The sequence below is a fragment of the Vulpes vulpes genome, chromosome X (assembly GCF_048418805.1).
Source record: "Vulpes vulpes isolate BD-2025 chromosome X, VulVul3, whole genome shotgun sequence".
Classification (NCBI taxonomy): Eukaryota; Metazoa; Chordata; class Mammalia; order Carnivora; family Canidae; genus Vulpes; species Vulpes vulpes.
In genome coordinates this window covers 106,718,795-106,841,093 of record NC_132796.1, presented here as the reverse complement: position 1 = coordinate 106,841,093, position 122,299 = coordinate 106,718,795, and the positions used below count along the sequence as shown (strand labels likewise).

General features: G+C 41.1%; 1 protein-coding gene across 19 annotated transcripts; it reads left to right on the top strand.

Annotated features, from left to right (window-relative positions):
• The first annotated feature begins 2,092 nt into the window (after positions 1-2,092).
• On the top strand, positions 2,093-120,763 carry MCF2 (MCF.2 cell line derived transforming sequence). 19 transcript variants are annotated; one of them, XM_072744626.1, is made up of 34 exons: positions 2,093-2,263; positions 19,179-19,350; positions 19,515-19,690; positions 37,003-37,071; positions 44,690-44,804; positions 45,945-46,035; positions 63,896-64,015; positions 64,803-64,919; positions 66,458-66,607; positions 68,791-68,924; positions 69,261-69,375; positions 70,580-70,699; positions 73,377-73,568; positions 74,549-74,740; positions 76,063-76,234; positions 77,656-77,703; positions 81,587-81,624; positions 84,435-84,523; positions 86,357-86,423; positions 87,143-87,258; positions 87,368-87,437; positions 89,261-89,353; positions 94,232-94,324; positions 95,060-95,185; positions 95,846-96,067; positions 101,850-101,942; positions 103,274-103,352; positions 103,914-103,980; positions 106,619-106,728; positions 109,469-109,581; positions 112,805-112,917; positions 113,822-113,922; positions 117,826-117,894; positions 119,024-120,763. In XM_072744626.1, the coding sequence occupies exons 3-33, from the start codon at positions 19,684-19,686 to the stop codon at positions 117,867-117,869; spliced, it is 3,276 nt and encodes a 1,091-aa protein (XP_072600727.1). In that variant the 5' UTR covers positions 2,093-2,263; positions 19,179-19,350; positions 19,515-19,683; the 3' UTR covers positions 117,870-117,894; positions 119,024-120,763. The 19 variants fall into 19 exon arrangements, 18 of the variants coding, with proteins under 18 accessions (XP_072600727.1, XP_072600733.1, XP_072600728.1 ...); XM_072744625.1 differs by having other exon boundaries at positions 2,198-2,344; XM_072744628.1 differs by lacking the exons at positions 2,093-2,263; positions 77,656-77,703 and adding exons at positions 2,266-2,344; positions 9,680-9,766.
• Positions 120,764-122,299: the final 1,536 nt, after the last annotated feature.

The following is a 122,299-nucleotide window of genomic DNA, read 5'->3' as shown; positions in this document are numbered from 1 at the left end:
ATTGCAACTTTGTAGCAAGTTTTGAAATCAGAAAGTGTGAGTCCTCCAACTTTGTTTTTTTTCAAGATTGCTTTGGCTATTCTGGATCCCTTGGAGGATAGTCTTCTTTCTTTCTAAGATATTATTTTATGTTTCATGACAGACACACAGAGAGAGGCAGACATAGGCAGGGGGACAAGCAGGTTGTGGGACTCGATTCTAGGACCCTGGGATCACGGCCTGAGCTGAAGGCAGGTGCTCAACCACTGAGCCACCCAGGGGCCCCTCTTCTTTATTTTTTAAAACTAATCTCTATCCCCAGTGTGGGGCTGGAACTCACCACCCCCAGATCAAGAGTTGCATGTTCTACTGACTAAGCCAGCCAGGCACCCCAAGGATATTATTCTTTTGATTGCTATATTTCTTTGCAAATAACTTTCCATTTGTGGTTTGACTTTATGAGCTTTATTATAGAAGTTAGAAATTTTTGTCAATTCATTGACTTTTTCCTTTATTGATTTTTTCTATCGCTTTTATATTTAGAAGATTCACTTTCATTATTATATTTAGAAGATTCACTTTCATTATTAATTTTAATAGATTTCTGAACCTAAACTTAGTTTTTCTATTTATTTCCTTCTTTATTTAAAAATGAATTTCAGGGACATCTGGGTGGCTCAGCAGTTGAGTGTCTGCCTTCAGCTCAGGGTATGATCCCGCGGTCTGGAAATGAGTCCCGCATCCGGCTCCTTGTGAGGAGCCTGCTTCTCCCTCTGCCTATGTCTCTGCCTCTCTCTGTGTCTCTCTTGAATAAATAAAATCTTTAAAAAAATAAAATCTTTTAAAATGAGTCACAAAAATAAAAATAAAAAACAATTGGCCCTTGTAAAAAATTTAACATACTTGCTTATAAAGCAAAAAGCAAGAGCTCCCCTGCAACCAAGTGATTCCCAATTTCATCCTCCAGAGCTCACCACTGTTAGCTGTTTATATCCTTCCTAACCATCTTCTATGCTTATACAGTGTAGTCTTTATTTTATTATTTTTAAAGATTTTATCTATTTATTAATGAGAGACACACGGTGGGGGGGCAGAGACACAGACAGAGGGAGAAGCAGGCTCCATGCGGGGAGCCCAATGCGGGACTCGATCCCGGGACCCAGGGATGACGCCCTGAGCCAAAGGCAGATGCTCAACTGCTGAGCCGCCCAGGTGTCACATGTGTCACATGTGTAGTGTTTAAAAACGTGAGATCACACTATAAATATTGTTTTGCATCTTTTTTCACTTGACAATATAGCAGGCATCTTTCCATATGTGGCTTACATGCTTTTTTTTTTTTTTTTTTTTTTTTGCTATGCTAAGTAAAGCATTCTCCACCCCATGGTTCTAAAAATATCCTCCTTTATAGTCAGGCAGTACTTTTATAGACTGCTGTTATTTCTTTTTAACTTAAAATAAAGTTGTAAAAGATCAACAAGTGTAGCACGGGTGGAATTTTTTAAATTTTATTTATTTATTCATGAGAGACACCATAGAGAGAGAGAGGCAGAGACACAGGCAGAGGGAGAAGCAGGCTCCATGCAGGGAGCCTGATGCAGGACTCGTTCCCGGACCCCGGTGTCACGACCTGACCCGAAGGCGGACGGACGCTCAGCCCCTGAGCCCCCCAGGGGCTCCCCCGACAGAAAATTTTGAAGGGGATCAGGATTAAAGAAAGAAGTGGGGCTCGGAATTCCCAGGAAGACTTCTGGCACTGAGGCAAAGGGGGGGCGAATCCCCGTGGCAGTGACTGGGTGTCAGCCTGGGACAGTGTTTGTGCCCCCCTGTGCCCCCCCTCCCTGGCCCCTCCTCGGCCGCTGCAGTCTCCTGGGGAGGGCGCCCGAGGCTCTGCTCCCTGTGGAACCCCATCTCTCATCTGCCCCCCATTTTGGGGGCGCTTTGGGGAAACGCAAGAGCTCTGGCTTCTGCAGATTTCCCACCTGGCTTCTTTAAGGAGCCGCCTCCTGTAGCCTGTTTTCTTGTGCTCTTCCTTTTTTTTTTTTTTTTTTTTTTAATATTTTATGTATTTATTCATGAGAGACACAGAGAGAAGCAGAGACACACACAGAGAGAGAGGCAGAGACACAGGCAGAGGGAGAAGCAGGCTCCATGCAGGGAGCCCGATGCGGGACTCGATCCCCGGACCCCAGGATCACGCCCTGGGCCTGCGGCAGGCGCGCAAGCGCTGAGCCACCCGGGGGCCCGGTCTTGTGCTCTCGCTAAGGCGCGTCAGGATTCCCAGGTGCCCGAGGGGTGGAGGGCCTGGTGTCTACACCGGGTGCTTCCTAGGAGCCCAGCGTTTTGAGAATCCGGGATCCGGAAGGCAAGGGACTCAGCCTCCCCGAGACATCGGGGTGTGCGTGTGTGTGTGCGCGCGCGTTGGGGGTGCGGGGCGCGTTCCAGCCGCAGCACGGGCCCCCTCGGACCCCCGGGCGCCCCGGCGCCGCCCCCGCGGCCAACCCCGGGGGGGGGAGTACCCTGGGAGTGCAGGCCGCCCCCCGCCCGCCACGTGGCCCCCGCCCGGCCTCGGCTCGACTGACGATGGGCGTCGCTGCGGGGCTTCTCCCTTAGGGCCACCGCGTCCCTGCTCCGCCACCCCCGTGTCCCCTGCGCGCGGCCGAGCCGAGGCGGGGGCGTGCGCGCACCCCGAGGGGCTGCCCCGGCGGCGCCCCAAACTCCGAGCACGTTCCCGGCCTCCGGCGCCGGGGGCTCCGCGAGCGGGCTGGGGCGGAGCAAGCGCGGCTGGCGGCAGGCTCCGCCCCCCGGGGGCCGCGGGGATGCGGCGGGGCGGGCGCGGGCCGGGGTCCGGGGGTCCCGTCCGGGACGGCTGCGGGGGTGCTCAGGCCGCCAGCTCCCCGCCGGTGGCCGTGCGGCGCGGGAGGCGCCCCGAGGAGGACGGCGAGGGCCGCCCGGGCCGGCGGCAAGCGGGATCCGTCGCAGGTGAGCCCCCGCCCCGGGGTTCGCACCCGCCCCCCACACCCTTCCCCAGCGCGGGGGCGCCCCCGGCCGGCGGCGGCGCTGAGGGGGCCTGCGCGGAGGTCTCCGCCGCTGCCCGGCCGGGGTCCCCCCCCCCAGCTGCCGTGCGGCACCTGCCAGGTGGGGCCGGCGGCTGCTTCCCGGGGCGCCTCCGGGGCCCAGAGCCAGCCTGTCCCGGCTGCGCTCCCTCCTAGGCGTCCCTGCGGGCCGGGAAAGCGGGGCGGCGGTGAGTCACGCGGGGGGACCGAGCCCAAGGACGCGCCGGGGCCCAGACCCCGCGTTGCGGGGAGGGGGGACACAACGGCGCGGCCGCCGGGCCCCGAGCCGCGTCCTCGCAGCTGCGTCCGCGAGCTTCCTGCCGCCCGGTCCTCGCTACGGAGGCAGAAGTTTTTAGTTGGTCTCACGGGACGGACGAAAAGAGGCAACGGACTCCCCCAAACTTCCAGTGCCGCCGCGGCGGTTGGGGAAAGGGGGGCGCGCGGCCGGACGTGGACGTGGCCGTTCGCCTGGTCCGAGGGGCCGCGCTCCCGGGAGATTCGTGGCCGTGGGACCGTGCGGGCGCGGGCGCGGGATGCCCCGGGACAGGGCGCAGCTCCAGGGCCCGAGGCTCGGCCGGACCGCGGGTGCTCCACGGCCCTGCCTCCGCTCCCGTCCGTCCCGGTTTTGGTTGAGCAGGTGCTAAGCCTTGCAGCGGGACTTGCGCACCCAAACCACAGACTTGGCAATTTTCTGCAAATCGGGGAGCCACAGCGCACGTTCCAAATATTCCTCCTTATTCGGAATCATCCACGAATCCAAGGAGGCCACGCACACCTTTTTTTTTTTTTTTTTAATTATTTATTCATGAGAGACACAGAGAGAGGCAGAGACACAGGCAGAGGGAGAAGCAGGCTCCATGCAGGGAGCCTGACGTGGGACTCGATCCTGGGACTCCGGGATCACGCCCTGGGCCAAAGGCAGGCACCAAACCACTGAGCCACCCAGGCTGTCCCACGCACACCCTTTTAACTTGACCAGACTACGCCGGTCAAGGCTGCCATCTGTGCATCTTCATCCTCACCTTGGTAACACAGAACTTGGAGGCCTGGCCTGTTTGCCCTGTGAGGTGGTCAGTAGTCTTTTCTACACGTGATAAATCATTACGGGGCAGTGTGGTGATGGGACCCTAACTCTTTCAGGTCTGAAGCAACTGAAATGGGTTTTGGATGCCACAAAAAGATCTCACCCGAACCCTGTGCAGCTCGGTGAAAGTGGAACGTACCTTGTGTCTTGTTCCCATTTACCCTCTGCACCTTCCTGAGGGTTCAGAAAAGAAATCTCCATAGGAGAAATGTATGTTGTATCACAGACATTAAGTTAGCTGCGCTCTGAAATACAAGCTGTCATTTTGTTAAAAAATTATATTTATTCATGAGAGACACACAGAGAGAGGCAGAGACACAGGCAGAGGGAGAAGCCGGATCCCCTTGAGGAGCCTGGTGTGGGACTGGATACCAGGACCAGGCCCTGAGCCGAAGGCAGATGCTCAACCACTGAGCCACCCAGGCATCCCTCAAGTTGACACTTCTACAGCCAGTGATTTCTCTTTTTTTCTGTAGTTGTGTGGAGTTTCATCTTTCTGTATTTTTGAAGGCTCTTGCGTGTTGGCAGGTGCCTGTGGCCTGGCCGTCGTGAGGAATCCAAGGCACCTAAATACTACCGGTTGCTGTGCTGTTTTTACACGGGCTTGCAGTAGTTTTCTGCCATTCAGCATTTTTATTTTTTTTCAAAGATTTTATTCATTTATTCATGAGAGGCAGAGAGAGAGACAGAGAGACAGAGAGAGAGAGAGAGAGAGACAGGCAGAGGGAGAAGCAGGCTCCACACAGGGAGCCTGACGTGGGACTCGATCCTGGGTGTCCAGGATCACACCCAGGGCTGAAGGCGGCGCCAAACCACTGAGCCATCCGGGCTGCCCACAATAATGATCATTTATAAATTGCTCACTGCTGGGAACATGGTACCATGTAATAAGCCGAATTACACGTGCTTGTGCAGTATCTGCTGGGGGGCAGCCAGAGAGGGAATGGTTGCCTCTGTTTGAGTCTTCAGGGTGGACACATTTCCAGGTGGATTGGGGGTAGGGGATGGAGTGTGGTGGGAATAGGTGAGGGGAGGGGTATTCTAGGACAAAGGAACAAATATTTGCAAAAATAAGCAGAGAGGGGGCAGCATAGGGAGTTTGGGGGGAATTGTTTTGTTTTTTAATAATTGGAGTGTAAGGTGTAGAAAGTAGAGAAAAGAGAAATTTTCAGAGGTAAGCAGGGGCTGGATCAGGCAGTCTTGTAATGTGTACTAAAGGGCTTTATTTTTAAGTAGGGAGCCAAGTGGAAGGTTGTAAGCAGAGCAATACAGCAGTTCCTGCGTATGGTTGTACAGGTTGTACACTGCACAACCATTAGGGGCTCCACTCACAGTCCGCACCATGAACAATGCCCTTGCTAGGGTTGTGCCATGCACAGTGGTCTGCAGCGGCAGCGCCTGGTGAGGCTTCCTGATTTTTACGCATCCCACTCTGGCGTGTGTGTGTGTGTGTAGGATGCGGTGTGTGGATACGCAGGAGACAGGAAGCAGGGGAGTAGGGCGGCCAGGTGGAAGGCGTTTGCAGAAAGCGGAGTTAAGTCTGCAGGAAGTCATGGACCGAGTCAGTTCTGGGACCTGGGAGAAGAGGAAAGCTTGAGGAATTGGGAGGGTAGAAGTGATTTGACTTGGTGACTGGTCCTGAGGTTTGAGGGACAGGGAAGGAGACTGGGTTAATTCTGAATTTCTGATTAGGGTGACTGGGTGGAGGGGGACAAGCACGTTTTGGGTTCAATTTTGGGTATGCGTTTCTGCGGAACATTCAGAGAGAGAGCTGCCCAGTAGGTCTGGAGCTGGGAACAAGCGAGTCTTCTTTCTTTTTTCCTTAAAATATTTCATTTGTTTATTCATGAGAGACACACATAGAGAGAGAGAGGGGCAGAGACACAGGCAGAGGGAGAAGCGGGCCCCATGCAGGAGCCTGATATGGGACTTGATCCCATGTCTCCAGGATCACGCCCTGGGCGGAAGGCAGATGCTCAACCACTGAGCCACCCGGGCGTCCCTTCTTTCTTGCTCTCATCTGTGGCATCCACCCTGGCACCGAAGCTCGTCGAAGTTCTTTCCTTGGAGGCACCTATCATATGGGTCATCTTGATAACTGAGAAAGTCTAGCGTAGCAGTAGCCCTCATTTATTATAAAATTACCTTTTTGAACTTGCCTTTAAATAAAGGTCCCCCCTACACACACACACACACACACACACACACACACGCACACTTTCCTTACCTGATGATGGAAAACAAAAAAAAAGAGGAAAAAAAATGTTTTACATTCCGGATGGGACAAAAGAATGCAAGCTCTGCTGATCTAAGGTAACCTCAGATAACGCAGATAAGTAGTTATGAAAACGTGTTTGCTGCAAGGTTTATCTTGTAAGAGTTTAGCTCTAGAAGCTGTGTAAAGCACGACATGGGGACCCCTGGGTGGCTCAGCAGTTTGGCACCTGCCTTTGGCCCAGGGCATGATCCTGGGGTCCCGGGATCGAGTCCCGCATCGGACTCCCTGCATGGAGCCTGCTGCTCCCTCTGCCTGTGTCTCTGCCTCTCTCTCTGTGTGTGTCTCTGCTTCTCTCTGTGTCTCTCATGAATAAATGAATAAAATCTTAAAAAAAAAAAAAAGCACGACACGAGTTCCTCGGTGGACATTGCAGTGTGGTGTACACATGTATGCCACCGACAGCGCGTCCTTTACCAAGCAGGCAACCAGGTGCTCTGAGTCGGTGGGCTTATCTGGTTTTTCAGGGCAACTGAGGTTTAACACTTCTGGAGCTTGATAACCGTTCCCCCCCCCCGCCCAGTCCCCAAACCTGTAACCATTCTGGGTGGAAAGCTTTTCAGAGAGATTATTTACTCTCCTGACTCCCAAACCTGGTAATAATTGCATCTTTGCTTGATGACTCAAGATTGTGCCCGCAACAGCATCAGTTATTTCAGGGTGCTGTCTATAGTGCTGCCTCCAGGGCTCCTAAAGTCCGGAGGGCCGTTTGTCCCTACCGTAAGCTGGGCACAGACTGTCCTGCCTCTTAATTTGTGATGCCTGTTTTCCTAATCTTTTCATGTATCCCCTCTCTGTGAGCTGTCATTTCTTTTTTTTTTAAATTTTTTTTATTGGAGTTCAATTTGCCAACATATAGCATAACACCCAGTTGAGCTCTCATTTCTTGCTGCTGCTGCTGTTTTAACCTGTTTCTGCCCACCAGCGGTTGGTGCCTCAGCCTCTGGGCCCTCCGCCCTTGCCCTGTCCAAGGTGTTGCTCTGAGCGAGGCATCGAGATATTGAGGTAACCCGGCCTGTTAGAACTGTCTGCAAAATGTGAGTAAGTAGAGCCTGAGCAGGGCCGTGAGGGGTCTACGCCTACTAATGTATGTGAGCTTTGGTACATGGACTCTGTGCCATCTATTCTGATGGCATGACAACCTTTTAATTTGTCTTTCTAGTTTTTCATTTTGTTTTGGACAGTTGAGGACGTTGAAGAAGTTATCAGTAAAACCTATGTTCTCCTGTAAATCGAGATATTTACAGTATGTGAAGTTGTAATACTTTAGTTTCTTGTAAAATAAACGCAGAAGTTTGTTCAATATCTTATCAGCAGGGGCACCTGGGGGGCTCAGTCGGTTAAGGGACCGACTGTTGGTTTCTACTCAGGTCATGAGCTCATGGGGCGTGAGATCGAGCCCCCCAGTCTGGCTCTGTGCTCAGTGGGGAGTCTGATGCGATTCTCTTCCTTTCCCACTGCTCCTCCCTTGCGCTCTCTCTCTTTCTCTCTCAAATAAACCTTTTAACAAAAATCTATCAGGAAACCAAGATGCATCTTATCCATTGCATTTCTTGGGTGTACCTGCAAGTGCTTGGCATGAGGAGGCATTTCAGTCTTAGAGGTTGCCCCCAAGGAGAGCAAATGTCCCTATTTTTTAAAAACATTTTATTTATTTATTCATGAGAGACACACAGAGAGAGGCAGACACAGGCAGAGAGAGAAGCAGGCTCCATGCAAGGAAGCCTGATGTGGGACTCGATCCTGGGACCCCAGGATCATGCCCTGGGCCAAAGGGAGGCACTCAACCGCTGAGCCACCCAGGTGTCCCAAATGTCCCTATTATAGCAAAGACTGCGCCTCACCTGCCTCACCTGCCTCACCTACCCTGGGGCAGAAGCACAGGTCAGCCCCTGAAGGGGAGATGCTTCCTGTCTGATGGTTGCCATGGTGAGTTTCTCCTCTCTATTGCCACGGAGGGGAGGAGGCCAGCGTCCCAGCACTTCCTCCTATTTGTTTTTCACCCAAATCATCCCCTCATTGTATGTATATGACAAATTTAAGGATCTGACCGGCTGACTACTTCGAGCACTAGGAAGGTGACCTAACAGAGGTGAGCAAGTGAGACATCAGAGGTGTTCCGGGCAGAGGGGACTTTGGGTGTGAGGACCCCAAGATGAGAGAATACTGACAAGGCCAAGTGACAGGAGAGGTACCAGCGAGGCTGAAGCAGTGGGTTTGTATTCCTGTGTGTGTGGGTGTGTGTGTGTGGTGTGAGAGAGACAGACAGAGATGAATCTAGAAAGGTAACAAGTCTGGATCATATAGGACTTGACAAGGACTTTGCCTTTGACCCTGAGTCCGATGAGAAGCTAAAGGAAGGTTCAGAGCAAAGGAGTGACTCCCATCCCTCTGGATGCCTTGTGGGGAATAGGCCAAAAGTCAGATGAAGGCCGAAGGAGGGAGGCCAGTTAGGACTGATGATGTAGGCCTGAGCCAGGGAGGTAGTACTGGAGGTGGTGAGCTCAGATTCTGGATGTATTTTGAAGGTAGAGCCAAAAGGATTGGCTCATGGTTTGGTTATAAGGTATGAGAGAAAGCTGAACAGTCAGGGATGGCTCTAAGCATTTTGGCTTGAGCAACAGGATGGCAGGAATTGTCACCAATGGAGACAGAGACGTGGCAGGAGGAGCAGGTTTGTGGGAAAAATCACGAGGAGCAGGAGTTGGGTTTGGGACCTGGTAACTTTGAGGTGCCCATCAGATCAAGTAGGCAATTGGCTACAGGAATCTGGCGTTTAAGGAAGGGATCTGGGATGCAGACAGATTTGGGAGCCATCAGGCTTCTAGGTGGTATTTGAACCCTGGATGAGTGAATACAGGCAGAGGAAAGATCAGTCAAAAGAGACAGTTGGGGATCCCTGGGTGGCTCAGCGGTTTAGCGCCTGCCTTTGGCCCAGGGTGCAATCCTGGAGTCCCAGGATCGAGTCCCACATCGGGCTCCTGGCATGGAGCCTGCTTCTCCCTCCTCCTGTTTCTCTGCCTCTCTCTCTCTCTCTCTGTGTCTATCATAAATAAATAAATAAATCTTTAAAAAAAAAAAAAAAAGAGACGGTTGTTTGTGTCCCACCGTGAAGGCTTATGGGTGACCTCTCTCCAAAGCAACATCTGTGTGGGGAGGAGGAAAAGCACAGAGTAGAAGCAGTGCTTCAACACACAAAACCGTCCTGTGGTTTGTTGGTCAAATGTTTGTGCTGTCGGATTGGCTCACAGGTCACTTTGACTCATCATGTTCCTTTGCTCACAGCCTGGAAGCAGTGAGCCCCCCATGCCTGGGGGTGAAGACGAGATCTGTGTTCAAAGCCCTCCAATGAGAGAAACCACAGCTTCAGTGGTAACTGATCCTTCTTTCTGGGTTCACGAAATCCGGAGTTTAGGGTTTTGCAGTTTACATTTGTGCTGTAGATGAATCCCTTCCCATCTTATTCGTCCTTCAATGGAAATATGAAGTGGCCACTGTTGCTTTCCAGTTGAGAAGACCTTTATTCATTTATCTCCTGTCATTTCCAATATATGGTATAATTTTCCTTAGAAAGTTATAATTAATGGAAAAGACCAAGGGCGGCTGGCATATTGGAAGGAAGGACGATTTTACACTTACAGTGAAGTTTGGGGCTTATCTAATAGTTGAGTCATGGTTTTTCCAAGATACCCCAGATAGCAAGCATAGTGACCTTTTAATATACTGAAATTTGTTTTTTTTTTAAGATTTTTATTTTATTTATTCACGAGAGACCCAGAGAGAGAGAGAGAGAGAGAGAGAGAGAGAGGCAGAGACACAGGCAGAGGGAGAAGCAGGCTCCATGCAGGGAGCCCAAAGCGGGACTCGATCCTGGGTCTCCAGGATCAGGCCCTGAGCTGAAGGCGGCCCCAAACCGCTGAGCCACCCGGGCTGCCCCTGAAATTTATTCTTAAAGATCGAGTATCTTCTCTCTGACTTTCCTTCAAATATTTAGTAATGATATTATCATCTCGGCCGTGAAGAAAGAAGTTGGCTTGGTTGTTAACATTGCCGGTGCTGGGAAAGCAGACTTTTTAGCAGCACTTACAGTTTACGTATGTGTGTTCTGTCTCTGGAAAATTATGTGCCAGAAACTTTATGGAGGTGTGTCTACTCTGTTTTCAGATAAATTTTTGCATGATTTTGGTTTTTTGGGCATTATTTTGCAAAGGGAACAAGGTCGATTCCTAGCAAGGAAGAGCAGGAAAGAGTTTTGTTAACGAGAGAACCAGTGAGAGAACCAGGATCCTATTCAAGTTTTTTGTTTTGTTTTGTTTATTTAAGGAATCTCTATACCCGACATGGGGCTGGAACTCATGACCCTGACATCAAGAGTCTGTGTGCTCTTCCAACTGAGCCAGCCAGATGCTCCCAGTTCAAGTATTTTTTTTTAAGATTTTATTTATTTATTCATATATATATATATCTAGAGAGAGAGAGAGGGAGGGAGAGAGAGAGAGAGAGAGGCAGAGACATAGGTAGAGGGAGAAGCAGGCTCCATGTAGGGAGCCCAAAGCGGGACTCGATCCCAGGACTCCAGGATCAGGCCCTGGGCCAAAGGCAGGCACCAAACCGCTGAGCCACCCAGGGATCCCCCAATTCAAGTATTTTTTCAATTCAAGTATTTTTTCAATTCAAGTATTATTTCAAGTATTTTTTTTTTAAAAAAACAGCTTTATTCAGATGTGATTCACATACCATGCAATTAACCCATTTGATGTATACATTTCAGTGGTTTTTTAGTGTAACTGAGGAGTTGTGCAATCCTTGCCAGAAGTTTAGAACATTCCTAGCACCCTGAGAAGAAACCTGGCGCTCCCCATTTCCGCCCCACAGCTCACACCACTAGCCCCTGGCAGCCAATATCATACAGCACTTCCTACCTCTCCAGATGTGTCCATCCTGGATGTTTCAGAGAACTAAAAACGTGTAACAGGTGGTCTCTTGTTGCTGGCTTTTTTCTCTCTCAGCATAACCTTTAAAGGGTCATCCGTGACGGAGCATGGATGACATGTGGCATTTCACTCTTTTATGTGGCTGAATATTCCTGCGTTGTATGGACATGTACCATAGTCTAAGGATCTATTCTTCTACTGATGGACATTTGAGTTCCCATCTTTTTGGCTGTCGTGAATAATATTGCTGTGAACATTCTTTTTTTTTTTTTTTTTTAAGATTTCACTTATTTATTCATGAGAGACACACAGAGAGAGGCAGAGACGCAGGCAGAGGGAGAAGCAGGCTCCCCACTGAGCAGGGAGCCCGAAGCGGGACTCGATCCCAGGACCCCGGGATCACAACCTGAGCCAAAGGCAGCCGCTCAACCAGCGAGCCCCAGGCGCCCCTGCTGTGAACCTTCTCATACGAGTGTCTGTGTGGACATCTGTTCTCATTTCTCTACAGCATACATCTAGGAGTGGAGTTGCTAGGTCGTACGGTGGGTGTGTTTGATCTCTGGAGGAGTTCTTAGACTTTTCCGAAGCGGCTGTAACATTTGACATTCCCGCCTTCACTGTGCGGCCTCCAGTTTCTTCTTCCCAGGGCTTGTGAATCTTTCTGATTCTAGCCATCCCTGTGGGTGTGAAGTGGTTTCTCATTGTGGTTTTGATTTGCATTTCCCTGATGACTAGTGATGTTGAGCACCTTTTCATGTGCTTATTAGCCATTTGTATATCTTCTTTGGAGAAATATCTATGCAGATTCTTTGCCCATTTTCAAATTGGGCTGTTCCTTTTTTTCTTTTTTTTTTTTTTTTTACTGTTTAGTTGTAAGAGTTCTTTATATAGTCCTTATTCACAATCCTTACCAAATATTTGACTTGTAAATATTTTCTCCTATTTTGTGGGCTATCTTCGTTTTCTTGATGGTTTCCTTTGAGGCACAAAACATTTTTAACTTTGAGGTCAACTTTACCTGGTTTTTCCCTCTTTTTCTTTGTTTGGTCTCTGTTTTCAGTTCTTCTTTAACTGAGGTATAAATGACATATGACATTACTCGTTTCAGGTCTGTGGCATTCGATGTTTGTATATATTGCACAGTGATCACGGTCACTCTTGCCAACATCAGTCACCACACATAGTTCACAAAATCTTATTCTAATGACGACATCTTTTGAAATCTACTCTCTTAGCAATTTTCAAATATGTAATACAGTATTATTAATTATAGTCACCGTGGCGTACATTAGATCTCCAGGACTTATTTATTTTGTAATCGGAAGCCGCTTTGACCCCTGTTACACTGTACCCACACCCTCTGGCAACCATCAATTGTTCTTTTTATCTATGAGCTGGCTTTTTTTTTTTTTTAAGATGCTGCATATAAGTGAGATCATCCATAATGCCCTCAGGTCCATCCATGTTGTTACAAATGGCAATATTTCCTTTTTATGGCTGAATTTATTCCATTGTGTGGGTGTATCTGTATCTATATCTGTATCTGTATCTGTATCTATATCATTATCCATTCATTTGTGGATGGACACTCCAGTTGCTTCCATATCTTGGCTATTGTAATCAACACGGGGGTGCCAGATAGCTTTTTGAGTTAGTATTTTGTTTTCTTCGGATCGATACCCAGAAGTGGAATTGCTGCATCTTATGGTAGTTCTATTTTTAGTTTGTTGATGAATCTCCATTCTGTTTTCCACAGGGGCCTCAGCAATTTCCATTCCCGCCAAGCAGCGCACAAGGGCTCCCCTTTCTCTGCATCTTCCCCAACACTTGTTATTTCTTGGTAATAGCCATCCTGCCTGGTATAGGTGATAGAGAGCTCGCTGTGGTTTTGGTTTGCAATTTCCAGATGATTAGTTACTGTTGAGCACTTCTTAATGTACTTGTTGGCTTATTTTTTAATCTTGTCTCCTGAGCTATTGGTGTCCTATATAAGAAAAACTGGCCTAATCCAAGGTCACAAAATCACACCTATGTTTTCATTGGAGTTTTATAGTTTTAGTTCTTACATTTAGGTCTGACCCATTTTGAGTTGACTGTTGTGTGTTATGTGAGTTAGGGGTTTATTCTTTTGCATGTGCATATATCCAGGTGTTCCCGGCACTGTTTGTTGAAAGAATATTCTTTCCCACCGAAATGTCGTAGTACCCTGGCTTTTAAAATCAGTTGACCACCATGTAAGGGTATATTCTGGATTCTCAATATATTTTTTTAAAAGAGTCTATCCGTTTATTTGACAGAGAGAGAGAGAAGGGGAGAGAGAAGGAGTGAGAGGGTGCAAGTAGGGGGAGCAGGAGAGGGAGAAGCAGATTCCTCGCTGAGCAGGACCCTGGGATCCAGGACCCTGGGATCCCGAGCTGAGCTGATGGCAGATGCTAAACCAACTGAGCCGCCCAGATGTCCCTGGACTCTCAATTTAATTGCACTGATTTGTCCCTAAGTCTATCATTATACTTGTATCACTGTCTTGGTTACTGTAGCTGTGTACTAAAATTTGAAATCAGAAAGTGTGAATTTTTCAACTTCGTTTGTCTTTTTCAAGATTGTTTTCGCTCTTCTGGACCCCTTGCATTTCCATATTAATTTTAGGATTAGCTTGTCCTTTTCTGCATGAAAAAGTAGCTGGGATTTTGCCAGGAATGACATTGAATTTGTAGATCAATTAAGGGACTGTCTGAACTTCACTTTTATAGTTGTACAAATTGAGGTTTCCCTAAATATGGGGTATTCACATTTAAGGTATTCGGGAATTATTTACTATGATGCATTCTGGCCTCTCAACGTTCCTTTTGGATGGTTACTCATCTGTAGTTTTTCATGCATTTAGAAAGATTACAATATATTAACTCCTTCCTATTAGGACCCTTATTCTGGAGACCCTGCTAAAAGCTTAAGAGGCACAAATGTAAATATGCACAAGAGTTTTTCCAAGGAAAAACAAAAGCACAGGTGAAGACAAAAATGGGGAAATAGAATCACTAACTCAATTGCCTTAGTGTTTGTGAATCAGCACTGGGTATGCAGATCTGTGGGACCGGGATGGGGCAGCATTGGGAAGTGAGTTGCTCCCTTTTGGGTACCACATTGACTAGGAATCTACAAAGACCTTTCCAGGCTGAACGAGATCTTGTGTCAGTCCAGCATGTGATCCACGTCCCTGTAGCAGGAGATGCCTTTTAGGAAATAGACCCTTAGGGCCTGGACAGGTAAGCTTAGGCCAGCTGTGCTGTTGCTTGAAGATGGGGAAAAAAACATTGATTTATCCCTATTTTTACTTCTAGCAAATCACCACCTATGTGTAGTTCTCTTTCTGGAATGATTCAGTGCCTCTCAAAATTTCCCACCTTGTGGGACGCCTGGGTGGCTTGGTGGTTGAGCATCTGCCTTTGGCTCGGGTCTCCCTGGTCTCCAGTAGGTGTTCAATGCAGAGCAAGGCCATGGAAAGCTTTTCCATCCTCCCCACATCCCCTTCCGATTAAAAACCACCCAATGGAGATGGCGAGTTTTCCTAATACAGCAGCAGGAGCTGCCACTGGCTGGGCAGCCTGCCTGACAATCACAGTCTCAGGAATTCATTACTCAGAAACCCAATACATGGAGGGAAATTTTTTTTAAAGATTTTGGGGGCAGCCCGGGTGGCTCAGCGGTTTAGTGCAGCCTTCAGCCCAGGGCCTGATCCTGGGGTCTTGGGATCGAGTCCCACATCTGGCTTCTGCATGGAGCGTGCTTCTTCCTCTGCCTGGGTCTCTGCCTCTCTCTCTCTCTTTCTCTCTCTCATGAATAAATAAGTTAAAAAAATTAAAAAAAGATTTTATTTACTTATTTATGAGAGACACAGAGAGGCAGAGACTAGGCAGAGTGAGAAGCAGGCTCCCTGCAGGGACCCTGATGCCGGACTCGATCCTGGGACTCAGGGGTTACAACCTGAGCCAAAGGCAAATAGCTGAACCACTGAGTCACCCAGACGTCCCAAGCTTTTCCTTTTTTAAGTAATTTCTACACCCAGTGTGGGGTTTGAGCTCAGAACCCTGAGATCAAGAGTCGCGTGTTCCACTGACTGAGCCCACCAGGCGCCCGGGTTTAAATTAAATTATTTATACACGATCTTTGTAAAACGTCTAAACAACATATGCCCATAAACTAATAAATGAAAGTCACCCTCGTGCCTAGCCCAGTCCTACTCTGGAGGAAAGCACTACTAACAGTTCTGGGTTGTAGCCATAGGAAAATTTTTATGGACATAGATATATCTATTCAATTCAATAAACATTTATTTATCACCTTCTATGGGCTAGACACTGTTCGGACATTTCAGTAAACAAAACAGACAAAAATCCCTGCCTTCAGGGAGCTTACTTCTAACTGGTGAGAACAATTAAAGAATCCCCGTATATCTACATATATTACCAAACCAGGATTATACCCTGTATGTTGATCGGTGGCTTACATGTGAATGTGTTTATTTTTAAATGATTTCATTATGAAAAATTTTTTTTAAAGATTTTATTTATTTATTCATGAGAGATACAGAGAGAGGCAGAGAGAGAGGCAGAGACACTCAACCACTGAGCCACCCAGGTGGCCCTCATGAAATTTTTGATGCAAAGAGTAGAGGCAGCAGAATACATGAAACCATTCTGTTGTGTTATTTAAACCTTTTCCTTTCATAGAGCACAAAGAGGCTGCTGCATCTTTTCGGCACAAAGAAAGCATTTGTCCAGTTTTGTCTCAGTGGGCTCATAGTTTAAGTAAACCCATGGAGAAGCTGTTGTTTTTGAGAATGATGTGCTTTTTTTTTTAATAAAGATTTTATTTATTCATGAGAGACACACACACAGAGACAGAGACACAGACAGAGGGATGAACCAGGCTCCCTGCAGGGACCCCAATGTCAGACTCGATTCCAGGACCCTGGGATCATGTCCTGAGCCAAAGGCAGACGCTCAACCACTGAGCCACCCAGGTGCCTGAGAATGATACATTCTTTCTTTTGTTTTTTTTTTTTTTAACACAACATTTTACTTATTTATTCATGAGAGACAGACAGAGAGAGAGAGAGAGGCAGAGACACAGGCAGAGGGAGAAGCAGGCTCCATGCAGGGAGCCCGACTTAGGACTCGATCCTGGGTCCCCAGGATCACGCCCTGGGCCCAAGGCAGGTGCAAAACCTCTGAGCCACCCAGGGATCCCCAATGTGACATTTTCTTCACTGGAAATCAAGTTTTATTTTATTTTATTTTATTTATTTTTAAATATTTTATTTCAGAGAGGGAGAGAGAGAGAGAACGAGAGAACGAGCAAGGGGAGAGGCAGAGGGACAGGGAGAAGCAGATCCCCCACAGAGCAGGGAACTCAACGGGGTCTCTATCCCAGGCCCCAGGCATCATGACCTGAGCCCAAAGCAGACACTTAACCGACTGAGCCACCCAGGTGCCACAGAAATCAAGTTTTAAAATTAAGTTACATATATATTTTTTGGATATGTATATGTGTATATATGTTATATAAGTATTTCATATGCATTATAATATAATATACTGACTTCATTTTTAGTAAGTTGCTAATGACTCTCTTTGTAAAGCGTCTAGGCAAAATAGAATGCTTGTAGATGCTACTGGAATATTAATTTTAAATAACTTTGTGGTCAGAAAGTATGGTCTGGTAGTGGTTAGTTGCCTTTTCTTTCTTTCTTTCTTTCTTTCTTTCTTTCTTTCTTTCTTTCTTTCTTTCTTTCTTCTTTCTTTTTGCCTTTTCAAATATACTTTGGCTAGGTCAGCATCTGCTGCTGCTGTCAGCTGGACAGTTCGCTGCACAATCGGGGACACTGGGTCTTCTCTTCCTCAAGCCTTCATTTGCACCATTGTGCCACTGTTGAGTTGAAGCATTAGCTGTTCAGCTGTTCAATATACAGTCTGATAAGAAAAACCATAGGGAATGATTTTAAATAATAATTCCTCTATTTAAAATGAAATGGTATGATTAGATATTCTTTGGCTCTTTGATGACACTTAAAAGTAATATGTGCATTTGAGTGACATCTTTGAGTTCACATTTGCAAGCTGAATCATGTGATTAATCACAGCAAAAAGCAGCAGCCAGCCCAGTTTTATTTGCCATTTTGCACTTGACAGTTTACAAAAGAGGGTCAGGTTTGCTTCCTTAGTTAACATAGTCCAAGGACCATTAACAGATGTTGTGTGTTCTTCTGTGTGCCTTATAAGCTAAAGTAAGTAATTTTAATTGGGTTTACCATTGCGGATGCTGTGTGTTTGAAAATTAGATTTTCTGAACCCAAGAAGAGATGAATAGCCATGGAATAGGAGATCTGGCATTCAGTTGTATGTTTACATGGATATTGTGAGTTCTGACATTAGTGGGTCATCTTGTCTACTTTTATAGTTTGTGCTTTAAATAGCTGCTTTCGAAAGGCCTGAAGTTAAAAGAAAAATTTTAAAGGAGTCTAGTGCTAACATTTACCTATCGCTAAGCTAGCATATTCAGAATTATCTAGTGGTGGCAGTGGCTGTAGTGGTTGGGTCGTCAAATTTTGTCTTTCAGCTCACGTCCAAACATCTCCTTGATCACTTGCACTGTGGGTACTGAATCGAATTTGGATGAACAGAGTGATGATGCTCCTTTGATTTACATGCCTTTTCCCCAAATTTCTTTTGTTAAGGAATACATTGGAACATTTACAGTTGTATAATGAGGTTTTGTGTAACTGTGCTTTCAGAAGTATCCAAGGAAACTAATTCTCAAAGACATTTATTTTCAAAGATTTTATTTGTAAGTAATCTCTACACCCAACGTGGGGCTCAAACTCACAACCCCGAGGTCCAGAGCCGCATGCTCTGCTGATGGAGCCAGCCAGGTGTCCCTCAAAGACATTTATTTTTTATAACAATTGTATAGTTTTGATGATGCCAATACATTTTTAAAAGCACTTTCAAAAAAAAAAAAAAAAGCACTTTTACCGTAGTCCTGGCATCAGCAAAGATTGATGTCAATTTCTGGGGACTGTAAATTTGTTCTCTTTCATTACTTTTTTGAGTGCAGTTGACTAAGGAAGGGGCTGCAAATGTTAGGATACATGATCAAATTTTAGGATACACCAAAGAGCTTTAGTGCTCGAAGAGTAAGAAGAGGCTCCATACTGCAGTTTTTACCTTTTTCCTGTCACTGTGGGCTTCTTTTTACTGCATGTTGACTTTATAAGTGATCTTAGAAATGGAAGAGGAAGCTTTCAAAACGAGCCAATTTAACTGCAATACTTAAAAATTTCACATTTGTGTACTATATGTGGGCACATAATAAACACATGAACATCGGTGTTTGCAAAAATCACAGAAATGAAGTTTCCTTTCATTTGCAGCACCCACAGGTCTGTCTGACCCGTGACAAGGTGAGGCAGCCTGCTGCCGGGTGGTTCTCGGAAGCAGGTCAGAGGCCATAGATCTTAGATAACATAGAGTCATAACCTGAAACTCATATGCTGATATTGAGTCCCAAGAGATATTTTCTTTTAAAGATTTTATGTATTTATTCATAAGAGACACACACACACAGAGGCACAGACACAGGCAGAGGGAGAAGCAGGCTCCATGCAGGGAGCCCAATGCAGGACTTGATCCTGGATCTCCAGGATCAGGCCCTGGGCTGGAGGCAGCACTAAACCGCTGAGCCACCCGGGCTGCCCAAGTCCCAAGAGATACCATTCAGCATAGGTTAGGGCATCAAACCAATTGTTTGTGGTTTTATTTTCTTATCTTCTTACATGTGATCTGTTTTATCAGTCTAGTGCTGGATGTCCTTTCTCAGTGTGCTCCCAGCACCCTGGGCTCAATTCTGTTTAACTCCCCACTCTGGGCTCTAACTGCTTCCTGCTCCGAGAAGAGCCCTGTGGGATCCAGGCCAGTGTCCTAACTGATTTCTGCGTCCCCAGCACTGCGTGGAGCCTGGCACAAGGTAGGAATCTAACAAAGGTTTGTTGAAAGAAGAAATAGAGTGATGAGAGTGGCTGATAGATACACGAACGAGGCCTAACGTGTTGAAATGTGGATTCCTGTTTTGTATTCCTCTTCTTTCCTTCCTCCTCTCATTCCTTCTTTCCATTTCCCATCTTCCCCTAGAGTTCCACTTCGTGCTACTGGGGGTAAAATCGTCCCACGCTTCCTTCCTTCCAAGCACGATTAAAAGGTTGAGTATCTGAGGACAAGCGAGATCTGTGGACGGTCTTCCCCGAATTGGAACCTACTGATTATTATGTGCTGTGTAAATCCAGTGGTCAGACGACGTTGAATGCATAGTAGGTACTCAGGTCACGCTTCCAAATGTTTGATATGACATTATACGTGTCTTTATTTTTTAAAAAGATTTTATTTATTTACTCATGAGAGACACAGACCCAGGCAGAGGGAGAAGCAGGCTCCATGCAGGGAGCCCGATGTGGGACTTGATCCCGGGACCCCAGGATCAGGCCCTGGGCTGAAGGCAGGCGCTCAACCGCTGAGCCACCCAGGCGACCCTATACATGTCTTTAAAGCAACCTCAGAGTTCCTTTGGTCTCTGTTGCCCCGTCTCACTGATTTTTTTTGTCTTCCATTTTAGACTGTATCAAGTCATTGTAATTACCCTCCAGCTCTATCAGGGTAAAAACTCCGCCTGATTTGTTCTCTTACCATTAAGCACTAAAACAATTGTTAAGGTGGTCTTTCAAAAATGCATGCTTCATGAGAAAAATCTGAGTGAGGCCAGGCCAAAGCCCAAACCTATCTGTGCTCCTATTGTCGCACAATTTAGGTGCTTGCCAATGCTGATTTTTAAAAATTGTTACTTAAGTGGTTGGGATAAAAGATTATCTTATTGTCCTTGAGATTTCCATTTCACACATTACAAATGCAATCAAGGATCTTTTTAAATGTTTCTTCTTTGTGAAATGCCTGTTTGTGTTAATTCTTTTCACTTTTCTATGGAGTGATTTGTCTTTTTTTTTTTTTTTTTTACTGACTTCTAATCTTTCACATATCCTTGATGCCATTTGCTTTTCACTGTATGCTTTGCAAATATCTGCACATGATTTATGGCTTAGCTCATCATTTTCTTTACGATGCCTTTTGTTTTTTTTTTTTGTTTTTTTTTTTTTAAATTTTTATTTATTTATGATAGTCACAGAGAGAGAGAGAGAGAGAGAGAGAGAGAGAGAGAAGGGCAGAGACACAGGCAGAGGGAGAAGGCAGGCTCCATGCACCGGGAGCCTGATGTGGGATTCGATCCGGGGTCTCCAGGATCGCGCCCTGGGCCAAAGGCTGGCGCCAAACCGCTGCGCCACCCAGGGATCCCTACGATGCCTTTTGATGAAAGAAAATTTTGATTTTTGTTTGTTTTTTTTTTTAATTTTGATTTTAATGTAGCCTAAATTATTGGTCTTTTAGGCTTTGTACCACTTGTATTCTGTTTATATAAGAAGTTCTATGCTATCCACAGGTGGTACAGAAATTCTGTGTTTTCTCTGATCTGATTCCCAATGCTGTAGGCTTTGAATCTTCACTAGCGCATGACCATTCAAACCAAGTTCTAAGTCACCCGGGAACTGCCAGATGCCAGATGCCAGTTGGCTCCTCTCTCGGGATATGCACCCTTGCAATGGTTTTAGCCTCTGAGGATTTCCTTGTCTTCCTGCCAGTTTATCCATACATTTGAAACAAAATTTAATTTCATTTTTCCCACCATGCTTTTGTGTTTTGCAGCAGGAAGGTTTTTCAGGATTTTTAGTTCCCTATGTTATCAATAAGGGAAGATCCTCTGTGTGTGTGTGTGTGTGTGTGTGTGTTTAAGATTTTCTTTATTTATTCACGAGACACAAACACAGAGAGAGAGAGATAGGCAGAGATGCAGGCAGAGGGTGAAGCAGGCTTCATCCAGGGAGCCCGATGCGAGACTCGATCCCGGGTCTCCAGGATCATGCCCTGGGCTGAAGGTGGCCCTAAACCGCTGAGCCACCAGGGCTGCCCTCCTCTGTGTTTTTTAAACTTGAAAGTTCAAGTTTTATTTTTTATAAGATTTTGTTTATTTGTGAGAGGAGAGAGAGGGAGAGGGTGAGGACGAGAGCATGAGTGGGGGGAGGGGCAGAGGGAGAGGGAGAAAGGGTCCTAAGCAGACTCCACGCTGAGCGTGGAACCCAACACGGGGCTTGACTCCACGGCTCAGGGTGCTTGACTCAGGGCTCAATCCTATGACCCTGGGATCATGACCTGAGCCCCGGGCAGATGCTTAACTGACTTAGCCACCCAGGTGTCCTGAAAGAAGTTTTTATGTTCAAAGATGAGATTTTAGGGATTTCCTTGTATCAAGACCTGAGATGAAGACAGGGAACCATGACCTATTATTCCCCTATCTGCAGATTGTCTAAAAGATAGAGGTGGTAGGGCCCCAGTCATTGAGCATCTACCTTCAGCTCAGGTCATGATCCCAGGGTCCTGGGATTGAATCCCACATTGGGTTCCCTGCAGGGAGCCTGCTTCTTCCTCTGCCTGGGTCTCTGCCTCTCTCTCTGTGTCTCTCATGAATAAATAAAATCTTAAAAAAAATGGAAGTGGTATTCTGGCTCTAGTGCCCTTGTGACTGGGGAAGGTGAGAATTTAAGTCTTTGCAGAACCATACTGCTAATTCTCATCATTGTCTGCCGCTTCCTAAATGCTCACTTGTGCACTAAATCTTTAACATTACAATGTTCTTTTTTCTTAATTCTTTAACAATTTAACATTTATTGAGCACTTACCATATCCTAGGCCCTGTTCCAAGTCTTTGTATTGAGAAATTTACTCATTACAATAACCCTGTGAAACAGGTACTATCATTTTCCCCCTTTTACCAATAAAGGAAACTGAGGCACCTGTTGAAGCAGATTGTCTAAGGTCATACAACTTGCAAGTGCTAGAGCTGAAATTGGAATCCAGGCACTTTGTCCCTGGAGCATATACTCAGAAATAATGTACTATATTACCTCTATAAGAAATATTTTTGTGAAAAAAATCAGAATTTTATATGGATACATCACCCAAGATAAAACCCAAGTATAGCCACCGTGTCATTATGGTTTATCTTTATGCATAACCTTCATCTTTTTTTTCCCTAACATGTATTTCCATTTTTTAAAAGATTTATTTATTATTCATGAGAGACACAGAGAGAGAGAGAGAGAGGCAGAGACACAGGCAGAGGGAGAAGCAGGCTCCATGCAGGGAGCCTGATGTGGGACTCGATCCTGGGACTCCAGGACCATGCCCTGGGCCAAAGGCAGGCCCCAAACCGCTGAGCCACCAAGGGATCCCCTAACATGTATTTCCAAAAGATGAGTTTTATTATATTTGTTTTTCATGGTTAAATAGTCCTTAGGAAGGAGAAGGAGCAAAGGTGCATCCTTTATTCCAATGAACATTTTCTTACAAATACTAATTATTCCGTTCGTTTCTTTTTTGTAGGTTTTATTGAGATACAATTCACTTGCCCCACAATTTTCCCATTTGAAGTGTAAAATTCAGTGTTTTTAGCACATTCACAGACTTGTGTAGCCATCACTGCAATCAGTTTTAGGACATTTCATCATTCCTAAAAGAAGCTCTGTACCCTTCTGCCATCATGCCTCCAAATGCCCCATTTCCCCAGCCATAAGCTATCGTGAATCTATTTTCTCTTTCTCTCTCTCTCTGCCTATTCTGAATATTTCATATAGATGAAATAATAAAATTTGTGACTTCTTTCATTTAGTAAAATATTTTGAAGATCTATCCATACTGTAGCAGGTGTCAGCCCTTCATTACGTTATTGCCAAATAATCTTCCATTGTATGGATATACCGCATTTTGTTTATCCATTCTTCAGTTGATGGATATTTGTGTTCTTTCATGTTTTAAAAGATTTTATTTTTACATAATCTTTACACCTAACTTGGGGTTTGAACACACACCCCAAGATCAAGAGTTGCACATGCCATCGACTGAGCCAGGCAGGCACCCCTGTTTTCATGTGGTGGGGTATACACCTAGAAGTAAAAGTGCAAGGTCATATGCTAACTCTCCATTTAGCTTTTTGAGGAATTGCACAACTGTTTTTCACAGGGGCTAAACCATTATATATTCCCATGAACAGTGTATGAGGCATCTAATTTGTCCACATACTTGCTAACACTTGTAATTGTCCGTTTTTTTTTTTATGAGTGTAAAGTGGTATTTCATTGTGGTCTTGATAGGCATGTCCATAATGACTAAATGATGTCAAGCATCTTTGCATGATCTTATTGGCCATTTTTTAAATTTATGATAGTCACACACACAGAGAGAGAGAGAGAGAGAGAGGCAGAGACACAGGCAGAGGGAGAAGCAGGCTCCATGCACCAGGAGCCCGACGTGGGACTCGATCCCGGGTCTCCAGGATCACGCCCTGGGCCAAAGGCAGGCGCCAAACCGCTGCGCCACCCAGGGATCCCTTATTGGCCATTTTTATATCTTCTTTGGAAATATGTATTCAAATCCTTTGCCCATTTTTAGTTGTGTTATTTGTATTATTATTGTTTAGTAAGTGTTCCTTATGTATTCTAGATACATATTCCTTAACAGATAAATGATTTGCAAATACATTCTCCCATTCTGTGGATTGTCTTCACTTTCTTGTTAGTGTCTTTTGAAGTACAAAAGTTTAAATTTTGACAAAAGCAAATCACAATTGCTTGTGATTTTGATGCCATATATATACATGAAGGTTTTGCTTAATGCAAAGTCCCAAAGATTTATTTTTAATTTTTAAAATTTTTTATTTTTTGTATATTTTTTAATTGGAGTTCAATTTGCCAACATATACCATAACACCCAGTGCTCATCCCGTCAAGTGCCCCCCTCAGTGCCTGTCACCCAGTCACCCCCCCCCTTCCACCTCCCCTTCCACCACCCCTTGTTTGTTTCCCAGAGTTAGGAGTCTCTCATGGTCTGTCACCCTCACTGATATTTCCCTCTCCTTTCCCCATTATTCCATTTCACTATTTTTTATATTCCCCAAATGGATGAGACCATATCCTGTTTGTCCTTCTCCGATTGACTTATTTCACTCAGCATAATACCCTCCAGTTCCATCCACGTTGAAGCAAATGGTGGGTATTTGCATTTCTAATGGCTGAGGAATATTCCATTGTATACACAGACCACAGCTTCTTTATCCATTCATCTTTCGATGGACACTGAGGCTCCTTCCACGCACAGTTGGGCTGTTTTGGACATTGCTACTGTAAACATCGGGGTGCAGGTGTCCCGGCGTTTCATTGCATCTGAATCTTTGGGGTAAATCCCCAGCAGTGCAATTGCTGGGTCATAGGGTAGCTCTATTTTAAACTCTTGGAGGAACCTCCAGACAGTTTTCCAGAGTGGCTGTACCAGTTCACATTCCCACCAACAGTGCAAGAGGGTTCCCCTTTCTCCACATCCTCTCCAACATTTGTTGTTTCCTGCCTTGTTAATTTTCCCCATTCTCACTGGGGTGAGGTGGTATCTCATTGTGGTTTTGATTTGTATTTCCCTGATGGCAAGTGATGCGGAGCATTTTCTCATGTGCGTGTTGGCCATGTCTATGTCTTCCTCTGTGAGATTTGTGTTCATGTCTTTTGCCCATTTCATGATTGGATTGTTTGTTTCTTTGCTGTTGAGTTTAATAAGTTCTTTATAGATCTTGGATACTAGCCCTTTATCTGATACGTCATTTGCAAATATCTTCTCCCATTCTGTAGGTTGTCTTTGAGTTTTGTTGACTGTTTCTTTTGCTGGAAAGAAGTTTCTTATCTTGATCAAGTCCCAGTAGTTCGTTTTTCCTTTTGTCTTTCTTGCCTTCATAGATGTATCTTGCAAGAAGTTGCTGTCGCCAAGTTCAAAAAGGGTGTTGCCTGTGTTCTCCTCTAGGATTTTAATGGATTCTTGTCTCACATTTAGATCTTTCATCCATTTTGAGTTTATCTTCATGTCTGGTGTAAGAGAATGGCCTAGTTTCATTCTTCTGCATGTGGCTGTCCAATTTTCCCAGCACCATTAATTGAAGAGACTGTCCTTTTTCCAGTGGATGGTCTTCCTGCTTTGTCGAATATTAGTTGACCATAGAGTTGAGGGCCCATTTCTGGATTCTCTATTCTGTTCCATTGATCTATGTGTCTGTTTTTGTGCCAGTACCACACTGTCTTGATGATCACAGCTTTGTAGTACAACCTGAAATATGGCATTGTGATGCCCCCAGCTATGGGTTTCTTTTTCAATATTCCCCTGGCTATTCAGGGTCTTTTCTGATTCCACACAAATCTTAAGATGATTTGTTCCAACTCTTTTCTGAAGAAAGTCCATGGTATTTTGATAGAGATTACATTAAATGTGTAAATTGCCCTGGGTAATGTTGACATTTTCACAATATTAATTCTGCCAATCCATGAGCATGGAATATTTTTCCATCTCTTTGTGTCTTCCTCAGTGTCTTTCAGAAGTGTTCTGTAGTTTCTAGGGTATAGATCCTTTACCTCTTTGGTTAGGTTTATTCCTAGGTATCTTATGCTTTTGGGTGCAATTGTAAATGGGATTGACTCCTTAATTTCTCTTTCTTCAGTTTCATTGTTAGTGTATAGAAATGCCACTGACTTCTGGGTATTGATTTTGTATCCTGCCACACTGCCGAATTGCTGCACGAGTTCTAGTGATCTTGTGGTGGAGTCTTTTGGGGTTTCTGTGTACAGTATCATGTCATCTGCGAAGAAGGAGAGTTTGACTTCTTCTTTGCCAATTTGAATGCCTTTTATTTCTTTTTGTTGCCTGATTGCTGAGGCTAGGACTTCTAGTGCTATGTTGAATAGCAGTGGTGAGAGTGGGAATCCCTGTTTTGGGATCTTAGAGGAAAGGCTCCCAGTGTTTCCCCATTGAGAATGATATTTGCTGTGGGCTTTTTGTAGATGGCTTTTAAGATGCTGAGGAATGTTCCCTCTATCCCTACACTCTGAAGAGTTTTGATCAAGAATGGATGCTGTATTTTGTCAAATGCTTTCTCTGCATCTATGAAGAGGATCGTATGGTTCTTGTTTTTCTTTTGTTAATATGACCTATCACGCTGATTGCTTTACGAGTGTTGAACCAGCCTTGCATCCTGGGGATAAATCCCGCTTGGTCATGGTGAATAATCTTCTTTATGCACTATCCTATTGGCTAGTACCTTGTTGAGAATGTTTGCATATGTGTTCATCAGGGATATTGGTCTATCATTCTCCTTTTTGGTGGGGTCTTTGTCTGATTTTGGAATTAAGGTGATGCTGGCCTCATAGAATGAGTTTGGAAGTACTCCATCCCTTCCTATCTTCAGAACAGCTTTAGTAGAATAGGTATGGTTTCTTCTTTAAACGTTTAAACGTTTGCTAGAATTCCCCTGGGAAGCCATCTGGCCCTGGACTTTTGTGTCTTGGGAGGTTTTTGATGACTGCTTCAATTTCCTCCCTGGTTATCGGCCTGTTCAGGTTTTCTCTTTCTTCCTGTTCCAGTTTTGGTAGTTTGTGGTTTTCCAGAAATGCGTCCATTTCTTCTAGATTTCCTAATTTATTGGCGTACAGCTGTTCATAATATGTTTTTAAAATCGTTTGTATTTCCTTGGTGTTGGTGGTGATCTCTCCTTTCTCATTCATGATTTTATTAATTTGAGTCTTCTCTCTCTTCTTTTTAGTAAGGCTGGCTGATGGTTTATCTATCTTATTAATTCTTTCAAAGAACCAACTCCTGCTTTTGTTGATCTCTTCCACAGTTCTTCTGGTCTCGATTTCGTTGAGTTCTGCTCAAATCTTTATTAACTCTCTTCTTCTGCTGGGTGTAGGATCTATTTGCTGTTTTTTTTCTCCAGCTCCTTTAGGTGCAAGGTTAGCTTTTATATTTGAGTTCTTTCCAGTTTTTGGATGGATGCTTGTATTGCGATGTATTTCCCCCTCAGGACTGCTTTTGCTCTATCCCAAAGATTTGGAACGGTTGTATCTTCATTCTCATTAGTTTCCATGAACCTTTTTAATTCTTCCTTTATTTCCTGGCTGACCCTTTCATCTTTTAGCAGGATGGACCTTAACCTTCACGTGTTTGAAATCCTTTCAAATTTCTTCTTGTGGTTTAGTCCCCTACTGGGATCCTGCCTGGTTTCCCTGCAATAGTCGGGGGAGGGGTGGAGTCAAAGTTCCTGCTTCTTGGGGCACGGATCCCCTGTCCTGAGGCTCCTTGCAGACACCCCTCCCCCACTGGATTCTTTTTTTTTTTTCCATCTTCTTACCTTGTTAGAAGAAGCGCAAACTCTTCTCTCTGTAGTGTTCCAGCTGTTCTCTCTTTAAATTTCAGGTCAGCTTCTAGGTGTTCAGGATGGTTTGGAAGTTATCTAGGTAAGTTGGTGGGGACAGGTGACTTGGGGACCCTGCTCCTCTGCCAGCTTGCCTGCCCCCCCAAAGACTTATTCCTATACTTTAAGAATTGTATTGTTTTAGATCTTATGTTTCAAAATTTGATCTGAGTTAATTTATGTATATGGTGTAAGGTAGGAATCTAACTTCATTCTTTTTTTCCCCCCAACTTCATTCTTTTGAATGTGGATATCCTGTTGTCCCATCATCATTTGTTGAAGAGTATTCTTTCCTCGTTGAATTTTCTTGTCTTTGTTAAAAATCAATTGATAATGATGTGTCAGTTTAGTCCTCTCATCTGTGACATGTACCACTCTGGTCCAGGATGTTGACAATGGGAAAGACTGCATACGTAGGAATACGTATTTATATATATTTATATATATAAATAGACTATATATGTATTCTATATTCTATTTTCCCCTCAGTTTTGCTGTAAACGTAAAACTGCTCTTAAAAAATAGTCTCAAAAAATAGTCTTAAAAAAAAGTGAACTTGATCATTACAAAAGAAATGTTGAAAATATGCCCCCAAAGTGAATTTTATGGTCCAGAGGAAAAACCCTATTAACATTGAAGTATATAGTTGACATCATATTGAATGGACAGTTTTGATTTCTTATCATACCACATTACCTTGTACTATATGACATCTAAAATGACTGTTGTTGGGACACCTGGGTGGCTCAGTCAGTAGAGCATCTGACTCGATCTGTCAGGGCTGCGAGTTTAAGTCTTACATTGTGCATGGCGCCTACTTAAAAAAAATTAAATGATAGTCATGAAATCTAAAGATGTGTGTGTGTGTGTATGTGTGTGTTTATTTATCTCAAGCACAAAGAGGTTGGGAATTTATTTTGTAATTTCTTATTTTTTCTTTTCATGATTGTAATTGATATGTTAAGATACTTAATATAGGGTTTTTTTTTTATTTATTTATGATAGTCACACACAGAGAGAGAGAGAGAGAGGCAGAGACACAGGCAGAGGGAGAAGCAGGCTCCATGCATCGGGAGCCCGATGTGGGATTCGATCCCGGGTCTCCAGGATCGCGCCCTGGGCCAAAGGCAGGCGCCAAACCGCTGCGCCACCCAGGGATCCCAAATATAGGGTTTTTAAAAATAATTCAAATTCAGTTAGCCAACATTTAGTACCTCATTAGTTTCAGATGTAGAGTTTAATAATTCATCAATTCCATATCCCATCACGTGCCCTCCTGAATGCCATCACCCAGTTATGCCACCCTCCCACCAGACTCCCCTCCAATAACCCTTAGTTTGTTTCCAAGAGTTAAGAGTCTCTCACGGTTTGTTTGGGATGGGAAAATGAAAATGTGATGGCGAAGCTAAGATATCTCTAGATTTTAAAAATGTCAACAGTGAAAAAAAATAAGCATTTTAGAATAGTATACAAATCAAGTTTTATCTGGAGTTTATAACACACCAAAGAGGGACTTTCACTTACCTTTCTCTTCCCACTCATTTTGTTGTGTAGATGCTTATAAACAACCTGCGTCATGTGGACCTTCAGTGAATTGTCTGAGGTTCTACCATAGGTTAGTAGCTAATTGATTATGGAATCTACCAGTTTCTGTATCCCTGCTGTGGTATTACAAGAATTGCCTGCTTGGAAAATATCTTTGTGCTAAGTCAATGATCCTCGATCAGAAGCATTTCAGAAGACTGCTCACCTCTTCCGGAAGCATGCAGAGTTCTCCACTTTTTGCTTCTAGTCTTGCTTTCTAGCTATGGCTGGACTATCCCATGCCCTCAGCTTAAATCACATCAGGCTACATATAGGCCCCAATGCCTTCACCAACTCCTGCATTGGCACTTGGAATGTCCTCTGTTCCCCTGTCCCATCTATTTGAATCCTAATCAGTTCTCAAGGCCCAGCTCAGATGTCACATCATCTATGAAACTTTCCTTTTTCTCACTTGCTCAATTTAGATGCAATAATCTCACCCCCCATGCCCTGTACTGTATATTTCTCTTATAGTAGATACTGTGTACTATATTTTATGGCCGATTGTCATATCTTCTCTTAATTTTTAAGCTTTTTAAGGTGTGACACTGTTTATGTTCCAATAGTCAGTCTGTAGCACCCAGCAGAGAGGAACACATAAAAAACCAGTAGATGCTTGGTGAATTGAATTATAGTGGATTGGAAGGAGGCTCCAGCACATTGTTAGCAGGAGGATTTAGCATGAATCTTTGTTTTCTTTTGTTAGTACAGAATTATGTGAGTCTTTCATACTGTACCTTTATTGCAGAACAAAGTACGATATGGTTTGTTCTGTGGTGTAATGGGAATTCATTTTGTGATTGTTTCAGAATCACCCTTTTGTTTATTCCACTTTTTAAAGCATAACACAAGTCAAGACAGCACTTCAGTTTGTTGCACGTGCTAAATCATTACTGCTTACAGATGGATAGTGTATTTGCCTTTCACACTGAAAGGGAAAAATTACACTCGTAGAATCCCATCTGCTTGCAACAGGATTTAGGACTCAAAACCTAATTTTATCTGAGTTCTGCACATCAGCAATAGGGAACTTTCAAAGAGTTGATTGCTAAAAGTAAGCATCATTGTTAAGGATTTCAAACTGTAAAAATGATGGAGTTCCTTGCATAAGATTGTTTATAAACATTCTTGATACAGTTTGGAATAAAACTCTTCCTGGAAGAAAATGGGAGGTTATGGAGGCATATCTAGTTAGTAATTTGCATTAGAGCTAATTGAGTATACTTCTGAGGGCAGATTTTAGATTGTCTGAAGAAGGTTAGGGGACCAAATAAATGATACCGTAAGAGCTTCTTCTAAAGCTACTAGATTCTCCCGTGGGTATGAACAGTACTTGGTGCCTGACAGTTGCTTAGTGTGAATTTCTTGAATGAATAAATGTGAATGGATGCTTCTCCAAGCCTGTTTCCTCATCTGTAAGGTGAGGGTTTTAATATCCATCTTGGAGGATTGTTGTTGAGATCAGAGCAAATGCATAGAAAGTGCTCTATGTTGAGCCTGATAAGTAGTAGGTGATCAGCAAATGATAAGCATCATGAATCATAACTGATACGTTTCCCCTCTGTTTTCATGCTGGTGGTGGCAGTAGGTTGATGGCCATAGAAGAGTCTGTTATCCCTCTGGTTGACATTTCCATTACTTTCCCTTGTATAGTATTTTATTTTTAAAATGATTTTATTTATTTAAGAGAGTGAGAGAGGGAACCCACAAGCAAGGAGAGGGACAGAGGCAGAGGGAGAAGCAGACTTCCTGCTGAGCAGGGAGCCCAACATCGGGCTCGATCCCAGGACCCTGGGATCATGACCTGAGCTGAAAGCAGACGTTTAACCAACGGAGCCACCCACGTGCCCCCACTTTCCTCTATTCTATTTTAATCTGAGCTCCATTTTTGCTTCTTATTTTTAGGAAAACTTGAGAATATAGAGTTATTTCCCCTTTGCAGCATTTTGTTTGCCATAGCTCTTTAAGCCATAGACAGAATGGGAAGTGTGTGCAGCATGGTTCAAACTTGTTTTCTTCTATTGATATGAACAGAAACCCCAGAGAAAGGATAAATGTACATGAGAGTATCACAGTGAAATAAAGCTCAAGGATTGGAATTATTGCTGTTATACACCAGAATCTACAGTAAAAATGCTTTCTATAAAATGAGAATGCTTACAGGGACACCTGGCTGGCTTGGTCAGTGGAGCGTGCGACTCTTGACCTCAAAATTGTGGGTTCAAGCTCCATGTTGGGTGTAGAGATTTCCTTTTTCTTTTTTAAAAAGTAGTCATCAAGGGATCCCTGGGTGGCGCAGCGGTTTGGCGCCTGCCTTTGGCCCAGGGCACGATCCTGAAGACCCGGGATCGAATCCCACGTCGGGCTCCCGGTGCATGGAGCCTGCTTCTCCCTCTGCCTGTGTCTCTGCCTCTCTCTCTCTCTCTGTGTGTGACTATCATAAATAAATAAAAAAAATAAATAAAAAGATTAAAAAAATAAAAAGTAGTCATCATGCCCAGTGTGAAGCTTGAACTCACAACCCCAAGACCAAGAGTCATCGAATGCTTTACTGACTGAGCCAACCAGACGCCCTGGTGGGTGTATAGAGATTACTTTAAAAAATATAAAAATCTTTAAAAAATGAGAATGCTTATAGATACCAACTTACTTAACTTTTTTTTTAATAGGCTCCACACCCAACATGGAGTCCTTTGCAGAACCCATCCTGGGGCTTGAACTCATGACCCTGAGATCAAGATCTGAACTGAGATCATGAGTTGGACACTTAACCGACTGAGCCACCTAAGCACTCCTCAAGTTACTTTCTAAACTATCGTTTTCTCTATAGGAGTTGATAAACTCAGAATTTAAAATCCTTGGAATGGTAATAATAGTCACATCATAGAGGCATAGACTCTTGAAGTAGACCGTGATAGATTATTTATTCCAACCCAACTATTCACTTGATTGTCCTCACTAGCCTCCTTACCACAGAGCAGCTTGAGCTTTGTTCAAACACTATCTGTGATAGAGCAGGGCTCCTTTCTGTACCTACCATGGCAGTTATTTCATCTACAAAGAGTTCTGACATTTAGAACAAAATGCTTCTTCACATGGAGTCTGTATAGCTATCTCTGTTGCTTTGTCTTCTCTCTCTGAGGGGAAAAGAACCAACCAACCAGTGAACCGACTGCCCAATTAACCAACCAACCAACCAACCAACCAACCAACCAACCAACCAAAAGAGTACATGATCAAATAGGTATTCATACTCCATACCTAGCCCAAGAAGTTGCATTGTGTGTGTGTGTGTGTGTGTGTGTGTGTGCTGGGAAATGGTGGCAGTATGCTTAATATTCAGTGTTTCAATCTTTACAAACTATGAAGGGCACCTTGTATCAAGGTGACAAGTGTTCTCCATCTCTGCAAGTGACACAACCAAAATGAATCAACTAATTAAATGTCTGTGAACCATCCATTCAGAATATATTATTTATTTCTGTACCTTTTAGGACTTTTAAGTTCTTCATATTTGAATTCTGAGCTTGTCTCTGCATTTACACAAAATTTCAAAAAAGATTTATTAATTTATTTGAGAGAGAGAGAGAAGAGAGCAAGCACAAGCAGGAAGGGCAGAGGGGGAGACAATCTCAAGCAGACTCCAGGCTGCGTGTGAGCCCTACACAGGGCCTGATCTTAAAACACCGAGGTGAGGACCCAAGCTGAAACCAAGAGTTGAACACCTAGCTGACTGTGCTACCCAGATGCCCCAATCTTTTTTTTTTTAAGTGATCTCTCCACCCAAATTGGCCCTGAACACACGACTCGAGACCAAGAGTTGCGTGCTCCACCGACTGAGCCAGCCAGGTACCCCTGTACAACTATCTTCTATAAAAGAACTAATTGATTTTAAAAGAGAAATATTAGGAGCACCTGGGTGGCTCAGTCGGTTCAGTGTGTGACTCTTTGTTTCCTCTCCAGTCATGATCTTAGGGTCATGAGATGGTGCCCTACATCTGTGCTCAGTGGGGAGTCTGCAGGGAGTCAGTTCTCCCTCTCCCTCTGCCCCTCCCCCCACTTGTGCTCTCTGTCACCTGTTCGCTCTCTAAAATAAATATAAATCTTTAAAAAAAGAAATACTACTAATGAGTTTGTGATTTATGGCCGAGGCAGTAAAAACTGGTCTCTTTTGCTTCCTAATCATATGTATGGAATGAATGAATTGGCAAGCACTTTTCTAGTCTTTTGCTTGCAGTTTGAAGGTGATTGCATTAGACTCTACACCTATGTGGTTCATCAGCGGAGTCAAAGAGCTGCTCCATCGGGATGTTTTTAGGGTGTCTGTCAGATTGCCTACTGAGTTAGTGCCCTTCTTTGGGCTTCCCAACCAACATTTCTTCGATTGAGCGACTAGTCCAAAGTAAGAAGAGCACATGCCCCTGGTTTGCGAGTCATTGAGCTTTCACGAGGGTCGGCTTGACAAGCCTGCTGTCAAGTATGAATCTGCTCAATGAGGAACATGCTGTGTGTGAACTTGATCCAGCTTTGGTGATCTTGGCTTTTTATTTCTCGTGCCCAGATTAAAAGAGGTTAAAGGGTCAGCAAGAGGAACATGATAAATTGCATCTGTCCTCATCTTTATATTTCAGGAGGCAAGATGTGTGGAAATTCAAGAGGGTCAGATACGAAGCAGGGTGTCACACAGTGTCCACCTTGCCCAAAGCCACTTCTCTCACTCTCCTCATTCTCAGCAACCATCTCACCTTGTGTTGTGCGGCTACGCACAGGTGACCCGTGTCTTCTCTCCCCTCTCAAAGTAGCGACATCTTCTCTTTCAACCATTATCTCCTCCTTTTTTGTTAGTTTGGTGATGTGACTTTCTGAGCACAGTTGTGGGAGACATTTTACAATAGAAACATCAGCGGAAACATATGTTTTCCTTGTAACTCTGGATTTTACCTGTCCTTGAAGCTCCTCGAATGTAAGGGGCCCGAGAAAGCATTCGTTGAATGGCCCTCACTTCTGCAATGGGGGACAGTGGGGCAAGTGTTGGGGCGTGACTTGCTCAAGATCACAGAGCTGCTCGGTGGCCAGGCCAGCACTGGGGTCCAGGTCCTTATGTGACAGGATTGAAGAATTGTAGAGTAGATGCGCACGGTTTCCATAGTTATGCAAGTGCCTGAGTGGTAATGGGAGGAATCAAACTGTAGCTATTAGTACTTCCAGAAGTGCCATCTGACATAAAATTCACTGATTGATCTTGAGAAATCTTCCTATTTCTCAGCATAGAGGAGGAATTTTGGTCCTATTATGTGGGAATGTTTTAATGTCTAATGCTGTCTCATTTTTTTTTAAATTTTTTTTTAATTTTTATTTATTTATGATAGTCACAGAGAGAGAGAGAGAGGCAGAGACACAGGCAGAGGGAGAAGCAGGCTCCATGCACTGGGAGCCTGATGTGGGATTCAATCCCGGGTCTCCAGGATCGCGCCCTGGGCCAAAGGCAGGCGCCAAACCGCTGCGCCACCCAGGGATCCCTGTCTCATTTAAATCGTATGGGACGGGCAGCCCCTGTGGCTTAGCGGTTTAGTGCTGCCTTCAGCCCAGGGCATGATCCTGGAGACCCAGGATCGAGTCCCACGTCAGGCTCCCTGCATGGAGCCTGCTTATCCCTCTGCCTGTGTCTCTGCCTCTCTTTCTCTCTGTGTCTCTCACAAATAAATAAATAAAATCTTTAAAAAAAAAATAAATCGTATGGGACACGTGGGGCATTGCCACTTTTGCAGGCCTCTAAGGGCAGAGAGACTTCTACTTCTCTGCATCACCCCCATTTTCCACCTTGTTCCATGTCTCTATCCCTAAAAATGTCAGTGTGTAACCCATGTTTGTGGCTGCCACAATCACATTCTTTTATCTGAGGAAACATGTAGCATTAAAAAAATAACTATTCAGCTGTCTGGATGGGAAGGCTTGGAAATGTACATGCACATGCTTGGCGTGGGGCACTTCAGGAGTTGACTCTTTTTCTTAATTCCAAGACATTTTTAGGAATTGAGTTTTACATCCCAATAAATTGCAGATTTTTAATGGCCTGTGTCTTTTTTTAAAAAAATATTTATTTATTCATGGGAGACAGAGAGAGAGAGAGTCAGAGACACAGGCAGAGGGAGAAGCAGGCTCCCTGTGGGGAGCCCAATGCGGGACTTGATCCCAGGACCCCAGGATCATGACCCGAGCCAAAGACAGATGCTCAACCACTGAGCCACCCAGGCAACCCAGTGGCTCGTGTCTTATGAAAATTGTCACTCAATTTTTTTTTAAAGACTTCATTTATTTATTCATGAGAGACACACAGAGAGAGGCAGAGACACAAGCAGGGGGAGAAGCAGGCTCCCTGCGGGGAGCCCGACGTGGGACTCTATCCTGGAGCTCCGGGATCATACCCTGAGCCTAAGGCAGGCGCTTAACCACTGAGCCACCCAGGTGTCCCTCACTCAATTTTTTTTAAATCTTTGAAATAGGGAGTATTTAGGTGAGGGGTGGGTCACTGTGTAGCAGATATCCATTACTCTGTCTACTGTGGACCCACTGATAACTTGTTTTTCTAATGCCCTTGAGCAGGATTACTTCTGGTAAACAGCATCCATAAGGTATGATTTGAGGAGCACTAAGGAGGGTAATGTGTCATCAGCCTGACACCACCAGCTACTAGGCCTTTGAAGGCCCTTTGTATCAGAGAGCAGTGGGAAATATGGCTTCTATAAGAGACGTGGAACCACAGGCATTAAAACCAGCAATCCAAAATAGCCTTGTCTGATGCCCTGATTTCTTTAAAAAGTTACCCTTGCTCATGAACCAGAGGCAGGTAGTAGGCTTTGATTTTTGGCTCCTGTAGCGTTCACTGGAATGGAACATTACAAATTAACACTTGCGAGCTGGAGCATCTAAAACACATGGAGCAATGCACGGATGTTGTTCTACCCGTTGTGATCAAAGACAAGCTCGTATGTGGCTTATTGAACACCAACTATCATGCCAGTTGGTTTGCAGTTCGTTGGCGCAGCACCCAATGACGTAGATATTATTGTGCCCGGTTGATTGGGGAAGGACATGTTTGTATGGCCAGGAAATGCAACAGGCAGAGATTTCAGTCCCTCTGTCTGGCTCCCAAGCAACGTGCTTCACCACTCCACTCTACTCTCTCGGACTTTTCCTGACTTAGGAGATGAGATAAGACATACCTTCTTCAGGGTTATTTTAAGAATCCAATAAGATAAACTATCTGAGAAGTGCTTTGTAACCACTAGTAAACTTTGCAGAATGAAAGGCATTGTCAGAAGTAGAAGGCAGGCTGCTCTGGTGCCTCCATGTGACCATCTACCCTTTACATAGATCTAGATGTCCTGGGGTTAGGACCTTTGCCCCTGGCTTTCCGGTGAGTAAGAGTAGTTTATGTCCTAGGGATAGATTCCGAGAGCTAGGACACTGGTCTTACCCAGTGATATTTTCGAGAGTGCGATTTCCTTGCCGTGTAGCTGAGAGGAGCAGAGAGGAGGTGAGCAGTGCGTCTGCAGGGCCCCCAGGGTTCTTTGCAGCATAATGAGGAATGAGGTGGATGCTCCCAGCTGTGTTCTAACATGCATGTCATCTCTCTCCCTTTCTCGTCTGTCATAGAGACCGAGCTGCTTCTCCGCGCAAAGGACAGCAGTCATTTCTTAATGCAAGATATCGCCTTCTTGTCTGGTAAGCAGACTTTTCATATATTTAGACCAGATAAATGTATGAGTCTCTTAGCAAAATGAGTGCGGTCCTTATTATAGAAGTAGTCACACACACACACACACACACACACACACACACACACACAGTTTGAGAAGCACTATTTTCTTTTTTTTTTTTTTCAGTTTTTATTTATTTAAGTAATCTCTACACACAGCATGGGGCTCGGACCAAAGACCCCGAGATCAAGAGTCACATGCTGAGAAGCACTATTTTAATAAACATTTATGCATTGTGCACATAGTGGCCAAACAAATGGACATTTAGAGAATAGAGCTTTTGAATGTGTTTAGATACATGATGAAAACAATCTTACCACCTTTTTACATTTGACTTTCAGGCATGCCTTTGGGAATCCATGATAGGTGCAAGTAGAATTCATCTAGGTGGGTGCAGGCTGAGAGAGAGGGTGACAACTGAGGGGACTTCTTGGCGATTTTCTCCACCACCATAGCTCTGATTATTTAAATGTTTCTTTTTTTTAAAAAGACTTTATTTATTTATTCATGAGAGACACACAGAGGGAGGGGCAGAGTCACGGGCAGAGGGAGAAGCAGGCTCCATGCAGGGAGCCCGATGTGGGACTCAATCCTGGGACTCCAGGATCATGCCCTGGGCTGAAGGCAACACTAAACTGCTGGGCCACCCAGGGATCCCTATTTAAATGTATCTTATAAATGCCATCAAGTCATTCTAATTAAGAGCACATACTGAGTTATTTCTTTTTAGAGTTTCATTTACACTTGATAAAGTAAGTTTACTAATATCTGTATATATGCATTGGTATGTGTATGTGCATTTGTATAACATTTTATTTTATTTTTATTTTATTTTTTTAAAAGATTGTATTTATTTATTCATGACAGACACAGAGAAAGAGAGAGAGAGAGGCAGAGACACAGGCAGAGGGAGAAGTAGGCTCCATGCAGGGAGCCTGATGTGGGTGGGACTCGATCCCAGGACTCCGGGATCACGCCCTGGGCCGATGGTAGCCGCTCAACCGCTGAGCCACCCAGGCGGCCCAAAAGTGACCATCTTAACGGGTTTTTAAAAGTATAATCTCTGTTTTATTTTTTTCCAGAGAACAGTTTTTCTTCAGTCTTTAAGGACTTAGCTCCTTACAGGGCCTTTGGTAGAGGTAGTGGGATAGCACCTGCAAGTCTAAATCGGGGTGAGGGTGTAGTGTTGGGTCCTTCCGTGCTTCAGGAGAGTGATTCTGGATTACGTTGGCGTGAATGGTTCAGTCTGCATGGTCATTAGCCCACAGACAGCTTGGAATGCACATAGGCCTAGAAGATCTTCACTTTGGAAATGCCCCAGTCGCCAACAGTTTTTCCTATGGTCCCAGTAATGAACTTTTTTAAAAAAGATTATTTATTTATTCATTTACCAATGAGAGACACACACACATACAGAGAGAGAGAGAGAGAGAGAGAGAGAGAGAGGCAGAGACATAGGCAGAGAGAGAAGCAGGCTCCATGCAGGGAGCCCGATGTGGGACTGGATCCCGGGTCTCCAGGATCACGCCCTGGGCGGAAGGTGGCCCCTCAACTGCTGAGCCACTCAGGTGTCCCTAAGATTTTATTTATTTGAGAGAGAGTGAGAGAGCCTGTGCACGAGTGTGTGTATGACTGGGTGGAGGGGCCGAGGGAGAGAATCCTCAAGCAGACTGCCCTCGGATCTGGGAGCCTAATGTGGGGCTCGATCCCAGGACCCTGAGATCATGATTTGAACTGAAACTGAGAGATTGAGCCACCCAAGTGTCCCTGAATAAAAAATTTCTTAGTGGCCTTATCCTTGGGCGTGTAATGGGCACAGTTGGTGCTACAAGTAGGCTGCACGTGACTGTGGCCCTTTGTGATGTGACTGTTATTCCTTCTTTTTTGGTCATCTTGGTCATCTCCAGAAGTCTTGATCTTGCAAAACTGAAACTGTGTACCCGCTAAAAAATAATTCCCCATTCCCTTCTTGCCTTAGCTCCTGGCAACCAACCATTCTACTTTCTGTCTCTGGGTGTTTCATTACTGTAGGTACCTCATAAGAGTGGAATCATATAGGATTTGTCTTTTTGTGATTGGCTTATTAATTCACTCAGCATAATACCTTAAGGTCCATCCAAGTTGTTTTTTTTTTTTTTAAGATTTTATTTATTTATTCATAGAAATGCAGAGAGAGAGAGGCAGAGACACAGGCAGAGGGAGAAGCAGGCTCCATGCAGAGAGCCTGACATGGGACTCGATCCAGGGTCTCCAGGATCATGCCCCAGGCTGCAGGCAGCGCTAAACCGCCGCGCCACCAGGGCTGCCCAGGTCCATCCAAGTTGTATATATCAATGTATGTCATAAGTTCCTCCCTTTTTAAGACTGAAAAATATTCCATTACATATATATACTACATTTTGTTTGTCCATTCATCCATTGATGGATACTTGGGTTGCCTCCACCTTTTGGTTATTGTGAGTAATGCAGCTCAATAGCATTACTTCTTTTTAGAGATGTAATTGGTGAACCATCCCCCTCTCTCTCTTTTTTTAAAATATTTTATTTATTTATTCACGAGAGACAGAGGCAGAGACACAGGCAGAGGGAGAAGCAGGCTCCATGCAGGGAGCCCGACGTGGGACTCGATCCCTGGACTCCAGGATCACACCCTGGGCCAAAGGCGGCGCTAAACCGCTGAGCCACCCAGGGATCCCCCATCATACCTCTCTTTTTGACTCATTCAGAAATCTAGGGAAAGTTCTGCTTAAAGACCAGCAAATGACTTTCAAGTATTAATTGGAACTATACCGGTAAACATTATTAGAGTAAACAGGTAGGGGCAATTTATGAGTTTGTGTCGTTTGCTTGAAAATGAGTGCTTCTTAGATGTTGAGAGTACAAGAAATGATCTTACTCCTTTTAAGTAGTTTAATTATTGCTCCTGAAGTGCAACCAGCATGCTCAGTTTACTAAACAAGCATTTACTTTATAGATGATCCTAATTGGATACTTTTGTCTGACCTCTGCTTTAATGATTATAATTAACAGTAATTATGAATTAGTGGTGACTTAATGTGGCTTTATGTTTTACTTTATAAGTGCTATAAATGTGTGACATATCGTCACTCTTGAGATTTGGGGGATTTTACTGAAGCTCATCAGTGTTTTTCAAACTGTGTTCCATATATATAGAATGACCCTCAAGGCTAGTTCCCCCACCCAGATCTCTGCTACAATTTCCTTATCTGCTCTTTGTGGTGGCTTCTTTTGTTTTTTGTTTTTTATATTTTATTTATTTATTCATGAGAAACAGAGTGAGAGAGGCAGAGACATAAGCAGAGGGAGAAGCAGGCTTCCTGTGGGGACCCTGATGTGGGACTCGATCCCAGGCCCTGGAATCAGGCCCTGAGCCAAAGCATCCGCTCAACCACTGAGCCACCCAGGCGTCCCTGTAGTTGTTTCTTTTGAAGGAAGCGTTTCCAATGGGAAAATAATTAAACCCTCCAAATTTAGAATATAAACACCTCTCGTTCTTTTCTCACAAATTTACTATCTAGTACAGCACTTGTAGGTATTCAGTGGTAGTAACAGTTTAGAGATTAAGCAATGATCATTTACCCTTATAAGAACCTGCATTCTTTCCTTTGATAGGTATAACTTTCCTAAGTGCTGGCTGGTTCTGTCTTTAACTAGAGTGCTTACCAGCTTGCTTGGCAAGTCTGTTATATTAAATATTATATATATGTTGAATTGTGTGTTATATATAATTTATTTGTTTTATGTATATGTATTTATTAATTTTTTAAGAGTTTATTTATTTATTTATTCATGAGACACACAGAGAGAGGCATAGACATATAGGCAGAGGGAGAAGCAGGCTCCCTGTGGGGAGCCTGATGCGGGACTCGATCTCAGGACCCCGGGATTATGACTTGAACCAAAGGCAGATGCTCAACCATTGAGCCACCTAAGTGCCCTTTATATATTTATTTTAAGTAAACTCTATGCCCAACAAGCTCACAACCCTGAGGTTAAGAGTCATATGCTCTACCAACTGAGTTACCTAGGCACCCCCATTATATATTACTAGTTCTTTAATATACTCTACCTGTAGAAGCCCTTTGTTTAATGATTTGCTATATCTCTTGGTTTAGAGTTATACAGTTTCTCCCTTGAGTTCCTTTGAAACTCTTGGATGGATGCTGCCATTGTCCATGATAATCTTCATCCTACTCTCATAGCCTAAAAGATTTATCATTTGATGTAATACTTTGAACTAGTTTGATACAAAAAAATTAACTTGGGAATGGGAACTGTCCCTCATGTTTCCCTTGGTAAAGACTAAGGCAATGAATGAATTTGATTTTGTTCAAAGTGCATTAGGAAAGGATGTATATTCGGCTTTTATTGAATGGAATGTTCTAGAAACGTCAGTTAGGTCATATTGGTTAAGATTGTTGCTCAGGTGTACTGTCTACTTGCAAATTGTCTACTTATTCTATCAGTTATTGAGAGTGGTGAAATTTATTTATTTTCATCAAAAACATTTTTGAGATTTATCTATTTATTTTAGAGGGAGAGAGAGAGTGAGCACACATGTGAGTAGGGGAGGGGCAGAGAGAGAGAGAATCTTTTTTTAATTTTTTATAAATTTATTTTTTATTGGTGTTCAATTTGCCAACATATAGAATAACACCCAGTGCTCATTCCGTCAAGTGCCCCCCTCAGTGCCTGTCACCCAGTCACCCCCCCCCGCCCACCTCCCTTTCTACCACCCCTAGCTTGTTTCCCAGAGTTAGGAGTCGAGAGAGAGAATCTTAAGCAGACTTTCCACTGAATGCAGAGCCCAACACAGGGCTTCCTCCCCGGACCCTGAGATCATGACCTGAGCTGAAACCAAGAGTTGGATGCTTAACTGATTGAGCCACCCAGGTACCCCGGTAGTGAAATGTTTTGACTGAAGTTGTGGATTTGTCTGTTTCTCCTTGCACTTCTATTAGTTTTTGTTTCATGTATTTTGAAGCTCCATTATTAGGTACATAAGCATTTAGGATTGTTATATACTCTTGATGAATTTGCTCTGGTTTGATTATCAAATGATTTTCTTAATATCTAGTTATAGGGATCCCTGGGTGGTGCAGCGGTTTGGCGCCTGCCTTTGGCCCAGGGCGCGATCCTGGAGACCCGGGATCGAATCCCACATCGGGCTCCCGGTGCATGGAGCCTGCTTCTCCCTCTGCCTGTGTCTCTGCCTCTCTCTCTCTCTCTCTATGTGACTATTATAAATAAATAAAAATTAAAAAAAATATCTAGTTATATTCCTGACTCTGAAATCAATTTTGTCTAAAATTAGACAACTTCCTTTTGACTAATAGTAATATGGTATATCTTTTCCCATCCTTTTGCTTTTAATGCATTTGTGTTTTATATTTATTTATTTTTTTAGATTTTATATATTTATTCATGAGAGACAGAGAGAGAGAGACATAAGCAGGGGGAGAAGCAGGCTCTATCCAGGGAGCCTGGTGTGGGACTCGATCCTGGGACTCCAGGATCACGCCCTCAGCTGAAGGCAGATGCTCAACCGCTGAGCCACCCAGGTGTCCCTGTGCTTTATATTTAAAATGTGTTTCGAGGGTGTCTGGCTGGCTCAGTTGGTAGAGCATGCAACTCTTGATTTTGGGTTTCTGAGTTCAAGTCCCACACAGAATGTAGACCTTACTTAAAAAAATAAAAATAGGGCATCTGGGTGGCTCAGTGGTTGAGCATCTGCTTTTAGCTTGGGTCATGATCCCGGGGTCTTGCGATCAAGTTCCACATCAGGTTCTCCGCAGGCAGCCTGCTTCTCCCTCTGCCTATGTCTCTGCCTCTCTGTGTCTCTCATGAATAAATAAATAAAATCTTAAAAAAATAAAAATAAATAAAAATTAAAATAAAATTATATTTAAAAAATAAAGTGTGTTTCTTGTAGACAGTATATAGTTGGCCCTTGGACATTTTTATCCAATTTGATCATCTCTAACTTTTAACTGGGATGTCAAGATTACTTATATTTAATGTGATTATTCATATGGTTGGGTTTAAACCTGTCATCTTACTATTTGTTCTCTATGTGTCCCATTAGTTCTTTGTTTTTTTCCCCTCCAGTTTTGCTTTCTTTTGGGTTATTTTTATCAGTTCACTTTATCTCCTTTGCCATTGTCTTATTTTTTTAAAGTTAATTATTTTTATTTACTCATTTGTTTATTTATTTAATTTAATTTAATTTTTATTTATTTATTTATTTTAGTAATCTACACCCAACGTGGGGTTTGAATTTACAACCCCAAGGTCGAGAGTCACATGCTCTTCCAACTGAGCCAGCCAGGTGCCCTGCCATTGTCATATTTTTATTGAACATTGAATTTTTTTCATATCCTTACATCTTTTTTCACTTAAATTCAGCCAAATGAGAATTACAACTAAACTTATCAAAAAATTTCTATTAGCAAGCTTAATTCAAAGACCTCCCTAATAAAGTTCCTAAAATAATCCTTAAACTTCCATTTAGCACTAAATATTTACTGAGCACATCCTCTGTGCTCAGTTGTTGGGTCATCTGTACAGTGGGACCGTAAACATTTATATAGCTCATCCCTTTACTTAGGTGGCCTTCATTCTCAATTTTCCTTATCCTCTGGGCTGTGTCGAGGGCTGTAGCATAGGGTGCATGCTGAATTTTAACCCAAAGAGAATTTATGGTCTTTGTTTCTTTGCATTAGTAAAAGTCCTATACGATTGTTGCTATTACTGCTTATATTGTTTTTTTTCACAAATCCATTAGAACATCACTTATTTCCTGTAGCTTATATCCTGTATTCTTTCAGACTCACCATAGCTGTAAATGGTTGATTATATCAAATCACCTGGTTTGAATTTAGGCCCATAGCATTGGTATAGAAACAGTTATTTCCCAGTATCCTCAGTTGTCCAATATGAGGGGTCAGCTGTGTTTTTAATTATATTTATTATATTCATTTCATGAAAATTTCTGACTATAATCACTTATTTTGCTTTCTCTCTCTTTTTCTTTTTCTTTTTTTTCTTATATTCTGTTTTCATTTAGAAACTACTCGGCTACTTTTTTCTTTCTTTTTTTTTAAAGTAGACTCCACACCCAGTGTGAGGTTTGAATTCAAGACTCTGAGATCGAGGGCAGCCTGAGTGGCTCAGCGGTTTAGCACCGCCTTCAGCCCAGGGTGTGATCCTGGAGTCCCAGGATTGAGTCCCACATCGGGCTCCATGCATGGAGCCTGCTTCTCCCTCTGCCTGTGTCTCTGCCTCTTGCTCTCTCTCTGTGTCTCTCATGAATAAATAAATAATAAAATCTTTAACAAAAAAAGACTCTGAGATCAAGAGTCAAATACTCTACCAACTGAACCACCCAGGTATCCCTTAGCTACTCTTTTGACTTAGGAGCATGGTGCCATTTTGATTTTTGTGGAGACCATCATCCTTATAAAAGTTACATTGGCCCCAAGCTGCCCCTCTCAAATCCTCAGTTCTTGCATTGTAGTCATGTGAATTGTTAAATTGGTTGACTTATTTTTATGTTGTTTTAGGTGGCCGGGGAAAGGATAATGCTTGGATCATTACTTTTCCAGAAAATTGTAATTTCAGATGTGTACCAGAAGAAGTGATAGCAAAGGTGCTGACTTATTTGACATCTATTGCAAGGTATAACATTTCATTACATGTTTTTCAATTTGTTATGTGTTGGATACCCAATTTAATGTAATAACAGAAAAATGGCTTTTTTTTAGTGTGACTGTTATTATTTTAAGTGATTATAAAACTCCTCTTCAGAGTAGATAAGAAATAAAACTTACAAGGGAAAGCTGACAGCTACCTAAATTGCTATAAAAATTATACTGAGGATCTATGGAAACCAAATCGGGAGTCTAGAAATATTTGCCTTCATGAAGAAAAATATAGGTTGAAAATGATCATACTTTAAGCCTTTGATTTGCCTAAAAGGAAATCCTCTAGCCCAGAGTGAAGGTAGCTATTCTTCCAAGGGTAAAATATGAAGACCAAATGTTAAATAGACTGAAAAGTGAAATTGGAATTGGTTAGGAGGAACTTCTTGATATTAGAAATCATTTGAGGCTAGAATGCTTTAAAAGGTAAGTTTCAAAAGCTTCCTTGAAGATTATATTTAGGTTGAAAACAAAATTTTTAAAGGAGACATTTTCCATTTATTAACACTGAAGACTTAGAGGCCACAAATCTACAATGATAAAAATATGAAGAGTTTCATGAACAACAACAACAAAAAATCAAGTCACAGAAAACTGAATTTGTAGTGTATCCCTTAAAGCTTGAAAGTCTCTTAGGTCTTTTTAGGGCAAATAAAAGTTTTATTATTTGTTAAACTGCTTCTCAAGGAGCAGACGACATAGAAACCTATATTTAATAGTGTTTTTCTGAGTGAATAAATGAATGGATGGATCATTGGCTCTTGATCCATTACCATGAAAGGTTAAATCTGATATCATGGAGGGTAGCTGTCTATAAGGTTTTCTCATACCTGAAATTGCAGTATGCCAAATTCATTTTAGTGAACTATCTGCATTATGCTATCATTCGACTATTTAAAAGAATGATGTTAGTGCCAAAAAAGAAATTTTAAATATTGAGTAGTGGAACATGGAATTAAATTGGTTTTCCAGTGTAGCACTTTGTGATAGATTTCCCAATCCAAATTTATCTTCAGTTAAGACATCAAGTGTAAACAAAAAAGAGTCAGAATTAAGGACACAACCTAGCAAATTTGGGTAGTTACTAAGAAAAACATGATATCCTCTTATCTTGCAGGCAAAATGGATCTGATTCCCGGTTTACCATTATTCTTGATCGAAGATTGGATACGTGGTCTTCTCTCAAAATTTCTCTCCAGAAAATCTCAGTAAGCACCAATGCATTCTACTGTAACTTTTTATTTTTATTTTACATGATACTTTCTGTTTGTGGGAGTGCAGAATACTTTGATACTAGACAATGAAGACAATAAAAGTGATGGAAACCACGATGGAAACAATAAAAAAAGATGAGATGGTGAGATGAGAAAGTGGGAAGAAGCGTTGATAGAGGAGATTGAGCTAAACAACTCATACAAAATAAAATGTAATGGGAAAGAATGAGTAGTTAGTGGTTCAAGGGATGAGTGAGAAGAGACTCATGGTTCCCTATGCCTTTCAGAGCAAGGCAAATTTTTATGGGAGCTTTTTTTTTTTTTAATGGAAATAGCTCTATTGTATACTTACTCTATATGGAAAAGTATAAAAAAGAAAGTTTAAAGCAACAATTGGTAATTCAACCATCCATAAATAAAACACTTTTAAACATTTCAATATATGTCTTTCTAGACATTTCTCCCCCTAAGATAGAGTAGGGAAGTGACTCAACTGCAATATGACTTATCTCCCCTTTCAGAATCTAGCCCCCAGCTTCCCAAGACCTAGATAAAGAAAACCGTTTCCCTAAGAGAAAAATATGAGAGCTGCCACCCTGCACATAGCCAAGGTGATCTTTCAGATTATTAGGCTCATCTGGATTACAGTGGCATTATTTGACACTTCTTCATAGAAGAGGAGGGAGGTGAGGAACCCATATATTACTGAGCTGGCAAGATTGGGGCTGTCTGTAGAGGTACCATGGGGCTAACTTCCTCTGTCAGAGCAGAGTAGCCCGGAATCAATGTATTTTTTTCTTTGCAAGTCCAACATAATCAATCATCAGAAATTCTTTGTCTCCTGACTGACACGGGAGGCCACTCTCACCAGAGGAAGTTGATTTAGTTGTGAAGGCAAGACAGAAATCTAGGTTGTTGGACTTCTGAGCCAGTGTTCTTTTTGCTATACTAACCTAGCTAACGGGCATAAGAAATAGACTGGCACTCACGTGGTAAAATGTATGAGATCATTATTTTCATACCCAGCTTGGATTGTTCTTCATCTTGAGCAAATCAGCAAAGTGGTTTTTTTGTTTATGTCCTTAACAGAAGTGTGTAATGATAAGCAATGGAGAGAAGAGCGAACACCAAATTTACACAAGTTACTAAAATAAAATAGCAAAACCTTGACTTCATCTAATATGTTTTTGCTTTTTCAAAAGTGTTCACTTTTATTAATGTTGATTCTATTTCCTGATTAAGTCCTGCAGGTGGGTATTATTATAATTGTCTTATAAATGAGGGAATTACATTAATATACACACTTGGGGGAAGGTTTTGTGATGGATCCAAGGTCAAATAGCTCAGTAACAAAAAGAGGCGGAGCAAGAATTGAATTTTCATGAACTTCAGTTGGTGCACTTCCCACCTGCTGCTTTCTATCCTTTTCCAAATGACTTGTGGATAGACAAATACATACAGTGTTTTTCAGAAAAAAGGTAAAATCCCTTTGGAGAGAGCAAATCTGCCCAGGATGTACCGTTGAGCCCTGTCAATGGGGCAAAGTTAAGTAAAAGCTATTTACCTTGCTCTGGACTTTTAAGATCCATCCTTGGGCTTATTGAGATTTCAGTTTATGATTCTTCTATACTAAATATATAACACTTGTGAGAATAAAACCTTCCTTATTACACAGCCCAGCTTTTTTCTTTTGGCCAAAACTATCTGCTTGATTAAATTAATTTTCATTGAGTGACTGTTTGGCACATGGCATTAGTATTTGTTAAGGTCATATTTTTATTAATCAAATAGGCCGCTTGGAGCAGGTCTTCTTTTTTCTTATTTTTTTAAAGATTTTATTTATTTATTCATGAGAAACACAGAGAGGGGGAGAGAGAGAGGCAGAGACACAGGCAGAAGGAGAAGCAGGCTCCATGCAGGGAGCCTGACGTGGGACTCGATCTCGGGTCTCCAGGATCACACCCTGGGCCAAAGGCAGCACTAAACCGCTGAGCCACCCGGGCTGCCCAGGTCTTATTTTTTCTAAAAGCAAAATAGAAGATTTGGTCTTGATCCTACTGATTGGGGGTCAACAGAGCAATGATGATTTGTTTCTTGGGAGGCAAAGCTCCCCTTTCTGTTTCCCTAGGGATGGTCTTTTTTTTTTTTTTAAGATTTTATTTATTCGTGAGAGACACACAGAGAGAGGCAGAGACACAGGCAGAGAGAGAAGCGGGGTCCATGAAGGAGCCCGATGCATGACTCAGTCCTGGACCCCAGGATCATGCCCTGAGCTGAAGGCAGATGCTCCACTGCTGATCCACCCAGGCATCCCTCCCCAGGGATGGTCTTTCAGTGGGAAAGTATGAACTATGTTCATCATAGAGCTTGACACTCAGGGTCCTTTCATTGTCTTAACTGCCAAATCGATGGTGCTAAGCAAGATTGGGGTCACCATTGATGATGACATGTAACAAGTGTTGTTTCTTTTTAGCATGTAAAATGTTTCTACTTCTGGTATAGTTTCAATACTCGTACTCCAGCACATCGATTACACTTCAACCAATGCTAGCCATTGGGTAGTGTTTGCGTTAAAAATAAATTCTTAAAAAAAATTTTTTTAAACAACTTGATTTTTTTTTATTTTTATTTATTTATGATAGGCACACAGTGAGAGAGAGAGGCAGAGATATAGGCAGAGGGAGAAGCAGGCTCCATGCACAGGGAGCCCGACGTGGGATTCGATCCTGGGTCTCCAGGATCGCGCCCTGGGCCAAAGGCAGGCGCTAAACCGCTGCGCCACCCAGGGATACCTTAAAAATTTTTAAAAATATTTTATTTATTTATGAGAGACACCGAGAGAGAGAGGCGGAGACATAGGTAGAGGGAGAAGCAGGCTGCCTGTGGGACTCGATCCCAGGACCCTGGGATCACGACCTGAGCCAAAGGCAGGCGCTTAACCACTGAGCCACTCAGGTGTCCCAGTATTAAAGATAAATATTGAATGCAAGCAAATTTCAAGGGCAAAAGTCGTATTCAGAAAGGATTTCTGGTATAAAGTGCTGTTGTGTAGATAGATGTAACTATCTTTTGTATATTACTTTAAACAATTATCTTTAATCATACATCTCAATTTGAAGACCTTAATTCGTAAATTCCAAAACAAACTATGCAGTTGGGTTACACTTTGTAACTTTGGGAAACAAGATTTTGTTTTACAAAGTTTCAATTTCTTTTCTTTTTTTTATTTTTATAAATTTATTTTTTATTGGTGTTCAATTTGCCAACGTATAGAATAACACCCAGTGCTCATCCCATCAAGTTTCAATTTATTTCAGAGCCAGAACAAGCGCAAGCAGGGGCAGGGGCAGAGGGGGAGGGAGAAGAAGAGCAAAAGAATCCCAAGCAAACTGGGCTGAGCCCAAGCCCCAGGTAGGGCTCAGTCCCAGGACCCTGAGATCATGACTTGAGCTGCTGAAGCCAAGAGACTGCTGTTCAATGAACTGAGCTACCCAGGAGCCCCAGGAGACAAGATTTTTTTTTTCCAGCTCTACAATTTGGGGAAATGTCCATTTGGGAGAGAATCCTATCCATATTAGAAAGTTTGTGTGTTCTTTCTCGATCATTATCAAAATCTCACAATATCAACCTTCCACAAGGCTTAAACTCTGAATTAACAATTAACAACCACCAAAAAAAAAAAAAAAAAAAAAAAAAAACCCAAACCAAATCCTGAAGTGAATTTTAAGTTCCCGATCGGGGTAGGACCAGAATAAAGATATGGGTTAATACTACCTTCACAAAGATTCTCAGCATTCCACCTTAAAAATCAAACCGCACAGAGGAGAAAGCCAGTCCCATCAAGCCCCTAGGAGGAGAGTCCTGTGTGTGTGTGTGTGTGTGTGTGTGTGTATTTTTTTTTTTCCTTTTCCTTCCTTCACTCGTAGGACGTAGGACGGGCCCGATCTTCTGGATCTTCTCTCCAGCAGCCCGGCACGAGCTAGTCTCCGAGGTGCAATCTGGCTAAGCAGTCGGGGGACCGTGTCAAGTCTGAATGACAATGAGCAGCCGGGAAGGCTCGGTCAGCTGACTAATCAGGGAGAGTGGGGTTTTTGCAGCGCTGCCACGGTGGTAATGGAAGCAGCTCCGGGAGCTTTGTTTGATAGAGATTTTTGGCTGCCGCTTTTAGATACGACCCAAGAAGCAGCTCGTATTTCATCAATGTCGCGTTGACAATTGGAAAAGAAGAGTGTTCTTGTGTATAGGCGAGATGGCAGAGGCAACTCCCCCGAGAGGCAAGATGAGGTTCAGGAGGAATGCGGTAAGGGCTCTGCCTGCAGTCCTGGAAAGCCGACATCCCCAAGTTCAAGTGCAGGGATGCTGCAGCATATGGTGCTATAGCGCACACCGATGCTGCACGGGGCTTTTAAGGACAGATGGAGGGAATGGAGACTGGTATTTGCATGAATTGCATTGATGCGATGACTGTGGGATTGACCGGGAAACGTAAAGGAGTCAAGGAGGTTGAATGTGATCTCGGAATCTAAATGTGGTCGGGTGGATGAGGAAGCCTCTTTAGCCCTGTTATTTGTTTAAGACCATATGAACAGTCTTGAATGGTTTGGCAGAGCAGCCTTAAGCCACCAGCGAAAATAATCTCTAACAAAGAGACGCCTGCTTTCTTTCACCATGGTCAAGTAGGGTATGAGATCATGGACAGGTCTGGAGGCGACTTCATCAGCATCTGAAAAGGCAGCCCCCTTCCTGGGTGTTCCTGGGTGTTCAAGTGAAACATTTTAAGTGGGATGATTTGAAATCTTCCGGATTTCATTTGTTCTCCAGATTCAAACTTTAAAGATGCAGAATTCTAGCCTGTTGACAACTTTTTTTTTTAAGGGGGGGGGGGAAGTGACCCGCTTTTTCATTATAGACTAGAATTTAGAGATCTCTTCTTTCAGATAGATTTCAGACACTTTTTTAAAAAAAATTATTTATTTATTCATGAAAAACGCACACACACACACAGACAGAGGCAGAGACACAGGCAGAGGGAGAAGCAGGCTCCATGCAGGGAGCCCGACGTGGGACTCGATCCCGGGACTCCCTGACTCCAGGATCACGCCCTAGGCCAAAGGCAGGCGCCAAACCGCTGAGGCACCCAGGGATCCCCTTAGACACTTTTTTAAAAGAAAGATTTTTGTTTTCATTAGACAGAGACAGGGAGAGAGCATGAGTGGGAGGAGGGGCAGAGGGAGAGGGAGAAGCAGACGCCCCGCTGAGCAGGGAGCCCCGATGCGGGGCTTGATTCCAGGACCCTGGGATCATGACCTGAGCCAAAGGGAAGACACTTTTTTAAAAAAAATTTATTTATTCATGAGAGAGAGAGAGAGAGAGAGAGAGAGAGAGAGGCAGAGACAGGCAGAGGAAGAAGCAGGCTCCATGCAGGGAGCCTGACATGGGACTTGATCCTGGGTCTCCCAGATCAGGCCCTGGGCTGAAGGCGGTGCTAAACCACTGAGCCTCCCGGACTGCCAGAAGGGAAGACACTTAACCATCTGAGCCACCCAGGTGCCCCTCAAACACTTTTCTAGCTAATTTTCCCTTCATTGGCTCACATGTATACTCAATTCCCAGCAAATTTCTAAAGTGATATTTAGATATATTTGGGGGACATATGAAAGAACACTAGCTAATTTAACGACTGGTCATCAACAAGGATTTAAATGCCACTCTTTTTCTTTGAGAACTTAAGTTACCGTTATTGATGTTATGATTTAAAACCTAATACTTGCTCATTAAAAAAAATCGAGACAACAGACACAAACATGAGAAAGTAAAAATCAGCCTTAGGAAAAAAATGACATTTGGAATGAAAAATGATAAGGGAGCCAAACCAGTTAAGAGTTTTTTGTTGTTGAATGAGGGTTGGCATCAATGGGTGAGTAAACAATTTGTTTTCTAATAAAGCTTTTAGGACAGAATCGTATTTTTGAGATTATAGCTTAGGGTATGGATCTTTTTATTTTGACAGAATTGTACCTGCAGCTCTACGCATGATTTTGTACTACAGGAACAAATAGTTTCAGACTTTTAGCAGACAATTTATAGTGCACAAGAAATGCCTGTGTCTGTGCTTTGCGGTATTAGGTGCAGCTGGCATTGGTACTTTTGTTGTCAAATGTAACTCATATATGCTTTCTGAAAGTTCCTAATTCTTTCATACACATAGATCTCTCAGGGCCAAACTCAGTTTCATCTATATGCACATATGTTAACATACACACAAATAAATACAGCACACAAGTACTCACAGAATATACCCATCTAGTCTACTACTGTGTGTGCTGCACACAGTATAGATTGCAAAGGTCACCATGGCATGGCTACTGAGCTGAAAGGGCTCTCAATCTAGTTTGAGAAGGTAGGACATGTTCATAAATAACTATTATGAAAGAAGTTCTAGGTGGTGAGGAAGTCTTCACGAAGATCACATTGGTTTGGACCCAAAGCAAGATCATCTGTTTGTGTTACGTTTCTTTGTTTCTGTCCTCCATTTTTCTCTTAAGTGAATTACTTTAAGTGGCCCCTAAGAATACATTCCTTAAAATGGAATTTATTGGATTAAGTCCACAGCCCAGAATTATAGTGGAAGATACATTTATTCTGTTTACATGGGTAGGCTTGACCAGAGTGAAAAATGTGAAACTCGCTGGTGATGCAGTGGTTTGACCTTGCGGGGTCTCTGGAGTTGGACTGATTTGGGGACTATGATAGGTAGCACCTGAGAGGATGAGACAGTGGATTTAAAGTCCCAAGAGAGGAATAAACCCGTTACTTGGTGGAAATTGCAATGACTGTGGCCATTGGGAGGGAGGGGATGAGAACAGATATGTGACAAGAAGGGCAAACCTCAAGGAAGGAGTATTGCCCAGGCCTGTTCTGCCCCTGAGGTCATGGGGCAAGTTGTTGGGTGGTCTGTGGGGTAACTCATACCTCCTGTACTCTTTAAGGGTGGGGTATGGGAGGAGTGTGGAAGTAGTTCATGACATTGGTTTGAGGTCATGGGATTTTCCCCAGTGTATTCTGGGGAGCTCGGACCTTATCAAGATCAATCCCATGCCCACAACTCAACATTCTTTCTCTTGCCATATTGGATTATGATACTCTCTGTTCAGTGGGCTCCACGATGCTAAATTGTTTCCAGCCATTGCTTTTGACCATTAACATTTGTCCCATTTTGTAGATGTTAAGGTTCGGTCATTCCTAAATGTGAGGCAGCAAGTCTGAGTGTGCATTCAATCTACGTTAAGTACCTGTCCCGGAAAGTGTGACATGTCTTCGAAAGGGCTTCCCCTTAGGATTCACGTAGGCCCGAGGGCCACAACTCACTAGCTCAAATGTTGGTTCCTGCCCCACTCCATGCTTCAGTTTGCTCATGTGTAGAAAGACCACAAGGGATCCCTGGGTGGCGCAGCGGTTTAGCGCCTGCCGTTGGCCCAGGGCACGATCCTGGAGACCCGGGATCGAGTCCCACGTCGGGCTCCCGGTGCGTAGAGCCTGCTTCTCCCTCTGCCTGTGTCTCTGCCTCTCTCTCTCTCTGTGTGTGTGACTATCATAAAAAAATAAAAAAAAAAAGACCACAAATACCTACCTCACTGCAATGTTACCAAGGCTACATAGGATAATATACATCCCAAGCCTGGCACGTATGCCCTAGGCTTTCCGTCAATGGTTCCCTCTGACTGTTACTGCATTTTCTTGCCCTAAAGATGAAAGAAAGAAAGAAAAGAAAGAAAGAAAAAGAAAAGAAAGTCTGTGGTCATATAAGTTGTTTTATAGTAAAGGAACTGAACTTTTATTATGATGTATAAAACATTTTGAAAGAAATAACTAGAATAACGGACAAGTGTGTGTAGGGCATATGAGTTGCTTCCCTTAGATATGATACAAAGGAGTTAAATGAGGTTAATTTCCAGACTTTTGTAGTGAAATAATGCATTGGGTTTATGCCTTTTGTTGTGATTGCTGTCCTTCTGCTATAAGGGCCATGTAACTGGAGAATGTGAGGGTAGGTTTGAGAAGGGAATAAATCTTCTCCAGGCGGAAAACGGGACAGATAGCTAATTCTGTGTCCATTCACTTGAAGACCCGATAAGAGCCGCTGCGGAGTGCTGGGGAGGGCTGGGATGGGGCCATGCACCGTGACTGCAGAAATAGCTCTGAGCCCCGTGAAGATGGGAAGCATACTCATTTTACTGAGATGCCTTTAAGCAGTCACATGTTGAAACTCCCCCAAAAAATGCCTGCAAGAAGCTAAAAGCAATGCTGTTTCCTCTCTCATGCTTTTTTTAAAATATAAATATAAAAATAAAATAAGGCTGACCTTTGCCCACATCCTTTTGCTCTTTTGACAGGTTCTCAAAAGCGATTTATGGTCTTAAAAATGCAGGGTTTGATTTTGGAGAAAATAGAAATTGTGCTTTTTCATGTTTATATAACCATACAGATTAGAGATTCTTAAAGCAGCATACCAAAGAATTTAGAAACACAGTATCCCCAAACTGAAATGGAAAAGCTCAGTGGTCTTGAGTTATCTTTGCTATGAGATATGTGCATCTGATACTCCTTATGACAGGCGATAGGCTGTTTGTTCATTTAAACACCAGTTTTAAAATGGGTTGTCTTGAACCTTGTAGACAAATATCTGCATATAGAAGAAAGGCCCTCTGTAGACCTACGTGTATGCGCACTCAAGTACGTGCAATCTGTTCTTTTTAAAAATATTTTATTTATTCATGACAGAGAGAGAGAGAGAGAGAGGCAGAGACACAGGCAGAGGGAGAAGCAGGCTCCATGCAGGGAGCCCGATGTGGGACTTGATCCTGGGACTCCAGGATCAGGCCCTGGGCCGAAGGCAGACACTCAACCACTGAGCCACTCAGGCATCCCCTAGAAAAATGTGTTTAAACACAAACATGTGTTTTGTTTGTTTTTAATGAACTTTGAACTTGTTTACCTTCTTTAAAAATCCTGAGGTTTCACATAAGTTTGGATTTCTGGCTTCTTTTGAGAAATCAGTGATTTGACAAAGCCCACCTTTCCATCTCACATTTAGCTAAAACTGGCTAGTGAGGGCCCTCCCTCTCCCAACCCCCGATGCTGTCCAGTTTGCCAGCTTCCCCCCCATTTCCTGTTATTCCTCATCACCTGGGAAGAGTGTGAGTTGTCATTTTCTACCTCATTCAGGCTGTCTTGTGATTACACCCTGCCTACTGTACGTGTTTATGCCATCCCCCGAACACACGGTAGGCATTCATGTTTGTTACCTTTGCTGTAGGTTTCAGGTTTAGACTCTTGACCTTGAACCTGATCCTTGTACCATCTTTGCTCATGCTCCTCCAAATTCTTCCTGTTGCACCTTTTTCTATCTATTAGGAGTTCCTCCAGGGGAAGGGAAGCTGAAATGAAAAAATTCATATTTTTATTTTTCAATCTTAGCCCATGAAAGAGTCTGGCTCTCACAAGCTAGAAGTTCTCAGTGTATTGGTTTCCTATTGCTGCTATAACAACTTAACTACAAGCTTACTTAGCAGCTCAAAACAGCACAGATGTATCCTATTAACAGTTCTGGGATCAGAAGTCCAAAATTAGTCTCACTGGGCTAAAAGAAATGTGTTAGCAGGGCATTCAGTGTTCCTTTTGGAAGCTCTAAAGGAGAATCCATTTTTTTTTTTTTTTTTTTACTTTTCCAGCTTTTAGTGGCTGCCCAGATTCCTTGGCTCATGGCCCTGCATCACTGACCTCTGCTTCTGTTGTCACATCTTCTCTGACTCTCCTGCCTCCCTCTTTGCTTAATAAGGATCTTTGTGATTACATTATTCCCACCCCAATAAGCCGAGACTATCTCCCCATCTCAAGATCCTTAATCATATTTACAAAGTCCCCTTTGCCTTATAAAGTAACATATTTATAAGATCCAGGGATTCAGACGTGGACATCATTATTTTGCCTACCACACTCAATTTCCCCAGTTGTGAAATGAGGATAAAAATAGAGCCTAATGTATGTAAAGTACTTAGCACAGTGTCATAATAATGCTCATGATCATAATTCTCATAATAGGGCTTTCAATAAAAAGCAATATTCTCACCCTTGGCTGTCTAGCCAGTCTCCTTTCCCCTACCATAAGTCTTGGAGAGATCCTGAGTATATATAAATGTGTGTGTGTGTGTATTTTAAAAATTCTGTATTTGGGGTACCTGGCTGGCTCAGTTGGAAGAGCATAGGACTCATTTTTTTTTTTTTTTTGAGCATATGACTCTTGATCTCGGGTTGTGAGTTCGGGCCCCACGGTAGAACAGAGATTACTGATAAAGAAAATCGTTAAAAAACAACTTTAAAAAATATTGTTTTTTAAAAAAATATTTTATTTATTTATTTGAGAGAGAGAGAGAGAGAGAGAGAGAGAGAGAGAGGCAGAGACACAGGCAGAGGGAGAAGCAGGCTCCATACAGGGGACTCCAGGATCACGCCCTGGGACGAAGGCAGACACTAAACCGCCTAGCCACCCAGGGATCCCTCCTCAAGTCTCTCTTATCCAAAGTAAGCATTTCTTCTTTTTCAGGAAATTTCTATGTATCATGGTGTCTAGATCTTTGTTGTCCATTACATTAGCCACTTGCCATATGTAGCTATTTAAATTAAAATTTAAAATATTTACTTTTCAGTCGTATTAGCCACATTTCAAGAGCTCAATAGCCACACATGGCTAGTAGCTACTGTACTAGAAAGCACTGATTAAGAGAACGTTTCCATCATCGTTATCTTTGCCAAAAATACTATTGTTCAGCACCGGTCTAGACCTTTCATTATCTTAGTATCTTCTTTCTGGAAATACTTAGACTTTTTGGCTTTTCCCCAGAGATCATTGTATTCTTCACTGTTCAACCAGAGAAACAGAAACATTAAGATCCAAGTCTTCATATGGAAATACTATTCTTTTCTGTGAAATATGATCTATAGATATGATTTCTATTTCCAAGCCTGTGGATATTTGCTTTGCAGTGTTGCAGCTTTCAAAACCAGAAATTCTACTCTCTTTTCACTCTCTTTTTTTTTTAAAATATTTTATTTATTTATTCATGAGAGACACAGAGAGGGAGAGAGGCAGAGACACAGGCAGAGGGAGAAGCAGGCTCCATGCAGGGAGCCCGATGTGGGACTCTATCCTGGGACTCCAGGATCACGCCCTGGGCCAAAGGCAGGCGCTCAACTGCTGAGCCACCCAGGTGTCCCAAAAATATTGTTTTTGAGTATAGTTGACACACATTGTTACGTTCATTTCGGGTGTACAACATAGTGATTTGACACTTTTTTGGGTTATGCTGTTATGTTGGGTTATAGCCTACTACAAGTGTAGCTATTGTCTGTCACCATATAACTCTATATAATATCATTTTCTGTATTCCCTGTGCTGCATCTGTGTACTTTTTTTTTTTTTTTTGCTAGAGAAAGCTATGAAAAATAGTCATTCATGCGAAGTTGTAGATTTGCTGGAACTATACAATATGGCAAGCACTTGTTTAGGTTTGGGATAAGTAAATGGGACTGAGAGTGAAAAATCCACTATATTTGCACATGGCATTTAATGGGTGTGAGGGAGAGAAACCATGTACCTGCTCTGAACTGTATGACTTCATTTTCTAAAAAAAATAACTGACCAATCAGGTGAAATTGTTTGAGTGCTACCCAGCTGTTTGGTGGTTGCATAGCTATTGCCTACAAGGTATTTATCGCTCCAAATGGCTATTAAATTTGAGAGTAGCTATTAGTTTAACAGAGCTCATGTGTTCTAGGAAGATCTGCATGGTAGCAAAATAAAGATTCTAAAATTATCGTGTAATAAAAAACATTGTAAATGTAATTATACAGGCAATAACTGAAGTTTTCATCCTTGATAATGCATTTTCTTTAAAAATGCTAATTTTCCTGGGCTTTTTGTGACAAGCAAATCACTAAACATTTTGAAGGAATTAAGGAAGGAGAATGTATGATAAAATAATCAGGAAATTTTCCTTAAGAATGATCTGATTAGAATTTAGAATTTCTTTAGAAGAATTTTTTACAGGTGTTAATGTTTGAGGTAAACCACTTTATCAAATATAGGCAATAACTGATTTTTTAAAAAGATTTTATTTATTTATTTGAGAGAGAGAGAGCAGGAAGGGTGAGGGATAGGGACAGGCCGACTTCCCACTGAGTGTGGAGCCTGATGCTGGGCTCGATCCCAAGACTCTGGGATCGTGACCTGAACAGAAGGCAGGTGCTTAACTGACTCAGCCACCCAGGCGCCACATAGGCAATAGTTGATTTAATAAACAGCTAACAGGGGTGCCCGGCTGGCTCAGTCAGAAGAGTGTGTGGCATTGTGAGTTCGAGCACCACGTTGGATGTAAGAGATTACTTCAAAATAAATGAATAAATAAAACCTTTAAAAAGTAAATAGAATGATTAAAATGTTAAAAAAATAGTTAACCTAAAAATCTCTGACTTATAAGCAGCTGAATACCCCAAAACCCTGCCTGTACTTGCTTTCCTGTGGATTCTGTGGACAGTGGTTCTACTTTTCTCTCCTCTCTACTTTGTTCCCTGCTCTGTAACCAGTTGTCCTTGGATCTCGCTGCTGGGACAACCTAGCTCTTCTAGGAATGGCAGGCTAGAGACCAGAACCCTACCTCAGGCAGAGAGTTGCCACATGGCCTTCTCTGTTTTAATAGTATTCTCCCCCTGCTTTTTGCTCTGTACCCCCTGACAATTTGGGAGGTGGGTGAGTATTCCAGGCTTTAAGTTGATCAGCCCTAGGCCTTGGATCTAGAGATTTCCTATACGATACCAGAGAATAGGACGTTAAGGAAAATCACAGAGAAAGAGATGATGAGACCAGGTCAACCTAGAGTCTATGAAAGAATAAAACAAATTTTCCTTGAAGTGTCGGCGAAGGTAGGGTACTTTCAATTTCATTGAAGAGGGAAAAAAAGTGAAAAGGCAAGCTGGGTCAAGGCAGGTAAGTATAATAATGATTCTGGGAATTTACCTGTTGGAAGAAGAAGAAGGAAAGGTTAACTCCTCAAATGAATGGGGTAGAAGTAGAATCTATGCTCTCAATCTAAAAATACGTCCAGGGTTCTTACAAGTCTCCCCCAAGCAAGCCTTTATCAACATCCCAAAGGTTTTCTACCTAAACGCACTTGCCTTTAGATCCAAGAATCCAAGGTAAAATTTAAAAACTGTCTTATTTTTTTTTAGAGTTTACAGAATGTCTTTATATTCATTATTTTCATTCATACAGTAACTATAGTACGTATATCTCATGTTCAACATAAAATAAGATCCACATTAGTTACATAGCAGAGGGACTCTCTGTCTCTACTTCCAGGACTCTATCCATGTTGGGTTTGTTCTTTGAGATGAGCTTCCTCCAGCAGCAGGGGTCACGGCTGCCAGTAGCTCTGGAAGTGCACCCTCAATGTTTCCATCCATTAGCACTAGTCTGAAAAATCCCAGGGCAGGACTTTGGTCCTACTCGCATCAGTTTTTCATCCCACTACTCATCACTGTGTGTTGGGAGGGCGAGGTCATGTAGAAAGATAACAGTTCTCATTTGGAACCAATCTTTTTTTTTTTTTAATTTTTTTAAATTTTTTTATTTATTTATGATAGTCACAGAGAGAGAGAGAGAGGCAGAGACACAGGCAGAGGGAGAAGCAGGCTCCATGCACCGGGAGCCCGACGTGGGATTCGATCCCGGGTCTCCAGGATCGTGCCCTGGGCCAAAGGCAGGCGCCAAACCGCTGCACCACCCAGGGATCCCCCAATCTTTTTTTTTTTTTTAAAGATTTTATTCATTTATTCATGAGACACACACACACACACACACACACACACACACACACACAAGCAGAGACACAGGCAGAGGGAGAAGCAGGCCCCATGCAGGGAGCCCGACGTGGGACTCAATTTCGGGTCTCCAGGATCACACATTTGGAACCAATCTTAACACTAATAAGAGTCTATCTCTGTTTGTGCCGCGATAACAGTACCACAGCCTAGCTTCTAAACAACAGATACTTATTTCTCACAGTTCTAGAAGCTGGGAGTCCAAGATCAGGGTGCTGGCAGATTTGGTGTCTGGTGAGAGCCTGCTTCCTGGTTCATATACAGCTGTCTTTTCTCTGTGTCTTCACATGGCAGAGGGGGTGAGGGATCTCTCTGGGGTCTCTTTTATGAGGGCATCCCATCCTCATTTGTGTCTATTTACAATCATTGATTGATTTAGTGATTTAAATTTAACCTATTTTCTTTCACCTATTTGTGAGTCTCCCACTCAGTCCTTTTTCCTGCTCTGGTTCTCATTGCCACTTAGCTGTTGATGTTTTATTACCATCTCAAACTGATTTTAAAGAGCCTGAGCCAGCCAGGCACCCATCAAATTGAATCTTTTTTTAATTGAAAAATATTAGAAAGGTTTTATTTGTTAATTTGAGAGAGAGAGAGAGTGAGAACATGAACGAGGGGAGGGACAGAGGGCACGGGAGAAGCAGACTCCCTGCTGAGCAGGGAGCCCAATGTGGGGCTCGATCCCAGGACCGTGGGATCATGACCTGAGCTGAAGACAGACACTTAACCAACCGAGCCACCCCAGATTGATTTTTTAAATTATTTATTTTAGAGAGAGAGAACAAACAGGAGGGGCAGAGGGAGAAGGAGAGGGAATCCCAAGCAGACTGTGTGTGTGTGGAGCCCGGTGAAGGGCTTGATTCCATGACCCTGAGATCATGACCTGAGCCGAAATTGAGAATTGGTCCCTTAACTAACTGACTGTGCCACCCAGGTGCCCCCTTCAAATTGAATTTTAAAAATCTCCAGTTTTGGGGGATCCCTGGGTGGCTCAGCGGTTGAGCGGCTGCCTTTGGCCCAGGGCGTGATCCTGGAGTCCCAGGATCGAGTCCCACATCGGGCTCTCTGCATGGAGCCTGCTTCTCCCTCTGCCTGTGTCTCTGCCTCTCTCTCTCTCTGTGTCTCTCATGAATAAATAAATAAAATCTTAAAAAAATATCTGGTTTTGTTTTAATTGATTTATTTACTTCTGAGAGAGAGCGTGAACAAGTGGAGAGTGGGGGCAGAGGGGGAGAGAGGATCTTAAGTAGGCTTCATGCCCAGTGCAGAGCCCTACTCGAGGCTTGATCTCACGACCCTCAGATCATGACCATGATCATGATTTGAGATTAAGAGTCAGAGGCTTGATTCAACTGAGTCACCCAGGCACTCCCCCTCCTGACGTTTTTTTAGAGAGAAAAAAAATCCCTATTTTAGAAAAAGATTTATTTTAGAGAGAGAGCAGGAAGAGGAGCAGAGAGAGAGGAAGAAGGAGAGAAGCGACTCCTCACTGAGTACAGAGCCCAACACGGGGCTCCGTCCCAAGACTCTGAGATCATGACCTGAGCTGAAATCAAGAGTTGGAGGCTTAACTGACTGAGCCACCCAGGCGACCCCCACCCTCAGCTTTAAATGTGTTTTTCCTGAGAATCTAGGTTTTATACCTGAGTGAAAGTTACTTTTTGTCAATGGACTTTTTTTTAAAGAGGTTTTATTTATTCGAGAGAAACAGAGAGAGCACAAGCAGGGGGAGGGGCAGAGGCACAGGGAGAGGCAGACTCCCTGCTGAGCAGGGGGCCCGATGTGGGGCTCAATGTGGGGCTCGACCCCAGGACCCTAGGATCATGACCTGACCCGAAGGCAGATGCTTAACTGACTGAGCCACCCGGGGCACCAATAGATTTTTTTTTTTAGAGTGGATTTTCTTTGCTAAATTGAGCACAGAAAGTGCAGAGTTCCCTTATATCCCATATCCACTGTATCTTATTAATTTTTCTTTTATAGTTTTGTTCCATTATTGGTAATCTAGCATGCCTGAACAGTGGCTTTATTTTAAGCCTTCTTGTCATGTTTGTCTTTGTTATGTTTTAGTAGGCTGTTGGGGGGCTGATGACTTCCAACCCAACATTTCCAGGCCAGACTTGTTTCCCTCTGGACTCGTACACACGTCTGTCTGATGGACATCATCTGGATCTCCTGCTGACCCTTCCAGCCCAATGGGTCGAGGAATGGGGAATCTTACCCCCCTCCATAACACCTCCTTCTCTTGGGGCGCCTGGCTGGCTCAGTTTGAAGAGCATGCGACTCTTTATCTCAGGGTCATGAGTTTGAGCCCCATGTTGGGTGTAGAGATTACTAAAAAAAAATTAATAAACTTAAAAAACCCCGCCTCTCCCATGTTCCCCTTGTCAGCAAGGGTCGTGCCATGCACCCAGCTACTCGAGCGACTGGTCCAGCCTCTCCTTTCTTACCAGACCTATTATATCATCATATCTTGCACATTGCACCTCCTAAATCCTACCCTCATAGCTGCAGATTTTCCTGCAGTTCAGAAACTCTTCATCCCTGGTCTGGATTACTGTACCAGCTTCCTAAATCATCTGTCTCCACTCTTGTCCAAATCCAGTCCTTTCCTAGAACCAAAGTGATCCTTCTAAAACGCAGATCTGATTATATTGCTCTGCTGCTTAAAGCCTCTTAGAGTCTCCCCCTTGCCTCCAGGGAAAAACCCAAGGACTTTCCTGATCTGGTTCCTGCCCATCTTTCTAGCACCACGTCTCATTTCTACACTCCCCAGCTTCATTTTCCTCTACCTTTCCTGACTGTGATGCCTGGAAGAGATGGGGGTAGTGTACATTGAGTAAGAACACAGACCCCAGGGGCAGATTAAGACTTCACCAGCTGGGGCAAATCATACTTAAACTCTCTGAGCCTTTTTTTTTTTTTTGTAAAAGAGGGTAGCCTAATTGCTTCATAGGATTATTATGAAGAGGAAGTATGATTATGTTGGCAAAATACGGACACAGTACGCGTTTGATATGTGGTGGTTTATTATTAATATTGAGCCATACTGTTCTATGTCTCACTAATTTTGCATAGCGCTCTCCTCGTCGTTTAGCAATTATTTCTTGACCACCTACTGCATGTCAGTATTCTAGAAACTGGGGAAACATTGGTGCACCAGAATGACATTCTAATGCTATTAATTCCTTTTTATGCTTCAAAGAGACCATTTCAACCTTCCTAGGTGTAGGATGCTCTGTACTCCCACTTCCTGTTGCATATTATTCTAATTCCTTTGCTTCACTGATCAACTTGGGCTGTAGAGTTAATGATACTAATGGATTGCACTATTACGCTGTCACTTTCTTGCAAGCTGGGTAGGGACTACATCTTATTAATCTGGGTACACCGAATGCTAACAGTGCATGATAATTATACACTTAAACACATGGAGTGAACAAGTAGACGGTAACTCCGTGAACGTTGCTTGGATGAAAATAAAAATATGATTCCACAGCACAGGTTTCTTCCTTTGTTTAGTGCAGGCATGCAATGTTGAAGCTTCATTTGGCTTTTAGAGTTATCCTAGGAGCCTGCCTCCTAATTCTGTTTCCCAGGGAATAAGTGCAATTCCAGTGCAAATGACTAACTTTAAAATGAAGCTTAAGAATTAGAATTCTTTGTAACTCAGGAATTACTTTCGTGTGAGAAAATGCCATGCCATGGACGTCGCAAGGGTCTGATCTGATGACCTTACATTGGTTTTATTTCTGTTTCCATGTTTTTAGATTGTATCAATACCCATTTTTAAAGTTTTGTCCCTTTGGTGGCCTTTATTACTTTCAGAGTTTCCTTTACATATTTTTTGCCTACATGCTCAGTTGAGTCCACGTTTTGACAATTTTTCCTTTCTTTCCTGTGTTGCTTCTTTCTGTAGGTTTCCTTTCCTGGGAACTTGCACCTAGTTTTGGTTCTGCGTCCTACCAGTTTTCTTCAACGAACTTTCACAGACATTGGATTTCGATTTAGCCAAGAAGACTTCATGCTCAAATTACCAGTAAGAGTATATTATTTAAACGTTTTATCTCTTTAATTTTCATGAAGGCTTTGTACCACGCTGTTGATGTTTTACCTGTGCTCACAAAGCATTTAAAAGAAAAAGAATTTGTCTTCCCAGACTATAAACTTGAAATGCCTGAAAGTCTTCTGTTGTTAAAAGAAAGGAATAGTCTCATCAGTTTGTAACAAGCAATTCATTTTGAAAAAGAGACATATGGCATATGTTCTATGTGTGTGTGTGTGTACAAAATCTGGACATTTTATTTTTAGAAAAAAATGGAGTGTGTGTTTTATGTGTTTGACTCCCATGAACTTACATCCTGAACTAGTTCATAGTACCATGACCTTCTTTTAAAAAGCTATTTTTATGCATTTTTAGGGTTAAGAAGAGAGTCCTCAGAAATTCTGATGCTTTTGCAAAGATCATTCCCTCCCCCAAAGTTATAGCTTACTACATAAAGCGCTCTTGCTTTGTTGTAGGCGTAACATTCTTCTTTCAGAAGGTTGACCATTAATAGTGCAAAATGTTAGATCAAGGAGATTTAGGTATTTGGGTTTCTATGTAGATTAATTTTGCTTTGGAGAGAAATGTTTTGTAAATGAAAACTGTTATTACTTAAAGGAGGTAGTGCATACGTGTGTGTGGGGGGGATGTACAGGAGAGAATTGTTAGAACCATTTATAAGAGCTACTTTGTGCTAATGAATGCTAAAGTTCACTGTACAGTTGAATGGAGGGGTGCCAAGAAGGGCAGTTAACAGTATCTTTCTTGCTTATTTATATAGGTGGTTATGCTGAGCTCAGTTAGTGATTTGCTGACATACATTGATGACAAGCAATTAACCCCTGAGTTAGGCGGCACCTTGCAGTACTGCCACAGTGAATGGATCATCTTCAGAAATGTATGTTGCTTTTGCCCTTACTGTAGAGCCTATATAGTTCATATTAGCCTTTAAATCTAGTTCTAGAATTTTTTTCCTCTTTGGGAAAAACAGATTTCTGGGGCTCCTAGGTTTCAAGCACATATAATTCAACATCTTGACTTTCTTTCATAGGAAATATCTAGAACCGATGATGAATCACAGAGGATGACAATTGAAGGAGAGGCCTAGGGAGTAAGGAGACCATGCTCTGCCCACCCCCTCCCGTGGCCATCTAGTAACTCCAAGAAACAAAGAGTTTGGGTTTAGATCTTAGCACTGCTGATTTTTGGCTGTCTAACCTTACACAAGTTACCTAACCTTCCTGACTCAGTTTTCCCAACTGTAAAGTGGAAACAATAGTACTTGAGCTCATAGGGATATTTGGAAGATTCAATGAGATCAGAAGCCCTCAAAAAATGCAAGTGCTATTATGAATCTCATTCTAGTGATGCTTCTGAGGCAGTTAGATTTGTAGCAGAGATTTCTTCTGTTCTAGAAATTTACAAACAGGCAAGGGTCCCGTGCCTCAAGGTGTGAATTTATGGTATAAGAATCTTTATTCCAAATCCCGGAGATTAGGGAACCCTTCTGAATGAAATGATATTTAATTAAATCAGGATTCTATTTTCCTCATTTTTATTTGTCATTCAGCAGTTCTGTTCACTCACATGAAAGTGTATTGTCAAAATTAGTGGTGTCTAGCCTTCAGTAACTTATGAAACTGTAAATAAAAGAGCAGATAACCTTGAGCTACATGGTACACATAGGGGTTATATGGTCTCTACATGTTGCCCCCCCCCCCCCCATTTTTTTGAGTAATTGATTTTGGAAACAATCAACAGCACAACCTTACTTGACACTTGAGGGCAACAGAGTCTCAATCTTCTGCCTGAATGAATTGTTGTGACTAGTTATGTTGCTCCATCACCTTTGTCCATTGCTGTGTTTGGAGTGCTAATGCTTGCTCATGAGCTATAATAAAGGAATGTTGAGTGGGTTCCATGTTGTCACATCTTCAGAAGTAAAGTTAGTATAAAGTTAGTATAAAGTTTTACAGTTGCAGAGTTTAATGGGATAGGTGTAAACAGAGGCAGAAAACAAATTTCTCAGTACATGACATCTTTAAGAAATTGTTTTCAGGGGCCTGGCTGGCTTAGTTGGAGGAGCCTGCAACTCTTGATCTCAGGGTCATGAGTTCAAGCCCCACCTTGGCTGTAGAGATTACTAGAAAAAATAAATAAACTTAAAAAAATCATTTTCAAGGATGTTCAAGAAATAAGTACAGAAGTTTGGATAAAAGACATTCAAGAAGACTCTTCACCTCACATTCGTTTCATTGAAGCTTAGGTGCAAAATTAGAGTTGATGGCCAAGAGCAATGCCAACTTTCCTTAGCAGAAGAGAGGTCATAGTATATGTGTGTTGTCAAAGCTAAATAAAAGTAAATCCAATTACTGATTCAGGTATTGGTGTACTGGCAGTTTCCATGGAACTAAAAGGATCACTGGCTCTTTGCAGGCTATAGAAAATTTTGCTCTCACAGTGAAAGAAATGGCTCAGATGTTACAGTCCTTTGGAACTGAACTGGCTGAGACAGAACTACCAGATGATATTCCTTCAATAGAAGAAATTCTTGCCATTCGTGCTGAAAGGTATCACATGTTAAAGGTATGTCTGATAGAGTCAACACAGAAAAGTCATCCATGGCCTTTGTTTTTCTAGAGAGGTTAGTTCAGTGCTTGTCCATTTCACACTGCTTGGTGGGTAGGGAGACAAAAGGGGAGGATGTCCTGGACATGTTGGAAGTAAATGCCCTCTTTGCAAATGGTACGTTATCTTGAAAAGTTCTTTCCTTGCTGATAGAATAGTTTGTGAGTGCCTAAGAAGAAGAAATCCATAGTCCTCGTTGTCATCGCATATTCTTCATCTTCTCAGAAGGCCCTCTCATTTGGAAAGCTAGAGAGAACTCAATGACTCCAAGACCAAGAGTTGCACACTTTGCCAACTGAGCCAGCCAGGCGCCAGCCAGAGTACTAGTTTTTGATGTTTTGTACAGTAGACCTTAGGTGGCAAGTTGGTTTTGCCCTCCTGCCCCTAGGTCTGGAGTGTTGGCTTGTGAAGGATTCTGAGTCACACTTCAGACAATCACCAAGTACTTTGGGATTCACCTTCCCCAGAAAGCTTAAGAATGACCTGAAGAAGAAGAAGAAGAAGAAGAAGAAGAAGAAGAAGAAGAAGAAGAAGGAGAAGGAGGAGAAGGAGGATGAGGAGGAGGATGAGGAGGAGGAGGAGGAGGAGGAGGAGAAGGAGGAGAAGGAGAAGGGAAGGAGAAGGAGAAGGAGGAGGAGGAGAAGGAGGAGAAGGAGAGGAAGAGGAAGAGGAAGAAGAAGAAGGAGAAGAAGGAGAAGAAGAAGAAGAAGAAGAAGAAGAAGAAGAAGAAGAAGAAGAAGAAGAAGAAGAAGAAGAAGAAGAAGAAGAAGAAGAAAGAAGGAAGGAAGGAAGAAAGAAAGAAAGAAAGAAAGAAAGAAAGAAAGAAAGAAAGAAAGATCTAAAGAAGCACCAGGCAACCCTGTATAATAATTCATGTCCTTCAGGGGCACCTGGGTGGCTTAGTCTCTTAAGCCTCAGCCTTCAGTTTAGGTCATGATCCTGGGGTCCTGAGTTCAAGCCCCACATTGGGCTCCCTGCTCAGCGGGGAGTCTGCTTCTCCCTCTCCCTCTGCCACCCCCTCTGCTCATGCTCGCTCTCTCTCATGCTCTCTCTCTCAAATAAATAAATAAAATCTTAAAAAATAATAATCCATGTCCTTCACATGATGATAGGCTTGTGGGGGGCACTCACAGACACAAGCTCGATGTAGAGATGACATTTTTATTTTAGTTTGTTTTTTGAGGTGACATTTTCAAAGAAAGAAGAGGACAGAAACTGATATTTGGAATCATAATCCAAAAGTAAAACTGTTCCAGGAAAGAAAGCTCTGTCCCTCCTGAGCTGTGTGATTGGAGAACTAGCTTACTCTCAATCTGAGTTGGAGTTACCTTACATGCACAGTGAGGTTGATGATGATACATTCATACCTTGCAGGGTCGCTGTGAGGATGAAGTGGAGTACGTGATGTCTGTACAACAGTGTTTGGCATGTAGTTGGTACTTCATAAACATTCGCTCTTAACGCCTGTGTTCTCATTCATATCGGTGGTGGTGCCTTGGAACCCATTCCCAGACAAATACACGTACACCTGAATTTTTTGCTTAACGTTTCAGAGGACCCTTGGATCTCCTGAAGGAAGTCATAGATCACTCTTAGATGCCTGAAGAATCTACCCACCAAGGTTAAGACCTTCTGAATAGAAAGAAACATGCTTCATGACGAATTAATTAATCCAAACATGAAGTAACATAATCCTCATGGCAGGCAGTGATTGGTAACAATTAATTAAGAATTAGTAGGAAAGACATCTGACTATATCTGAAAAGGCACTAAATATTATTTTAACTGTATGCTTTCTCATTATGCTACTACTGCTTGATTGGAGCACATTAAAAAATATTAGTAGAATAGAATGAATTAGAACTTTCTGTCAGTAAGAGAAGGAGACTACAGATAGAGCATGAGGTACTTCTGCCTATAAAGACCTTATAAAAATAGTGGTTGCAACATCCACCTCAACAGGCAGAGGCTTCTTGGAGATCCTCATGGGTTTTGGGTTCTGTGGTACTGATGTACTTAGTCAAGGACGTTCTAGAACTGCTGTTTCTCTTCTGCATGCTGTGGGTGTATGCTTCCTTCTCTTTAGGTCACTCAGATTAGGGCAGTAGCAGGCTAATTCATCCCATTGTGCCTTTTTATAGAATGACATTACAGCTGTAACCAAAGAAGGAAAAATCCTCCTCACAAGTCTGGAAGTGCCTGGCATTGAAGACGCTGCCAGTTCAAGGCTTGAACACCACCACCAAATAAATGGTGACTGGCAAACTGTTAATAAGTGAGTATTCTCCTTTTGGTTTAGAGTTATTTATTTTATACTTTTGAAAGGGAATTATGCATTTTGCTGCAGTCAGTTAAGCGTGGAAAATATTCCGGGACTTCTGGGAATCTGAGACCACCTTCCCTACTTGTGTCACAGATTAGCTTGTTTGTAAAAGAGCTTCCGTGGATATCTACGGTCTCTTCATGGACCACGTGTCATGGCCTCCGACTTTGCCTATAAGTCTTTTTTTTTTTTTTTCCTATAAGTCTTAATGTCCAGACCAGGTTTATGTACAAACTTACAAAACAAATCGTTGTTGTGAAGGAATTCTAACGACTTTTCTTTGTTAAGATTGCTGACTCAAGTACATGATATGGAGATAGCTTTTGATGGATTTTGGGAAAAACACCAACTAAAAATGGAGCAGTATTTGCAACTATGGAAGTTTGAGCAGGATTTTCAAGAGGTCAGTTAAAATATTCCTTTCTATATTTTTTTCTTTATGCCAAAGGTTCTTACTCCTTGATCACCAGAAATAGAGTCTCACGAGGTGCCCATTTATACCCAGAGAGAGATGAAAAGGGGGCCAATGTGAGTGAACCCTCCCAAAATGTCTTCCTTTTAAAAATTTTTTTATTTAGATTCAATTTCGTTAACATACTGTATATGGTTAGTTTCAAGGGTAGAATTTAGTGATTCATGAGTTGCATATAGCACCCAGTACTCATTCCATCACGTGCCCTCCTTAATGCCCATCACCCAGTTACCCCATCCCCCCACTCACCTCCCCAAGATGTCTTTCTTACTTACTAATTTCCTATGAGAAAGCACTTAGGTGCTAACATATAAGTTAGGATTAAGTTGCCATTTACCCTGATGTTTATTATTGTAGTTTATTTTACATATAAAATGCTTTCAGACTATGGGTTAGCTTTCCAAGGAAATAGTACCCACTTCCTTCTTGAATTTTTTTAAAATACCATATACCTATATTGACCATAGTTAATACGATCTAACAAAAACATTTCTTTTCTGATCTAGTAATTTATTTCTATGAAAAGCCTGATACATGAAGTGAAATCATGTTTAATTATACATTATTTTCAAGATTTAAAAAAGTACCTTCTAGTTGGATGCTTCTGGGAAATAACTCACACATGGTCAAGCTCCCTGCAGTCTCTTTCATAGTACTTTACCAGGTCCAAGGGAAACTCACTACTTTTTTCTCTTGCATGTGGCCAGCTTGTTTTCCACCCATGACTTCCTTACTTGCTTGGTGTTTCATTTGCTCTGGACACGGGGCTCAGGGACCGCTAACCCTTTCTGTCCTGTGATTCAAACAGATTTTGAAATGTGATGCTCTCCGTGAGATCTTCCTTAAAGAAAGAATAGGCTGAGTTGCTCTTGGCCCTTCCAGATATTTGTCTTTCCCTCCTCCCCAATGCATACATGCAAAAATAACACTCTTCCTGAACATTGTGCCTGCACTTATATGTTAATTTGCACCCATGCTAAATTCTTGTCCTGTAGTTATATTGTTTCTTCAAATCATTGTTGCCTCTAATCAGTATTGTTGTTTCTCTTGGATTGGAATTTCACTGATGTGATCTGTATCTCATGGTGACATATATATGCTTTTAAGACTTGTGTTTTTTTTTTCCTCTTCATAGCTTGTGAGTGAAGTCGAACTTATGTTAAACCAACAAGCAGAATTGGCGGATATAACAGGGAACATAGGACAAGTAAAACAAAAAATAAAAAAGTTGGAAAACTTAGATGAAAATTCTCAGGTAAGATTACATCTCAGATGTTCTTTATTCTCATAGTTACATCTTAATGGTTTTCAGTAGTATCAACCCTTATGATCCACCTTTCATAGCAATAGTCTGTATAATTCGTCTATTAATACTGGCCTGTATTCTTTTCTGATCAATGTGGGCTAGAAGTGACACTGCAGATGTGGCATGTGGTTATAATAGGTAGCCTCAGAGATCATGATGTAGTTTCAGGCCCACCATTAGGAACAATGGCATAAATCCTTTTGAAGAAGCTAGAAAAATGTCTATCAAAAATGCCATTTGGGGGTCACTCGATGACTCAGTTGGTTAAGCATTTGACTTTGGCTCAAGTCATGATTTTAGAGTCCTGGGATTGAGCCCTACATCAGGCTCCTTGCTCAGCGAGGAATCTGCTTGTCTCCCTCTTCCTTTGTCCCCCCTGCTCGTGCTCTCTCTCTCAAATAAATAAATACAATCTTTAAAAAATGCTATTTGGTACTTGGAAATTATGGAAATATACCAGAGCATAATTCCTTAAATATCTATCATGTGGCTGTACAGTTGAACCAAACATAGATTCAGATAGATAAATCTGCTTAGTCTTACTTAGCTGTGTGATCTTGGGGTATATTGAATAAATTTTCTGAGCCTCAATGTCTTTATCTCTAAATTGGGGATGAAGTGACTTACTTTGCAGAATGATTATGAGGATTCTTTTAGATGTTGTAGGTTAAACACTTAGCACAGTACCTGGGATATCTGATTATATAAGTAATCAAAACAGCCAATAATTTTCATTTTGCTGGTCTTAAAGGCTTGGACTCATGGCTTTAATAGTTAACAAACCACCTTTGCTCTTCTGTCTTGTATGTGAGAACAAGGCCATTGTTTTTTTAAGGTGCATTCCCAGCAAACAGATCTATGAGAATACTGTAACCATCTAAAAACAAAATTTGAGGGAAAGGAGCCTAGCCTGGGTGACTAAGTTGGTTAAGCTTCTGCCTTTGGCTCCAGTCAGGATCTCAGGTTCCTGGGATCGAGCCTCATGTCTGGCTCCCTGCTCAGCGGAGAGTCTGCTTCTTCCTCTCCCTCTGCCTCTCCACCTCTTCTCATGCTCTCTCTCTCAAATAAATAAAAATAAAATCTTTTTTAAAAATAAAAACAATATGTGAGAGGCAGCAGTTGTGGTGAACAGCTCTAGAATTATGCTTGTAGGTCATTGTGATTTGGGGGCAGTTTATAAACCTCTGTGGCATAGTAGAAAGAGAAGGCAAACTGGATTGGAAACAAGGAAGCTTAGAGGTTTTTGTTTGCTATTTTGGTTTTGTTTTTAAAATTTTTTTAGGTTTAATTGTGGCAAAAAAACCCCCCACATAACATGAAATTTATCATCTTAACCATTCAAAAGAAAATTTTTTTTGAGAGAGAATGAAAGTGAAAGGGAGCTGAAGCAAGAGGCAGAGGGAGAGAGAGAGAATATCTCAAGCAGGCTCCAACACTCAGCACAGAGCCCCACGCGGGGCTGGATCTCACAACCCTGAGATCATGACCTGAGTCAAAACCAAGAGTTGGACGTGTAATGGACTGAGTCACCCAGGCATCCCCTATCTTAACCATTTTTAAGTGTATATTTCAGTAGTGTCATATTGTTGTGCAATAGATTGCCAGAACTTTTTCATTTTGCAAATCTGAAACTATACCTATTTTAAAAATGTAACTCCCTGGGACTCCTGGGTGGCTCAGTGGTTGAGTGTCTGCCTTTGGCTCAGGTCGTGATCCAGGGGTCCCGAGATCAAGTCCCACACTGGGCTCCTTGCAGGGAGCCTGTTTCTCCCTTGGCCTGTGTCTCTACCTCTCTTTCTGTGTGTCTCATGAATAAATAAATAAAATCTTTTTTTTTTTTTTTAAAGAAGGAAGTTAAAGAGAAAGGGACTTGGGTTCAACTGAAGTGCCAGCCTGCCCACCCAGAGAAGCACACTTTGTGAGAACCAATGGAAAGGAGCCTGAGCTCCTTACGAATTCATGGCAGGATAAAAGTAAAAAAACAAAAGCCAAACAATGAAAATTCCCTACTTTACCCTGGGTTTCCTTCCAGCCAGGCAGGCTGGCCACTTCATCATTATGGGCTTTAGATTTTCTTATTTTACTTCCACAGATATTTTCTGACCACCTACTGCTTCAGGCACTGCGTCGGGAAGCAAGTGGGGGACCAGGGTGGAGGGAGGGGATGCCAGTAGTTGATAGAATGGAGGCAAGGCCCCTGAGATCACCTTTGACTCGGAGACCCCTTCACGTATGTAAAGCAGCCAGGTAGATGATGACTCATGACATTTCCAAAGCTGAGATGGTAGGAAACCCATGAGTTTTCATTTGTCTCCCGTGTTCCTCTTTGGATATATGCAGTTCTGTTCTCAATCTGTACCTACCAGGAGAAGCCAACCTCATCCACACTCTGAGCAGGCCGGTTAATTTTCTTTTTCTGTTACCAGGAATATGTGGCGTCACTGCTCTAGCTAATGACTGTAACTGTAAGCTTTCTTACAGCCTGCACAAGTATGACATCAAATCATATTTTTGGCATTCTCTCTGCCTCGCTAAACCAATTTGCTTCTCAATCGCTTTCTCATTTCCCCTCCTCTCTCTGAACAGATATCATACGGTTCTTGTTTTACTTCTTTCTCACAATTAGGATCTGTTAGCAAAGGCCCGGTTTGTGATATTACACGGACACAGACTTGCTGCAAATCACCATTACGCACTTGATTTGATCTGCCAGAGGTGCAATGAGCTACGTTACCTTTCTGATATTTTGGTTAATGAGATCAAAGCCAAAAGGATACAGCTCAGCAGGATCTTCAAAATGCATAAGCTCCTGCAGCAGGTAGTGTCATGAGACCTGGTACATTTCTGAATAGGAAGATAATTCTTTTTTTACACGTTATAGGATAAAGGTCTGCCTGGGAAAGCTTTGGAATTAAATTTGTAAGACGTTGAAGCATTGACTTTGATGATGTTTATTTAGTCCGGGTACCTTTGCAGTATCCATGGCAAGTCTAGTATTATAAGCATTCTGGCTTCTTTTCTGAATATTGAGATCACAGTTGTGATGGCTTCCTTTCTATTTTGGGCACATCCCTGAATCCTCTCCTCTGGTGATAGTTTGCAGTCAGAGCACCTTTCAAAGCCCTAGAGGCATTTTGCTAAAGCCAGAACTCCTTCCACATTTCATAGTTACCGCAATAAGAAATTAAACAGTGACTGGAAGATACTCCTCCGTGGCTTGTAGATCTGGCCCCTTTCAGAATTAGGCAGCGAAGGGGAGATCTGGCCTTGGAAGTGGAATGTAAAATGAGGATATCATTTATAGACATTGTATCTGAACATGAACATTTTAATCAGTTCATCTCCTTCTTTGGCAAGGAAACTTTTATCCTTGTCCTTGGCAATCACTATGCATTTATATTACACTTTGTGTTTTGCAAGGCGTTTTCATATTTCACTTATTGATTTTTGGAAAATAGCATGCAGCTGAAGTGTTAGTGTTGTGAGTACGGTCAGACTCTTTACTGCAGAATGAATTCCTTGTTATGAAATAAATACAGTGCTTCCCAACCTTGGCTGTGCATCAGAAATACCTGTGGAGCTCTGCAGAAATCTAAATGCCTGGCTTAAGGCCCAGAGCTACTGAATCAGAATTTCTGGGGGCAGAACCCAGATATCTTTATTTTTAACAACTCTGAAAACAACTCTGATTCACAGAAGCCAGGGCTGGTAAACACTCCTAAAAGGACAAACATATTTCTATTTATTCATTCATGGTTTTGTGTATGTGTGTGTGTGTGTGTGTGATTTGCTCATCAGGCTCGTCAGTGCTGTGATGAAGGAGAATGCCTTCTAGCTAATCAGGAAATAGATAAGTTTCAGTCTAAAGAAGATGCTCAGAAAGCCCTCCGAGACATTGAAAATTTTCTTGAAATGGCTTTGCCGTTTATAAATTATGATCCTGATACCCTACAGTATGAATTTGATGTAATTTTATCTCCTGAACTCAAGGTAAGAGGCTGTTTTTTTTTCAAATGAATATATTTTTAAAACTGTAATTCCAGTAGTGTTGGCAAGAGTATTACTACTTCACAGCTAACTTTATGTCAGATTGCAGTTACATGCTTCTCTTAAGGATGAGGGGCGATATTAGTACCCCTGTGAAGCATCCAAGAATCCAAAGGCTTGGAGCGCCTGGCTGCTTCGGTTGGTAGAGCGTGTGCCTCTTGATGTCAAGGTTACTGGTTTAAGCCCCACATTGGGTGTAGATTACTTAAAAATGACTAAATAGATAGACTTTTAAAAAAAGCATCCCAAGGCTTTTTCCCCCCCAAGGCTTTATGCTTGCTACATAATGAAGAATAAGTTCTTTTTGAGCTGCGACTCCATTATTTTTCAACTCTTTTCAACATACTAGGAGATCTCACATACATTGTTTTGCGCATCCTTAGAGAAAGGGCTAAAGCTATTCTAGGAGAATACTGGGCCTGTGTCAAGAGCGTTCTACTCCAAATGTCTTGTCTTCCTGCTGCAGTTACAACCAACAGATGCTGTGTGGACACAGATCTGGCTTTCCTACTCAGTTTGAGAATGAAGGGATAAAGACATGATTTCAGGCTTCTTGGGGGAGGGGTGCAAGCAGACATTGGTATTAACAAGGTAGAGAGATCTGTGGGTCAGTTCAGATCCACTGTGTTGGAGATGTCACGAAGCACTCTCCCCACATTGTAGTTAAGAGCTTTTGTGATGCTATTTGTTGCCAAAATGTGTAGTTGACTCTTAAGTTTGGAACAGCATCTAAAACCATGCTTAGCTGCAGATCTTAGGGGATGTCCCAGAAAATCAGAAACGTGGCCAGAGCAGTAACTAAGTGATTTCTCTGGAAGCAACCAAGCTAACCTCTAACTGCCTCAAATCATCTAGGAGGGTCTAGGAGGAGCTTTTTACGACACAGAAAGATAGAGTGTCCTGCAGGCCAACACGTAACAAACATCTGTAATGGGGCTTAACTGGTGGCTTTCTTGTGCTAAACATGCCTTCTTTTCCAGCCGTTATGCCTTCCAGCCATGCAGGGTAAATAAAGCACTTTATACAGTGACCTATTTCATGACTACTTGAGAAATTTCTTCAAGCTGTTTGGGTTGAGATCTTCTGGGTTTATGACTGTGGGAAGATAGCGCATTAATCTGTTTTCTGTTGCTTTCCTAATGTTTTCTAGTTATACGTTAAGCTCTAAATTACTTTTTTTGACCGTCCGAGTCTGAGAAATGTAATAAGATTTGCCATGACCCCAATTCAGAAAATATTTCTCAGGAGTCTCATGCAATCCGCAGGTTCAAATGCAGACCGTACAACTCAAGCTGGAGCACATCCGAAGTGTATTTGAGAACCAACAAGCTGGTTTCAGGAACCTGACGGATAAGCACGTGAAGCCAGTCCAGTTTGTGGTGCCTGCTTCCGACAATTTGATCAGATCTAGAACATCACTGTTTTCACCTAAACATGGTAAAGTATCTTACATTCACTTTTTAAAAGTCTTCTTTTCCTGCTGTTGATCATTCCTCTTGATGTAAATACCTAATGCATTCTTCAGTCTTTAGCATCTTTAAGCATCTTTGGTCCCGTTTAAACTGTTAAACGAGGCATGAGTCATGGTCCAGATTATCATACAATAGTAAAACATAGTAGTAATATAGTGTAGTAGAGAATGAAGAAAATCTGGACTGAAGACTGTGAACCATGCAATGAGTGTGAACATTTTACAAGCATCAAACCCACCCCTTTCTTCTGCAGGTGGAGAAAAGTGTATGAATTTGGTACACATGGGCACATGCGTGCATATGCACGCACGTATTTATAACTTACGTGGATAAATTATTATTTGGTTCTTATTCACTTCTAGTAAGTGAGTGGCTATAGATAATAGAATGGATTGCCTTTTCTAAGTAAGTGTGGGTCAACAGAATAATTTTGCTAGTAATTAACTGTTAGAATCCACTTATTTTGTTTTAATCTCTGTAGACCTGCCTTAACCATGTGATGTCCATTTCCATTCTACATTCTGTAGGATAAAATAACTCTCCTGGATGTGGTAGTGAACTAATCTGGAAGTAAGATGATTCTATTGCCCAAAGTTGCCCTTGAGCTGTGTCTGGGGCCCGGGCCTCTTAGGGGAGATTAATTTGGCCTCTGGGGCACTAAGTTAGTTGAGCGAGTGGACCTGGGACGCATTTGGTCTATCTGATCTGAGAGGATCAGAGACTTCATTAATGCGTGGGAAGTGCTTTGAAATTCAGAGAAAGCTTGAACCAAGCATAAGGAGCATAAAAACCTCAGTCAGGCCCAGCCTGGGTCACGAAAACGAGGTGACGAAAGCATGTCACTAAGCTGGGACACTAAACATTAGGTGGTTAACAGTTATTTAAATAAAAATAAGACTCACAAGTAAAACTATGAACAGTGCCCTAAGTGGAGAATATTGACCAAGAAGATACCGGGCAAAAGAATAAAACAAACCCCCCAAACCAATAAGGGAATACAAACCAACAGCTCTGAGAATAAAAATAGGATAGGTTTCTATTCCTTAGCAGCAGACAGACCTCAGTTAGATGTTTGGCTCTGTTTATTGGCTGTGTGAGCTGGGGCGGTTCACTTAACCTCTTTTAGCCTAGTTTCCTTGTTTGTCAAATAAGAATAACTATGCCTACTGACTTGAAAGTGTTGCTGTGAAGACCAAAAGAAAAAAAACCTTATTAAGTATAAGAAATATTGCATAAACTGGACCACCCGTCTGACTAAGGTTTCTTGGTCTGTAGTCCTCTAAAAGCTCAGCTCCTCTGAAGGCATTAATCACGAGAAGTACATTTTGTTTTATTTTTTTCCTTTCTGATATTCTTGTTTAATGGCATTACACTTTTTTTCTGCAGTGGGAGTTGGATACTCTTTCTTTCAAGCATGTAAACTTTTTTCCAGAGGTACCCATCTTTATTACTTTTCTTCGGTACATTTTCTGAGTTTGTGTACATGCGAAAAACCAGTTTGACATCCAAAAAGCAGCAGCAATTCATTCTTGAATTTTGCCTCTAATTAACTTTCTCCCTTTTTTCATAACAATCATCATATTCTCTCATCGTTAAACTTACCTTGGAAAATGGCAAGCTAGTGAAAAGTAGCTTATGCTTCTAAACTCAATCTCCTCAAATGACCACTCATAAAAAGAAACCAAGAAAAACAATTTGCAATGTTAAAAATGAAGCTTTCTTTCATTTTAGAGACTCTTGTGTCATCCACACACAACTACTTGTTTGGAGTAGCTTGAATTTTCTTCAATATAAGATGGCCTAATGTATTTATGTGGAAGAAGGCAGCTGACTGAATAAATGATGTGGATGGATAAACGATTTTACCCATCATTTATATAAGTTAAATTAAAAGCATCATTTCTAAATTAAATCAAAGCATCATTTATGCTGCATTGTTTATTTTACCTCATTGTTCTGTGAATAATGGGGATTATAGCAATCAGCTCTAAATAGTTCTTTAAGACTTTTAATTGCTAGGCCAAATATATAAGATTTGGTCAAATCAAATTTTGTTAATCTTCATTCCAATAAGTCAAACTGGTTTTGTTTGTTTTTGTTTGTTTATTTTTATTAATTTACATCAAACAGAATCCTGTACCTAGCACAGTGCCTGGCGACTAGCAGGAAACAGTAAATATTTGTTGAATTAATATATTTTAAAAAGATTTTATTTTGTTTTTGAGAGGTGGGGTGCAACCAGAGGGAGGAGCAGAGGGAGGGGCCAAGGGAAAGAATCTCAAACAGACTCCACACTGAGCGCAGAACCCTAACCCCCTCGGGGCTCCATCTCACCATCCTGAGATCAGGACCTGAGCCAACATCAAGAGTTGGCCACTTAACACCCGAAGTAATATTTACTACAGAGGGAGGTTAGCGAAGAACAATGTGGGGGGTAAAGTGTAGTTTGAGCTCCCAAAACTAGCTCTAGTCTGCATCTTTCTCATAAGCTTCAGACCTGCGTTTACCATCTGCGGCCTTGAATTTCCTACCGCAGCGCAGACTGCACACGTACCCCCACCTGATAGCCTCTCCTGCAAACTCCTCCTGGGTTCCTCACCCCAGTGAATAGTACTGTCATGCCCCCGCTCGTCCCCGCCTGGGACACTGGCTTCCCTTTTGCACAAATGCCCCCCCCCCTTAATCAGTCACAGAATCCACCTCTTTCCATCCTCACCGCTGCTGCTTGCTGCCACTACCTTCATCCAGGCTAATGTCACCTGTTGCCTTGACAACTGCAGCTGTCTCCCCGGTTCCCTACTTTTCTGTTTCAAATGCCTCGTCTTGCCTGTTGGACTTTACCATACCGATCTCTCTCTGGGACACTATTCCCTTCCCTCTCCCTCTCCCCTCTGCTGGCTTCTTTTCCTCCATAGTCCCTAGTTCACCTGTCCCTAGTTCACCTGCTTCAGGTAAGCTCGACCACCTTGCCCCCTCCTGGGCGCCCCTTTTGGTTGAGTGATCATGCTGTGTGGTAGCAAGCCATCTCTTTTGGTAGACTGTAAACTCCACTAGGACAGGGACTGTGTGCAGCTCATGTTTTTGTCCCAGCACCAAACACAGAGCTTTGCATATAGTACAGGTGCTCCGTAATTGTAGATATCTCTTTATGTCATTCAAAGAATGAATTTCTCTACCTTGCTTTTCAGAAAAAGCTGCGTTCCTCATGAGTTGTGTATATGTTCCTTTTTCAGCTCTTAATAGAGTTGCAAATAATTAATGAGTAAAGTTAATTAGTAAGGCTCCCTCAGTTACCTTTATAAATAAGTTTGGAGCTCTGTGTATCAGGTGTCTTTAAAGTGGTGAACATCAGTTTTTAGTGAGAAATAGATCTTATGTGGTAAATGCCACTAAGTCTAACTTATATATTTACACATATGATTTATAACATAAAACTTGGATATAAAATATTTTTAAAAATTTTAAAATTTGAGTGTAGTTGACACACAAGGTTACTTTAGTTTCAGATGTACAACGTAGTGATTCAATATCTCTATACATTACGCTATATTCGGTACTTAAAATACATACATATATATGTATGTATGTATGTATTTTAAGTAGGCTCCACACCCAGCATGGGGCTTGAACTCATGACTCTTAGATCAAGAGTTGCACACACTTGACGGGATGAGCACTGGGTGTTTTTCTGTATGTTGGTAAATTGAACACCAATAAAAATTAATAAAAAAAAAAAAGAGTTGCATATGCTACTAACTGGGCCAGCGTGAGCCCCTGTGAAATATATTTTTATTTTCACTCTTTTAAAAAAGTTTTTTAAAGTTTATTTATTTAAGTAATCTCTACACCCAACGTGGGGCCTGACAAGATCAAGAGTTGCATGCTTTTCTGATGAGCGAGCCAAGGGCCCCTAAAATATACATATTAAAAGATTTTATTGATTGATTTGACACAGAGAGAGAGAGAGAGAGAGAGAGTGCACAAGCAGGGGAGAGGGCAGAGGGAGAGGGAGAAACAGCCTTCCCACTGAGCAGGGAGCCTGACACCAGGCTTGATCCCAGAACCTCAGGATTATGATCTGAGCTGAAGGCAGATGCTTAACTGACCGAACCATCTGGGCAACCCTAAAATATATTTTTAAATAATTAAAGTGAAGTATAAAATTTAGAGCACATAACAGCATAGCCTTTCCCTGACTGTGCCTTGCAGCAGTTCCTGCCAAGGAGGAAAGGGCAAAAAGTGTATTTCTTGCATAGAGAGATGAGACCCGTGCAGCCTGTGTGAGTGGCAGCCTTTATAGCAACTCTGAAAATAAGGAATGTGAATGACCTAGTCTTACACTGGACCATGCCCTGGGGTTTGTAGGGACATTCGACTCCTTCCTTAATAATATAGGGGCTCACCCATTGTAAACAGAACAGAAAAGATTAAACAAAGAAAAGGAGGGGTGCCTGGCTGGTCAGTCAGAAGAGCCTACAATTCTTGATATCAGGTCGTAAGCTTGAGCCCCCCATTGGATGTAGAGATTACTAAAAACAAACAAACAAATAAACTTAAAAAAAAAAAGACAGGTAACTTCACTTTCAACATGTTAAAAAAAAAAAAGAAAAGGAGAGATTAAACAGGAAGAACAGAAAGATTGATGCTTGGAATTCTGATGAAGTTGTTTTGTTTTTAGCATTTTAATATGCCTTGGAATTGTTTTATATAGTTGTTAGAAGCACATATTCTGACAGTAGACTACGCAGATTTGAACACTGCCTCTGCTTCTTGGACAAGATACTAACCTTACTTATCTATAAAATGGGAATGGAAATAGTACTTATGTGTTAATGTTGATTTGAGGATGAAAAACCAAAATGGATGTGTAGGGCTTAGAGTTGTCTGGCATGTAGTAGGTGCCAAATAAATGTTAGATGCTCTAATTATTAGTTAAATTCAGATTTTTTAGAACTCTTTTTGATATAGTTAGTCTGTGAGCTACAATCTGATTAAATGCTTATGTGTCAAAATGAATACTAAATCTACAAATAATTATGAATACTAACACTTAACCTTCGTGCTTGCTTGGCAATCAAGTGAATGTTTGATGAGTCAGAGAATGGGTGAATACATGGCAAAATGATGCTCAATAAGAAGTTGAAATCATATAGATGAAACTAACCACTCAACTGTTTTGTATGGTGTGATTTAAAAATACTAATATAAATATGTTAGAATATTCATAGCTCTCTATTTAATAAACATGCATGCGTTTTAATTAAAAGTGTTGATTTTAATTCTGGTTTGAAATTCCTCTTTCATATTTTTCTACTAGGAAAGAAGACTTGGAGACAAAATCAGAGCAACTTAAAAGTAAATACCATTAATTAATTCAAAATTGAGTTTATTGCTGTAGTTGCAGAATTGGTATGGAGGCCTCAACCATATTTTTAATCCACTAAACCAACATTGTGTGTTCGAAAGCCTATTTAATCTAAAAGAAAAAGCTTCTGCTGCACAGGGTCTAATTGCAGTGCTGGCATATCCCCAGGTTCATGAGCAGTTTCTTAAGTCTTGGCTCAAGTTCAGAATTAATTTCTCTAAAACATCTATACGTCCCAGCTTCTCTTTCCCCCCACACCACCTCAATAAACTTAAATAAGTATTGCACCTTTCTATAAAAGATTTCTTTCATAATTGATTACATTCCTGCAAGTATGAAACATGGACGAAGGACAGGTTCTAATGGTCCGTACTCTGGGCTCAAAAAAGACATCTATTAGTTTCTTGATAGATACCAGTCTCCTTCTCAGTTTTCCATGATATTCTGATATCTGCAGAGTAGCCTCATCACAGCTGTAGGGCCCTACATTTTCCTTGTGTCTTCTTGATGGTAACTAAGGACAAGAAGGTAGATATCCAAGAGGTAATATAGCAGTGATAGAGATTGTTGAGCAACTGTAGAGACTACCTGGCTTTTAATCCCAACTCTGTCAGTTACTGGGCATATAACCTTGGGTAAGTTCTCTGGAGCTCCATTTCCTTATCTATAAAATGAGGATAATAACAGAACACCCTCATCAGAGAGTTAGTATAAAAATAAAATTATAATTGGGAAGCATTTTCAAATAAAGCGGGGCATATGGTGGCATTCTAAGTGTTGTATATCATGATTGGCAGGCTAGTGAGTGGCCTATACTGATATATATCATGCCTGGTTATCATGTTGTCCAGCCACAACTTCTGTTTTCAAGAAGGAAATAGGCTGAGTACCAAATTCCATAGTCTTTTTTTTTTTAAGAGTTTATTTATTTATTAATGAGAGACACAGAGAGCGAGGCAGAGATACAGGCAGAGGGAGAAGCAGGCTCCTCACAGGGAGCCGGATGCAGGACTCGATCCGGGACCCACAGGACCATGCCCTGAGCCAAAGGCAAGCACCCAACCACTGAGCCACCCAAGTGTCCTATCCATAGTCTTAACAGGTCTTTCGGTTCCAGTTTCCACTCATGACACCTTAACATTCCTCTACGTGGATTTAGTCCATTTGCATATCCCAGGGGAAAAATAGGCTGTGGCTCTGTACATTTTCTTGGGGAGATTTCTAGCTGGTGAACCCAGTTCCAAAATGCACACATTCTTCCAATTCAAGTCAATTTGCACAATCCTTAGGCATTTAAACATAAATATGTTTCGAAACTTTCCAAACTTGTATTTCAGAAACTTGCTAGGAGTAAATGATGCATACTTATCTGATGAGTGAAAAACTATGCAGCATTATCAACCTGCGTTATAGTATTAAAATGATAACAGTTGGTACATTCAGATAGAGCAAATCAAAACATATTCTTAAGGAGGGAGCATAATGGTGGCCACCATGAGCTTGACTGTTTCATCACTTATTAGGTATGTGACCTTGGCCCAGTTGCTAAACTTCTCTGAGCCTCTGATTTCCCATATATAAAGTGAGGATAAGTATGCCATAGCTTGCTAAATTGCTGGGAAGGTTGGATACTATGATCCGTGTTAAGTACCTATAACTGTGCCTGCATAAAATATAGGAAGTAGTCAATTAATGTTTGTGCCTTTCCACATGATGTGTTTGTGATGTTTTGTGGAAATGCTTTTTAGCTGACAGATCCTGTACTTCATTTTGGGCTCTACATAGTAATGCTACATTTACTTGGAATTCAGGCATTTTGCAGTCTCCAAAGTCCAATACAGCCAGGATCCCCGGAAGATACTTCTAAGGCTTCTGAAGAACAAATAACCATCACAGATCTCATGTAGTTGACTCAGTAGGCCAGTCCAACTCCTGTAGAGTCTTCAAAAAAAAAAAAATAATAAAAAAAATAAGATGGTGGGTTAGGATCTAGGAAGTCACTTGTAGCAAAAGCCAACATGTGGCAGAGAGCAGAGACAGACATCAACAGGTTACAGCCATTTTAAGAAAGAATAGACTGTTTGTTACCTACAAGTTATTAGATTTTATCACATCATTCATGTTCCTGATGATACCACTGAATCATTAGAAAGAGGGTCAATGATGTTGTGTAGCCTTGGTTAGAGAACTCAAGGAATCATGTAATATTTCCTAGAAAATTTCCATTAAAAATTATTAAGGTTAAAAAGCTGGGTTTTTTTCTTAGATGAATAAGCTTTAGTTATCTATAAATTAAACTTTTTATAAATTAACCTCACTCCCCCCAAATGCCAAATAAATGAGAAATTACTTAATATGTAAAATAAATTCTTTTTTTTTCTTAGAGTGTGCTCTAAAGCAGGGGTGGTGTGGTGGTGGTGGGGTGTGGTGGGAGAGGCAGAAGGAGAGGGAGAGAGAGAATCTTAAGCAGACTCCAGCCTAGTGTGGAGCACAACTTGGGGCTCCATCTCATGACCCTGAGATCATGATCTGAACCAAGATCAAGAGTCAGATGCTTAACTGACTGAGTCACCCAAGCGTAAAATAAATTTGAATTAGTACCTTAAGTCTGTCCTCTTTGGCAACTCAAATAATTTTTTATGAGTACATATCAAAGGTATTTCTAAAAAAAAAAAATCCTAGTGTTATTTTTCAAGTTATCTACACAGGACCTAGAGAAAACTTAATTTGACCTAGATTTCCTTCAAGAAGAACTATACCTACATAGATGCTAATTTAACTTTTATTTTCATCATTTCAGATTGAAGTGGTGCATGATTGTCGGGAGAAGAGAAGTTCTGGTCAATCCTCCAGTTTGGACAATGACAATAGCTTGGATGTTTTACAGAAGTATTTTTCTTTATTGACATACACTCATACACACGTCTACCAGTAGGAATCTCTGATTCAGTGTTAAAGGCGAATGTGCTTGTATTTTGAAATCACAAAATGGGGTTCTGTTAGGTGGGATGAAAAGAGCACTAGATGAGGTGTTAGAAGTCCTGGAATTAGGCCTGGCTAACCTATGCTTTGTTTGTGTGACTTGAAAATTAACTAGAGTTTTCCAGAATCTTCATTTCCTCTTTTGTAAAAGTGAATGAGACAGTGTTTCAAAAACTACAAGGGTTGATACCCAATGTTATTTTATAGATGTTAACAGTAATCATTGTTTTGTTTACTTTTATAAAATTAGGTTTCTATTCTAGACATAAGAATCTTCATCTTTTTTTTTAAAGATTTTATTTGGGGCGCCTGGGTGGCTCAGTCAGTTAAGTGACTGACTCACGATTTTGGCTCAGGTCATGATCTCAAGGTTGTGAGATCTACCCTCGCATCTGGCTCTGTGCTCAGCATGGAGTCTGTTTGAGATTCTACTTGAGATTCCCTCTGCCCTTTCCCCCCGCTTGTTTGCTTGCTTTCTCCCTCTTTCTCTGTCAAATAAAGAAGTAAGTAAGTAAGTAAATAAATAAATAAATTTTTAAAAAGAACTCTTACAACTCAATGGTAAGAACAAAAAAAAAAACACCCCACAAATTAAAAAAAAATTATTTGAGAGATAGAGAGAGAATGAGCGAGGGGAGGGGTAGAGGAAGTGGGAGAAGCAAACTCCCTGTTGAGCACGAAACCTGAGGCAGGGCTTGATCCCAGGACCCTGAGATCATGACCTGAGCTGAAACCAAGAATTGGATACTTCACCAACTGAGCCCCTTAGACGTCCCAAGAATATTCACCTTTAAAATTTTATATCCTAGAGTTGTATGGAGATAGATGTTCAAATAAATAATGTTAATGCCTAAAAATGTAAAAATAAAAGAAGGGTAAATAAAGGTAGACATTAAATTAAATGGGTTACCCATTTTGGAGAGTGAGGAGATGAATTTTAAATACGATGTCAATTGGAAATCACATTGGAAGGAAATGTATTTTATTTTAAAGAGACCATAAAGTAATTACTACAGGAGTATAGGTATGAGCTATATTTAGGGAAACCAGTATAATAAATCCATTTCATGTCTTGGGAAATTTCAGAACATTACTGGAAAAAGGGAAAATTGGGCCTAAGATGTTAATATCATTATTTTTTTGAGAGAGAGAGAGCTAGAGAAACTGTGCTCTCCCCCACTGACCTACAAAAAAAAATTGCCAAACTTTTAAGAATACACCTTTGAGTTTTTAGTAAATTGATTCTTTTTAAAAAAATATTTTTAAAAAATTTCTTTGAGAGTGCAAGCACGAGCTGGGGGCTGGAGCAGGGGGCAGAGGAGGAGGGAGAAGCAGACTCCCCACTGAACAGGACAGCCCGATGTGGGGCTCGATCCCAGGACCCCAGGATCATGACCTGAGCCAAAGGCAGATGCTTAACACACTGAGCCACCCAGGCACCCAGTAAATTGATTCTTAAGCTTAGTCAGATAGAAATAAAGTGGGTTGCTTTTTTATTTAAAAATAAGTCCTGAGCCCTTTTCTTTTCTTCTAAATGTATTTTAAAGAGTCTTGTGGGTGGTACTTATTCTAGAAACCATATAATTAATTTTGTATTTTGATGATAAAACCAAAACCATTGGTAGTTCCTACGCATTAACAATTTTTGCCTTAGACTATTTATAATGAGAATGATTGAAAGGTCACAATACAATTCTAAAGCAAAAAATAACTGATTTAAATATTGCCTTTTCACTTTAGCCATGTCCTGAATGAGCTGATACAGACAGAGAGGGTGTATGTTCGTGAGCTGTTTACTGTTTTGTTGGTAAGTGACTCAAAATATATTTTCCCATCTTGGCCCAAATGTTCTCCTGTTACATTCATTAGGAGGTCTTGAGTCTTCTCTTTCTGCCTTTTTCCCTGATTGTCACAAGCCAGCAGCGATATTTCTCCCATTGTTTGAGGCTGCATGCGTGTGAAATGTGCAAATTCAGGTTCTCCTGGAGTAGTGAGAATTGTGGAACTCAGATTTTATTATAGAAGAGATAAGCTATTTTCTTAGAGATCCAGATCCAGCAGATTGTTATAATTATTCCCAGGGTGCTATTTAGAGATTGTGATGTAAAGAGCTAAAAGTAGGAGAAAAACATTCATTTGATACAAAGGTCATAATATTAATTTGGTCTGAAAAACCTAAACACTTATTGCCAGTTTAAGGAGAGGTTAATGATCTGTAATATAATTTTTCATGCTTTGTTTCTATTTTGTTTCCCTACATTATAAGCTATCCCTAAGGCCAGAGAATCACTTTTATTCTATCTGTTGAGTGGGAAACCATGATTCCCTTGTCCTGCTTTCTAAAAATAAGAAAATAAAATATAAAAAAATGGATAACTTTGGGTACTGGAAGATTTGATTGTTAAAGTTACCAACAGCTTTACCCACTCATCCCCTATACATTCTGCTGTATCTGTACTTTGGTGGCCCAAACAAATGTTAATGTGAATATTTTTTTTAATGAATAAATGTATTTCTTTTGGGTAGGGCTATAGAGCCGAGATGGATAATCCTGAGATGTTTGATCTTATGCCACCTCTTCTGAGAAATAAAAAAGATATTCTCTTTGGAAATATGGCAGAAATATATGAATTCCATAACAAGTATGTAATTACTGAATTGAATTTTCTTTTTCATCATATTATTTAAATGGCTATTGACCAATGGCTTATATTTCACATAAAATTATTTTTTTCTTTGAAATTTTCACAGCATTTTCTTGAACAGTCTGGAAGATTGCGTTGACGCTCCAGAAAGAGTGGGACCTTGTTTCCTGGAAAGGGTTTGTTAATTATTATTTTAAAATATATAAATATGGGCCACTAAAATAGCAGCTTATTTTATAGAACCAGATTTCAAGACAAAGTAGGTTTTTTTTTTTTTAGGTATTGTTTTTTATGTCTTTATGTTTTTGGAGGAGACACATCACTCCCGCAAGTCTTTAATGTTAAACCAAGTTTTGTTATAGAAGTTGTTGCAGTGGAGTATCTAGAGCATGCAAATGGCCATTGTCTTCTGTGGTATCAAATGCTTCAATGGCTCAGCTTGTGACCACTGACCTTTGGGTGATCCCAGGAGTCCAGGGACCATCCTGGCTAGGAAGATGTGAGACTCGGAATCATCTTCACACAACCATTCTTGGTTTGGTTAATTTTTAGCCTCCAAGATGCCGTGGCATTCCCCTCTAATACATGTAAAGTCAGAATCAAATGTGGTCTGACTTTCAGACACCACAGTATCTGTCACAGGAACTTTGTGAAACAGAGGGCTGTCTGTTCTTTTTATTCTACGAGATCATTCAGGGAGATCATTTCTCCATGTCTCAACAATTGACTTCCCAGGCTTTATAATCATACTCTCCTCCATTAGAATTTTTTCTTAGAATATTCTTTGCTTATCTACTTCCTCTTCCTGAAAAATCAGTTCCATGTTGATTTGAGGATCAATTTGGTAAAGGTGATCATTGAAAGCTTCCGAATAGATGTCTTATCCCACAGAGCATTAATGGACTCAGAATATAAGGTTAAGAAAAAACTGTCATTACCTTTCTCGGTATATTCTAACTTTAAACACATTTGAATGATAGCCAGATTCTTCTCTGACTTCCCTAAGCAACATCAGTCTCTTTCCTTTGGACTCTTATAGTACTTCATGTCTTTGCTACTCATTGGGGATTTTACATTTGCTATACATTTACACATATTTATGAATTCTGTCTCCAACTAGATGTAAAACTCTTTGAGGCAAGGTCCATATCCTATATATCTTTGTATCTCTTATAAGGTGAGCAGAGTTTATTGGCAACCAGTATTGGTTTAATAAATGCCTGTCAATATGTTCATTCAGTACCCATCTACTGAACCCTTACTATACATCAAGCACTGTGCTAGGCAATGTGGATAGCAAGACCAAGACTATTACCATAGAAAAAGAGGGAAAAATCATTGTATAGAGTGTGAGTTGTACTATATCAAGGAGATACAAAGAATCCTGTAGGAGCCAAGAAGAGGGGCATCTTATGTAGATAGGAGGTATAAATGATGGCTTTCTAGAAGAGATGACTCATGAGAAGCATGTTAAAGGGTCAAAGAGAGATGATTCCAAGCAGAGAGAATAACATGGGCAGATGCCTAGCAGGGTTATGATATGATGATGATATCCCAGTGATGAACCAAGGACCTTGGAAGTTAGCTCCAAGTTAGTTCACTAGGGAAATGAGAGAATAATAGCATGGAAAGAGCATGTTTCTTTGTACCCTATTAGCTCATACTTATGAGAAAAATTCATCTGTTTTTATGATTCAGTCAGAGAAGGCTTTTCTCTCTCTTTAAGACTGAGTAAGTAAAAGTTATGAAATTACTGGGATAATTTGTGCCCCTCTACTCAGTCTGGTGGGCATGCTTTTCTTGGAATACAAAGGGGGATCCTGCCCAGCTGCCAGTGCCTTTAGGCCACATTCCCTATCATGCTCGGCTGCACTCATTCTTGCTTAGCCTTTCTTTCTTTCTTTCTTTCTTTCTTTTTTTTTTTTTGCTCAGCCTTTCTTGGTAAGAAAAATATATGTTCACAAATTGGTAATACATTTGAATTTGCTTTTTATCACAGAAAGATAATTTTCAGATGTATGCAAAATACTGTCAGAATAAACCCAGATCAGAGGCAATTTGGAAGAAGTATTCAGAATGCGCCTTTTTCCAGGTATAGTATATTCAGGTATTGTATATAGTCCTTCTAGAATATACTGGGATATTTCTTAAAAATTCATTTTCTATTCTAAGTTATATATAATACAGATCAGAGAACAATTTGACCCTGCCACAAAACACACATGTGTGCACACATATGCACATGTACAAAAATATATATGCTGCTTCACAGAGGCTAGCGACTTCATTTGCTGTTTACCTCCATGTTTCCAAATAACATATTTATATTGCTGCTTTAGCCCTCTTCACTGCCCCTGTATCACCACTGGATACATACATATACTCCTTTTCCTCCAAAACATCCAGTATGTTTATAAGTTTAGTTGCATAGATATACAGGTTAAATTATTAAGACTATGTAATTCCTATGCTCAGATGAATCCTGTGATATAAGATGGTTGCATTTCCATCCTTTTTGTTTTTCTTGTAATTATCATTTTTACTCACTTAATTTTTAATTTTTAAAAATTTTGTTTATTTATTTATTTATTTATTTATTTTGTGTTTTTTTTGTGTTTATTTATTTTTAATGACTTTTGAGAGAGAGAGTGTGCATGTGTGGGGGGAGGGGCAGGGGGAGAGAAGCAGACTCTGCACTGAGCATGGACCGCTGGATCTCACAACCTTATGATCATGACTTGAGCTGAAATCAAGAGTTGAGTACTTTACCACCTAAGCCACCCAGGTGCCCTTCACTTAATTTTTTAAGTACTTTCCCCTAATGTACTCTAAACTCTCCTAGTAATGAGAGTTACATAAATCTCTTCTTAGTGTATTAAACATACTCCCTATTCTCTGAATTTTATTTTGAATTAATCTCTCTTGGATTTTTCTGATCTGTTCATTGAGACTAACTAGACCTGTTACACAGGTCCCACAACCTGGGATCTTGATGAATATAACTTTTGGGATAGGCTCTCCTGTTTCCTCGGTGTCATATTTTTTTTCCTTATTTCACTTACTTATTTTATGGAACATATTCTCCAGTAGGTCTGCTGAGAAAGTGTGCCTGATAGGTAAAAGTTTTGAGAGCTTCCATGTGTACAAAAGTCTACCCTAACACTTGATTGCTAGCTTGGCTGGGTATAGAATTCTATATAAGAAACCATTTTCCTCAGAATTTGTCTTCTGGCTTCCAGTGTTGCTGTTAAGAAATCTGATGCCATTTTGATTTTTAATCCTTTGTGTAACCCATTTTTGTCCTCTCTCTGAAAGCTTATGGGAACATTTTTATCCTTAGGGTTCTGAAATTTCAGCGCTGTGCCATGACGTTGGCACTATTTTCATCTATTATGTTAGTCTTATGGTGATCCCTTTGAATTTGGAAACTCTTGTCCAAATTTAGTTGGATTTTTTTCTTTGATTTTCTCCAGTTTTTTTTCTATTCTCTCTTTCTGGAATTCCTATTGTAGAGATGTTTGATGTCCTTGACCAGTCCTCTAATTCTCTTATCTTTCCTATTTTCTGGCTTTTTATCCTGTTCTGTTTTCTGGAATTCATCTTTCAGTCCTTTTAATGAGGGTTTTGTTTCCACCATTAAGTTTCTCAATTTGAAGAGCCTGTACCCTTTTTTGTTCTCTCCATGTTCCTTTCAGTAGATCCCTGTTTTTGTTTCATGAATTCAGTATCTTCACTTATTTATATGAGAGTAATAATAATAGATTTTCCTTTTAAGTATAGTTTTTTCCTTCTTGCATGATTTCTGTTGTCTTTAGATTGGTTTTGTGTTTTCTTTTTCTTTGTTTTGTTCCTGTCACTCATGTTAGATACTTTCCTCAAATGTCTAGTGATACTTGTTTGTCCACTTATCTTAAGAGAAAGCACTAGAATAAAAAGTTCATTGGCAGTATCTTGTGTGCTTGTGGATTAATTGACCATGGTTCTCACTGTTGAGTGATTGTGTCAAGGTGTTTCCTTGGTGGAATCCCCACATCTGTATCTTTAGATATTCTTTCTCAGGCTGGTCAGATTCCCCAGTCTGCTACCTGGTGAATAAGGATCTGGTTGTCAATGTTCTGGTAGCCAAGTTGGGGGAAAAGGGTGAGAGTCTTTAATTCGATACATAAATATTCAAGTAATCTCTTTGCTTTCAGTACGGTACTCTGTCTTCAACTGGATCTGGTATTCCCTAGTTCAAAGGCCTTCTGTTTTACTTTTTTTTTTTTTTATAAATTACTACTTTTTTTTAATTTTTATTTATTTATTTATGATAGTCACAGAGAGAGAGAGAGGCAGAGACACAGGCAGAGGGAGAAGCAGGCTCCATGCACCGGGAGCCCGACGTGGGATTCGATCCCGGGTCTCCAGGATCGCGCCCCGGGCCAAAGGCAGGCGCCAAACCGCTGCGCCACCCAGGGATCCCTGTTTTACTCTTTTTAGATACACATCTGTTCTGCTATCCAGAGGGAGAGGCAGCCACATAATTGTGCATAGTAGTGTGGATTTTTGAGAGCCTTCTCTCCTTTATTTTTTTTTTTTAATATGCCATTGTAAACATTTTATAAAGATTTATTTATTTATTTATTTATTTAGCATGTGAGTGGGGGCGTGGGAGGCACAGAGGGGGAGGGAATCTCTAGCAGACTCCATACTGAGCATGGAGCTCGTTATGGGGCTTGATCCCACAATCCTGAGATCATGACCTGAGTCAAAATCAAGAGTTGCATGCTTCACCAACTGAGCCACCAGGTGCCTTCTTTCTCTCCCTTCTTTTTTCTCTCTCTTTAAAAAAAAAACTCTTACGCCCATTTAATTTTTTTGTAACAGCTTTATTGAGATGTAGTTAAAATACCATATAATTCGCCCTTTTCAAATGTGCAGTTAAGTGGTTTTACTGTGTTCACAATGTTGTGCAACCATTACTGCAGCCAATTTAAGAACGATTTCATACTCCAAAAAAACCCCATGCATACCTTTTAGTAATCATCTACCATATGCCCCCAACCCCTTCAGCCTTCTGCAATTAGTAAGCTTTTTATCTTTTTGGATTTGCCTGTTCTGAACTTTCATATAAATAGACGCATAAAATATGTGATCTTTTGTGTTTTGTGGATTTCACTTAGCATCATGTTTTCGCAGTTCATCCATGTTGTAGCGTGGATCAATTCTTCATTCCATTGTATGGGTGTTTGATGTTCTATTTGCCCATTCATCAATGGATGGTAATTTGACTCTTTTCCACCTCTTGTATACAAGTTTTTCTGGGACATATGTTTTCATTTCTCTTGGCCACATACCTGGGTGTGAGATTGCTGGGTCATTTGGTAACTCTCTGTAACTTTCTGAAGAACTGTGAGATTGTTTTCCAAAGTTGCTGCACCATTTTACATTCCTGCTGGCAGTGAATGAGGGTGTCTTGATTGCTCTACACTCTCACCAACACTTGTTAGTATCTACTTATTTCTTCCCCGCACTGCCCCTGTTATCTACTTCTTTTTTTAAAGATTTATTTATTTATCTGAGAGAGAGAGAGAGGGAGGGAGCATGAGTGGGAGATAGGGGCAGAGTGGGAGGGAGAAGCAGGCTCCTCATGGAGCAGGGAGCCCCAAATGGGGCTCTATCCCAGGACCCCCGAATCATGACCTGAGCTGAAGGCAGATGCTTAACTGACCGAGCTACCCGGGCGCCCCCCACCCCCACCCCAGTATCTACCTCTTAGACAGACTTTAAACAACCATATTTTTTCAAACCCACCTTCATCTCCCACTTTCAGAGGTACTTGACGTCTGTCGTTCTGGAGTCTTTGTGGAGAGGAGGGGGACACGATTCTATAATATAAACTGAATTGTTCCTTGGCTTTTCCCTCTGCCATCTTGAGACTTACTTTTCTCTGGTGTGCGCAGTTGTTTATCCCTTGTCAGTTTGGTTTTCACTTTTCATATTTGGTTGATGGTTTTTCCTCTCCCATCTTGGTAACTTTCAGTTTTGTCTTGCAAAAATAACTTCTAAATCTCATTTATAGTTGGGTTTCATGAATAAGGAGAGCTAAATGCATGTATCACTCCAAAATCGTTAACCACACGTTGCTTTTTGAATTTTCTTTAAAGATTTGATTTTTAAAAGGAGTCTTTACCCCCAGTGTGGGGCTCAAATTCACAACCCTGAGATCAAGAGTCATATTCTCCACTGACTGAGCCATCCTGGTGCCCCTTCTGTTTGAATCAGATTGGATAGTGGTTTTTACTCCCCTAGGCAGAGGCAGGTCCTGGATCTTACACATGTACATCCTCTCCTACTCTCTTTGTGTTCTGTATTTCTTACACGCACATTTCATCCTAATCGTCCCCATCTTGCTGTTGTTATGAACCCTAGAACGTTCCCAGGACCCAAAGTCATGACCCTTATATTTATCGTGGCAATGAGCCCATAATCAGATGAAATATAGCATTGGTTGATGAGGTCTATATTTTTCTTGTGATATTAAAAAAAAAACTCCTTCTCATGCCCAGTTTGATTTATATTCAGTACAACCTGTTTCTTTTCTGGGCCTCGGCCTGCAGAGCTGAACCTTTTGTTCATTTTCTTAGCTTTGCAGTCATGTTTCGTTACTCATGTTCATCTCTGGCCATTCATTGTTTTCTTGTCTTTTAACCCTTCCACATCAGTGTGCATTTTTATGTAAAAACTTAACATATTTGAAATTTTTGCCCTTTCTACCTCTCTAATCCCTTGAAATAATGTTTACAGTAATTTTTTTTTAATATTCACGGCCACTTACAATTTCCACGCCGTACGGAAGAGCGGTTTTCCTGGTTGATTTTCCTTGATTTGTAAGAAACCTGCATGCATTGGGTCTAATCAGTGAGCACTTGCCATTTTCACAGGTACATGTCTTAATTTAAATTTATTGATAATTGTATTTCAATGACAGGAATGTCAAAGAAAATTAAAGCACAGACTTGGTCTGGATTCGTATTTACTCAAACCCGTGCAGCGAATCACTAAATATCAGTTACTGTTAAAGGTAATTACATGAAGCATTTGTTTCTCTCTTTACTTACTTCTGTGGGTCAGAGGTAGCAGAGCCATTAAAAAGAAAGTGGCTGGCGAGGAGGTAGGAGGTGAGCAGGAAGGCTGGACCTGGCAGTATTATGCTCCTTCGCCTTGCTGTGCTGATTCAGGTTACATTGATGCATGTGTAACGAGTGCAGAACTCTTACTATCGTTAAGAAGAACCAAACAAATATTTCTTGGAGTTTGTGACTATATTTCCAAAAGTGCCCTTTCAATGAAAGCCGAAGGTGACACACCTCTCATGTCCAGTGAAAGGGTTACTACAATGTCACGTTAAGTATCAGCACAATGTCCTGTGGCCTCTGCAAAATGAGAAAACCAAATTGTTGCATGTGTGACTACCTTAAAAATCAACCTCTCATGTGTCCTAATAGCTGTTTTTCTGCAGTTCCGAGAACACTGAGTGCCCTTTACCTGATAGTGTTAGTCCTTATTCCATTTCTTCCCAATTTTTAAAAATTTTTTTTTAATCTTCCCAAATTTTTTTTTCTTCTTCCCAAATTTTTTGACAGTTTTTAAAATAGAGTCTTCTTACTGTGACAAATAGCAAATCAAAGATACTACTCGAGAAGTGGCATTATCTTTGGATTCCTCCTTGAAAGCATGTTAGCCAAAAATGTATTCATTTTCTCCATCTGTTAATATCTGCCTGATATTAATTTTAATTCTTGACTTGTAATTACAGGAGCTACTGAAATATAGCAAAGGCTGCCCTGGGTTTGAACAATTAAAGGAAGCGCTTGACACAATGCTGGATTTACTGAAGTCGGTTAATGACTCTATGCATCAGATTGCAATAAATGGCTATATTGTGAGTAAATTATAATGATCGTTGCAGTTTTTGTGGGCAAGCATGTCAAGATCTTCTTTCTTTGTCTCCTGGAACCAATTGAGAAATAAAAAGAGGAAAATGGAGATCCAAATGTCAGCATTATTACTGACAGTGCTAAATGGAGAATTGGCTTGAGGTCAGCAGCCGAATGAGTTTGTGATATTCCCCTTGTCCTTATGAGCCTACACCCAACTCCAACCTTGGGATTCCCTGCTTGAAGGAAATGTTTGGGTCTTCTAAGGAGATGTGTTGTCCTAGAATTGCTGCTTGCCTTAGTCTGAGACAAATTCAGAAGAAAAAAAATCAAGTCTTTAGAGTAAAGTAATGCTTGCACTGGGAGACACCAGTCGCCAGGCAGGATTGAGAAGATAGGGGGAGCTACCCTAGTTGAAAGACCTCCGCAGGAAGACAGGAGCCAGGGAAAAGGAGGTCTCTCCTGTCTCTTGCTTGCACCGTAATTTTGTGCCTGTGTGACACATGGCCTGTTCTAATGTAAAAAGTTCTGATGAATAAAATTCTAGAAACTGTACAACTTGCATTTCAGGGCTTTAGCAGCTCAAGCCACCCAGTCTAATGTTGATGTCAGGGGTCTGAATGTAGCTGTGCCTTATACTGATGACTGTCGATTTTCCTTTGTAGGGAAACTTAAATGAACTGGGCAAGATGGTAATGCAGGGTGCTTTCAGTGTTTGGATTGGACACAAGAAAGGTGCTACAAAAATGAAGGATTTTGCTAGATTCAAACCAATGCAGCGGCATCTCTTCCTGTACGAAAAAGCCATTGTTTTCTGTAAGAGGCGTGTTGAAAGTGGAGAAGGCTCTGATAGATACCCGTCATACAGTTTTAAGCACTGTTTGAAAGTAAGATCATTTAAATTGTGCAATGTAATGTTATTTTATATATATATATATATAATTTAAAAGTTGGTACGCCCTTTCAAGTGAGATGAGTGGGTTTTATACTTTGCACATCTTTTTTATTTTTATTTTTATTTTTATTTATTTTTATTTTTATTTTTTTTCACATCCCCTTTTTTAAATGAAATCTTTTTGTTGAGGTGTCATTGACATACAACCTCATATTCATTTTAGGTGTCCAGCATGCATTATGCTGTGATATTTGAATATATTGCAAAATATATATCACTGCAGTAAATCTAGTTAACATCCATCACCACACCCAGTTACAGTTTTTTTACTTGTGATAAGAGCTTTTTAGATCTATTCTCATAGCAGCTTTCACATATGCAATAGAGTACTGTTAGTGACAGTCACCGTGCTCCACATTACATCTCCAGGACTGATTTATTTTATAACTGGAAATTTGTACCCTGGAATCCCCTTCACCTGCTTTATCCACCTCCAGCCCACAAAATCTTTTTTTTTTCAGCCCACAAAAATCTTAAGTAGAGGTGTTATATTGAAATCAGGCAACACATAACTTTTGAAATAAGAGTGAGGGAAGGCAGAGCTTTACCTCCTTCCTTTCCTCTCTCATTCCAATTCCAAGCAGTCCCCAAGGCAGCTTCCTAGTGTCCTGCAGAGCACAGTCTGAAGTTATGGGAGGTTACCCAGGTTCTCCCATGAGTACTCTCTTACCAGTGGTACTGGGTAGAGTTGATGGTCTTGATAGCAGGGAGCCTTTACTGTACAGGAGAGATGAGGAAGGAGTTTCATCTTTTTCCCCAATGCAATTTAAAGTGGGTAACTTTTTTTAAGTGGGTAACTTTGGTGCTTAGCATATTCCCACCTTTCTTTTTCTATCCCTCCTTTATTCCTTACCCCTTGCCCTCCTGAGTGTCCAAAGCCACCTACAGCAGAATCTTGCCCACATCCATCCTGTCCTTTGAAATCACTTTCTCCTATATCCAAACCGTCCTTTTGTCCTAAATACAGCTTGGTATTACAGTGAGGTCAGTATTGTTTGAGGGAGTCACTGGCAGTCCAGTGATATTCCCAGCTGGTTTTGACATTTGACAAGAGGAACTTCCGGTTCATACAAGCCTGTAGTTGGTCAGTTTGGTAGTTTTAGTTTTTACACCTAGGTAATTTTACCTTTCAAGTTTCAAGTTGTAAAAGCAGGGGGCACCTGGTTGACTCGGTCGGTAGAGCACGAGACTCTCAATCTTGGGGTTGTGAGTTTGAGCCCCACATTGGGTGTAAAGATTACTTAAAAACAAAATCTTTAATAAAAAATAAAGTGTAAAAGCAGTATAATACTGGTTATAGCAAAATTGGAGAGTAGAGAAAACTAGCATGTCAATTCCCCAACTACTATCATTGGAGTCATTTTTTATGAGCATTTCATAAAAAAAGGTTAGCAAACCATTTGAGGATTGCTGGTGTTTTCAGCAGCAGTGATAAAGAGGACAAGCAATGTGTTCTGAGGTGTTTGAGTCAGGAGTCTGCCAAATAAGCAGGCCCTGCTTTTAATTCTCCCCAGAAGGTCAACAGTCCCATGCTGTTCGTAATAAAGTCCCTGCCCAGAGTTATGTCTCGGACTTCTTCCTCTACTGCCAACTTTCCCTGCTGTCACAACGTTTCCTTAAAACTTGCTGTTTTTTTTTTTTTTTAAACTTGCTGTTTTTACAACAAATGCCCAGTTGCTCCTTTGCTCTTAGCAACCCACCTCCACATCCCCAAAATCTCCATTGGTCTTTTATATCTCTAGTAAGCATTGACTGAGAACCACTATTGTATAGCTGACCCCAGCTGGGGTTTAGATCGCTTGCTGTCCGTATATCTATTTCTGGGGAAGAGACTTGGTCTCCACAGGCATGTTGGACCCAAATGCATTTGGTTAACTTTTTATTTGTGGAGTGACCTAGTCAATACCTGATGTAGTATCTCTGGTGTGTATTGATTTTTTTTTTACCTTTAATTTGTCACAATAATGGGCAACAGAATGCTTCTAAAGTACATTAGAGTAAAGAGGGACTGGTATGATGGGACCAAGTCATGAGAATTCAAACTATAATGGTTACTGTGGCAACGGTAGGATAGATGCAAGAAACATTTCTGTGGAAGGTAGGCAGACAGGCTTGGTGACTTATTAGACACAGGAAAGAAACAATACCTGACATTTGAAGGAACAAAAATCAGTCTGATTTTTTTCCTTTGGTTTCCCAATAATGCCTAGCATTAAAAAAAAAGATTTATTTATTTGAGAGAGAGAGCATGAGTGAGGGGCAGAGCAGAGGGAGGGGGGCAAAGCAGACCCCCCCCTACTGAGCAGGGAGCCTGATGCAGGACTCGATCCCAGGACCCTGAGATTATGACCTGAGCCAAAGGCAGATGCTTAACCGACTGAGCTACCCAGGTGCCCCATGCCTAGCATTTTAAATAAAAAGATTATTCAGTGATGCCTGCAAAGATTTAGACCAAGGGTACCAGGAAAATGGTAATCCTGCTGACAGAGAAAGATGGAAATTTGGCTATTTCCTGAGCCTCACTCTGCTGACCCTCTTGCTTTCCTACTGTGAGATTCCAGGATTAAATCATGGCTAGCAATACTAGCCAGTGTGTGACATGAGCATTGGGGTTACTGGTTTCAGAGTCTTCTCCTTGGTCGAGAGGATGGATGCAGAATGCTTTCCACCGCTGAGCCACTTCCCTGTCACTTTTACTGGACTGTTGTCTTGACTTCATCCTATGAGGCTAGAATCCCATGGCCTGATGATTGCGTGCTATATTTTAAGTCAGCCACTTCTATGCAAAGGAAAGGCCCGAAGGTCACAGTCAGATGCAGAGATTTGAGTTCTTCACATTCCTCAGTTCATGCATTATCATCATTTTTTTTTTACTTAATAAACATACATATAGTGCTTACTGTTTGCTAGAAACTGTCCTAGGTTTATAAATAGCAATGTCAACTCATTTAACCCGCATAGCAACCTTATATGAAGTAGGAACTATTATTAACCCCATTTTGAAGATGGGAAAGCCAAGTTCCAGAGAAGCGTGTAATTTGTCTAAGAGCATGTAGCTAGTATGCTCTGCAGCACAGATCCAAACCAAGGCAGATGGTTCCAGAGTCCATGCCCTTAATGACTGTGCCATGCTGGAAGGCCTTGTGTTTCATTTGTTCCTTCTTTTATTCCTTCCTTCCTTCATTATTCTCCACACTTAATTTCCTCTCTACCCCTGTAACAACCATTCTAATTTACTTGATGTATATCCTTCAGTTTGTATGTTTTTGTTAAATGTATATTCATGTTCTGTGTGCACATCTAGTTCAATTTTCATAAATCATATGCTGATATAATCCTCTTTTTTCTTTCTATTCTTGTCTCTGAAACTGTTTTTAAGATATAGCCACATTTCTGGTTTATACCCAGTATCTTGCTTCTAACTGCTTCATAGCACTTTAGTTTCTTTAGCTATATTTTTTGTTGGTGTGATTCAAGATCAATTTTTAAAATGATACTGACCCAAGAAGGAAGTAGACTCTATTCCAGAAATATAAATAAAAGTCTTCACATTGGTAGTTGTTGATCACAATCCCAGAGTTGTTGAGTCACCAGGTGACTTTTAACAAGGCATTTGACATCTTTACACTACCTTGATGACAAAAAATTAGACTGAAAGTTAGAGTCCTCAACCCTTGACACATTGAGACTCATAGCTACCACAAATATGAATGAAAATGTGAAATGTGGCAGAGGCCACCATTAGGATATGACTATAGAATCAGCCTTGTTATTTTCTTATATATAATATGTATTATATACTATATTACATAACTATACTCATATAGTTAGACCTTCAACTGCCTCTAGAGTCTAAAACTGAATTTCAGGGGGATCCCTGGGTGGCTCAGCAGTTTAGCACCTGCCTTCGGCCCAGGGCATGATCCTGGGGTCCCGGGATCGAGTCCTGCATCGGGGTCCCTGCATGGAGCCTGCTTCTCCCTCTGCCTGTGTCTCTGCCTCTCTCTCTCTTTGTGTCTTTCATGAATAAATAAATAAAATATATATTTTTTAAAAACTGATTTTCATGATATAGTAAACATTTCATTGAATAGTAACATTTAATAATGTTTAAAAGCCTTTCAATAAAACCCTTATCATTTGTTATTTGAGAAAATGTATACATCCACAAAATACAAATGGATTGTATTCCAGTAGAACTAAGTGTGAGTTGCTTGGAACTCAGGACAATAGTGTCTGATAGACATCATGGTTAGGTTTCCAGGGTAACTCATAAAAGTTCATTTAATCCATAATGATGTGCTATATGTATGCAATGAAAAAAAAATCACAAAACTGTTTTGTGGAAAGTTTAGAAAACAAACTCATATACTTAGAAAAAACTCATTATATGATCTAGGCATTTAATGCAAGCTATTTAGTCCTTTAATCAACTCTGTGAAGTAGGTATTCTTCCCATTTTACAGTTGAAAAAAATGCAGTTCAAAAAGGTTAAACACTTTGCACCAGAACACAGAGCTCCTAATAGGCAGAGATGGAGTTCCCAGGCCTCTCAGACTCGAGCTCCACACGCCATCCAGCTTACGCTATTGAAGGAAAAGTGTGTGTTGAAATGCAGTTGAAATAGAGATTGAACATGAGATTATTATTTATCTTAAATCCTGATGCTTGAGCAAAAGTAGGTTTAGCTAGAGCGGTTGAGTAGGAATATGAAGATATTTTTGGAGATTCTGGAAGTCACTGCTGACTACATGCAGGGTAGGTGTCAGAGATTCTTGTGAGTATAGATCTCATTTCATTTCTGAGCACAATCCCTTTTCTTTCCCTTGATATGTGATCTCACTAGCAGTACTTGTCGTGCTTATCGGCTCTAGTTAGGGCCGTTTGGGGGACTTGTAAATGGAACAGAGAGTGAGATATTCCTTTAGATAATTAGACTGGAATTGAACAAAAAGACAAGGCAGGAGAGGACTGAAAGAGAATGTGTGTTTGAGGGAGGGAAATTGCTCAAAATGGAATTAACCAAGCTATGAGCAGCACAGCACAAATGGAAGAGTTTGTGTTCTGCATAATCATATGGAAAAGAAAAATCGTGGTAAGGAGGGGATATCGCATATAAAAATTTCACTGGCTTCAAGAACATCTCACTCTCCTATGTCAGATCATCTGTTTTCTAGGGAAGCTGAGAGGTTGGTGGAAATAGAGGGGAGCCTTGTGTACCCCGCTGGTTTCCTCTCCACCCCATAAATTGGATGTTTCTCACTTATAAAACTTCTATAGAGATAAGTAATGATCTCTAAGATAAACTTATCTGACAAATGATTTTTAAAAGCAGTGATTTAACTCAATTTTGTATGCGCTTTTTTATTGGTGTCTAATTACTTTTAGTCCTGTGTCTGACATGATAATTTGTTTTAATAGCGTGCAGTTAATTTATAACAGGATTCAATCTTAGGGGGAGTAGCTGGATGTTCAGATTCGTAACATATGTTTCAATCACTGGAATGGAGCATGTAACTTATACTGTAAGTGCATGGTTCAGTGAAAACAGTTAAATAGGTCTGTGATTATATTTATAATTTCATATTCTTTGAATCTAAAATGTGCATTTTGCCAAGTGAGAAATTCTGGCTCACTTAGAATATGACAGGGGTGGATTTAATGTAATTGCATATTCCAAATAAAATGCTCATGAAAATTTTGACCTATTACAGATGGATGAAGTTGGCATCACCGAATACGTAAAAGGAGATAATCGCAAATTTGAAATCTGGTATGCTGGCAAGGAAGAAGTTTATATTGTCCAGGTTGGTCATTGAAATATTTTTTTAAAAGATTTTATTTATTTATCCATGAGAAACACACAGAGAGAGGCAGAGACATAGGCAGAGGGAGAAGCAGGCTCCATGCAGGGAGCCCGATGCAGGACTCGATCCCGGGTCTCCAGGATCACGCCCTGAGCCAAAGGCAGATGCTCAACCACTGAGCCACCTAGCTGTCCCTGCCATTGAAATATTTTAGAAACCGTAATGTGCATTAAGACACGAAAGTCTAAGTTTTGCAAACATGCATAATTTTGGTTACATTATTATAAAAGTTCTCACTCCTTTCCTGCAGGTCACTTAAATATTATTTAATATTCTTTGTGACACAGGTATTCAGTTTTCAGTTGTACGTGGTTTCTCTAACTTGAGATGTGCCGCTGGGGCTTTCTAGGGCTTTGAGTTTTTACAACCACACCAGGATACTTACCAACTCTAGCTAGTAGCCAAGAACATGCCAGGTGCATCTCTGTCCCCATCAAGTTTCTGGAGTTACAGGTTTATAATGGTTCTGAGTGCCTCTTGCACTTGGCATTCTGCTTGTGAGACACAGGGATGTGGCAGTTCACATTTGATCATTGTCTCTGAAAAATAGGCTTAACAGCACACTTAATCTTATGAAAAAGATCAAAATAAGAATATGCTTAAAGCTCTGGATTGATGTGCTATAAGGGCCCAACCTGTTTCAGAGAAGAGGAGAGGAATGAGAAAATTTGTATTTGTATCATGACTTGTGACAATGTGAACGTCCAGAGTACTCTGTGTTTTTTCTTTGTTGTAATTCTGCATTAGGTGATTAGAATCCATAAAAATATATTTTCTTGGCTTGATTTAGATGTAGGACTCCTTGCTATCCTTCTACAAACTTGTAAGTTATCAAGATTATAGCAGATTGTCTTTTCCGAAACAGAACTTGTTTTATTTTCCCGAAATTAAACATAAAAGCATTTATAGTTTTAAAAAGGACCCACCAAATTAAATAAATACATAAATAAATAAAAGAACCCTCCTACAAAGGAAAACGAAGTTAGGTTATGTTTCAGTTTTTCTCTGAGCATTGTTTTTTAAGGGTTCAAAATGGTTTTGACTTTTTTTTTGTTTTTTTGTTTTTTTTTTTGGTTTTGACTCTTACGTCATCTCACTGATAGCTACTTAACTTGCATCTTAGAAGATTTCAGAAGCAAAATGGTACAGTTTGAATATAGTGGTTTAGGATGTGGATCATGCTTGATGTATATAGTTACATTTGTTTCATTAGAAAGGGTTCTTTTTCAAAGGAAACATGTCTCCCTCTCCCTCCTTTCAAACATCCTTAGGCTCCGAACGTAGATGTGAAGATGACATGGTTAAAAGAAATAAGAAGTATTTTGTTGAAGCAACAGGAACTTATGACAGGTAATTTCAGAATAAGTACAGTGACAGATCGTTGACTTAGGTTTTGTGATAGTTGGTACAGGGAATGGGGCTGATATTTACTTTAGACTATAACGAAAGGGTTTGTTAAACTAATTAGTAGAAAGTCAATATTCAGGGGGTTGTTTAAACTCTTTTGGAGAATGAACTTTACACTAGAAAGTGAACTCTGGTGCTTGAGAAGCAGTTGCAAAGTACTATAGCAAACGAACTGCATTAAATTAATTCTGAACCCTTCTCAGGAGTCAACTCTACCAAAGACCTCAAGGCGTCACTGCTTGGTAGTGTTGGAATGATGATGTTTATAGTTATAAACTTGAATTTCTGGATAAAATATTACATACTTCAGTCCTTTTCCATATTTTAAATCCAGACCAGCCTTTCCTCTGGTTACCTCACGCGTTTGAAGGTTAACTCTCATGGGAATGGTGTGTATGTGTGTGTGTGTGGGGGGGGGCACTTGCATGTGTGAAGGACATTGGTTTCCAAGGGAGAAGTGTGGCTTCTCAATGATGCTTCCATAAGCTTTGTTTTAATCCACAGTTAAAAAACGAAAGCAGCATAATCCCTTAATGGAACAGGATCAGCTTTCTTCTCAGCGGAATGATGAGTAAGTGATTATTCTCCAAGAAATATCACTCCTGCAATCTTCTGGGTTTTGTATGTACAGGAGACAGTGTCATGATCAAGTATTTCAGAGACAGAAACTACCCTCCCTTTTAGCAATTACTCATCAAATTCCTTAAACACATCATCTTCTCAGCTCTATCCTTACACTTGGAGCCTGACAGTCCTCAACAGTTATCCCATTGTTCTCCTTGATGTTAAAAATAATATGAGAGTTTGGGCTAATTTTTAAGCATGACTACAAATGCTTTGTTCTCGGTATATTCTGAGGGGGAGTGGTGTGTAGGTGAAAAGTGGCTGCACTCCTGGTTTTCTCTTCAAAATATTTTTGGTCACCTTCAATCTGATTGGAGAAAGAGAGTTGTAAGAATGATGAAGGACTGGCAGGCACTGCTGGCCCACAGCTCCAGAGTCCCTAGATGGAGACAGCTGGCTGGCAACTTGGCTTCTCTTTCTGTGTATGGATCAGAGAGGAGGTATGGGTCTGGGGAGGGAACTGGGCCTGCATACAACCATGAAGTCTTTGAGGAAGGTAGCAGTCCTAAATGGTAGCACTGCTGCTGGTTTGGAGATGTCTTCATATTTGCCTCTAGGAATCCTAAAAGGCAGAGCTGCCCATAGAACACGTGCATATATGCAGAAAGAATCCCCACACTGATTCCAAAGCCTTTTTGCACAGAAATTCACCATACAGTGTCATCTGCATGATACAAGGATCATTGAATGGTTTATTAAAAATAATTAAATTTTTTTTTTCTGAGAGGGAGGGAGGAAGAGAGGGAAAGGGGAGGGATAGGGTGAAAGAAGGAGAAAGTCTTAAGCTAACTCTGTGGTGAGCAGCACGGGGCTCAATCTCATGACACTGAGGTCGTGACCTGAGCCAGAATCAAGAGTTGGATACTTAACCAACTGAGTCACCCAGGTGACCCCAAAATATTCTTTAAATTTTTTTTTTAAATAAAGGGATGTCTGGCTGGTTCAGTCAGTTAAATGTCTGCCTTTGGCTCAGGTCATGATCCCAGGGTCCTGGGATCGAGCCCTGAGTCGGGCCCCCTGCTTAGTGGAGAGTCTGCTTCTCCCTCTCTCTCTCCCTCTTCCTCTGCTCGTCCCCTCAGCTCATGCTCACTTTCTCTCTGAAATAGATAAATATAATCTTTTATAAAATTTAAAATATAATAAAAATACTCTTTTTCTCTTTGTTGCATATTATCTTTTAGAGGTAGCTAAAAATCAAGATCAAAATGCTGGTTCATCTGGGGCTTTAGGAAAATCATTTAAAAGTCCCAGTGGAAGTCTTTATCTTCCAGAGTCACAATACTCAATCTTTTGTGATATATTATGGAAAGAAAGTCTTTAGATTTCCTATAGTAATTGACTTTATAGTAGATGATACAACCCAACAGTATTAATCAAATTAAAATTTCAGTATCATTTATATACACCTTACCTAATACACTGAGGTTAAAAGATCATATGGCAAGCAGCAGGGATTTTTAAAATATTTTTCTGACTTTCCCTTGAACCTCCTCTGTTCTGTTCAGCCCATATGGCTCAGATGACAATCAGAGAGGAGGTATGGATATCCTCCTAGTTCAGGGATGGAGATGGGAGACCAACGGAGGCCGTGATGGCCATCGCCAGAACTTTTATGGGAGCTATTGGGAAGGAATAGCTCCCATAAGTTTTTTTTTTCCAATATTTTTTTCCTTTGAAATTAAAAGTTCTATTAAGCCTATGATCTTAGGTTTACTAGGGCAACTTCTCCTTAAACACGTGACTGGGGGAAAGAGGGCAGCAGGGAACGGGAACGAACACAGTGGAAAAGCAATGCTGAAATAGATTCCTGATGACGTCACTTAAGCACCTGGATCTGTATGTATTCAGCATTAGTCCTTAGACTCTGCTGCATGAACCAATAAATTCCTCTTTTTATGGGATTTTTTTTGTTTACATTTTTCCAACTGTATGGAATTACAGTTGACACTTAAAATTCATAGATATTTATTTGTTTTTAAAGATGTTGTTTATTTATTCATGAGAGATACACAGAGAGAGAGAGAGGCAGAGACACAGGCAGAGGAAGAAGCAGGCTTTCTGCAAGCAGCCTGATATGGGACTCGATCCCGGATCCCGGGATCACGTCTTGAGCTGAAGGCAGACGCTCAACCACTGAGCTACCCAGGCATCCCCAAATTTGTAGATATTTAAAGAGTAAAACTTGATTTGATCTATGTATGCATTGTGAGTTATTAATCCCAACCATCCTTTTGTGTGTGTTGTGTGTGGTGAGAACACTTAAGATCTACCTCTTAGCAAATTTCAAGTATATAATACAGCACACAATAGGAATTTTAAACAATATACCTGCTGTGGGTCCAGAAGGCAGTAATTTTCTCCTTGCATATTAAAAAGAGACCTTGCTGGCTTGGATCCTAGAATTTAAGCTTTTGTTATATCATGAACTATCATTCTACAGACTTAAGGGGGAAATCAGCTCTGTTTGAATGATTCTCAGAGCATGTTCTTAACCATGGTAATCAGTGGAAAAATGCCATTTTTAATTTTTTGTTATTCTTAAACTGGATAAAAGCTCACTTATTTTTACACATTTACTGTTTCAGGAGGCAGCACGGATCTTTTATGGGTGCCGAGGAAACTGAATCAGAACACAGTGGCACTATGGTGGAGGTCCGGGAGGCAATTGCATCGGTTCAGGCTGAAGCCAATACAGGTATGCATGATGGTCCTAGGGACGTGAGACTCGTGGCTGTGCACATTGTTTTCTCCCACTGTTAACTTGGAAAATCTACCTGTCTATTACCTTCATATAAAGAAAACAGAGTTAACCCATTTTTATAAGGCTCTTTTGTTTTCCATCTGCAAGATATTCTTTTTTTAAATTTTTATTTTTTATTTTTATTTTTTTAATAAATTTATTTTTTATTGGTGTTCAATTTGCCAACATATAGAATAACACCCAGTGCTCATCCCGTCAAGTGCCCCCCTCAGTGCCTGTCACCCAGTCACCCCATCCCCCCACCCACCTCCCCTTCCACCACCCCTAGTTCATTTCCCAGAGTTAGGAGTCTCTCATGTTCTGTCTCCCTTTCTGATATTTCCCACTCATTTTTTCTCCTTTCCCCTTTATTCCCTTTCACTATTTTTTATATTCCCCAAATGAATGAGACCATATAATGTTTGTCCTTCTCCGATTGACTTATTTCACTCAGCATAATACCCTCCAGTTCCATCCACATCGAAGCAAATGGTGGGTATTTGTCGTTTCTGATGGCTGAGGAATATTCCATTGTATACATAAACCACATCTTCTTTATCCATTCATCTTTCGATGGACAACGAGGCTCCTTCCACAGTTTGGCTATTGTGGACATTGCTGCTATAAACATTGGGGTGCAGGTGTCCCGGCATTTCATTGCATCTGTATCTTTGGGGTAAATCCCCAGCAATGCAATTGCTGGGTCATAGGGCAGATCTATTTTTAACTCTTTGAGGAACCTCCACACAGTTTTCCAGAGTGGCTGCTCCAGTTCACATTCCCACCAACAGTGCAAGAGGGTTCCCCTTTCTCCACATCCTCTCCAACATTTGTGGTTTCCTACCTTGTTAATTTTCCCCATTCTCACTGGGGTGAGGTGGTATCTCCTTGTGGTTTTGATTTGTATTTCCCTGATGCATATGCAAGATATTCTGGTGGGTACTGCAGATGGCTGGTTGTCAAAGCAGTACCTGGGCGAGTAGCATCAGCATCACATGGGAACTTTTAAGGAAGGCAGATTCTCTGTGTCTGCCCCAGACCTTCTGAGTCAGAAACTCGGGGAGGAGGACACCTGGGTGGCTCAGTCAGTTGAGCATCTGCCTTTGGCTCAGGTCATGATGCCAGGATTCTGGGATCGAGCCCTGCAGTGGGCTCACCACTCAGTGGGGAGTCTGCTTTTCCCTCTGCCCCTACCCCCTGCTCATGTGCTCTTTCTCTCAAACGAACAAATGAAAAATCTTAAAACAAAAACAAAAACCTCTGGGAGTGAGACCCAGCCATTTGTGATTTCACATGTTTTCCAAGTGATTCTTTCTGATGCATGCTCAAGTGTGGGAACTCCTTCTACCTAGTACAGAGGTGAATAAAACACATATACCATAGCTGTAATGCATAGAGAAGAGTCATTTACAGCTGGAATATTTATTTTTCTTTTGCAAATTATCTCATTTAAGCTGATTTCAAACAAGTTGTTTAAGTCAGCAAATATATCATGGCCTGTGTGCCTGGAATTGTGCAAAGCTTTGGGCATACAGTGTAATTAAGATACACTCAGCTGCCATCCATATGAAGCCAGGAGGGTAGAAGGATAATTCAACAAGTGATTAATATTAAATATGGTAAGTGTTATAACAGAGAAGTGCGAGGTGCTGTAGAAGCACCTAAACAGCTCTGGGTAAACAGCACAGACTTTCCTAGAGAAATGCGTACCAGAAATGCTCAACAGATGCCTGATACTCGATACTTAGGATGGTCCATACTTCTCTACTAGTGGAAGAGAAACAAGTAATGACAATCTTGTTCAGCTGAAATCCACTTCCCTCGGGTCACCTATGCTGTGGCCTCCTGAGCAGTCAGGAGAGAGCCTAGTACCAATGTCTTCATTTGACAGATGAGGAAACCAAGTCAGGGAAAGTTGACATGACTTTTGGAGATACCCGAATAGCTTAGTGTGGACAAGATGAGAGTCTGTTAATTCTCTGCTTATGTTAGACTGCTTAATCTCTATCAATTCAATATATTTTATGAATTAAGCACCTGTTATGCATTAGGCTCTTAGAGGACGTACAAAGCATAACACATGGTCTCTGCCTAATAAGAGAGTTAAGACAAGTCAAAAATAATATTATCTGGTAGAATGTGCTAAGTGCTATTTGAGTAATAAAAATGCCCTTGAAAAAATTTTGGGGAAGGAATTATTTTCTTTAAGAAAGGGTAAATAGGGGCACCTGGGTAGCTCAGTGGTTTAGCGCTGCCTTCAGCTCGGGGCGTGATCCCGGGGTCCCAGGATCGAGTCCCGCATCGGGCTCCCTGAGAGGAGCCTGCTTCTCCCTCTGCCTGTGGCTCTGCCTCTCTCTCAATCTGTCTCTCATGAATAAGTAAATAAATAAAATCATTTAAAAAAAGAAAGGGTAAATATTCCCTGGAACATTATTTAACTTACTATTTTTAATAACTATCCCATCAACTCCAACCTGAAACCATCCTAAAAAGTAAAAAGGGTATATGACATTCTGGGCCCTTTCTGAAATATCAGAAACTCTAAACTAGTACAGGCTAGTGAGAGGTTTTATTGTATAAATGTTCTTGGACCATTGATGGTTCCAACCTTGATTATTAACAGTTAGTTTTACTTCTCTCCCTGGGCTGGACCAGCACCATTAAGTAACCGCCCTGCTCCATGTTTTTCTTATAGTCTGGGCACAGATGTCATCACCTGCAGAGATCTCTGAAGACCCCGAGGAATGGCCCAGCAGCTATTTCTATGCTTCTTATGATGACAATGAAGAAGAAGAAAGGCCCCTAATGGTTAGTAATGGCGAGTTCAAATAAGTAAATAAGAACTCTTGGGGCCATCTTATGGACACAGTAGGGAGGCACGCGGGGGCAATCTTCTGTCCATACCCTTGAGATCATTAGGTAGATTTCATAGTCAAAAGATTTGAAACCAGTCTTACCACTTCTCTCTGTAGGTAGAACTGGTTTGAGCTGTCTATACATGGTGCTCCTCCCGAAGTGGAGACAAGTGGTCCCTCACACCAAGTCTCTCCACACATCGACCAGTTTGATCTTTAGTTCAACTTCACCACTGTGTTTCCAATCTAAGCATAGGAGTTAAAGTCAGAGAACAAAGGAGAGTCAGATATACTTTAAGAATCAGTTTAGATTCCAGATGGGAAAAGCTTGGGAATAAACTTTACAGGCATGAAACTATTGGATCACGTCTGGGGAATGTATTTTCGTGGGCTTCCAGAACACGTGTTAATGACACCAAATCGGCAGAACAGAGCAAGGGAGCAAGCACCCCATACGACTAAAGGGGTTTGCTTTAGAGTAAAAGTAACTTACAGAAGAAATTGTGTGCAGTGTGGTTAGGAGCCCAGTAGATTCTTAGGGAGTATCTACAATTTTTTGAAGTCGGCAGCTTGGAGGGTGGGAATGCTGCTTTGCAAGGGAATGCTCTTTGGTGCCCTTCAGCGGAACAAATTCAGTTTGGCAGCTCTGATGTTGGCGTTAGGGAGTGATGGCATGTAGCATCCATTCTGGAATGCTTCTTTTTAAAAAGTAACAGAATATTCTTTCTCTTAATAATACAGTGACCGTGATACGTATTTGGCAGTGTCTTTAATGAATATTATCTGAAGATGGGAGAGGTAGTTGTTCGGATGTGAGCCAAAAAAAAAAAAAAATCAGAGGAAGCCAGTTTGGGTTTAAATGTTTTCTGCAAGGTCTTAAGTAAGCATTTTCCCAGCTATGGTGTCAGAAAATAATGCAAATATGCAGAACTGATGGCTTTAATCATAGGGGATGGGAATGTGGAAAACCCCATAAACTCTCTCCTCTCACAATCATTCCCTGACTTGTGCTGCTAAAGAAAACATACAGAGGAGCAACGCCCGGGTGAGCATCTGCCTTTGGCCCAGGGTGTGATCCTGGAGACCTGGGATTGAGGCCCACGTCAGGCTCCCTGCATGGAGCCTGCTTCTCCCCCTGCCTGTGTCTCTGCCTCTCTCTCTCTCTCTCTCTCTCTCTCTGTGTGTGTCTCTCATGAATAGTCTTTTTTTTATAAATTAATTTTTTATTGGTGTTCAATTTACCAACATACAGAATAACACCCAGTGCTCGTCCTGTCAAGTGTCCCCCTCAGTGCCAGTCACCCACTCACCCCCACCCCCCGCCCTCCTCCCCTTCCACCACCCCTAGTTCGTTTCCCAGTTAGGAGTCTTTATGTTCTGTCTCCCTTTCTGATATTTCCCACACATTTCTTCTCCCTTCCCTTATATTCCCTTTCACTATTATTTATATTCCCCAAATGAATGAGAACATACACTGTCCTTCTCCGATTGACTTACTTCACTCAGCAATAAATAAAGTCTTAAAAAAAAAGCAACACAGTGCGTTCTATATACTACCACCCCTACCACCCCCCAGGGAACCCCCAAAACAAAAAAGCAAAACAGGTTGGAATGAGCTGCTCTTTTAGCCTCACTTTTATCAAGTAAAAAACTAAGAGTGGGTGCTGCCTTCCTTGGAGAGTCCTGTGTCAGAGATGGCTCCCCTAATTTGATGAAGCTGCGAAGTTAAATGGCAAGTAGCTCTTCCCAGCCTGCTCCTCAACCCATTTCATACAAGTACTGTTCAAAAGACCTTTAAGCCCAAGTGATGTGCATATTGTTTTCAGATTAATTCCTTTGCATGTGCACGGAATCGACGTTACGTAATTCTTTCTTTAAAAATATTTTTAGTTATGGTACTCTTTATTTTATTTTTTATTACATTTTTAAATTTAAATTCAATTTGCCAACATACAATATAACACCCAGTGCTCATCCCATCAGGTGCTCTCCTCAGTGCCCAGCTATGGTATCCTTTTTAAACTCATGTATTTAATGCGTAAGATACTGTGCTAAAAAAAAAACAAAAACAAAAACAAAAAAACAACAAAAAAAACCCCACTTCATCTCAGAATACTTTTGGACTTGGGGCACCTGGCTGGCACGGCTGGTGGAACATGCGGCTCTTGATCTCAGGGTTGTAAGTTCTAGCCCCACGTTGGGTGTAGAGATCACTTAAAAATAAAATGTTAAAAATCCTGCCCAAGAGGAAGGATACAGAAGCGCTGCAATGCCTCGGCTGGCCTGGGCTGGCCTCACGTGACTGGTCTTGCAGTCTAGCTGGTGGTCTGGCTGCAGGTGCGACCTGCATGGCATGAAGTGCCCCACTTCGCATGAGGACCGGTCCAGTCCCCTGTGGAGAGCCCCTCATCCTGGTAAAAGGGGGGAGTGGCAAGGGGGCAGCCCCCTCGCAGGTCGGGCAACACATGTTGGTGGGGAACTTGGTGCTAACCATGGGTAGAGGACCTGCTTCTGGGTAAGGGGTTTCGTACCTAGCAGAGCATCTCCCTCGCTGCAGTCTATTCAAAGTCAGCCCTCGACACAAGGATTTGAAAAACATTTTTTTTAATTTAACTTTAATTTTAAAAAATCAAAAAAACATAAAATCTTTGAAAATATGTTTTTGAATTTGAACATTATTATTTCTTCTCTGATTGCACTTCATTGCAAAGCTTTTGTGTTTATTATTTTTACCTGTGCAAAATGATACAAATCCCAGAAATCCTTTTGAGGGCATTACTCGGTCTTTGTTTTAGGGCCCTCCCTTTGATATGTGCCTAGATAAATTTTCCATGAGAGCAGTTTACAAATAACAGTATTTAAAAATTATTTTCATACTGGATTTTTTCTGGGTTTATGCGTATAATTCATATAAGTTAGATTAGTCGTGCTCTGTCATTTTTTGTGTAATTCTCTTTTTACAAATAAAAATGAATTCTTCAGGTTAAATAAACACATGTTCTGGTTTTTTCCCCGGTCACAAACTGCTCCGTGTTTGCTTGTTCTCCCCTAAGCTGCTATAGCCACCACTATTACCGTTGAAGTCAAGAGTAAATTCTTCATGTCACAGAGCATGTAGTTATGCAAGTTGTTTTACGATCAAATTTGTAATGTCATTTTTCAAAACAACCTTACAGTCTCCAGGCAAATACAAAGCCCTAGCAGATTGTAGGAAGAGAGGCCCAGAAGACCTCCTGATTAGAAATGGAGATGTCATTCAGTTTCTCCATGAAGATGCTGAAGGTCAATGGTAGGTGTGTTCTCAGTGCTTATGCTGACCTCCACCGGGGGCACGTGGATATCTAATCAAATGTTCTGCTTTACTTGTATCTTTGTTATACAGTCTCAAGAAGCAGAAATATCACATTTCTTATCAATGTTTCATTTTCATTGCTTCAGCTATGCCTATATAGCTCACTGAAAGGGATGTTAACCTTTGGTGAGTGAAAAATGCTTTGAAAGAATGAAATGCTATGGGTCTGCATGCTCTTGTGGTTTACCTTTGGCTCAGACATTTCAGCGAATAGATCTGGCTTTGTAATGGCTACAGATCATACTACATTTGATCATTTAAGTCATTCATTAATTCATCACATTTTTAACGAATGCCTACTATGTGCCAGGAACCATGCTTTGCTACTTTATAACATAGCCACCCTTCTCTTTATCAATTCAAATATTGACATTTTAGTCTTACCATTCTATTCTTGTGCATTTGACTTCATGCAGCACCAATTGCAAAGATGGTTCTGCCAAATATACTACGTAATTATAGAGGACCCAAAGCAGGAAGGAAATATTGTTGGGAAGAGGACTGAATAAAGCTTCCATAAATCTTTTGGAATTTTTATATGAAATAATTCTGTCTTCATTGTGTCAATAACTTTAAGTGAAGTGCTACAGTGACTGTGTACTTTGACCCAAAGGGTGAAAGAGTACACATAGGGTGAAAAGTAATGATGGATCATTAAAGTAATAACCATTTTTGCTAGTGACCTAAGTCCTTTGTAGGTTACTCAAAGGACTCAAGCACAATGTCATGAAGGTCGTTGAATACCTGCGATAGCTTTGTGAAAATTTGAACTGCAATGCAGTGTATTTGTTTTTATAATCTTATATTACCATTGTTGGCTACTAATTCATTTATTATTTAGGTTGGTGAAAAATCTAAACAGAAGAAAAGAAGGTCTGCTTCCAGGGAACACTTCGCAGATTTTAATTGGTGACTATAGGTTTCGGAATGCTAAAGTTACAGGTATAATATGAACAGACTGTATACTCTTTGTTTAAAGGCTAAAATTTTTAAAGCTCCACCAAGGATGCAATTGGCATGGGGTAAGAACCTCTCGGCGCTTAGAAATAGAACTGCAAGCCTATTATGTTTGCTAGGATTGAATTTTTTTCCTTTAATAGTTTTAAATTAATGAAGAAAGATTTTTAAAACATGCTAAACTTTTCCCTACAAGGCTGATAGTTATGGAAGAGAGTGTCAGATATGGTGGTGTCTTGTAAGAGATCCTTCAGAACTGAATACTGATGATAGGCTTTTAAGGTACCAGCCTTAATGTCTCAGAATGCTTTACCAGTGTGTTTTCAGCCAGTTCTAAGAGCACGTTATTTCCTTAGGGTAGCTTTCGGCTACGCATGCGTGTGCACACGCACACCACACACATACACACACACACACACACACACCCTTGTCTATGTCCAAGGCTTAATGTATGAAGGTAGTATGAAGCAATGAGTGCTAACCTAATATTCTTTTCTATTAACCCAGCCCTTAATACATAAAATTTCTGTATTTTGAAATAAAGCAGTATTCTTGGACATTTTCCCCATAAGTAATATTGAGCTGTCTATAAAAAGGTATCACAAAAACAACCCAAAACCAAAATAGACTTGTGAACAAGATTATTATCATATGCACATATTTCCTTTGAATTCCTAGTTTTGGACTTGTATTACTTGTATTAAAAGTCTGGGTAATGGTACACTGTGTTGAAATGAATCTAATACACCAAGAGTAACTTTTTTGGTTTTGAATTTCATTTATGATGTGAAATGAAATCCACAGGTGACAGGGCTCAATATAAATATCCGGACACATGGGAACCCCACAAATAGGGTCAACTCTAAATCTGGACTACCTTTCAAAGTTTTTCTACACTAGTTGTTGAATTATTATTATTATTTATTTTTTAAAAGATTTTATTTATTCATCCATGAGAGACATAGAGAGAGAGAGAGAGGCAGAGACACAGGCAGAGGGAGAAGCAGGCTCCGTGCAAGGAGCCCGATGCAGGACTCGAACCCCGGAATCCGGGATCACGCCCCGAGCCAAAGGCAGACGCCCAACCGCTGAGCCACCCAGGTGTCCCGAATTGTTTTTTTTTAAAGTAAGCATCTGCTCAGTGTGCAGCCTAATGTGGGGCTTGAACTCACAACCCTGAGATCAAGACTTGAGCCGCGATCAGAAGTCAGATGCTTTACTGACTGAGCCACCCAGGAGCCCCAGTTTTGAATTACTTAGATAATTATTGAACTGCTGAATTATTTAGATAATTAGTAATCAGAAGCATCTGACATGTCTGAACTACTTGACATTTACTTAAAACCTACACCCGACAACTGCAGAATAAACTATTACTTTTAAGTATGCACAGAACATTCACCAAGGTAAATCATATGCTGTGTCGTTAAAATAAGTCTCAATACATTTCAGAAGACTGCAATTGTATAAAGTCTTAAAAATAAGTATTATAGTAGAAATTGATATTTGGGGGTATCTGATTCACTCAGTCAGTAGAGCATGTGACTCTTGATCTCAGGGTCATGAGTTCAAGCCTCACATTGGGTGCAGAACCTACTTAAAAAAAAGAAATTGTTATCTGTAGATATCTGGCTCTTAAATGACATACCTCCAAAGAACATGTGGGACAAAAAAGCACAAGAGAAATTTGAATTATTTCACTTTGGATGTTTAAATACTTGTATTACACGCTTAAAAATCAGTGTGGTTCACCATATTAACATAGCAGAGGGGGAAATGATGTCATCATTTCAATAGATGCATGAAAATGCTTGATGAAACTCCATACCCTTCCATGATAAAAATTCTCACCAAATGAGGAATGAAGGGAATTTCCTCAATCTGATGATGTACACTCGCCCGATGCCAGCAGACACAAGCCCCCCAGCTTCCACAGAGACGTTTATTGATGCCCAGTTGCCATGCCGCAGCCACTGACACAATCAGAAAAGGCGTAAACATGCACGAATATCCCCTGGAAGGTGGGTCCCCACTGGGGAGGGGCGCCCTCCCATCTGGGCCCGATCCAGGGGACAGTTAGTTAAATGAGTGGCCAGGAGCATCTGCCGCCTCTCAGAGAGGCGGAGACCCCACAGTGGTCCCCTCATTCAAAAGGGCAGCTGTACAGGGCTAGGTTGGTTGTTTTTTAACGAAGATTCTGTATTAAAGGAGTGGCTCTTAAAAAAAAAAAAAACCAACAACTGAAAACCAACAACTAATATCATACTTAATTGTGAAATATTGGAGGCTCTTGCCCTGAAATTGGGAACAAGCCGGGGATACTCACTGTCACCATTTCTATTATAGCCAGTGCCATAGCTCAAGATAAAGAGAGAAAACAAGATGAAAAGAAGAGGCAACACTGTCGTGCTTAGCAAATCACATATATGTACAAAACCATAAGAAATCTGTACACAAAAAAACCCTACTAGAAGTAATAAGTAAACTGTGTAAGGCCATAGTATATAAAATAATTATACAAAATAAATTGTAATTCTATATCCTGGCCACAAAGAACTGAAAAAAACCCCTGTAATTTCAAAAATTAATACCATTTACATTAGTAATATAAACTGTAAAATAAATAGGAATAAATCTAACAGTAGATGTCTAAGGCTTCTGTACTAACAATCACAAATCAGTGCTGAGATACATTTAACAGGACCTAAAAAAGGGAGAGGGAGACTATGTTTAAGTATTGGAAATCTCAGTGTTGTTAAGAAATCCATTGTCCCCAAATCGACCTCTAGAGTCCATGCAGTCTGAGCAGCCCATTCTGGAAAAAGGAATACAGGTTTATTCTAAAATGTATATGGAGAGGCAAAAAGTCCAGAACAGAGGAATCTCAAAAATCTGGAGTACTTACATACCGGATTTCAAGACTTACTATAAGGCTACAGCAATGAATGCAATGTGCTATGGGAGTAAATATGGAAAACTCTAGGGATTTCTAAAATAGATCCACACATACATAATCGATGAATGTTCAATCAAGGTACCAAGTCAATTGGATGGGGAAAGGAAGGTGGTTTTAACAAATGGTGCTCCAGCAATTGGGTATCCAGATGGAAAAAGAAATGAACCTTCATCCCTACATCTCATTCCATATACAAAAAGTAATTTGAGTTGGATCGTAGACCTAAACATAAAACCTAGAGTCAAAGCTTCTAAAAGCGCAGGACAATCCCTTCATTACTTTGAGCAGCTAACAATTTCTTTCTTGTATTATATAAGGTTGAAAAAGCACTAACTATAAATGGAGAGTATCAGGCAAATAGAAATTTTGCACATGCTGAATTGAGCAATTTACAGCTTTAAAAATTTATAACTTTTTTGGGGCGCCTAGGTGGTGTAGTGGGTTAAGTGTCCGACTCTTGATTTTGGCTCAGGTTGTGATCTCAGGGTGGTGAGATCGAGCCTCATGTCAGGCTCCACACTGGGCATGGAGCCTGCTTGAGATTCTCTCTCTCTCTCTCTCCCTCTTCCCCTCCCCGCTTCCCTCTCTAAAAAAAAATTATATCTGCTAGAATAAGATAAAATCTAAGCTAGTAACACTATGAATGCTTTCAGAAGCCAAATAGTTGTAACGAATCACATTTTCCCTCAAATTTCACAGATTTCATTTTCTACATTGAAAAGTGAAGTTTGAAAGTAAACATGGCCAGCTTTCTGCTAACTGCTTTATGCTTAGTTAAATGATTAATGACAGAAGAAATGTGTGAGTCACTTAAAGTATGTGTTCAAGAAGCTGTTTAAATTAATGTATATAAATGGTTTTTTTATGAAGCAATTAAAAAAACCAACAAAGCCATGTGTGTACTAGAAAATAACGGCCTTTCTTGTGCCCAGGTCTCCAAGATTCAAAACTGAAAACACCAAGTGTATTCATCTAACTTCTAGATAATATAGGAAGACTCGGTAGGTTTTCCATAACTTGTACTGTCATGTAAACGTAGAGCCAGATGTCTTCCTGCTTAATTCAGGACAAAGTTAATTACATTATATTTTAGCTAACTGTAATGTGGGGCATGTAGAATTACATATTTGATTAGTTTTAATTGGAAGCGATTCCATTACTGCAACCAGTCACAGTAGATTGCGTATCACTACCCCTTGAAAAGCGCATGTCAGAACAACAACTTAACTCTGCTTTGGGCCTATGCTTATGTTTCAGGAGGAGAAGAACTTACTATATATTTGTTAACATATCCACTTTTGTTGGGAAAAAAACCCACATTATTCTTCTGTAGTCATTTTTATTTTCTCCCATCAGTACTGTGTTTCAAGATCCTTTTTTTTCCAGTGCTATTGGGAGGGTAGGAATATAATGTATTAATAGATCATCAGCATCAAAAGCATTTATTACTCTCAGCGTGGCAATGCTACTAGATCAAGGGCTAGGTCCCCTTGGTTCCTGTTCTCTAGAACGTTCTGACTTAAGATCTTTTAAAAGTATACAATCCCTTTATTGCATTTATGACTCAAGTCATTTGACAAATTAATCTTATTGTTAGATTTTTGTTGGATGCTATAATATCAAGTGGTCTTGATTGAGATCTACTCTCATACACTGCATAGAGCAAAATAGGATATTGTGGTTCCCACAAAAATAGAATGGTGCCAATTAGTGGATTAGGAAATTACAGTTGACCCCATATGCAACTGTCAGTAGCATTTAGGTTTAAAAATAGATATCAGACTATCTTATTTGAAAACTGGCAAATGCGGTGTAAAAGTCTCTCCGACACTTACGTGCTTACCAAGTTTCCTGTTCTCTATACACATGCAACATAAGTCATATAACATTTATGAAACCCAATTGTAGATGTGAATTGTTTATTTTGCTTCCATGAAATAGATGTCTTTAAGAAATAATTTTGTAACAGGATGATGACTTTCATAGTCAAATAACCAAAAGACGTCACTTTTGAATTTAGGATGAACCTTTTGAATCCCCCCATTAGTGTTAGTGTTAGAAATCCTAGCACCAACAGTTTGGGCCTTAAAAGTCACCTGAGTATTAACATCATTCTTCATTATTTTGTAGATGCTGCTCTGAGTAACACAAGGAAACTAAGTTCCCCTTGAATTAAAGGAGAATGAATAGACTTTTAAAAATAAAGTTTCCTTTGGAGGTGTGAACTAGATTATATTTCTTAAAAGTGTTACAGATAAACAGCACAAGAGTCAGGATGATCTATGCTGCCCATGACACTCACAGAATTTCCTCAGGACTGAGGAGGACTTCGTCATTCACAGTTTGTCTCATTCTCTCAAGAACCACCTTTACACCTTCTGTTCCCCTCAGGTGAAAAGTGCAGTGTTAACTTCGTTTCCCTTTTCCCAGTAGGGTTTTTCATGGCATGCATTCAGATTCCAACTCAAAACCAGAAATCAATTATTTTGAACATTTACAGGTAAAAAGCTTTACCTGTGATCTTTTGCCTAACTTTTCACTAACAAAACAAAAGAAAAATCCAAAGAGAGAAGAGAGATAATCAGAGATTTTTAAACCCTTTGTTGGTTGATAGTTTCTTCTATTATATACTTCTGTTATCTACGGGACTATAATGTACCAAAGGGATATATGTTCTGAAGGACCTCTTTTGCACTTTGACTGGTATTTAGGGTTTTCAGAGCTGTCTGTGGTTCTGGAAAGATCCAAAGCCAAAAATCCTGTAGTTAGGATGTGTTGAAGTTTACATTTTATGCATCGAAATTTAGATACACCTATCACAGCTTTAAGTTAAATATTCATATTTACACAAGAGGTGTTCCTGTAACAAAGCTCTACTTTCCGGTGTCTTGAGTTGCTTTTGCCTTTTCTAGAAAAACTTATTCTGGCAGAGGTGTTTTTAAGTTATATTGTGTCTCTTCCTAGGGTTTTTCTTTGATAATACGTGTATAGATGTCTTTCCTTTAAGTATGTAAAAAGTGTGATCACTTGTTTTAAAGCACAGGACAAGTTGTTGCATGCAGCGTTGAATTTATGCTTGGAGTATTTTATATTATGGACCACTGAAGACAATGGTTTGAAATTGCTGCCTTTTGAATCATGGATTGTGAGTTTTACTGTCAAGTTGGCATATTAGGCGCATGTCTTTTGATTATTGGTTTTAAAATAAACAACACTATATTATACATAAATTTATCTTTTAAATGGGTTTGTGTGTCATGTCAAGATCATAGTTTATGCCAGTGGTATCATTTGATGTAACAGTTTGTATGACAAACTAATTGTATTTTATCCAAAGGTACCTGCAAATTATAACTCTTCTTATGTCCAATTTGCTGAATTTATGATGGTTGATTTATAACTCACTCATGAAAATGTCCATATATTTGATAGTTCACTTAATGCTTCTATGACAACAACAACAACAAAATGGCATTAAAGAACATTTTCTTTTGCGTGCTGATCCTGTGGTTAGAAGACAGAATTAGGAGATAAAATGTTTGATTGATGATGCCCCTCTGCACAAAATGTTTCAATTTTATGGTATCAAACTAGAGATTTTAATCCTTTAAGCCAATACTGAGTTCTATGGATTCAAACATACAGTTATAGTCTTTTAATGTCTTAATCACTGTACAACGAATGCTACATTTGTATATGTATTTGTATATGGAACCGCACTGTATTAATTTTATTGGGCTATAAATGTGTGTTACTATAAAACATAGCAGCAATTTCCCTTTATGTCTTCAAAATTTAATTACGTTGTAAATGTACTTACAATGTAAATGTACTTGTGTTAATTCCACATTAAAAATATTCAACCTTAAATTTATTCGTGTGTTTTTTTTTCAGCTTAGTATCAATTATACATTGAAATCTCCTTTCCTCTCATTCATTAGTGACACCCTAAAGGCACATAAGTATTTTGAGTTAAATGTTTACCTTCAGGTTCGTCATAATGCCATCATAAATAAAACAATGAGAATGAGCTCAATGATAGCTAAATACAGTGGAACAGAAAGGAGAAACCAGAAACAGAATCTTACATATATGGAATCTGCTGCGATATTGAATGTAGCATTACGTGTTGGGGAACTGGGGACTGTTTAATAAATGATGCTAAGAAAATTGGAAAAAATTAGATACTTACCTTCAGCCATCCTTTAGGATTCTCTTGAGAGACAGACGGAGATCTAACTAGAACTAAGGTAAAATGTTTTGCTCAAAAAGTTTCTTCACCCAAATTTGTGGGATAACAGCAAATGAGGTTTCAGGGGTTAGATGGATAGCTATATTTATGAGTGGATATTTCTACACATTGAAAAACAGTCTGCTTCCATATGATGGAGCCCAAGGAAACCTGGAAAGCACCTCTGTATCTGCGGTTGTATTTTGAACCATTGCTTACTTTTGCAAAGGGCTCGTTGTTTGGTTGCCAGACTTCATCTCTTATACAGCCTGTTAGGGAGCTAGAATTTGGGGCTTAATATAGAAAAGGAACAAAAGTCTATCAAGTCGGTTTGACTCAATCTTCCATTTTTTTTAAAAACTGAGAATGTTTCAGATGCGTCAATGAGCATCCCATAGCAGAATTAAATATTTCTTTTGTCTTACATTTATTCTGAGTTCTTTTGAGGAAGTGTCATCAGTGAACTAGTTAATAAGTTAATCTATCTCCAAAGAGCTTCTTGAAAATTAAAATATGTATTCCAGTGAAATGTTTTTTTTTTTTAATATCCAGTGAAATGTTAATGTTGACATTTCCAAAACTGTGTCCAAATCATGCTAGAGAGTTGCTAGGAAAGCTACCCTGACATCTGGGCTACAGTGTTCTCTTAAGCAGAAAGAACTTCTCTGAGTATATTTTTTGTTAGTGTAAGGGAGTATAAGAAATGCTCCACTTGAAGAGAAATTAGTGATTTTGTTTGGGGCTTAGTCAGAAATCAATCCAGTTTCACTCAATAGACATTCTCTGAATAAAAATGCTTATTATTAATAGGTATTAGAACACAGGAACCTGCTTCCCATGGGGGCTGTGGACTCGAGAGTACTTAATGAATCAAGTCGCAAGCAAGTAATTGTGAAAGCAAGTTATTTTCATTACATTTTAGTACACTTCTGTACATTGATTTGGAATGGTCAGTTTGCAGTTGGTTTCATGCGGCCTGCCCAAGGACAGCAAAATACTTAGGAACAAACCAGCATTAAAGAGAAAACCTAAATCCTTTATATTGTTCAAAAGAAAACCATGCTTTTCTTTTTAGTTCAAAATGTATCTTACATATTAAAGCTCATGATGTATTCAAGTCTTAAGTTCTCCTTGACATTTAGTGAGGGCCTACCTGATATTTGTTGATCACCTCA

What these genes read in the sequence shown, in the direction of transcription:
- MCF2 (XM_072744626.1), top strand. An exon ending in ACTGTTTTCACCTAAACATG is followed by an intron (nt 76,235 to 77,655) that starts GTAAAGTATCTT and finishes TTTTTTCTGCAG; the next exon opens with TGGGAGTTGGATACTCTTTC. An exon ending in TCTTCTCAGCGGAATGATGA is followed by an intron (nt 103,981 to 106,618) that starts GTAAGTGATTAT and finishes TTACTGTTTCAG; the next exon opens with GAGGCAGCACGGATCTTTTA.